This window comes from Bos indicus x Bos taurus, chromosome 2 (genome assembly GCF_003369695.1).
Source record: "Bos indicus x Bos taurus breed Angus x Brahman F1 hybrid chromosome 2, Bos_hybrid_MaternalHap_v2.0, whole genome shotgun sequence".
NCBI classification, from domain to species: Eukaryota; Metazoa; Chordata; class Mammalia; order Artiodactyla; family Bovidae; genus Bos; species Bos indicus x Bos taurus.
Window position 1 is genome coordinate 120,886,005 of NC_040077.1, and position 121,264 is coordinate 121,007,268.

General features: G+C 41.2%; 1 protein-coding gene and 1 pseudogene across 1 annotated transcript; both read right to left on the reverse strand.

The window, feature by feature from the left end:
- Nucleotides 1-5,306: 5,306 nt before the first annotated feature.
- Nucleotides 5,307-64,135, reverse strand: ZBTB8A (zinc finger and BTB domain containing 8A). Its single transcript, XM_027517115.1, has 5 exons — nt 63,745-64,135; nt 48,280-48,380; nt 16,805-17,628; nt 13,829-13,998; nt 5,307-9,203 (listed from the first exon to the last, which is right to left on the reverse strand). Exons 3-5 carry the CDS (start codon nt 17,625-17,627, stop codon nt 8,871-8,873), a joined length of 1,326 nt encoding a protein of 441 aa, XP_027372916.1. The 5' UTR covers nt 17,628; nt 48,280-48,380; nt 63,745-64,135; the 3' UTR covers nt 5,307-8,870.
- On the reverse strand, nt 59,220-59,910 carry LOC113877223 (annotated as a pseudogene).
- Nucleotides 64,136-121,264: the final 57,129 nt, after the last annotated feature.

Sequence of the window (121,264 nt, forward strand, 5' to 3'; positions counted from 1 at the left end):
TTTAGGATAGACTGGTTGCATCTCCTTGCAGTCCAAGGGACTCTCAAGAGTCTTCTCCAACACCACAGTTCAAAAGCATCAATTCTTTGGCGCTCAGCTTTCTTTATGGTCCAACTCTCACATCCATACATGACTACTGGAAAAACTATAGCTTTGACAAGATGGACCTTTGTCAGCAAAGTAATGTCTCTCCTTTTTAATATGCTGTCTAGATTGATCATAGCTTTTCTTCCAAGAAACAAGCGTCTTTTAATTTCATGGCTGCAGTCACCATCTGCAGTGATTTTGGAGCCCCCCAAAATAAAGTCTGTCACTGTTTCCATTGTTTCCCCATCTATTTGCCATGAAGTGATGGGATGGATGCCATGATCCTAGTTTTCTGAATGTTGAGTTTTAAGCCAACTTTTTCATTTTCCTCTTTAACTTTCACCAAGAGGCTCTTTAGTTTTTCTTCGCTTTCTGCCATAAGGGTGGTATCATCTGCATGTCTGAGGTTATTGATATTTCTCCCGGAAATCTTGATTCCAGCTTGTGCTTCATCCAGCCCAGCATTTCTCATGATGTACACTGCATATAACTTAAATAAGCAGGGTGACAATATATAGCCTTGACGTACTCCTTTTCCTATTTGGGACCAGTCTGTTGTTCCATGTCCAGTTCTAACTGTTGCTTCCTGATCTGCATACAGGTTTCTCAGGAGGCAGGTCAGGTGGTCTGGTATTCCCATCTCTTGAAGAATTTTCCACGGTTTGTTGTGATCCACACAGTCAAAGGCTTTGGTGTAGTCAATGAAGTACAAGTAGATGTTTTTCTGGAACACTCTCACTTTTCCCATAATCCAGTGGATGTTGGCAATTTGATCTCTGGTTCCTCTGTCTTTTCTAAATCCAGTTTGAACATCTGGAAGTTCACAGTTCACATACTGTTGAAGCTGTGCCCAAAGATGGGCACAATAAAGGACAAAAATGGTATGGATCTAACAGAAGCAGAAGATATTAAGAGGTGACAAGAATACACAGAAGAACTGTACAAAAAAGATTTTCATGACCTAGATAACCATGATGGTGTGATCACTCACCAAGAGCCAGATATCCTGGAATGTGAAGTCAAATGGGCCTTAAGAAGCATCACTACAAGCAAAGCTAGTAGAAGTGATGGAATTCCAATTGAGCTATTTCAAATCCTAAAAGATGATGCTGTGAAAGTGCTGCACTCAATATGTCAGCAAATTTGGAAAACTCAGCAGTGGCCATAGGACTGGAAAAGGTCAGTTTTCATTTCAATCCCAAAGAAAGGCAATGCCAAAGAATGTTCAAACTATTGCACAATTGACTCATCTCACATGCTAGCAAAGTAATGCTCAAAATTCTCCAAGCCAGGCTTCAACAGTATGTGAACTGTGAACTACCAGATGTTCAAGCTGGATTTAGAAAAGGCAGAGGAATCAGAGATCAAATTGCCAGCATCTGTTGGGTCATCAAAACAGTGAGAGAATTCCAAAAAAATATCTACTTCCGCTTCACTGACTACGCCAAAGCCGTTGACTGTGTAGATCACAACAAACTGTGGAAAATTCTTCTAGAGATGGGAATACCAGACCACCTGACCTGCCTCCTGAGAAATCTTTATGAAGGTCAAGAAGCAACAGTTAGAACTGGACATGGAACAACAGAATGGTTCCAAATCAGGAAAGGAGTATATCAAGGCTGCATGTTGTCAACCTGCTTATTTAACTTCTATGCAGAGTACATCATGAGAAACGCTGGGCTGGATGAAGCACAAGCTGGAATCAAGATTTCCGGGAGAAATATCAATAACCTCAAATATGCAGATAACACCACCCTTATGGTAGAGAGCAAAGAAGAACTAAAGAGCCTCTTAATGAAAGTGAGAGGAGAGTGAAAAAATTGGCTTAAAACTCAACATTCAGAAAACTAGGATCATGGCATCCATCCCATCACTTCATGGCAAATAGATGGGGAAACAATGGAAACAGTGACAGACTTTATTTTGGGGGGCTCCAAAATCATTGCAGATGGTGACTGCAGCCATGAAATTAAAAGATGCTTGCTCCTTGGAAGAAAAGCTATGATCAACCTAGACAGCATATTAAAAAGCAGAGACATTACTTTGCCGACAAAGGTCCATCTTGTCAAAGCTATGGTTTTTCCAGTAGTCATGTATGGATGTGAGAGTTGGACCATAAAGAAAGCTGAGCGCCAAAGAATTGATGCTTTTGAATTGTGGTGTTGGTGACTCTTTTTTTCTTTTTTTGGTGTTGGAGACTCTTGAGAGTCCCTTGGACTGCAAGGAGATCCAAGCAGTTTATCCTAAATGAAATCAGTCCTGCATATTCATTGGAAGGACTGATGCTGAAGCTGAAACTCCAATACTTTGGTCACCTGATGGGAAGAACTGACTCACTAGAAGAGACTCTGATGCTGGGAAAGATTGAAGGGAGGAGGAGAAGGGGACAACGGAGGATGAGATGGTTGGATGATGTCACTGACTCTATGGTCCTGAGTTTAAGTAAACTCTGGGAGTTGGTGATGGACAGGGAGGCCTGGTGTGCTGCAGTCCATGGGGTCGCAAAGAGTAGAACACGACAGAATGACTGAACTGAACTGAACTATGCCAACCCACTGTGCGGGCTAGACTTGTGATGACTTTGTGGTCAGTTCTTAAGCTTCAGTCTCCTCCTGTTTTAAACTGGGAGGAGTAAGTGCCTAGCTCAGTGGCATTAGATCTAGTAAAGACCCAGCTAACTGAGGCTCATTATCAGGCGCCCACTACGCACAATACAGCATTTTCTATTCCCCATCCTGCTTTCCAGAATCTAGCTCTAGGGGTGTCTAGTAGGTTGGGGCCCTCTTTGGGGGTCTCACTGTGACTCTCTGATAGCTTTCCAGGAAAAGTAGTTGTAGGGGAAATAGGACTGAAAAGGAAAAGAAAGATTCTTATTCTTCAATCCTACCCACTGGTGTAGTCTTCTCTGAAAATAAGAATATGAAGCCACACGACCATCCATCTGAGCATGAATAAGTATTGCTGGTGGTCAAGGAAAAACATGGGCTTTCATTTTTTTAACAGGGCCCCCAAATACTGAAGCATCTGGTGCCAGTGCTTATAGGCTCTGTTTTCCACTGCTGTATTCCTTGCAAATTTTTCCCCCCAGAGGAAAAAAAAAGTTTTAAGTCAACTCAAATATGCAATAAAAGGCACGCCATCTCTTTTATTTCAGCGTTTAACCTTTTTGAATTCTGCAAGAAAGTGCCACTTTGTTATTGGATTAATTTTTTCTTTTGGTAAGAGATTAAACAGTGGTGTCTGCAATGCACACTGCTACTGAACAGATACACTCGTCACGTTTGAATTGCAAACAACTTCAACTGTGAGAATGAGGATGATGCTCGAAGCAAAAATCGTTTCAAGTTATTTAAAAAAAAAAGTTTAATGCCCATACTTGAAGTAAATAAAGCAGAGACATTTATTTTTGTTTCTAAATTAATCTGAAGCCTTCTTTAAATAAAACATCTTGCTTTCGAGTTCTATTTCTCTGGTATGAGATTTAACTTGAATAAAAACTGATTTAATTCAATTCATTGATGGAATGTAAATGTGTAACAATTAAGTTTCACAGTGCTTGGAGAGTATTCTGGTTTCTTTATAAAAAGTGAAGAAACATTAAAGCTTGCAAAATTCCAGGACACAGTATTTCAGTCAGATATTCCTAATATAGTTCTTTTATTACTCTGAAGTACTATGTGAATTCCCAGGCTGCAATAGGTACTGAAAATCAAATAAAAATGCAAATACATCCCAAAGTAAAAATGGGTTATTTTAAGACTACCCACTAATTTAGTGTCCATATTATTTGATCCTAATAAAAACTTTAGATGAGGGAACATGCACAGTATCTTGAAACTTCACAAAAAATGTTTTCTTGAACTCAGCATCCATATTTAAATTCTTCCCCCTTAATTATAGGGTTGAGAACCAGTGGACTGGAAGGTGAAATGGTTCTACTGCCCATCCTTAGCATCTATCAGGGAGGACAAAGGGAAACTTTGACTAGGGGACCTATTTTGTACATAAAAGAACCACTAGAAATATTAAAAAAAAAAAAAAAAACTTACGCAGGCCCCATCTGCCAGAGATTCTGCTTTAATTAGGCAACTGTATTTTTAAAAGCTCCAGGAGTGATTCTAAAGTGCAGTCAAGGTTGAGAACTACTGATCTAGTAAAAATGTTCCATTTTTTCCCTTATGGGCTGAATAAGTTAATAAAAGAATTAAACAGTTGTAAATAATATCAATAAGGAATTAAAAATATTTTCCCAATGAGCAAATCAAGAAACTGTATAATGGATCTGTGTATTTAGAAATCTGAAAGAGTGAAGTAAAGTGTAATTAGTTCTCAGACGTACTTGACAAGCTGTCTTTAATGTAATAATGTTTGCAAATAATCAAATCAAGCCCAAAGGTAAAGACATGACTGGCATTACCCTGGTCACTGGCTTCCTATCTAACAGTGATGAAATATGCAATGGTTTTTGCTGGTGTGAAGAAAACAAAAAGAGATGAGGAAAAGTGTTTATCATGCTTTTAAATAAGTACATTTCAAAATGTTTTGCCTTTGGGGAATTCCTTGACAGTCCAGGGTTTCCCTGCTAGCTGAGTTGGTAAAGAGTCCACCTGCAATGTGGGAGACCTGGGTTTGATCCCTGGGTTGGGAAGATTCCCTGGAGAAGGGAAAGGCTACCCACTCCAGTATTCTGGCCTGGAGAATTCTATGGACTGTGTCCATGGGGTCACAGAGCCGGACACGACTGAACCACTTCCACCTTCTTTCACTCTGGCAGTCCAGTCATCAGGACTCAGCGCTCCCACTGCAGGGGGCACGGATGGGGAGCTTAGATTCCGCATGCGGGTCAGTATGGCCGAAATAAAGTAAAATATAGTAAAAGAAACTTTCCACTGGAAAAAAAAAAAAGAAATTAACAAATTTGCCTTTAGAAGTTAGTCCTTTGGCTTCTCCTGTCTGTCTTATTAATATATTTCACTTTTTGTTGGCACTAATACTTTATGGAGAAGGCTGACAAGTTAGAAAATGAAGTTTTTAGATTCTCTGTGGATTTCATTTTTCTGGTCTCTTCATGGCACAATTAGCGTCAATAGTTAAGAAACTCCTGTATCAAAATAAAATATTAATTATACTTTACAATATATAAAGCAGCTGGCTAAATAATGCCACTGGCGTAACAATCTGAATCTTTTATCATTGAAACTCTTGTAACCAAAGTCACATCCTTTACATAATATTTATTCTGTATAGGATTTATTATCCACATACAATGACGTCAGCTTTAAAACAATGGTTATTTGTATAAACTCATCTTATAAAATAGAGTAATACACAACACACCTCAGTGATTTAAGCTGATATTCTAAGATTCAGAAAATCTGATCATTCTAATTCCAATTTCTGCATTGTTTCACTGCGTTGTCTTAGGTAGGTTGCTTTATTGTTCTGTGCCTTAATTTCTTTACCTTTCATGTGATAAACATCCTATTTCATAGATACTTAAAGAATAACATAAAAATTATTAAATACTTTGCAAATATAAAATGCTATATAAATGATAAATAGTAATACTGATCCACTCTAATATAAAATAACATACAACTTTCCATTTATAAAGTTTGGTCCTCCAGTACCTACTAATATCAAGCTTCCCAGTTAAACACATCTTATGCTATATTTTTTTTTTAGTGATTTTTTCCATAGTATGAAGTTTAGGACTCCAAATACATATAACCAGTATGAGTGGAAATTTCAATACATCTTAGCCAGACTTGGCAAAATAACTTCAATGAATTGAGTTCTGAGCTCATAAGTAGCTGAAACACTAAACTTTTTATCCATTCAGTGGTAACTTGGTCACATAAAAGAAGTAACCATGCTTGATTTCATCACTCAAACATACAATACTGAAAAATTTGTTCTGAAAAGGTCTTAAGATGTAGTAACTATAGAAACCTTGTAAAGATGTGATTTGCTGCTCTAAGAGATGCTATGGTTACCAGCTTAGAAGTGCCGGGAGGAGCAGGAGTAATAAAGCGAGTGTAATGCTCAAAGGGAATTTAAAAAGTGATCCAGCCCAGGGTTTTCACCGCTGGACTCCTGAGCTCTGCAGAAGTGTGTGGGGAAAGGCTTGCAAGGAGCTTTAACCAGAGCAGCTCTGTTATTAGTTTCCTTTAAATGCTGAACTTCTCTATGAAACAATTTATTTGAAGAAAGGGTTTCGTGAGTTTAAAAAAAACCTTTTTAAACCACCGACTTAGTCTATTTTGCTTCCTCCAGACCCTAGACATGACTGCAGTGGTGCTTTATTTTTGCAAAACTTCATCCCGTCAACCAGATACTCTTGAGGACCATAGACTTACAAGGGTATTCAGAAGCTGACAAACAGCATTCTTGTAAGAGCAAACTTTGGTCTAACCAACTTCCATTATTTCTCTAATGTTAAAAAAAATCTTGGCATAAATAAAGTTTATATTAACAGATTATACCCCTATGTAACATTTTCCCACATTTCAGAGCCAAAGAATTCAGTTTTCTTAGAAACCATTAATCGACAGTTTCACTCTAGAAAAGAATTGGTCTCTAAAGTCTTAGATAAATATGATATGATACTGTAGCTATTATTTACAACTTACAAACATGTCACAAATGTTCTTTTATATACTAAAATAACAGAACAGATGTGCTATCTAATTTGGTGAATCTGATAGCTGTTTTGTGGGGACTGCTCAATGCTTGTTATGAACAATTATGAGAAAGCGTATCTCTGATAAGGCTCTACAAGTGCTGGTGGCACCGTGTTCCGTGGACTTTGCTGACATTCATGCTGATGTTTGCATGCAGAATATAGTAGCATTAAAGAACATTTAGGTCATAGACTAAAGTGCGTTAAAGTATACACATGCAAGCATGACTTCATTTCTACAAATAAAGCTCAAATCAGTCATTTTTCTTATTGGCTCCAATGGTTCAGAATCATATTATACTTATGTTCCCTCTCTCACGTGTAACAGTTTAATTGTTGAGACTCCTGATTCAGCAATGGTCATACTGGGAGACAACAAACGCAATGCACACTATCCAGTCTTGAAGCAACTGGAAATTTACCATCAGGAGAATCTTGAAAAAAAATATCAGAATTAAGTACCATAAAACAAAGTGGTTATCACCTATTAATAAAAAAAAATGAAAGAAATTAACCACTTTAGCCCACAAATTGGTATTAAGGACAATCGTTAATTAAAGAATAAGAGAAAATAATAACATAAAAACTATCTTGAGGTATGTCATGGCAGTTAAAAATACAGAGTGATACATGGAGCCTCTCTCTATCAAAATTAAATTAAAAGAAGCTTAATTGGGATAACTTGCCAAGACTTTTATGAAGGACAGTTCTTTACTTCTAGTATTTAATCTTCACAACTAAAATAATGCTTCTTCACTTTGACTGTAATTTTGGAATGTTTTATAATTCATATGGGGAGGTGTTAAAACTTCATTTTGTATCCTGGTAGAAAAGTTTGTTTTGAAAAATTACATAAACAAGCAAAGATGCTTAAAGAACTTAGGAGAATAACTTGTTCAAATAGTTTTATATATAAATTTTACATATAAATAACATAAAAACATGTCAATAGATACTGTAGGGACATTGCTTGACACTTCTTGAATAGCTCTAGTGCAAGGTATTATACATTGTCGAAGATGATTAAATTCCTCTTCTTTCATACGTTCTCATTCTCATAGGCTTCTTTTATAATTATTGCAGATTGGTGAGGTTTGACAATTCAAGGAGAGACAGATGAAAGAGGACTATTTAAAATCAAAACCTGTCCAATCTCTGGTCCCACCACTTACACTTTCTGACCTTAATTTCCTTATTTGTACATTGGAGACAGTGCTATCTACCTTGCTGATTAGGTGGGGAAATGCAAGAAAGAGCACTTTATAAATAATAAAGCAGTATATAAATGTAGGAAATTACTCTTAAGAACTGGTAAGAACCTCCAGTTTTTGTTTTCTTTTTTTTCTTTAGAGAAGAAGATAGCTATATTGACCGATCTTCAAAAACTACGTTGACAATATTAGGTTCCTGCTTTAAGAAAATGATGTCTATATATAATTTCTGGTCAGCTTCTTCATCTTTTTTTTTTTTTTTTTAAATACTGACTACATAAGAGTAACTTCTAATTTAATGACAAAAATTTCAAATATGAACAACTTCAAACATTTAGACTTGCCTTCTGCCATAATCCTAAAACACTTAGGATATTGGAATTATGATGGGTCATTTTAGATCCAAAGTTAATGGAAAGTCTAGTTAGTTAAGTCAGGTAGGTTTCCAGACCCTTAAATGTGCTCTGACCTAGTTCCCTGTGAAAATTCAATAGTGGTAGTTTACATGTTTTTGAAACACTTTGAAATTATTTTATATAAAGTTTGGTTGTGGTGAATTTATTGAAAATATTTTCTTTGAAAAAAGTTCCCTAAGTAGATTTTTCAATATTTTTTTAAAAAAGGTATTTCTGTAACACAATAAAAGTAAGAGGATTAATTGTTCATCCAGCGTGTCAACTCAAGCTAGGTCTTTCTTTCTAGTGCAGCAACAGATTTTAGGGCGGTAAAGTTCAGAATGGATACAATGGCCTGTTCAGAAAGCATGCAAGTGGTGTCAGGTCATTACTTTTAAGCTGATCTGATAATTTGTTGATTAGACTCTGGGCGTGGAAAGAGAGTCACACAAGAACGTCAGTGTAAGCTACAGGCTCTGTTGGTTCACACTCCAGCTACCTGATGTTGGGCTTTATTTCCTTTTCTTCTTCTTCTTCACTATCATCCACCTGTTGTATGACCAGATCGGCAGACCCATCCTCGACTATCTCCACGTACGATCTGTTCTCATCTTCCCCCATGTGCCATCTGGAATCCTTATCTCCATCTGATGGGGACATAAGATGCTGTTCAGCTTCCAGATCAATGGGGAGGCTGTCTATGCCAACTTCGGCGAGGCACTCATTACAGAGTCTGTAGCGCCTGGTTCCTTCCTGTACCACTTGACCTGTTAGGTCAGTCACATGGCGCTTGCATTTTCTGCAGATAAGCTTGCATGCCTGGTGAATCTGTGTAGAGAATTAAATAGCGATTAAAAAAACAAAACATTTTTCAAAAGCAGAATAGTTTGATATTCTAAGAACCAGTTCATAAATTTAACATGTTCAAAGCCAAGCATTAATATTAAATTAACATCTAGTTTATTAGAAAAAGGTCACAGGTTTTGGTAATAAAGTAATGTCACAGAAATATCAAACACTAGCTTTCTGTAAATTATATCTATTATGTTTTCATGGTTAATATTACATACCTAATAATTTCACATATCCCTTCATCCAATAGTATTTTTATATCTGAGGTAACATGGGACATATTCCCAGAATAATAATTGCAAACACTTAATATCTACCATATACTATTCTAAGGACTTTACATATCTTAATTCAGGAGAAAAAACTATTTTGTTATTTTGCTTAAGGAAGAAAAAATAATGTCCAAATTAAATTTATAAAAGAATATTTTTTGATGTAAGGATTATTGCCACTTTTATTAGTGAAAGATGTAGTAGAAAGAAGACTGGTCTAGGAACTGGAAGGCTTAGGTAACTAGTTCTGCTTCTGTCATTTTCTAATCTTGTCATTTATTAACCATGTATAGTGAAGCAAGTCATTTAAAACAGAAACCTGCCTCCAGCATGACTGTCAAAGTATTTAACAACTGGTAAGGTATGGGTACCACGCAAACAGAATAGAAGCCTGATGACCAGAATGGATACTAGTTATAAACAACCAAGATGCTGGTTCTGCTACATATTGGTCTATTATTATTCGTAACTGCTCCCTTATTACCAATAGGGGTACACTTCAGGTTGTGTGGACCAAATGAGTTAATATGTGTGAAATGCTTTGGGAAGAGGTTATAATTGATGAATAATTATATATTATAGTTAGTAATAAATAACTTTGTTCAATAACTATCAGAGTAGTAGATTATAGATTCTTTTTTTTTTTTTTTAAACTTTACATAATTGTATTAGTTTTGCCAAATATCAAAATGAATCCGCCACAGGTATACATGTGTTCCCCATCCTGAACCCTCCTCCCTCCTCCCTCCCCATACCATCCCTCTGGGTGGTCCCAGTGCACTAGCCCCAAGCATCCAGTATCGTGCATCGAACCTGGACTGGCAACTCGTTTCATACATGATATTTTACATGTTTCAATGTCATTAGATTATAGATTCTAACCTAAAAATTATTACATAATATTAACTATATAATGCTAAATTAATGTTTATGGCATATTCATTCAGATAAAGTTGGAATGCTATGAAGTAGACCACCAAATACAAGTAATCAAAAAACCCAAGAAAACTAATGCAGTCTGGTAACATAGCTAAGAATATGTATGGGACTAACACTCAGTACACTTATTATCTTCTGCTTAACCACTGACATATTATTCAGTAAATGCTGAAAGTACATAATTTAAGTGTATCTTTATTTTTCCTGAGACAGTAGCAGTATTATGGTTATCATATGAGGCATTATTCTTGTTACAAAGTTCTGACACAGATTCATGTTCATCCCCCTTCAAATCCAACACAATTAAGAAGACAAAGAAATTAAGTGAAACACTGTAATGTTAAACTTGAAAATATTATCATGAACTCATTATTTTAAAAATATGCATTTCTAGCTCAGAAAGGGGCTTTCCTCATAGCTCAGTTGGTAAAGAATCTGCCTGCAATGCAGGAGACCTGGGTTTGATTTCTGGGTAGGGAAGATCCCCTGGAGAAGGAAATGGCAATCCACTCTAGTGTTCTTGCCTAGAGAATCCCACAGACAGGAGCCTGGCGGGCTATAGTTCATGGAGTTGTAAGAGTCGGACATGACTTAGTGACTGAACCACCACCAGCACAGAAAGAATATAAAAAGAATGCCCTAATAACAGTGAGCGCCCTGGGTGTTCAAATGTTGGTTTCTAATTTCATCCCCCACTGAAATGTACCATAGCTCCTTTGAGAAAAGGCTGATTCCAGTTTTGTGTCTGGGGAAGTATAAGATGGGCCTAGGGCTCTTTTAGAGCCAGAAAACTAAGACACTTTGAAAATTTAATGGGTTGTGAGCCAGCTTCAAGGGTTCCCACTGCACAAATTTGAAAATCTGAGTATCAAAAAGAATAACAGTTATGGATCCCAACACAATGAATCAATGAAAATTCATGAGACTGTATGTTATTAAAAAAAATAAAGCCAGAAGAAACTCATACATCATTTGAGGTTACTGTTAAATTAACTCCTTACTCTGAAAATTGCTAATTAAAGGGAAATAAACATTTATATGCTTTTTCCTATAGAAACCCTATGTCAAAGTAACCAAATAGCCCCAGGTGATGAAGGAAAGCTTTACTTTATAGAATTCCAGCTAGTAATACAGAAGGAAGGATAAAATCAGTAAATCATTTCACAACTCCAAGTAAAATTAATCATCTAGACAGAGATTACCAATTGGTATTAATATTATTAAATGAATATTGATGGGGAAATAGTCATATAATACCAAAGCAGTTCCACAGAGATTCTTTTCTAATTATAATACAATGGTATCATCACCCTAATCCAGAGATCAATCATAATGTAATGATGGGTCCACCAGATATTATGTGTCTCCTAATGTGCTGTGCCGTGCTTAGCTGCTCAGTCATTTCTGACTCATAGCGACCCCATGGACTGTAGCCCACCAGGCTTCTCTTGTCCATGGGGCTTCTCCAGGCAAGAATACTGGAGTGGGTTGCAATGCCTTCCTCCAGGGGATCTTCCCAATCCAGGGATCAAAACAGGGTCTCCTGCATTGCAAGTGGATTCTTTGCCAGGTGCGCTACCAGGGAAGCCCCTCCTCAGGTGATACAGTAAGAAATACACAATTTTTTCCTTGATGAAGTATTCAACTTGAATCCATCAAGCCTTTAGACTAAACTTCTAGTTTTTGGAAAATGCAGGGGGGATAGAAAGACAAGCTAAATGACACCACGTAGAAGCAAGCAGAGAAACCCAGATGCAGGATATTTTGTAAAACAACTGGCTCAGTAATCTTCCCAGGCCAGGGATCAAACCCGTGTCTCAGGCACTGAACCACCAGGGAAGCCTCATGATAAAGTGCTAAGAATGGTACGATCTAGGTGGTAAATAGGATATTTTAATTTTCTTATTCTTACTTCTATTTATTTTCTTACTTTTTATAATGCATATTTATTGCTTCTGTAATAAAAGGTTCTTTTAATTTTTAAAAATTTAGCTTTAGAAATTAAGGAAGGCAGAGAGTTTGTTTTGCTCACTGCTGTATACCTAGTGTGTAGAAAAGGGTCTGGCTCAGAGTATGCTCAATATATATTTGTTGAATAAATAACTATAAAGTAACGCACCAAGTGACCCAATGCCCTTCAAAATTAAAAGGAGTTTGTATAAATGGAATAAAAGTATGAGTAATATACTTCACAGATTTTGAAAAAAATTCTTGCTGCAAGATGAACAGCGAAATAAATCCTATGTCACTACCTTATTAAACCACCAGAACACTGAACAGAAAATTCCCTGAGATCTTTCTGACTGTTGACAGCCCACTCCCTGACTGAGAGTCGCTCTCTAACCCTTCTTATCCCCTTCCTTGAGGAGACTAGAGAAACTGGAGAGGCGTGATGGAGAGGGTGTAGTGTGGAGACGTCGGACAGCGGAACCAGACTGACAGCTACCAGACAAGGATTCAAAAATCACTAGTGGGTGCCGAGTATCTGTAGTGGTGATTCTGACCTAGACATTTGTGTAGCTTACATTGTCTTCGGCTCTGAAATGACTGGGATATAAAAACACGTTAGATTTTAAGTGAATTGAGGTGGATATTCAAAAGAATGTCACTTGGACTTTGCTGGCGGTCCAGTGTCCAGAGTCTGCCTACCAATGCAGAGGGCACAGGCTCAGTCCCTAGTCCAGGAAGATTCCACATGCCACGGGGTGACTGGGCCTGTGCACAACTACCCAATCTGTGCTCTAGAGCCCCTGCTCCGCAACAAGAGAAGCCACGCGAGGAGAGGCGCACACACCGTAACAGAAGTAGCCCCTCTCACACCCAGACAAAGGCTGCTCGCAGCGACGAAGATTCAGCGCAGCCGAAAATAAATAACAGCTTTAAAAAAAAGAACATCCCTTACTTCAAGGTTTCAAAGGAGACTAAAAAAATCTGTTTTTAAAAATATATAGGGACTTCCCTGGTGGTCCAGTGGTTAAGAACACCCCTGGCAATAAAGGTGACAGGGCTTCAATCCCTGGTCCGAGAAGATCCCACACGTTGGGGGGCAGCTAAGCCTGTGAGCCACAACTACTGAAGCCTGTCCTCTAGAGCCCGTGTTCCACAAGAGAAGCCACAACAGTAAGCAGCCAGCACACCACAGCTAGAGAGGAGCCCCTGATCGCCGCAACTGGAGAGAGCCTTCACGCAGCAACAAAGATCTCGAGCAGCCAGAAAATAAAATCGACAAATAAGACAATGCATCATGTGCAAAGTAAAAACATTAAATTAGAAATTTAAAAAGATACTGTAGAGTTATATGAGAAGATTTTCCTACTAAACTAAATTATCCTAAGGCAGATAAATGCATGTATTTCCTAAAAGTGAAACAATGAAAAACCATATACATACTGTTCGAAAATGGCTACTTAGATGGTCGAGCCGACTAAATCTTTTCCCGCAAGCTTGACAGGGGTAGGGTCTTTCTCCAGTGTGACAACGAAGGTGGCGCTTGAGGTCTGCCTTCCGCTTCACCACGTGTGTGCAGTACGGGCACTTGAACCTCATCCTGGGCAGGTCATCTGTCAGGAGACAGTTTAAGTCACCAGAAAGTTCGTCATCGCAATTCTAATAACATCAAGAATCCAAAAGGGGCTGGCGAGTCCAATCTCAGAAAGGTAGGCAAAAAGGAGAAGGAAGACATTTTACAAAGACTGGATTGTTGATGTTATCCTAAGTACAGAGCTATAACTTCAGGATCTGATTTATTTACAAAGTCTGGGTAATTTACACTGTCCCACTTATCTTTTTATTTAATGTCTTAGAGTTGCTAGATCTGAAAAGTAAAGTGGTAGCTGCGTGTTTAATCGTTCAATTGTGTCCGACTCTTTACAACCCCATGGACTGTAGCCCACCAGGCTTCTCTGTCCATAAGATTTTTCCAGGCAAGAATACTGGAGTGGGGTTGCCGTTTCCTTCTCCAGGGGATTTTTCCCTCCCCAGCAGTCGAGCCCGTGTCTCCTGCATTGGCAGGTGGATTCTTTACAATCTTAAAATTGTAGACACACTCCAAAAGTTAAAGTGTTCACTGTTTATGTTTTTAAGTAACTTATTTACACATATTTATCCCCCCTGCTCTTACTTTTCATAGGGTTGTACTGCTTTTCTTTCAAAGGTGAAAAAGTTTCAAGGATATTTTAACCTTTAGTTTTAAAACTCATATGGATTCAAAATGTGACTTGTAGTTGGAGGCAAATATCATCAATTTAGTAATAGTTAAATTCAGCTGTCATTATTTATTTTAAAAAATTATTTTCTTATTCTTACTGCTACTTTGTATTTTTTGGCTATGCTGTGTGACACGTGGGATCTTAGCTCCACCGCCAGGGATTGGACTCGTGCTCTTTGCACTGCAACTGCAGGGTCTGAACACCTGGACCACCAGGGAGGTCCCCCAACGTATTGAAGTCAGATTTAAATAACCTAGAATTATAAAAGGGCAAAGCCCAAGAAAGGATAACTTTTTTGCTGTTTTAAAATACAACAAAGATTTCCCATATTTGCTCTGTTATTTCTGTCTGCCTTGGTCAGTGGTAGAGCTCCTCAGGATTTTCAGTAAGTTTTGCAATATGATACAATCTTAAGTATTTTCATGTTAGCATCCTACAGGAAAATGTGATTAGTAAAAGTCAATAGGGGTGGATATTATCTTTAAATATGTTATCTACAGCAAGATTATTTCCTAAAATTTATATCACAACCAGGGAAATGTGAATATTGACTGGCTTTTAGTGATATTAAGGACTTGTTAATTTTATTTATATATGATAATAATGGTATTGTAGTTTTTTTAAGTTTATATTTTAGGGACACATTCTGAAATATTTACAGATGAAGACATATGATGTTTGAGATTTACTTAAAAAGGGGAAGACTTGGAGAAGGAAATGGCAACCAACTCCAGTATTCTTGCCTGAAAAATCCCATGGACAGAGGAGCTTGGTGGGTCCAAAGGGTCACAAAGAGTTGGACATGACTGAACAGAGCAGAGCAGACATACAGTGGATGCTGTTTTAAAATAACGTACATAAAAATTGTTTGTATTCTGAATATCCTATGTACAATAAAAGATTATTAAAATAAAAAGGGGGAAGAGTCAGGAGCAGAGGTACAAGACTGGTCATGAATGGGACTGGGTAATAATGGGTGCATGGGGTTAATTACACTATTCTCTGTACATATATATATATATTTGGAACTTTCCTAAAATTAAAAAATTTAAATATACAGTCTAAATCTTATGCTCTGCAGTTTAATTTTATCACAATTTCCTTTAAATTCACATATAAACTAGTAAGCATGGCTTCCCTAATAGCTCATTTGGTAAAGAATCTGCCTGCAATGCAGTAGACCCCGGTTCAATTCCAGGGTCTTGGGAAGACCCCCTGGAGAAGGAAAAGGCTACCCACTCCAGTATTCTGGCCTGGAGAATTCCATGGACTGTATAGTCCGTAGGATTGCAAAGACTGGGACATAACTGAGGAACTTTCACTTTCATTTTCAAACTACTAAGCAAATCTGCTAACGATTAATTGGGGGGACTAGATGATACGCATTTCTAATCCTCGTTCTCTACTTTGACACTGTCAGCCTACATAATCTCTCTGCATTTTACTATCATAGAAATGAGATATCTCATGGTGTTGCACACAGAGTTACAGTACCAATGTTATATTTTTTAAAATTATGCATTTATATCTTAATAAAATCAGATTTAATTTCTTTTAGGTATTAGGGCTGTGAACCTTTGCCAATATGCATGATTGCTCTATTTAATTTTTCTATATAAAAATTCTCCTCCTGAGTGAATACTCAGAAAAAAAATAAACTAAAGTGAAAGTGTGATGTATAACTGAATCACTTTGCTGTACATCTGAGACTAACACAACATTGTTATGTTAATCACCTGTACTCCAATATAAAACTTTTAAAAATAAATTGAAAATACGTTTCTTAAGGACTGAGCCATTTAAAAAATAAATTAAAAATACGTTTCTTAAGGATTGAGCCATTTACAAAAGAGCTTTAAACATCTAACAGTAATCTAATCATCTACAGAGAAGCAGGTCTGGAAAATCATGGGTTTCTGACCCTCAGAACTCTATTGTTTTGACTTACTAAATTTACCCAATATTTTAATTTAAAAAATTTACCTTTTATGTATAGAAGAAGTACTTCTCTTCATTAGAGAAGTATGACCTTTTAAAAAGAAAAAAAAAAAAAAATACTTGGTTCAACTGCCCTAAAACCAAGGGCATGTTGAGACAGGATTGATTTACATTGGAGTCTTGGAACCTGATTGAGAGGACTAATTCTCTATTTGGGTACCTGGAAAACTTCTTGACGTGACATCAGATCCTTGACCATACTGATAGCTAACAGGAGTAGAGTCCATTTCCGCATTCATCTGTGCCTGTTCTTCAGACTGGGAAGCGTGGCTGGAAGAATCAGATGTCCGTGCTTCTCGCTTGCTTGACTTATAATGAGTCATTTCAGAAGGCTGTGACAACCTCAAATGTTTGGCCTTTTTAATGGAATCTTTCCTTTGTTCATGCTTGGTCAGAGGCTGTTGAGTATTCCTTTGGGAGGCTGGATGGTAATTATACTTACTCCAAGATTTCCCACTTATTATACCTGTTCCTTGATCTGGGCTTAGGTGAGAACGAGGAGAACTGCTTTCATCTTGCCAGCCACTGCTATAAAAAGAGGAGCGTTCTATTCCATTAGAATTGGCATCTTTATCAGAGAGGCTGAAATAGCGATCCTTTTCTTTCTCACTAATGTCTAACGAAGATTTAATAAAGGTCTTACATACACTGATGACATCAGTCATCTGAAGGAAGCTAGCAGCTGACATCACTTCTATGACATTCTGACCCGTGAGAGAGAGCTTGCCGGAATAGACAAAGTCCAGGATAACTGTAAAAGTGTCAGGAGAGAAGGCCTGAAATGTCGCTGTGGTTGGCTGACTTGTCTCCTTGGAGTTCTGAGAAAGAAGCATTTTAAAGTAGCCGCTACTAGCAAATAAGACATTTCGATGGGCTTTGAAGACCTTCCCTTCAACCAGAATACTGCAGTCACAAAATACATCCTGCCTGCGCTGCTCATTCAGTTGCTGCAGGAGGTGAGACTGATGAGAGGAGATCTCCATTCTAGAGAGGAAAAGACACAGTGGTTACCAACACTGGAGTAACACTGCTTCTCTAAGATGAGCCAAGTAAAATGACAGAAACCTCTGTCCTCTTTCCATTAAAAACACTTTCTCCTTAGAGAATATCATCTCCCAGACACAGAAGATAATAGGTTTTAGAATACCATGTAATACTCCTTTATGTGGAAACTTAGTTCCCTGAGCAGGGATCGAAGCCATGCCCCTGGCAGTGGAAGTGTAGAGTCTTAACCACTGGACAGGCAGCGAAGTCCCTACTCTACTCTTGTGCGTTGAGTGCTCAATCGTGTCTGACTCTTTGAGACTCCATGGACTGAAGCCCGCCAGGTTCCTATGTCCATGGGATTTTCCAGGCAAGAATACTGGAGTGGGTTGCCATTTCCTTCTCCAGGGGATCTTCCTGACCCAGGGATGGAACTGGCATCTCCTGCGTCTCTTGCATTAGCAAGCAGATTCTTTACCACTGAGCCACCCGGAAAGTCCTCTGACTCTTTGCGATCCCATGGACTATACAGTCCATGGAATTCTTCAGGCCAGAATACTGGAGTGGATAGCCGTTCTCTTCTCTAGGGGAACCTTCCCAACCCAGGGATCGAACCCAGGTCTCCCTCATTGCAGGCAGATTCTTTACCAGCTGAGCCACCAGGGAAGGGTTGTTCATTCTACTCTTAGTTGTTTGATTTTTAGACAATTATTTGTTCAGTCACAGAACCTGGCTTGAGCATCAGGCCTTCTGCTATATGGTAAACTAAATAGGCTTCTTTCTTGCTTCTATGTAGTTTTTAACCTAAAGGGAGTATCAGCATTAAACAAACATTCATGTGGAGTTATAAATGACAAGTGCTAAGACAGAAGGCAGAGAAGGCAATGGCACCCCACTCCAGTACTCTTGCCTGGAAAATCCCATGGATGGAGGAGCCTCGTGGGCTGCAGTCCATGGGGTCGCTACGAGTCAGACACCACTGAGCGACTTCACTTTCACTTTTCACTTTCATGTGTTGGAGAAGGAAATGGCAACCCACTCCAGTGTTCTTGCCTGGAGAATCCCAGGGACGGGGGAGCCTGGTGAGCTGCCATCTCTGGGGTCGCACAGAGTCGGACACAACTGAAGTGACTTAGCAGCAGCAGCAGCAGCAGCAAGACAGAAGGAGGGTGCTCTTGGTATAAAAGTATAAACTAGTTTAGATTGGGATGGAGTGTGTTAGGGAATACCTCTCTGAGAAGTCACATTTAAGTTGAGACCTCAAAGGCAATTAGGAATTAACCAGGTGAAGAATGAAGGGAGATGATTTCTGACTCCAGCAAAATGGTGCTCTAGAAAGTACTGAAACTTCTGGTCACAAATCTCTAGAGATGCTGGCTAAAATTCAGTCAAAACTTTAAAGGTACAGCTGAGTTGCTGGGGCAGCAACATGGGCTCTGGTTTTCATCAGTAACAGAAATTGGAACCCCCTAAGGGTTCAACCTTATTGAAAATGGAATAGTAAACTTTGCCCTAAGTCCAGAGAAAAGGCAAAGAAAGTTTGTCTTTGCAGGGCCTTGGTTGAGGGAAAAAAAGTCCCTAGGTGAGATATCAAATCCAAGGTTGTGCTTTGTGAAGTTCTGGAGTCCAGATTTATTTTCCTTGTTTGGTGTGGAAAACTTAAGCTGAAAAATTTATATGGGAATGAGTCTTGGGCTGGTGGTGTCCGTGGGGACACCTTGCAGAAGTAAATGCCAAACTGCTTAGGAGGGAAGCTCTCAGAACCCGAAAAAAGTGAAAGTGTTAGTCACTCAGTCATGTCTGACTTTGGGACCCCATGGACTGTAGCCTGCCAGGTTCCTCTGTCCATGGAATTCCCCAGGCAAGGATACTGAACCAGGTGGAAAATAAGCTCTGCTTAAACTGAACTCAAAGTCATTCTCTTCACTACATAGTGGCTGGCTCATTTCCAATATTGTACCACCATGATGCCTAATATCTCCTACCTTAAAAACTCCCCTTGATGGTTCAGTGGTTAAGAATCCGCCTGCCAATGCAGGGGACACAGGTTTGATCCCAGGTCCAGGAAGATTCCACATGCCTCGGAGCAACTGAGCCCGTGCACCACAACTCCTGAGCCACCTCGCTCTAGAGCTCCGCAATGAGAGGCCACCACAGTGAGAAGCCTGTGCACGGCTCAGAGTAGACTCTACTAGTTGCTACTACAGAAAGTTTACGTAAAGCACTGAAGACCCAGTATAGCCAAATAAAAAAAATAACAGAAACATAATAAACTCCCATTGATTTCACATCTGTTTCTAGCCAGAAATAGATTTCTACTCTAAGTAGATTTCTACTCCATTTCTCTACTTGCCTTACACAAAATTCATTGAAAGAGTTTTTGTCTTGGCTTTTTTCATTTGCTAGCTTCACTTCTCCTATCCTCATCAGGTTTTCATGCCCATCCATCAAAACCCATTTTTCGGAAAGATCATCATTAGTAACTTCCATGTTGTCAAATCCAATGCTCACTTCTTTGTCCTCATTTCACTGACACAGTGGATCATTCTTTTCAACCTGAAACCCTTGTTTCACTTATTTGGCTGCCAGGATACCACTCCTTCATGGTTCTTCAATTGCCCACTCCTCAGTCTCCTCTCCTGATTCTTCCTGTCTAATCTCTAAGTGCTATGAGATTCAGGACATGCTATCCCCAAATATGGCAACTTGATAGTGAATATTATTAACCAAAGGAGTCTGAGTAAATAGGCAGAAGCAAGAAGGTCACTCTGACACCCCCTCCCTTCTCTGCTGCATCAGATCACAAAACCCAGGTGAGAGGTGTCCTCCCTAGACACGGAGGAAAGGAGCCTCCTTATCTCAGGCAATGAAGGGATGCTGAGAAGAATCTGAACAAACAGGCTGTACTGAGCGTCCCCAGTTCACTGAGTTTACCTCTTACTCCTTATCTACCACATTCTTTCCCACGACTGTCCACTCTTCATCAAGCCTAGCAAAAAACACACAGATCTGTCTCTTTGGGTCTTCATTTCCTTCTGAAGCCTACTGTGTCATGTAAAACTAACTTTGAGTAAATTCGTATACATTTCTCCTGCTAATGTGTCACTTTATTTTTTTTAATTTTTTTTTTTAATGTGTCACTTTAATTTTCAGACACAGGCGAGGAAGAAGGTCAAGGAAAATTTTTTGTTCTCTATAGCTGGAATGTCCTTGGCCTCAGGCTCAGACCTTTCCTCTACTTATATCATTCCCTACGTGATCTCATCCAGGCTCATGGTTTTAAATACCATCTTTGAGCTTATAACTCACAGATTTACACATCTAGCCCCGACCTCTTCCCTGAGCTCCAGACTTATATTTATGTGCATCACCACTTAGATATTTAATAGGCATCCTGAGCTCAACATATCCCAAACCATACTCTTCATTCATCCTCATCTTAAACCTGCCTTTTCTACAGTCTTATCCATCCCAGGAAATGGTAACTTCATCCCACTTATTTAGACCCAAAGCATTAAGAGTCATCTTTGATTCTGTGTTGTCAGCTTTACCTTCAAAATAAATCCAAAATCCTACCACTTCTGTCCACTACTGCAGATACCGCTTCAGTCCGTCACCTATTATCAACAGCCTCCAAACTGCATGTGGTAGGTGGTTAAGGTGGTTGAAATAATGAATAAATAAGTAGTCAAGTTAGGACTGAGTAATAGGTAGAAGTAACTGATTTGAAGTGAAATTGGCAGAATTTTAAATACTTTTTGGTACATACAAAGAAATATTTAACAAATATTGGTCATTTGTTAGTAACAGGAACTACTTAAAGAATCAGAATCCCCAAATCTTAAAAATGAAGATATCCTTAAAAAACCATGGGACATCTTTGCACAAGAAGTTTTCCTAAGCTAGGTAAGGAAAACCTGATATAAATTCTGGTGCCATAAATACCATTTTAGGCATTTGTTGACCATGCAGCTTCATTTGGACATTGAAAAGACCTGGGGTGCCAGCATCTTCAAGGTTTTCTTGTTGAGTGTTGTCTTCAAGAAGTTGCTTTCTTCTTGTCCTCCTTATAGTTAACCTTGATGTCATGGAATCATCCTTCACAAAGTGCACATTTTCTCCAGGCTGCATAATGCTCAAATTATGCTTACGCCATAATTATCATGTTAAAAAATTACCATGGATTAAAGACCTAAATGTGAGACTGGACACTTTTAATACAAAATTTCTAGAGGAAATCATAGGCAGAACACTCTTTGACATAAATCACAGCAATATCTTTTTTGATCTGTCTTCCAGAATAATGGAAATAAAAACAAAAATAAACAAGTGGGACCTACTTAAACTCAAAACCTTTTGCATAGTAAAGGAAACAATAAACAAAATGAGAAGACAACAGACGAATTGGGAGAAAATATTAATATTTGCAAGTGATTTGACTGATATGGGATTAGTCTCCAAAATTTACATACAGTTTACGACACTTAATAGCATCAAAACAAATAGCCCACTTAAAAAAACGGGTAAAAGATCTAAATAATCTCTTCTCCAAAGACCTGAAAGTGAAAGTCACTCAGTTGTGTCCAACTCTTTGCAATGCCATGGAATATACAATCCATGGAATTCTCCAGGCCAGAATAATGGAGTGGGTAGCTGTTCCCTTCTCCAGGGAATCTTCCCAACCCAGGGATTGAACCCAGGTCTCCTGCATTGCAGGAGGATTCTTTACCAGCTAAGCACAAGGGAAGCCCAAGAATACTGGAGTGGGTAACCTATCCCTTCTCCAGCAGATCTTCCCGACCCAGGAATTGAACTGGACTTTTGCACTGCAGGCAAATTCTTTACTAGCTGAGCTAAAGAACACAAACAGATAGCCAATAGGCACATGAAAAGATGTTCAACATCATTAATTACTAAAGAAATAGAAACTACAAGACATCTCTTTAAGCCACTCAGAATGGCTATCATAAAAAAATTCATAAACAGTAAGTGCTGGAGAGGTTGTGGAAAGAAGGGAACCCTTCTACACTGTTGGTGGGAATGTAAATTGGTACAGCCACTATGGAGAACAGTATGGAGGTTCCTAAAAACACTAAAAATAGAGCTACCAAATGACCCTGCAATCCAACTCCTGGGCATATATCCACAGATAAACATGATCCAAAAGGATACACGCACATCTATGTTCATTGCAGCACTGTTTACAATAGCCAAGACATAGAAGCAACCTAAATGTCCATGGACAGAGGAATGGATAAAGAAGATATGGTACAAATATACAGTGGAATACTACTCAGCCTTCTTTTTATTAAAAACAAGAAATAATGCCATTTGCAGCAACACGGATGGACCTAGTGGGTGTCATACTGAGTGAAGTCAGTCAGACAAAGAGAAATACAGTATGATATCCCTTATATGTGGGATCTAGAAAGAAATGATACAAACGAACTTACAAAACAGAAAAGAGACTCACAGACTTATAGAAGGAAATTATGGTTGCTGGGGGGAAAGGACAGTTAGGGAGTTTGGGAAGGACATGTATATACTGCTATATTTAAAATGGATAACCAACAGGATCTACTAATGTATAGCCCATGGAACTCTACTCAATGTTATGTGACATCCTGGATGGGAGGGGGTTTTGGGGAGAATGGATACATGTATGGAGGTAAAGAACCCGGAGGTAAAGAACCTGCCTGCCAACGCAGGAGACTTAGGAGATGCAGGTTCAATTTCTGGGCTGGGAAGATCCCCTGGAGGAGGACATGAAAAGTGCTCCGGTATTCTTGCCTGGAGAATCCCAAATCCCATGGACAGAGGAGCCTTTCAGGCTACAGTCCTAGGGTCACACAGTCTGAAGCGACTTATCATGGCACAGCATGGAGGGTTCCCAGGTTGTGAAGTGGTAAAGAATCCGGCTGCCAATGCAGTAGACACAAGAGACTGGGTTGGGAAGATCGCTGGGTTGGGAAGATCGCCTGGAGTAGGAAATGGCAACCCACTCCAGTATTCTTGCCTGGAAAATTCCATGGAGCCTGGCGGGCTACAGTCCATCAGGTCGCAAACAGTTGGACACGACTGAGCGACTGAGCCTGCACACGAGCACGGATACAGGTATGGCTGAATCCCTTCACTGTTCACCTAAAACCATCACAACACTGTTAATCCTCTATACCCCAATACAAAAGAAAAAGTTCAAAACAAACAAACCAACCCAAATAACAATTATATTTAAGATGCAATTTTTAAAATGGCACTTCGTATCTTACACAACACTTTTCTCTCCTAGAATGAACGTGTGGAGTGTCTAATCTGAATACAGCAGCCAGAGCAACCTTTCTACAACATGAAATCAAGTCACTTCTCTGCACGAAACCCTCCAAAGTTCCCCATTCAACCCCAAAGTGCCTCTCTTGACCTGCGAGGCCCTATCCCACCTGCGCCCTGTCCCTCGAAGTACCCCTCTGCCCGCCTCTCCTCTGTTCTAGCCCTCACACACGGCATTCCAGCTCCAAAGCTCATTCCCAAACATTTAAGGCAAGTTCCTGCCATGAAGCCTTGTGGTACTATTCCCTCTGCTTGGAAATTCTTCCCCCAGATACACACATAGCTCCCATTCTCACATTTTCTGATCTCTGCTCAAATGTCACCTTATCAGAGAGGCTTTATCATTCTATGCACCTCCCCCTATTCTTTATCCTCTTATTTGATTACTCTCTGTTTTCTCCTAGGACTTAAGGTCCTCGAGAGTAGAGGGTTTGCCTGTTTTGTTTACTCATATTCCCAGGTCCCTGTGCAGCACTTGAGCACACAACAGGTGCTTAATCAATGCTGTTGAATGAAAGAGTCAAAATATTAAAAGATGTAAGGAAATTGTTCGTTATAAAGAAGAATTAGCAGGCATGACAAGCAGGGAATTAGAACCCCCCCAAATTTGAGTAAAACAGAATAAAAATCTAATAGGCTATTAAATAAGCATGTTTAAAATGATCAAAGATAAAACGTGACGTACACTAGCATATAGTCGTGAACACAGACACTAGAACCAGGTAGCTTGACTGAAATTCTAGCTCTTTCACTTAATAGCTATGTGAACCTGGGCAATGTATTAATATTTAACCTTTGTATTGCTGTTTCCTTATCTGTAAAACAGAAGCAAAAATAGCATTTATTTCATAGGATTACTGTGAGGATTGAATGAGTTGATGGACTGGGTTAGCCAAAAATTCTTTCAGGTTTTCCCGCAACACTGGCTGCAAAAATCCGAACGAACCTTTTGGCCAACCCAATATCTACAGCACTTGAAACAGTGTTTGGCATGTAGTAAGTACTTCACAAATGTAGTTCTTGGTGAAGTACTACTCTAGCTATTTTCCTTTTACTTTATTATTATTATCCACAAGAATGGGGGGAAAAAAGAAAAGGCAGGTTTGAAGAGGAATCAAATGAACATGTGAAAAATGTAAGTAATGAAATTAAAACACCTCATGCTGCAAGATGAGTGCCCCATTTGCAGCTTCACATCCACATTCCTGGCAGGAAGAAGATGAAAAGACAAAAGGCAGTTACCAGGCAATTTTTATCTTTTTTATTGGGGGCGGGGGGAAGGGTTTTCCAGATGCCACTTCCAGGGAACTTGCAACTCAATGACTAGAATCACGTCACCTAGTCTTTAGGTGCACACTTTCACTAATGGTATATATCAATTTCTACTTCTCAGTTTTTGCCAACACTTAATATCATCAGACTTTTTAAGTTCTGCCAATCTTATGGGCATACCATCGTATGCTATTGTTTTTATTTGAATGGGCTGAACAACTTTTAATGTTTGTTGACCTTGATTAAGTGAATTTCCTTGTTCATTACAATGTTGCTAAGTACAACTGCATAACAGCTAACCACCAAAACAGTGTTATACAATAATTGAGTATTTATTTAGCTCAGGCACTTGTGGGTTGGATGGGGCAGCTTGTCTGAAGTGGCTGTTACTACATGGTCTTACATCTTCCTCCCAGGACTAGGAGGCCAGCCTGGACAATTTCTTCTCACGACAGTGGCTAAAGGACATAAACCCAAGGGAACTACATGAGGTCTCTTAAGGCTGAGGCTTGTAGCTGCCACTGGGTTACATGTACTACGTCCTAACAGACTAAAGCAAATCACATGGCCAAGTCTAAAGTACAGAGGAGAAGAAATATCTTCTGGTCTGTTAGTGGGAAGAACTGCAAAGTCATACAGCAAAGGGTGTGAATGTTGGTAGGGGGTGATGAACTGGGGCCAATAATGCTGTCTACACAATATCCTTTCTTATTTTTTAAACTGGGTTATCTTTTTTTATTGATTTATAGGTATCCTTTATATATCCAATAAACTAATCCTTTATCAGTTATAAGTCTTGCAGATATCTTCTCCCATCTGTGGTCTGTCTTTTTAACTCCCTTAATGGTAGAGTTTTCATTAAACAGCAGCTTTTAGTGTTAATATGGTCAAATGTATCAGTCTGTTAACGTGCTTTCTCTATCTTGTTTAAGAAATCCCTATCTCAAGGACATAGAGTTTCTTTTTTTAATTAACAAAGTTCTGTTTCTCATTTTTAGGGTTTTAACCGACTATTGATTTTGCATATGGTATTCTAATATATTTCATAAAGATACCAATCTTTCTGGCACTATTTATTGAACAGAAAATCCTTTCCCTGCTAATTTGTAATGCTACTTCTGTTATACATCTAGTTTCCATAAATCCATGGGTCTATTTCTAAGCTCCTTTTTTGGTTCAATTCATCTATTTCTCTCCCCCAATACTGCACAGCTTTAATTACTAAAACTCTAAATTGAGTTTAAATTTAAACTCCAAATTTAAACTAAATTTAGAAAACTAAAACTAAAACTCTCCCTCATTAAGTCTCCTTCAAATAACATTAAAAAATATGATTGTCTCTTGTTCTTCTATATAAAAATTATGATAAGCTTATCATATTTCACTTTTAAAATATCCTATAGGGATTATTTCTGGAATTGAGTTTAGAGATTAATTTATGTGAGACCATACATCTTTACAATACTGAGTCTTTTTCTTTAAAAATATTCCTTTTTTTTTCTTGGCCACACTTCATAGCATGTGGAACTTCCCCAACTAGAGACTGAACCTATGCCCCCTGCCATGGAAGCACGGAGTCCATCACTGGGCCACCAGGGAAATACCTCTAATATTGTCTTATTATCCATGAATATGGTATAATTCACCACACGTTTAGGTCTTCTTTCATATGCTTCAGTAATGTTTCCTTATTTTCTTTATGATCTTGAATGTTTTTTGTTAGATTTATTTCTGTTGCTTATAGGTTTTATTGCTATAGTGAATGGGCTAGTAGGCTTCATGGGCTGAGTGGAAATGCTGCTAAAATCTTACCATTAAGAATGTTTAGGGTCTTCTCTGGTGGTTCACTGGTAAAAGAATCCACCTGCCAATACAGGAGACAGGGGTTTTATCCTTGATCCGGGAGGATTCCACGTGCCATAGAGCAACTAAGCCTGGGCACAACTATTGAGCCTGTGTTCGGGAGCCAAGGAATTGCAACGACTGAGCCCATGTGCAGCAACTCCTGAAGCCCGTCAGTCCAGATCCCATGTTCCACAACAAGAGAAGCCAGCACAGTGAGAAGCCCGTACACTGCCAGTGGAGAGAAGCCCCCGCTCATCACAACCACAGAAAAGCCCGAGCAGCAACAAAGACCCAGCACAGCCAAAAGTAAACAAACAAATTAATTAATTAAAAATTGGTATCATAAATGAGTGCTAAATTGTATTGAATGCTTATTCTGTATTTATATGCTTTTTTCTCTTTATCTGGCTATTGGTTTCCCTAGGGCTGCTGTAACAAAATACCATCAACTGGGTGACTTAAAACAACAGAAACATACTGTCTCACAGTCTGGAGTCTAGAGATCTGAAATCAAAGCCAGCAGGGCCAGGCTCCCTCTGAAATCTTTAAGAGAGGAATCCTTTGCTTTTCCCTGTCTTCTGGTGGCCCCAAGTGTTCCCCAGCTTGTGGCTGCAGAACCTCAACCTTTTCTCCATCTTCACAGGGCTATCTTCTCCCTGTGTGTCTCTGTGTCTCCACAGGGAGATCTCTCCTGTATAGTCACAATGTCTCCTTATAAGGACCCTAGTCATTTTGAATGAAAGAGCCATACTCCAGTATGACCTCATCTTAATTAATTACACCTGTAACAACCCTATTTTCAAAGAGGGTACTGTAGGTTCGGACTTCAATATATCTTTTTAGGAGGAACACAATTCAACCCTTAACAATCTATTAAAATGATATATTACACTAATGGATTTTTTGGATATTGAATCATCTTTGCATCCCCGGAATACACACTAACCCAGTCTTTATTTTTCTACTTATTTAGAGGCTGAAAAGATAAATCTTGTGCTTTTTCAATTCTCCAATAATATATGTATAAACCAAGTAGTGGGTTGAATACTGTCCCTTCAAAATCCATGTCTACCTGGAACCTCAGGATGTAACCTTATTGGAAAGAAGGTCTCTGCAGATATAATTAGGATGAACTCATACTGGATTAGAGCATGTGTTCTAAGTCACTTCAGTCATGTCCGACTCTTTGTGACCCCATGGACTGTAGCTCTCCAGGCTCCTCTGTCCATGGGATTCTCCAGGCAAGAATAATGGAGTGGGTTGCCATGCCTTCCTCCAGAGGATCTTCCTGACCCAGGGATCAAACCCGTGTCTCTTATGTCTCCTGGATTGGCAGGCGGGTTCTTTACCACTAGCACTGCCTGGGAAGCCCGTACTGGATTAGGTTGGGCCCTGAGTCCAATGGCTGGTGTCCTTACACCAAGAAGAGAGGATGCATAAATACACGCAAGGAAGAAAGCCACGTGAAGAGGTAGAGACTGGAGTTACTCAACTACAAGTCAAGGAATACCTGCAACCACCAGAAGCTGGAAGGATTCTCCCTGGAGCCTTTGGAGGGAGTGTGGCCCTGCTGACACTTTGGTTTCTGACTTCCAATCTCCAGACTGACAGAATAAATTTCAGTTGTTTTAATCCACCCACTTTGTGGTGCTTTGTTGTAGCCCACACTAGGAAGCTAATATAAACCGCACGAAATTGCCAATATCAAACTGTAATAAATAAAAACAGTAATTTCACTTAGTTGACCTAAATCTTGATTTAAAATGAATTGGTGAGGGACTTCCCTAGTGGTCCAATGGTTGACTCTATGCTCCCAATGCAGGGGTCCCGAGTTCGATCCTTGGTCAGGGAACTAGATCTCACATGTTGCAACTAAGAGTTTGCATGCTGCAACTAAATATTCTGCCTGTGGCAACCGAGACTGAAGATCTCGTGTGCCACAACTAAGACCCAGCACAGCCAAATAAATAAATATTAAAAAAAAAATGAATTGGTGAAAAGGGAAAGTATTTGTTTCCGTATTAACAGAAGAAGCTGTAGCTATTTAAAAGTTGCTATTCTAACTGTATCAAAGGGCACTTTTGGTTACTGGCCTGTTATGTAATTTCCCTTCTGTTTACTCATTATGCTATTCCTACTACTCCCCCTACAATACCTTCTTCTGGAAATAGCTCCTCAACTTTTCTTAAGAAGATCAACCCTTCAGTTCTTACGGGTCTGGAAGATACTTACTCGACTCATCACTCCAGAGGGCAACTTGTGACCTTAACCTGGCAAATCAGAGTACTGCATTCCCATGGTCAGTTATTGGTTTGGGGATGGACATATCAAACAAGGCCACAAAAGGAGGTTCAATCAAAGCAAGTCTTAGCACTTTTTATTGGACAACTAGGAAAGAAGACCTATCTTATGAGGATGTGAGCCTGGAGCTATGCAGATTTTCTGCCACCATAAGAGAACCTACATGAGAAGGGATCAACACTGGGGAAAGCAGAGCAGAGAAACAGACCAGATCTAACTGACATCATTTTTCTCTAGACCAGAGGCTGGTCATTCATTTCTGTAAAGGGCCAGATGGGAAATATTTCAGGGTTTGTGGGTGTGAAAATGTGATTTATAATAAATATGTATTTTGGACTTTGTCCATGGTTCCTGGCTCACAGTTCTCCAAACCCCTGGAATTTTCTAAGCGGTGAGAGCAATGGGAGCATCTTGTGTTATATTATTCGAAATCATATCAGAGCCATGAAGGAGAAATGGGGATCTTGTTACTTATAACAAGTCCCTTTCAACCATAACTGAGTTTATGTTAATACGGTGACATTTTTTTGACTATTTATTTGGCTGCACTGAATCTTAGTTGTAGCATTCGGGATCAACTTCACTGACCAGAGATTAAACTTGAGCCCCCTGCATTGGGAGTGCTGGGTCTTAACCACCAGACCACCAGGGAAGTCCCAATAAAGTAACTTTTGGAAGTCCCCTAAAGAATGGGAGATTGCCAGGGAGAACAATTAGTGGATTAACAGTCCCACCTCATGACCTCTGAAGAGGAGAGAGGGGCTGGAGGTTCAATCAATTACCAATGGCCAGTGATTTAATCAACCACACCTATGTGATGAAGCCTCCATAAAAACCAAGAAGGATGGGGTTCTGAACTTGCAGGCTAGTGAGCCAGAACTCACCCACTTGCCAGCTCCAAACTCCACAGGCCAGAAGCTCCTGGTTTCAGCACCTTGTCCTATGTCTCTCTTTATCCAGTTGTTGATTCATGACCGCTTAATACCCTTTGTAATGAACCGGTAAGTTAACCAGTTTTCTGAATTCTGTGATCCACTCTCGCAGATTAAGCAAGGAGGGGGTCCTGGGAATCTCTGATTTATAGCCAGTTGGTCAGAAGCATAGGGAACAATCTGACTTGTGATAAGCATCTGAAATAGGGGCAATGTGACTTGTGATTAGCATCTGAAATAGGGGCACTCTTGTGGGACTTGAGGTTTGGGGGAAAAACCCACAAATCATAGTGGGTCATAGATCTCTTTCACAACTATTCAGCTTCACCACTATGTTGCTCAACTCAGAGCATAAAAAGATCTAGACAATATGAGAAGGAATGGGCATGGCTGTGTGCCAATAAAGCTTTATTTACAAAAACAGACACAGACAGGGGACTTCCTTTGCAGTCCAGTGGTTAAGACTCCACATTTATAACACAGGGGGCTCCAGTTCAACCTCTGGTCCGGAACTAAGATCCCACATGCTGTGCAATGTGGCCCCAAATCAAACAAACAAAACCAGACACAGGCTCCTTTCGCTGACCCCAGCCCTAGGCTCAGTCATACCTTAAGCTATATCGATCCTTGGACTTTTAAGTTACTTGAGCCAATAAATGTCCTTTTCCTTAAGGCAATCTGAGGTGGTTTTCCTTTTAACTTGTAACCAAATAATCTCAACTTATGTTATATCTGAAGATTCTGAATTCTTTGTTAACTTTCATCTAACTATTAGTGTAACTATTCTTTAAAATCCATTCTTAATCCTGAAAGGAATCAAAGTTAGTTTCACAGAGGAAAGATAAATTGATGACCAAGTCATTGCCAGTTCTTTTTCAGACATGTCTTACATAAACACTAATTCTATTTTTAAAAGATTTAATAAAAGTTAATTCCTTGGGGGAGAAACAGATTTTCTTTTTCAGTCTAAGTTTCAACAAGAATTTGCTATGCAGGCAATTTGTAGACATTCAAAGTGAGCATCAGTATTGTTAAGAGTTGCAAACAGTAGTCACTGTGTACAAATTTAAACAGGCTCCTCACTGAGAGTTGATGGGGAGTGGGAGGATGTTAACAGTGAAAGTAAAGTGGAAAATTATCTTCTCCTGACTGCAGAGACTTGAACACTGTTTCGAAAAGCAGAAGAAAGAACAGAGGACCTCTGAAAAGGCTGAGAACTGGGGAATGATTTTAGCAACAGACTGTGTCAAAGGGCAGCCACATGACTCTTCCCTAAAGTGAAATACCTCAAGTTGGCAGATGAACTCCTAGAGCTATGTACTCCGGTCCTGAAAAGAAAAGTATACTTTCACGACAGGATGGAGACTGAGTTCCAGGGGCTTAATGAAAAGACTCCAATAGATAAAGGAAGGAGGTAATTCACACACACACAACTAGGTAACAAACATATGGCAAGGAAGAGAGAGAGAACGATCATGGATGACTCCAAGTTTTACGGCCTGAGTACTGGCAAAAGGGACTTGCCATTTGTTGAAATGGGAAAGATGAGGTGAGAACCAGGTGGTAGGGGCTGGGACCTGGAGCTCAATTTTGGACATGTTAACTTGAACATGTCCCGTTATTCATCCAACAAGAGATGAAGAGTGGGCAGCTGGGCACATGAGTAGAGTTAAGAAAATAGGTCCAGGCTGGGGATATAAGATTGGGAACCATCAGCATATAGATGGTATTTACAGTCATGAGATTAGATGTGATTACAAAGGAGGAGACTACATAGAACAGATACAAGTCCTTGGCACTCTTAACATTTAGAGAACGCAGAGATGAAGAGGACCAAGCAAAGATACCTGAGAGGAAAGCCAGAAAGATAAAAAGAAATATCCTAGAGGGGAAGAAAGCATTTCAAGGAAGAAAGAGTAGATCAAATGTGTTAGTTTTGGTAAGATGAGGACGAAGGGTTGACCACTGGATTTATCAGTAGAGAGTGTGTGTATGTGTGTGTTAGGGTGCGTTTAAGGGAGAATAGGATGAGAGAAAGAAGCACACACAACTCTTTTCAGAGTTTTGCTGTAAAGGGAAAGAGAATAAGGGAGGAAGTGATAGTAAGGGAAAATGGGATCAAGGCTGAAGAATTTGAATATTTTGTAAAGAAAAAAAAAGATTAACTGAAGAAATAAACTTCCAAATGAAACAGGAAGAGATTGAGAACACATTAAAATGGTTACTATTAGAAAGGATTAGTGAGGGATGGGAGGAGTGGATTCCCTCTTTGCAATAGGAAGAGACAGTGACAAAGTGTACCAAGTGTACTCCCTGAGAAGGGAGTAGTAAGGGAGCTCATTACGGATGCCTCTGGTCTCTAAGTAAATATCACTATTTGTGAAAATGATGAGGATGGGGTAATATGGTAGAATTACAGTCATTAAATATAAAAATGTTTATCTGATTTTTAATCTACTCTGATTTATACTTTTCACTCAAATCACAAGATTAAAGTATCACAAGATAAACTGAGCTTCACCCATAGTAGATAATAAATATTCACTGGATTTGTATTGGTGAAACTGTTGCATTGCTAGACTATAGCATCTGACAAGCAGGAGAAATTGCTGTTTTTCCTTAACCTACCCATCTAGGGTTGAGTAAGTTTGTTCTTTGCTCTTGCCAGGCTTTTGTAACTAAGGCAACAGATTTTGGTTTCTGTACTGATCATTTTTTCGATGATCCAGTGGATGCTGGCAATTTGATCTCTGGTTCCTCTGCCTTTTCTAAAACCAGCTTGAACCTACTATGCCAAAGCCTTTGACTGTATGGATCACAATAAACTGTGGAAAACTCTGAAAGAGATGGGAATACCAGACCACCTGACCTGCCTCTTGAGAAACCTATATGCAGGTCGGGAAGCAACAGTTAGAACTGGACATGGAACAACAGACTGGGTCCAAATAGGAAAAGGAGTATGTCAAGGCTGTATATTCTCACCCTGCTTATTTAACTTATATGCAGAGTACATCGTGAGAAACGCTGGGCTGGATGAAGCACAAGCTGGAATAAAGATCAAGATTGCTGGGAGAAATATCAATAACCTCAGATATGCAGATGACACCACCCTTATGGCAGAAAATGAAGAAAAACTAAAGAACCTCTTGATGAAAGTGAAAGAGGAGAGTGAAAAAGTTGGCTTAAAGCTCAACATTCAGTAAACTAAGGTCATGGCATCCAGTCCCATCACTTCATGGCAAATAGATGGGGAAACAATGGCTGACTTTATTTTTCTGGGCTCCAAAATCACTGCAGATGGTGACTGCAGCCATGAAATTAAAAGATGCTTACTCCTTGGAAGGAAAGTTATGACCAACCTAGACAACATATTAAAAAGCAGAGACATCACTTTGTCAACAAAGGTCCGTCTAGTCAAAGCTATGGTTTTTCCAGTGGTCATGTATGGATGTGAGAGTTGGACCATAAAGAAAGCTGAGCACTGAAGAATTGATGTTTTTGAACTGTGGTGTTGGAGAAGACTCTTGAGAGTCCCTTGGACTGCAAGGAGATCCAACCAGTCCATCCTAAAGGAGATCAGTCCTGGGTGTTCACTGGAAGGACTGATGTTGAAGCTGAAACTCCAATACTTTGGCCACCTGCTTGCGAAGAGCTAACTCATTTGAAAAGACCCTGATGCTGGGAAAGATTGAAGGCAGGAGGAGAAGGGGACGACAGAGGATGAGATGGTTGGATGGCATCACCGACTCAATGGACATGGGTTTGGGTGGACTCTGGGAGTTGGTGATGGACGGGGAGGCCTGGCATGCTGTGGTTCATGTGGTCGCAAAGAGTCAGACACGACTGAGCGACTGGACTGAGCTGAACTGAACTGATCATTTTTACCTATTGCATACCTATTTAAGTCAAACAACTGCCCTTTTGTATTCCGCTATGTTCTGATAAGTAGAGTCTGGGGCCAAGAGTCTGAAATCTCATGACCCAGGATCTCTCATCAGTTAATTTCCTGTAAGCTATGCTAAATGGGTCAGAATGGAAACAGAAGACCGGAGGAAGAGAGAAATTTCCAGCTTCTAGCTCTCACAGTTGTAATATTAGCACGATGAGATGATTCTGGACAGCAGCTGAGGCAGATACAGAATCTTTTTGGTGATTCAAGTTCTGATTGAGGTGGCAACTCTTCAGCAGATCCGAGACTGACTGTGTCTCCAGAAGGGCAGCAGGCAGCACACGCTTGTGGCTTGTGCTTTAAGGGCTTGTGAACTCTTAAGCCCTTGTGGTCTCTGAGTATCATCTCCTTCTTCTTTTTTGTTCCTCCAGTCCCCATCCTGATTTGTGCTCTTCCAGACATTCCCACACCCTTGCAATTTCCTGTAGTATATTATCTCTGTTTGGAATATCTGGAATGACTTCCGTTTTCTGGATAGGACTCTTACCATACAATCTTAACAACAGAAAAGGTCCCAGGAAATAGACCCTCCAAAATAGGGTTTGGGGATTGGTTTGCTGACTGTTTGAGCTTGAACAGAGTGATGGGCTTACTGTCAATGGAAAATGGAAATGTAGTGGCATTATGATTACCTACCTCATCACTCATGTTTGCTTAGGATGAAGTCCTATCAAAGGCAATGCTTTGGGAGACCAAGTGGCTGCTGCATTTGACCATGATGATAGTAATGATGACTACAAGGACTTGGGAGACCATCTGCTTCTGACTGTATTGAAGCACTTAGAGAGAGGAAATGATAAGTTCCAGTCTTTAAACTCAAGTCACCATCAGAGAATCAGAGAACTTTGATGATGACCCTAAACGAAGCTCTCTGTGAAATTACGTGGCTCATATAGCTGAAAATTAGACCCCAAATGTGTAGGTTGCAAAATAACAACACAGGTTTTTTTAACATCCTGACCAAGTCTCTGATGCGACAGGCACTGATGGTGAGGGAGACCCTAAGATGCGGAATGGGAACATTTGGATAGATTCTGAGAACCTTGAACCTCTAAATTCCCAAGAGCCTCCCTCACCAAGGAAGCTGCCTGTCCTTCTTAGTCTGAGGAAACCAGCCTTCCTTTCCCTGAAGACAGAAGAAACTCACCTGAGGCAACTACTTTGCAAGGAGATGCCAATTTTCCTCCAGACACACCTCCCCACTTCGCACTACCACCAGACCATGGCCAGAGTCAGATCCCAGTATTTCCCAGGGAGGATAATGTAAAATTATCATGCAGGAAGAGTTGTTAGTGAGTTAAAGCACTTAGGAATGTCTCTAAAAATGTTTCACTGGCTGACCACAACTTGAACTCAAGAGTGAACTATATTCAATGAAGTTGAGATGCCAAAAATTCTGGAATGTAGAGGAAGAAACCCAAATGTCCAGAAGACACTTCCTTCACTTAGATATGGAGGTTATCATCTGTAGGATGGGGATGACAGAAGAAAAAGTCCTCACTGAAATGGGATGATAAGATCCCAGAGTGGCAAAGGCCAGGTGACAGTGGTTAAATGCTGGTGATGATGTGCATATGATTACCATAGTATACAGCAGGGATCAAATTGCCAACATTCATTGGATCATGGAGAAAGCAAAAGAGTTCCAGAAAAACACCTACTTTTGCTTCACTACTACACTATAGCCTTTGTGTGTGAAAAGAGTACATCAAGGCTATATATTGTCACCCTGGCTTATTTAACTTATATACAGAGTACATCATGTGAAATGCCAGGCTGGATGAGTCAAGACTCTCCTGGAGTCAAGCCAGGAGAAATATCAACAACCTCAGATATGCAGATGATATCACTCTAATGGCAGAAAGTGAAAAAGTGAAAGTGTAGTCGCTCAGTCATGTCCGATTCTTTGCAACGCCATGGACTGTGGCCCACCAGCCTCCTCTGTCCAAGGAATTCTCCTGGCAAGAATACTGGGCAGAAACTGAGGAGAAACTAAAGAGACTCTTGATGAGCGTGAAAGACGAGAATGAAAAAGTTGGCTTGAAACTCAAGATTAAAAAAAACTAAGATCATGGCATCCAGTCCCATCATTTCATGGCAAATAGAAAGGGAAAAAGTGGAAATAGTAGCAGATTTTATTTTCTTGGGTTCCAAAATCACTGTGGGTGGTGACTGCAGCCATGAAATTAAAAGACGCTTGCTCCTTGGAACGAAAGCTATGATAAGAAAAGCTAGAACATCGTATTAAAAAGCAGAGACATCACTCTGCTGATAAAGATCCACATAATCAAAGCCATGGTTTTTCCAGTAGTCATGTATGGATGTGAGAGTTGGACCATAAAGAAAGCTGAGCACTGCAGAACTGATGCTTTCAAACTGTGGTGCTGGAGAAGACTCTTGAGAGTTCCTTGGACAGCAAGGAGATCAAACCAGTCAATCCTAAAGAAAATCAACCCTGAATATTCATTGGAAGGACTGGTGCTAAAGCTGAAGCTCCAATACTTTGGCTACCTGATGCAAAGAGCCGACTCATTGGAAAAGGCCTTCTTGCTGGGAAAGACTGAAGGCAAAAGAAGAAGGGACTGGAAGAGGATGAGATGGTTAGATAGTATCACTGACTCAATGGACATAAATCTGAGCAAACTCTGAGAGATAGTGGAGGACAGAGAAGCCTCGCATGCTGCAGTCCATGGGGTCACAAAGAGTCGGACGTGACTTAGTGACTAAACAACAACAGCAGGGATGGGTCTTTGGTGATGGCTAACTGATCTTGCTGGGAACTGTCTAAACAAACAGCTTACTAAAGTATCAACTTGGTCTATATAACAAGAAACCAACCAACCACCAAACAGAAACTCTAGGTCTACTGAGCAGGAATCTGATTTGTATTTTGGATTTTTTTTTAGGAATCTGATTTGGTTTGTCATATTGGAGTATGATAGCCTGCCATCAATAACTCAGACCTAAGCTGCTTTACAGAACTGGATTTATAGAACATTTGATTGAAGAAGGACACTACATTCCCACAAGTACATATTAAAAATCTCTGAGTCTTCCTCAAGGGACCTGAAATAATGTCCTAGTAGGTCATTACTAAATGAACGTAAGTGAAGCCATTTACTAGAATGACTGGACACTAGGAGAAAGGAACTATCTAGATTTTTCAGGGACTGAGAGATACTGGTTCTGAATGTGTGTTAATCCCAGGGTACCCAAAACGCCATTGTGATCCACCAATCAAAGTAGGCATTTATTGAGGCAATATTAATGGAGTTCTGGCCTGTGTTTATCTCACCCTATGGTTATTTTTCCTATTTCTGAAATACATTTCCAAAAACCCTACTTAGCAACTGGCAAAAACCCCACTGTAGCTTGCTGATCATGGTATGGGAGCTATTATGATAAGGGGCTTCCCTGGTAACTCAGCTGGTAAAGAATCCACCTGCAATGCAGGAAATCCCAGTTCGACTCCTGGGTTGGGAAGATCCGCTGGAGAAGGGATAGTCTACCCATTCCAGTATTCTTGGGTTTCCCTGGTGGCTCAGACAGTAAAGAATCCGCTTGCAATGTGGGAGACCAGGGTTCAATATCTGGGTTGGGAAGATCTCCTTGAGAAGGGAATGGCTACCCACTCCAGTATTCTTGCCTGGAGAATTCCATGGACAGAGAAGCCTGGGGGGCTACAGTCCCTGGGGTCGCAAAGAGTTGGACACGACTCGGAGACTTTGGAACAAATAGAAATTCTTAACTTTCCTTTCCTACCAGCATAAACCAAAACCAACACTAAATCCCTTGGAAATATACAGAGATTAGAGTCACCATCAAAGGCTTCAAAGATGTTAGGGTAGTGATTCCTATCACTTCTGCATTTAATCTGCCTCTCTGGCCTCTGCAGAAGGTGGACAAGTCTTGGGCACTGACTGTAGATTTTAGTATGCTTGTTCGTCATTCAGTCATGTCTGATTCTTTGTGACCTCATGAACTGTAGCCCACCAGGCTCCTCTGTCCATGGAATTTTCCGGGCAAGAATACTAGAATGGGTTGCCATTTCCGTCTCCATTAGTATGCTTACTGCTGCTACTGCTAAGTCACTTCAGTAGTGTCTGACTCTGTGTGACCCTGTAGACGGCAGCCCACCAGGCTCCCCTGTCCCTGGGATTCTCCAGGCAAGAACACTGGAATGGGTTGCCATTTCCTTTTCCAATGCATGAAAGTGAAAAGTGAAAGTGAAGTTGCTTAGTCGTGTCCGACCCTCAGCGACCCCATGGACTGCAGCCTACCAGGCTCCTCCATCCATGGGATTTTCCAGGCAAGAGTACTGGAGTGGGATTAGTACAATCAGAATTACCCAGTGACTAAGCATTATGCTTAGTCACTGGGTAATTCTGATTGTAGCTGTTGTTTCAGATGTGATCTTTCTATTGAAGCAAATCAACATGGTACCAGGCCCTTGGAATACAGCCATTGACTTGAGAGATATTTTGTCTCTATATGGATTAGTAGCAGTTTGTTTTCACCTATCAGGGACAACAGTTCACTACATCGATATTATAATGCTGATTGAACATAATAAAAAGAAAGTAGCAAGTATCTTAGATACCTTAGTAAGAAAAATGTATGCTAGAAGGTAGGAGACAAATACCGTGAAAACTGAGAGTTTTGCCTCCTCATTGACATTTTCAGAGGTCAAATGATCTGGGACATGTCAGGATCAGTCCAATCTAAAGTGAAAGACAGGACTTCCCTGGTGGTCCAGTGGTTAAGAATCTGCCTGTTAATGCATGGGATGTGGGTTTGATCTCTGGCCCAGGAAGATCCCAGATGCCTCAGGGCAACTAAGCCCATGAGCCACAACTAGTGAGCCTGTGCTCTGGAGCCTGCGAGCTGCAACTACTGAGCCCATGTGCAGCGGCTACTGAAGCCCACGCACCCTAAAGCTCATGCTCCACAACAAGAGAAACCACCACAATGAGAAGCCCACGCACTGCAACTAGAGAGTGGCCCCTACTCTCCGCAACTAGAGAAAGTCCTCACACAGCAACGAGGATCCAGCACAGCCATAAATAAATAAATAAATAAATATTTTTAAAGACTTGTATCTAGAATAGATAAAGACTTCAAAAAACTTACTAAGAGGACAAACAACTCATTGGCAAATGATTTGAACTGATATTTCACTAAAAGACACACAAATTAGCTCATGAAAAAATGTTCAATATCATTAACCATTAGGGAAATACACAATGAAAAATGAAACGTCATTACACACCCACTGTAATGGCTAAAACTAAAAAGGCTGACAGTACCAAGTGTTGACAAGGATGTGGAGAAACTGGATCTCACACACCACTGGTGGGAATGCAAAATGGTACAATTACTTTGGAAAACTGTTTAGCAGTTCCAGTAAAGTTAAACCTACTCCAGGACCCAAGAATTCCACTTCTAAGTATTTACCCTAGAGAAATGAAAATATATGTCCACAAAGAGGTTTGTACAAGAAATTAGAGCTGCTTCATTCACATTCATCCTCATCTAGAAAGAAATGTCCATCAACTGGTGAATGGATAAATTGTGGTACATCCATACCAAAGAATAGCAGTGAGCAACAGAAAAGAACAAACCTCTGATACACAAAATGATATGAATGAATCTCAAAAGCATTAGCCTCAACAAAAAAAGCTAGATACAAAAGAGTCAACAGTGTGTGATTCCAGTCACATGAAATTCTGGAAATGGGCAAGACTAATGTAGAGTGACAGAAAGCAGACTGATAAAAGGCAATGGGGGCAAGGGGAAATAAGAGGGAAATTCTGGGTGATAGAAATGTTCTATCTTATTTTTGGTGATTGTTACACATGAATACATATCAAAACCCATTGAACTTGTACACTTAAAACACCATACCTCTTATTGTATGTAAATTATACCTTAATAAAGTAAAAAAAAAAAAAAAAACACTCCTAGAAACAAGAGAATATATGAAGATATCCAGTTATAAAACACACAAAGTGAACACACAAAAATGAGTAGCTAGCTATCCAATGCAATGAAAGGTTCTCGCAAAATTGTTAAAATTAAATATCTTAAGAAATATGCAGGAAGTTTAAGAAGCATATGATAAAACTCTATAAGGAGGATCATAAAAGAACACTCGAATAAACAGACTAATGCCTTGGCTTTCTTTCTGGCCCTGCTCTTACCAGAGGGATCTGCTAAAATACAAGTCATGTCATCTCATTCCTCTTCTCAAAACCTCCAGAGGTTTTCTTTCAGAAAGAATTCCAAAATCATTACCCTCATCCAAAAGGACTGCAAGACCTTTCCTCCCATCCCCTACCTCCCCTAGCTCCAGCCTCAATGGTCTCGATGTTTCCCAACGTGCCAATGCACTCCTGATAGGCCCTGTGTCAGGAACCCTCCTCACCCAGATCTTCACATAACTTGTTCCCCAACTTTAAACAAATCTTTGCTTCAATATCACTATTAGAGGTTACCTTGGCAAGTCCATCTTTAGTATGGGAAGTTTCAGTTGATCACTATGATTCAACAGCTGTTGTCAATAGAAACTATGTCAGTTTAGAAACTAGGAGAAAAGATTAAAAGGAAACATGATAGTTGTCTTCCAATATTGAAGAACAATTACGTGGAAGAGGAAGCAGAATTATTCTTCCAGCAGCTCCGGCAGACGAGTCCTCTGGACTGATCACTAGAACCTTAAGTTCCACAAGGGCTGACTGTTCAGCACCCCTAGCACAGAGCACGTCTGGCACACAGGTGCTCAGTCATATTTGTTGAATAAATGTTTCAGTGTGGTTCTGAAAAGCAAAATGGACCAATGGATAGGACTCAAAGGAAGCAGATGTTAACTCAACATGAAGAACAGTTTCTTAAAAATGAGAACTTGATGGGATTTTTTGAACTCAGATGTCTTGATCTAGTGCCTTCATATTTATATGCAAGCAAACTAAGGTTTGGAAAGTTTTAAGTCGGTGGTTATTTTACTGCTTATCTCGGTCCATTAGTGGGCTGTGAAATCAATTTAGTGGGTACAAGCAGGATTTTAAAGAACACAAAATAGAATTTAAAATATTAGAGCTTATTGCAAGTAGTAAGAATTCTTACCTGATTTTTCTGTTTCAGATAGAGAGAGATTAATATACAGAATCCTAGGTGTGTATAGGTCAAGATGTGCTGTGTTTAGTCGCTCAATCGTGTACAACTCTTTGGGATCCCATGGACTGTAGCCTGCCAGTCTCCTCTGTCCATGGGGATTCTCCAGGCAAAAATACTGGAGTGAGTTGCCATGCCCTCCTCCAGGGGATCTTCCCAACCCAGGGATCAAACCCAGGTGTTCTGCATTACAGGCCAATTCTTTACCATCTGAGCCACCAGGGAAACCCAAGAATACTGGAGTGTGTAGCCTATCCCTTCTCCAGGGGATCTTCCTGACCCAGGAATTGAACCAGGGTGTCCTGCATTGTAGGCAGATTCTTTACCAGCTGAGTTACCAGGTAAGTCCTGGTCAAGATGTAAAATGTAGTATATCTTAATGTTTTGGTAAAAAAACCAAAAAACTATTTTGAGTAATACCAGGTTAAGCTGCTCAACACAGAATTTGCCCCCTTGCAAAGTAACGAGTTCTTTTTGCAGTTGAGATGGAGGTAGAATGTCATTGATTTAGGATGGAAACAGCTGGTGAGCAGTGGCAATAGATGATGTCAGGAATTTATATTTTTTCATTACATTTGTGTATATTTTCCAAAATGATCATACATCCTTTTTAAAGTAGTTTTAAATACATATATATGAAACATATTTTACAATAGAAATTAGAAATTTTACATGGAGATGAGATGGTTTCTGTAGGTTTACACTGAGCACCATTTGTACTGTAATCCAAGGCAAAAACCAAAACAAAACAGAGAAATAAAAACAATTTATATAATGCTCGCAACATTTGCCCACTATGAAATGAGCATTTTTCTGGCGCTAACTTCTAGGAGGAATCTGTATGTGAATTCTTCTGAGGGCATTAAATGTCATTATAGAGAATATTCGGACCAATACAATAAACTTCCTAACTGGTCTCCTTGCCTTTTATCTTTTACCCTTCAATCCGTCCTGAAGTATGTGATCTTTCCAGATTCTCCTGTTTAAAATTCTTTAGTGCTCCTTCCTGCCTCCTTGATAAAGTCCATATTTCTACAAATGGATTTAATACCCCTTGGGACCCAACTTCTACCAATCTCTGTATGCTCATCTCCTTCCAGCTACCTACCTCCCACTCTTAAGATCTATGCCACTCCCAGGTACACCATACCCTTCACGCTGCCAAGCTTTTTATATATTGTTCCTATGCTGCAATTAAAACTACCCTTCTCAGTCTGAGAAGCTCATACTCTTCCTTCAGAGTCAGCTCAAACACAGCATCACTTGGGAAGCTTACCTTGACTTTCCTGGGTTCATGCTAATTGCTATTTCTTCCAGGACCCACTGCATTGTATACATGTATGCCATGGCAACTGCTGGAATGCATTTTATTTGCCTGCTTGGATGTGTGTTTCCCTGCTACACTGTAATAATCACACGAGGAGAGACCATGTCTATGTGTGTGGTGGTGGTGGTTCAGTCGCTCAGTTGTGTCTGACTCTTTGCAACCCATGGACTGTAGCCAGCCAGGCTCCTCTGCCCATGGGATTTTCCAGCCAAGAATACTAGAGTGGGTAGCCATTTCCTTCTCCAGAGGATCTTCCCCACCCAAGGATTGAACCTGGGTCTCCTGCATTGCAGATGGATTCTTTACCAACTGAGCCACCAGGGAAGCCCAGCACTGATTTAATGTTTGAGACATTCAATAAATATCTTCACTAATGTCCTTACTGAACTAACAAGGTTCTTTTTTATTTTTAATTTACTTTTAATTGGAAGATAATTGCTTTACAATGTTGAGTTGGTTTCTGCTGTACAATGATGTGAATCATCCAGAAGTATACATATATCCCCTCCCTCTTGAACCTCCCTTCCACCCCTCACCTCATTCCACCCTTCTAGGCTGTCATGAGCTCCCTGTGTTATATAGCAACTTCCTGCTACTTTACATACCATAATGTATATGTTTCAATGTTACTGTCTCAATTTGTCCCACCCTTTCCATCCCCTGCTGTATCTATATGTCTTTATTACTGCCCTGCACACATACAATGGAATATTACTCAGCCATGCTGCTGCTGCTGCTGCTAAGTCGCTTCAGTCGTGTCTGACTCTGTGCGACCCCATAGACGGCAGCCCACCAGGCTCCTCTGTCCCTGGGATTCTCCAGGCAAGAACGCTGGAGTGGGTTGCCATTTCCTTCTCCAATGCATGAAAGTGAAAAGTGAAAGGGAAGTCGCTCAGTCGTGTCTGACTCTTTGCGACCCCATGAACTGCAGCCCACCAGGCTCCTCCATCCATGGGAGTTTCCAGGTAAGAGTACTGGACTGGGGTGCCATTGCCTTCTCCAACTCAGCCATAAAAAGGAACAAATTTGAGTCAGTTCTAGTGAGGTGGATTAATCTAGAGCCTGTTATACTGAGTGAAGTCAAAAAGAAAAAAACAAATATTGTATATTAATGTATATATATAATCTAGAAAAATGGTAATAATGAACCCATTTGCAGGGCAGGGATAACAAAGGTTATTTACATGACTTTCCTATATCCTGACTTTAAAGTCAAGGACATTCTATAATTAACTCAATGAAAACATTTCAAAGGCAAACTAAGCCAATATGTTTTGAGTACACTGTTCTTTAGAATTTTCTCTTGACATGGGATTCAAGCTGATTGAATACCGCCTTTTTTGTGTGTCCCTGTTGTGAACTATACATAATTTTACTGTGACACCTTTCACACTAATTTTTGTACCTATCTTTTCCTACAAACTCTTTGAAGGCAGGTATAGTTATAGTCATTTTATTTTTTTAATCTCCATTTTATGGCACAGAGTCTGATCTATAATCTATTAAAAGTTTGTTCCTGATAAAAATATATCTATTTTAGCCCCAAATCTAGCATTTAATAGAAGTTACCCAGTAAAGTCAGCAACAGAACAAGGATGCCATCTATTCCCACTACATATTATTTAACATTGTTCTGGGGACATTAGCCAATGCAATAAGACTTGAGAAAGAAACTAGAGAAAGAACTAGAAAGTAGGAGGTGAAATTACCACTGTTTGTGGATATGACTGTATACCTGGAAAATGATAGAGAATCAACTGTAAAATTACCACAAACAAAAAGAGTATTAACGGGGGTAGGAGATTATGAAATGCATATTAGAAATCATTAACTCATTAACTTATATATGTGTGTGTGTGTGTGTGTGTGTGCGCAAAAAAAAAAATACCAGGTAAGAAATATAATGAAATAAAGGACTCCTGTTTTCAACAGCATTAAAAATACAAAACACGGAGGAATAAATTTAACAAGAAATGCATAAGACTTATAAAAAAAACCTAAGGACACAAGAGAAGACTACAGAAAATCAAATTCTTTGAATAGGAACGTTCAACATATTAAGATGTCAATTCTTCCTAAGTCATTTTATAATATAACATGATCATAATAAAAATACCAGTAGGTCATTTTAAGATCAATACAAGTTGATGCTAAAGTTTTATGGAAAAATAAATATACAACAGCCAGTTAAATTTTGAAAAAGAACGAAGAGACGGAATTAGCACCAACAGACATTCAGTTATATTATATACTTCATCAATAATTAAAACTGTGATGTGATGCTGATGATAAAGACACAGACAGACCAGTATAGTATACTAGGAAATCCAGAAAAGCACCCCAATATATGTGGGAATTTAATATATGATGAACCTATGGTAAAAAGATGAGCAATTTACTAAGTGGCACTGGGACAATTTTTAGCCTTCTGGAAAAAAAAAAAAAAGCTGGATTTATACCCCAATCTCATACCACAATAAATGCCATAAGGATCAAAGAGCTAGGTGTGAAAATAAGTCCATAAAAGTGCTATGAAAATATATAGAAGGTTTATAAACTCAAATTGGGAAAGGCCTTTATAACCATGACTCAAAATACAAAAGCCATAAATGACTGATACATGTGACGACATAAAGATAAAACAAAATTCTGTATAACAAAATATACCACAAAAAGGGAAAAGACAGATGACAACATGGCAAAAACATCTTTAGAGAAATGGCAATCTCCATAATATACACTAAGCTTCTAAGAAATTTGCTAGAAAAGAATGATTACCTAAGAAAAAATAAGACGAACAGTTACAGAAAAAGAAATACAAATATCATATGAAGGGATGTTCAACTTCAGTCATAAAAATATAAATGTAAATTAAAACTATATTGATGTTTCAGTTTTCCTCTCTCAAATGAGCCACAAAATCCAAACATTTGATAATATTGATAAGACTGTGGGAAAGTAAGCACTTTCAATCTTGACTGGTAGGAATACAAATTGGTGTCATTCCATGGAAGGCAATTTGGCAACAGTTCTCAAAATGATGAATGCATATATTCTCTGACCAAGCAACTTCACTCCTGGGAATTTATCCTACAGGCATACTAGTACATGGGGCTTCCCAGGTGGCAAAGTAGAAAAGAATTCGCCTGCCAATGCAGGAGATGCAAGAGATATGGGCTTAATCCCTGGGTCAGGAAGATTCACTGGAGGAAGAAATGGCAATCCAGTCCAGTGTTCTTGCTTGGGAAATTCCATTGACAGAGGAACCTGGCGGGCTACAGTCCATGGGGTCGCAAAGAGTCGGACACGACTGAGAGACTAAGCACCAGCACTAGTATCCTGGTACATGATCGAAGGGACACATGTACATAGTTATTCACTGCAGCACTGTCTACAATAGCAAAAGGCTAGAAAAGTGTCCATCAGTAGAGGAAAAAAGTCATATGGAAAGATGGCTAAGACACCAATATAACACATGATACACATAGTTAAGTCTTTTTAAAAAGCAAAGAACACACCCAAAAAATATAAGGGAAAAAAGTGGGAACTCTGGAAAACCAGGACAGTGGTTGCTAACTGGAGGCAAGCTGGGATCTGGGAGATAGAGGCAAAGATGGAGGGGAGACGTTATATGGTATACTTTTTTAACATTCTGAGTTTGGAATTACATGAATATATATTAAAAAAATTTTTAAGTGTGTCAAACAAGTGGGTGAAATATTAACTATCAGTCTCACATTTATCCAGATCTAGGTTGTAATTCATGATTAAGATATCTTGGGAGCTCACAGAGTAATAATATTCTGTGTCTACTGATGTCAAGATTCATGTGTCCCATGAACAAATGACAAGCTCACATTCCATTATGAAACGTCAGGAAGTTATATTTCTGGGAAGAAAGAGAGAACAAACCAAGCGAGTGCTAGGTGAACAAACAGCTATACTATTGCAATTGTCAATCTGCTTACTGGTCTAAACACAGTGATGATGGCAGGAATGGGAAGGAAGGAAAAGATACAAATGACCCGAATGGGATATAAATCCATGGGTCTTGATGGCTGATTGAAAAATTCTACTGCTTATGTTCAGAGAGCCCCACTGCAGTCTCCAGAGCTCTTATAACTCTTATTCGACTTGCCTAATTGTACCAAAGTGTACCATGATTTGTAATTGGCTGTGGAAGGCTAGAGAGAAAGAAAGAGAACCCAGTGATGTGGTGTTTAGCAGTATCACTAACAGAAATTAGAAAGCCGGAAGGAAGAAAGCCAAGTTAGGGAAAAAGCAATGACTTAGGTTTTAAGTACATGCTGTCTGATGTGAGTGGGAAATCAGGTAGCTGTGGCCAGAGGGCTACTGGAAATCCTAGTCTGAAGTTCAGAGGGGACGTCAGACTTGAAGGTGGTGATGTGGGAGAGATCTGCAAATAGAGAAGAGGCTCAGAGGAAATACGGGCAGCGGGGAGAAGCTGGAGGACCGCCCTGATTGTGGAGCAGAATGGGGAAGAGAAGGCAGAGTTACAGACAGAGAAATATAAGAAGAATCAGGAGAGCATGTGACAGGTACACCAAGGGTGAGGAGCTTTAAGAAGCAGTGAAGCAGTCTACACATTGAGAAATGGAAGGGGCACAGCAGTAATAATAGTAGCAATGTGCTCTATCTCCTGAATCCTGACACACCACGACCTAGAAGGTAGACGGCATTGTTAGCTCCATTTTACAGAAAAGAGTATTAACCCAGGGAATCTGCTGGTGGTCCAGTGGTTAGGACTCTAAGCTTTCACTTCTGAGGGCTGGGGGTTCAATCCCTGGTCAGGGAACTAAAATCCCAAAAGTTGCAGTGAAGCCTAGAGAAAAAAAAAGTGGGGAGGATATTAATTCAGAAAGTGACTTCAAAGCTGCAGGATGTCACTGATGAGCTACAGTCCTTCATTGCTTTCTTGGAAGAGCTGGGAGATCAGAGTTCTGCCACTAAATTAGCTATATGTGCAGGGACAAGCAACTTCACCTTTCTAGGTTTCATTTCCTTCTCTGAAAATTGAGGGGATTGGTGTAGATAATCTCTAGCTCTTATGTAACATGAGTCTTTGATTAAAACCAAATGGAAGAGGGATTCCCCTGGCAGTCCATCGGTTAAGAATCCACCTTGCAATGCAGGGGACTTCGATTTGACCCCTGATTGGGGAACTAAGATCCCACATGAACTGCAATTACTAAGCCTGTGAACTCTGGAGCGCATGGGCCACAACTAGAGAATCAACGTGCCACAACTAAGACTCAACACAGCCAAATAAATAAATAATTTTTTTTAAAAGGCACAATGGTAGAGATACATATACACAAGATGGGCAATGAATTGAAAATTTAGCCATAAGTGAGCAGGAAGACCCAGCCAAGATCAGAATGCTGAATGTTTTATATAGTGAATTTTCAAGCAATAAAATTACTTACTCTGATATATAAAATCTATAATTGAAAAACTCTTTTTATCTATATATTTCAGTTAATATCAACAATTAAAATTTTTCATACCTGGAAATTTATAAATACTGTTCTTGAAACCCTGCTAAGCTGGTTGAATAGAATAAAAATAGAAGAGTCCAAGTGACGCAGTCTGTATATGAAGGATTGTCCTGTAGAAAGAGAAAAGAGCTATTTATAATAAACATTTGTAATAAGAGACAGAAATGACTGCTAAGGTACATAAATATTTATGGAAATAAATTAAATAGGAGCATTTATCAAGTATCATTTCTTGAGCATGTAAAAACAGATCATCTAGCACAGAACAGATGTGGGAATCCTGAACCTCTTCATATTAAAGTCTGCAATAAAGATTTCCAAAATTAAAATATATTATGGCAGACTGAAAGCAAACATACTTTTCAACTTTAAGAATAAAATAAACTTTTTAAGACAACAGCTGTTCAAAGGCTGGTCAACAGATGAAATACCAAGACAGCAACATATGTTCTATTACCCTTTTCCTATAAATGACATCAATATGATTTGCAAGAAAACCAAACAGAATAGCTTTAAAGATTCAACTTACAAAGTTAAACATTTCTTTAAAACTCTATGGTTAACAGGGAAGTGGAGGAAAAAGTCCTACTACATATGTTCACAAAGTCCCATTCAGTTCAGTTCAGTTCAGTTCAGTAGCTCAGTCATGTCCGACTCTTTGCGACCCCATGAATCACAGCACGCCAGGCCTCCTTGTCCATCACCATCTTCCGGAGTTTACTCAAACTCACGTCCATCGAGTCAGTGATGCCATCCAGCCATCTCATCCTCTGTCTTCCCCTTCTCCTCCTGCCCCCAGTCCCTCCCAGCATCAGAGTCTTTTCCAATGAGTCAACTCTTCGCATGAGGTGGCCAAAGTATTGGACTTTCAGCTTTAGCATCAGTCCTTCCAAAGAACACCCAGGACTGATCTCCTTTAGAATGGACTGGTTGGATCTCCTTGCAGTCCAAGGGACTCTCAAGAGTCTTCTCCAACACCACAGTTCAAAAGCATCAATTCTTTGCCGCTCAGCTTTCTTCACAGTTCAACTCTCACATCCATACATGACCACTGGAAAAACCATAGCCTTGACTAGACAGACCTTTTTTGGCAAAGTAATATCTCTGCTTTTGAATATACTATCTAGGTTGGTCATAATTTTCCTTCCAAGGAGTAAGCATCTTTTAATTTCATGGCTGCAATCACCATCTTCAGTGATTTTGGAGCCCCAAAAAATAAAGTCTGACACTGTTTCCACTGTTTCCCCATCTATTTCCCAGGAAGTGAGGGGACCAGATGCCATGATCTTCGTTTTCTGGATGTTGAGCTTTAAGCCAACTTTTTCACTCTCCTCTTTCACTTTCATCAAGAGGCTTTTTAGTTCCTCTTCATTTTCTGCCATAAGGGTGGTGTCATCTGCATATCTGAGGTTATTGATATTTCTCCTGGCAATCTTGATTCCAGCTTGTGCTTCTTCCAGCCCAGCGTTTCTCATGATGTACTCTGCATAGAAGTTAAATAAGCAGGGTGACAATATACAGTCTTGATGTACGTTTTTTCCTATTTGGAACCAGTCTGTTGTTCCATGTCCAGTTCTAACTGTTGCTTCCTGACCTGCATATAGGTTTCTCAAGAGGCAGGGCAGGTGATCTGGTATTCCCATCTCTTTCAGAATTTTCCACAGTTTATTGTGATCCACACAGTCAAAGGCTTTGGCATATTACAGTCACCCAGATCTTTCATTTGTTTGCCAGACTGAACCAGTGTCTCTCAATTTGCAGGAGCAGCTGCAAATTTAATTCTTGTGTTAAAAATGTTTGAGTGTTGGGCTTCCCTGATGGTCCACTGGTGAAGAGTCCACCTTGCAATGCATGGGACACTTGTTCAATCCCTGCTATGGGAAGATCCTACATGCCATAGAGTAACTGAGCCCATGCATTTCTACTCTAATCCAAACCTTTTTCATTCCCCCCCCAAAAAAAAATCTGTTCAACTATTTTGCTCATTGATGAAATTTTGTTAATGTAGAGACTGTTAAGGCTTTACGTTCATAGGCAGTGGAAAATGAATTAAATGCTTTTTAAATCAATCAATTAAGCTAAGAATTCCCATCAAAATAATTTTGACTAAATTAATGAAATCATTTTTAAAGTAATACAGGTTATTTCTAATTTTAAAAAGGTATTATAGGGCTTCCCTGCTGGCTCAGTGGTAAAGAATCTGCCTGTCAATGCAGGGGATACACATTTGATCCCTGGTCCAGGAAGATCCCACGTGCCACAAAGCAACTAAGTCCGTGTGCCACAACTACTGAGCCTGGGCGCTGCAACTACTGAAGCCCACGCTCCCTAGAACCTGTGCTCCGCAGCAAGAGAAGCCGCTGCAATGAGAAGCCTGCATGCTGCAGAGAATAGCCCCCGCACAGCGGTAAAGACCCAGCACAGTCAGAAATACATAAATTAATTAAATTTAAAAATAAAATAAAAGCATTATATACTTGTAGAAAAAATTTTAAATATAGCAGTTATAAAGAAGAAAATGAAATGAAATAACTTTTAAATAAGCATCCTGAAAACACCACCAGACAAAAGATAACTGCTCAAATATACTTTAGTTAATAAAATAAACACATCAGTTACCCACTCATGAGGAGGTCTGAATTCTGGCAAATTAAAGCATTCAAAACACTGACCTGGAAGTTAACAACAACACAAAATTTTGAGCAGCAACCAAAAGAGAAAAGAGCCAAGATGACCTGAGTATTCCATAAAGTGTAATGTTATTTCCTCTTATGATTGGCAAAGTTTATATAAAAAAAATTCCCACAGTCTCTATAGCTGGGAAGAATGGGAGACTTTAAAAATTTTTTTTTAAATAAAGGGACAAAAAACAAAAAACTAGAGCAAAAGGTGAGGGAGCTGGGAAGCAGCAAACCTATGGAGATGGGTTATCAACACTTTTTATGTGTTTACATTTGAAATACAGCAAAGAATAGAGTTGGCTATGAAAAGGATTTTAAGAAATACCCATCATTAAAACAGCAGGGTCTAATTTAGAGGTAAACTAGGACTCTGTAGTTGGGGGAACAAAATAAATACCCTGTTTTCTTTTTTTTGGCTGTGCTGAGTCCTTGTTGCTGCATGGACTTTTTTCTAGTTGCAGCAAGTGGACGCTACTCTCCTTGCAGTGGCTTCTCTTGTGGAGAATGAACTCTCCAGTGTGCAGGCTTCAGCAGCTGTGGCTCCCAGGTTCTAGAGCACAGGCTCAACAGTTGTGGCGCACAGGCTCAGTTGCTTCGTGGCACGTTGGATCTTCCTGGACTAGGGATCGACCTCTGCTCCCTGCATTGGCAGGAGGATTCTTTACCACTGAGCCACCAGGGAAGCCCAATAACTTTTGAGAACAACTCCTCCCAACCCTAAAACCTCATCCACTCCTAGCCCCAGTGAGTGAGAAGGACACTCAGTAAAGGGTATTCACTTTGATAGCTTTAATAGCTATAACTATTTAGCTTTAACTATTTCAACAATGTTACTTAAGAAAACTAACTGGCACTGTCCACTGTACTGGGTCTGTACAGAGGCAAGTAAAGTTAATTCTGGGGCTTTTTTTTAAAGAGAACTGATTTTTGAACATAGTCTGTACCAGAAACAGTTTATATATACTGATGAAATGTCATCTTTAGTGACAACCACCAAATTCTACCCTAGCAGAAAATTATCTGAGTGGATTTGAGTATTAACCCCCAGCATCCTTTCTAACTTCCTTGTGGAAAATTAAAATGTCCATTTCCCAGACTCTTCTACAGTTATGTTTCCCCATGTGAAATGGGGTCTATCTGTCAGCTGTTTCGTGAGATTTGGAAGGCAGAAATGGGGCGGGAGCCATCTTTCTGCTCTTCTGACTGTTAATGCTGGCAAGCACATTTATGGAAACATTGGGTTTTTCTGCAGTGTTCCAGCGTCCCGAACCTCACAGCTGTCAAGAGACAAGTTTGGTGGAGATAGCCGTTACTAGTTGGTGGGTGTTGAGGGGCAATTTCAGAATAGCAATTTCCTGACCCTTGAACTGCAGCAAGCAATGTCATCTGGAACTCAGATGTGGCTGGGGTGGCCTCCTGAGACCCTCCCCTGGAGGGCCTGATAAGTAGTCTGGTGCTGGGAATAATTTCTGAAGGCCCATGCCTCCCAGCCCTTCGAGTAATTCTGCAAACAGACTAAAATGCTAGAGTGGTTTCTCTTTCCTGCAACTGGGCCCAGATGACATATTAGCACACCAGTTGCCTCAATACATAAGCAGAAGGGTGACTGGTCTGTCTGTGAGCTGCAGTACTGAGCAGTGCGCTTGACGATACATGCTCTGGAATCAGACTGCCTCGGTGCAAATTCTGGCTCTGCCATACATTAACCTTCCTGGGATGTTAATGTCCCTGTACCTTAGTTTCTTCATCTATAAAATGGGACTAGCAATAATATCTTCCAGTTATGGGACATAGTAAATGAAAAGATAATCTAAGTAAAGTACTGGTTTTTCCAGTAGTCATGTATGGATGTGAGAGTTGGACTATAAAGCTGAGTGCCAAAAAATCGATGCTTTTGAAGAGTCCCGTGGACTGCAAGGAGATCAAAACAGTCAAGCCTAAAGGAAATCAGTCCTGAATATTCATTGGAAGGGCTGATGCTGAAGCTGAAACTCCAATATTTTGACCACCTGATGCAAAGAACTGACTCACTGGAAAAGACCCTGATGCTGGGAAAGATTGAAGGCAGAAGGGAACGACAGAGGATGAAATGGTTGGATGGCATTGCCAGCTCTATGGACATGAGTCCGAGTAAGCTCTGGGCATTGGTGATGGACAGGGAAGCCTGGCGTGCTGCAGTACATGGGGTCGAAAAGAGTTGGACACAACTGAGTGATTGAACTAAACTGAACTGAAAGTGCTTATAATAGTGACTGTCTTAGAAACGGAGAAGGCAATGGCACCCCACTCCAGTACTCTTGCCTGGAAAATCCCATGGACGGAGGAGCCTGGTAGGCTACAGTCCGTGGGGTCACTCAGAGTCAGACACGACTGAGCGACTTCACTTTCACTTTTCACTTTCATGCATTGGAGAAGGAAATAGCAACCCACTCCAGCATTCTTGCCTGGAGAATCCCAGGGACAGGGGAACCTGGTGGGCTGCTGTCTATGGGGTCGCAGTGTCGGACACGACTGAAGCGACTTAGCAGCAGCAGTCTTAGAAAAAGCCCCTGAGAGATGTTAGCTATTATCACGGTAATATTACTAGTTATGCAGGCCACTTTAAAACACTGCTTTAATTGAGTAGAAAATGTAAACATTTTAGAATTTTATTACTATACATTTTATTGTGACCTCAAGAATTTTAACTTACACACAAGTGGTCACAGAAAAGATCTGACTGGTTTCATCATATATGTATACACAGAGAGAGTGACCATTTCAGAACCACAGTGTACCTGAGGATAGCAAACTAGCCAACTAATTAGTTACTCTAACTAGTTTTTGTGGGTCTCACCCTAAGGAAGAGTAATTTTCTAGTAACAATTTTTGCCATTTTCCCATTACAAATACTACCTCATTAACTATGCTCTGACTTTATTTTTTGGGGCTCCAAAATCACTGCAGATGGTGACTGCAGCCATGAAATTAAAAGATGCTTACTCCTTGGAAACAAAGGTATGACCAACCTAGACAGCATATTAAAAAGCAAAGACATTACTTTACCAACAAAGGTCCATCTAGTCAAAGCTATGGTTTTTCCAGTAGTCATGTATGGATGTGAGACTTGGACTATAAGGAAAGCTGAGTGCCAAAGAATTGATGCTTTTGAACCGTGGTGTTGGAGAAGACTCTTGAGAGTCCCTTGGACTGCAAGGAGATCCAACCAGTCCATCCTAAAGGAGATCAGTCCTGAGTGTTCATTGGAAGGACTGATGTTGAAGCTGCAACTCCAATACTTTGGCCACCTGCTTTCGAAGAGCTAACTCATTTGAAAAGACCCTGATGCTGGGAAAGATTGAAGGCGGGAAGAGAAGCCGATGACAGAGGATGAGATGGTTGGATGGCATCACTGACTCAATGGACATGAGTTTGAGTAAACTCCAGGAGTTGGTGATGGACAGGGAGGCCTGGCATGTTGCAGTCCATGGGGTCACAAAGAGTTGGACACAACTGAGCTACTGAACTAAACTGATAAACCAGGGTGTGTTATTCAGATTTTTTTTTCAGCTTCATTAAGATAGAACTGACAAATAAATCTGTAAGATATTAAAGTGTACATTATGGTATCTGATATACATATACATTGTAAAAGGATTCCTCCTACCTAGTTAATTAATGCATGCTGATTTGCTGAGTTGTGTCTGACTCTTTGTGACCCCATGAACTGCAGCCCACCTGGCTCCTCTGTTCATGGGATTTTCCAGGCAAGAATATTGGAGTGGATTGCCATTTCCTCCTCAGGGCATCTTCCCGACCCAGGGATAGAACCTGTGTCTCTTGCATCTCCTGCAGTGGCAGGCAGATTCTTGACCACTGCGCCATCTTTACCTTTTCTTTCTTTTTTTTGGTGAGAACATTTAAGTTCTGCTCCCTTAGCAAATTTCAATTGTATAATACAGTGTTATCAACTATAGTCTCTATGTTATACATTAGATCCTCAGAACTTATTCATCTTATAGCTGAAAATTTTGTGCCTTTTTAGCAATCTCACCCTATTTTCCCCACCCTCCAGTCCCTGACTACTTTTCTACTCTGTTCTATGAGTTGGAGTTTTCAGATTTCACGTATAAGTGATAACACACAATATTTGTCTTTCTCCACCTAGCTTAATTCACTTAGCATATTATTTTTTGGGTCCGTCCATGTTGTCACACATGACAGGATTTCTTTTTTGTCATGACCGAATATTATCCCATTATATATAAACCACATTTATCCATTCGTCCATTAACAGACACTTAGACACTTATTTAAAATTTAGATTGTTTTTAAAATGTTATCAGAGAGGAGACTTCATGAGAATGAGATCAGTACTCTGTAAGATTTGAAAATTGGAAGTTTAAAATTTTAATGTTTAGGCTTAGAATGCTATTCTAATGTACTTATTAAGAAGGTCTTAGATGAAATTATGGCCTGGTTTGGTGTGAAGTGTATTCTGCGTTTAAAAAAAAAAAGTGTATTCTGATGATAAAGATTTTGGAATAAAGCTCCCCCGCAATATGCTGAAATTATAAGAACGCTGTGTTTCACCTTATCCAACAACCAGCGAGACAGAGGGCCCTGAAGCCAATACAAAGGTGTTTGCTGTACCTTCGACAGTTCAGATGCTGCAGAAAGTCCAGGACTCAAGAGCAATGGAGATTTACTGAAGAGTTAGAAAAACAATGGAAAGAAAGAAACTTCATGCTTTGATGCAATAACTACTTTTACACTGTTCTGAAAATCATACAGCTATATATATTTTTGGGCTTCCCTGATAGTTTGGTTGGTAAAGAATCCACTTGCAATGCAGGAGACCCCGGTTCAATCCTTGGGTTGGGAAGATCCCTGGAGAAGGAAACAGCTACCCACTCCAGTATTCTGGAGAATCCCATGGACTGTATAGTCCATGGGGCCCGAAAAGAGTCAGACACGACTGAGCGACTTTCACCATCATATATATTTTGTTCTTTTTTAAAAAAAATATTATTTTTTGGCTGTGTCAGGTCTTAGCTGCAACACTTGGGATCTTTAGTTTTGGAATGAAAACTCAGCTGTGGCATGTGGGATCTAGTGCCCTGGGCAGGGATGGAACTTGGGTCCCTTGCATTGAATGTGCAGAGTCTTAGCCACTGGACTACCAGGCAAGTCTCTCTTTCCCTTTTTTTAAAGAAAAATATTTTTTATTTTCATGAGAACAGATATTCTGAAATGTGAAACATATTCATTCAATATCTATTTATTGAGCACCTGCTCAATGCCAGGCAATCTCTGGCCCTGGGAATACAACCCTGATGATATATCAAAGATCAGTGCCCTACAAGGCCTCAGTGTCTATCAGCAGAGAGAGAAAGAAAGTACTCCTAGGAGAAGGAAACTATAAAACCAAGGAAGCAAATGACTCTGCCTGGCAGTGTCCACATGCATGCATGCCAAGTCGCCTCAGTCATGTCCAACTCTTTGCGACCGTATGGACTGTAGCCTGCCAGGCTCCTCTGTCCATGGGATTCCCCAGGCAAGAATACTGGAGTGGGTTGCGATGCCCTTCTCCAGGAGATCTTCCTGATCCAGGGATTGAACCCACGTCTCTTGTCTCCTGCATTGGCAGGAGGGTTCTTTACCACTAGTGCCACCTAAGAAGCAAGTCCACAAAAGCTTCCAAAAGGCAGTAACAGTCGAGTCTTGAAGGATGAATAAAAGTTCATAATGGCGAAGAGGACAAAGGGCATTCTAGACAGAAGCCCAAAGGGCAGAGGCATAGCAAGTATTAAAAAGCATGACCTCTTCAAAAAAGTTTGCTGTGGCTAGAGACTCAGGGTCTGTGAAGGGACAGTGGGAGATGAACAGAGAACAGTATGTAGGTGCCAGCTCCTAAAACCCCTCCACTTCTGTGGGTCTGGACATTTTTGAAGGATTTTAAGAAGAATGACATGGTTATAGGTCTACCAACGACTAGCTATGTGACTTAGTCAAGTTACTTAACCCTAAGTACCAGTTTCCTTTTTGTAAAATGGAGATACTGACTTAAGAGGCGCTAAGGAAGTCTGTTGAGAGGATTAAGTAAGATAATAGCTAAGATAAGTAAGATTAACAGCAATAAGAAATAAAGACAAACAACAATGAGCATGTGAAGATATGTTTAGCATCAGGAGTCATTAAGGAAATGCAAGTAAAAGTCAGTGAGATATGACTTCACACCCATTAGGCTGACTACTATAAACACACACACACACACACACACACACACAGGAAAATAACAAGTGTTGGCCAGGATGTGTAGAAATCAGAACCTTCACGTACTGCCAGTTGGAATGTAAAATGGTACACCCATTTTGGAAAACAGCCTGGTAGTTCCTAAATGATTAAACATAGAGTTACCACAAGACTGCAATTCCACTCCCAGGTTTATGTTTATGTTTAAGAGAAATGAAACTATATATGCCCATAGAAATTTGTATACAAATGTTTATAGCAGCATTATTCATAACAGTGAAAGGGTAGAAACAACCCAATGTCCATCAACATTTGGGAAATGGACAAACAAAATGTGGTAGATCCACTCAATGGAAAGTTATTCAGCCATTAAAAAGGAATGAAAAACTGATTTCCTATTTGCTACCACATGGATGAAACTTAAAAACTTCAAGCTAAGCAAAAGAAGCCGGTCACAAGACACCATATATTTTATGATTTCTTTTATATGAAATATCCAGCATGGGCAGGTGAGAGACAGAGAGTAGGTTAGTGTTGTCAGGGGCTATTAATGGATGTGCGGTTTCTTTATGCAGTAAAGTGTTCTATGATTACAGAGTAGTGATGGCTGCATAACTTTGTGATACACTAAAAAACACTGAATTGTACACTTTAAAAGGTGAATTTTATGGTATATGAGTTATATCTTCATAAAAGTAAATAGCTAATATTTGAAGGTTTACTAAGCACAGTAGTAAGCATTTTACACCCATTATCTTATTTCAGTCCTCACAACAGCCTCATGAAATAAGTGCTACTGTGATTCACATGGTATAGATCAAGAAACAGAGGCACAGAGGAATAAAAACAAAATCTTCTCCAAGACTACACATGAAGCAAGGGAACAGACTGGAATTCAGGCTGACTGACCCCAAACCAGCACTCTTTTAAGTCCTGCATTTTTTCTGACCATAATGTATGCAAAATGCCTAGCAAGCAGGTGGGTGTGTGTGTGCTCATTCATGTCCAGCTCTTTGAAACCCCATGGATCAGGCTACTCTGTCCGTGGGATTTCCCAGGCAGGAATACTGGAGTGGGTTGCTATTTCCTTCTCCAGGGGATCTTTCCAACCCAGGGATGGAACCAGTGTCTCTTGCCTCTCCTGAACTGGCAGGAGAGGCATGATTTCTTTACCATTAGCGCCACCTGGGAAGCCTAGCATGCCATCTGTTGTTGTTCAGTAGCCAAGTCGTGTCTGACTCTTTGCGACCCCATGGACTGCAGGACGCCAGGCCTCCCTGTCCCTCACCATCTCCCGGAGTTTGCCCAAGTTCATGACAATTGAATCAATGATGCCATCCAACCACCCCATCCTCTGTCACCCTCTTCTCCTTCTGCCTTCAATCTTTCCCAGCATCAAGGTCTTTTCCAATGAGTCGGCTTTTCACATCAGGTGGCCAAAGTATTGGAGCTTCAGCTTCAGCATCAGCCCTTGCAATGCATATTGTATTCAGGGTTGATTTCCTTTAAGATTGACTAGTTTGATCTCCTTGCTGTCCAGGGGACTCTCGAGAGTCTTCTTCAGCATGACAGTTCAAAAACATCAATTCTTTGGTGCTCTGTCTTCTTTACGGTCCAGCTCTCACATCCATACATGACTACTGGAAGAACCATAGCTTCGACTAGACGGACATTTGTCAGCAAAGTGATATCTTTGCTTTTTAATATCCTAGTGGCTCACCATGCAGTTAGGGCTCAATAATTATTAGGTATTATTGTTATGATGAGCCAGTTTGTATACCCTGAAAAAAAAACCCAAAACAGCCTGGAGAAATAGTGGGAGAGGCAGGGCCAGGGAGATTAATTTAAAGGCTTAATGCAGTTGTCAAAGTAAGAAATGGTGAGGAACTAAATTAAGGCATAGAGACTGAAAAACAGAAGCGATATACAGGAATTTTTCCAAGAAAATAGGAATTGTCCTATAAATTGGGGTAGTTATAACTCGATATACTAATATTTACACCTACAAAGCATTAACATAACTTGCATTCATAATTGTACTTTTTTTTTTTTTTTTTTTTGCCAGTTTGCTTGTTTTATTGATGCCTGGATGCTCAGGCCTTGACCGCATATTCCCGGAGTGGGAACAGCCACTCTTTCCACCACTGCTTCTTGATCTTCAGGTTCTGTTCATGCTTGGTGCATGGCTCGTGTTTTCTTGGGTCACAGATCAGAGGCTTCTTACCCTTACAGATTTCCCGAGCTTCTCTTTCTGAGTCTGGTTAATGACGGTGAGTACACTGGCAATGGATTTAAAAATGAGAATCTTGGAGAGTTTGGAAGCCTCACTGTCTGTCACTTTAGCCACACGAAGCTAGCATAGCTCCACTTTCAGGTCTTCCAACTTTTTCAGCAGCTCCTCATTCTTCTTGCCACGAAGGTCTTGAGCCTTTATCTTGGCCATGGCTGTATAGTCTGCCTCTGCAGCCTTCTCGGAGGGAAAGAGCCATAATTGTATTCCTGAGTCATCAGGAAAGGTTTAGGTTATTCTCAAAGTATGTGATTAAGTCATGGAAATGGGTAATATGTTTCAAATTTTCTTTTTAGTAGATTGACCTTATAAGTTGAAACAGCTAGTTACACTAGTTCATGCAGACAGTCAAAATTCAATTGAGGACTTCCATGATGGTCCAGTGGTTGGGAATCCACCTGCCACAACATGGGTTCAGTCTCTGGCCCGGGGAGATTTCACATACAACTAGAGAGTAGCCCCCGCTTGCCACAATTACAGAAAACTCACACACAGCAAGAGAGACCCAGCGCAGCCAAAAATAAACACAAAAAATGAAATTTGAAACATTTCAAATATCTGTAAGAGTTTAATCTATAACAGTCCTAAGAATATTAAAGAATTAATGATTCCCACCAAGTTCAAGATCTTTAAAGGTGGATGAAAAAGACAATATACATATTTTAGGAATCATTAAGTTAAAAAGAATTGATGCTTTTGAACTGTGGTGTTGGAGAAGACTCTTGAGAGTCCCTTGGACTGCAAGGAGATCCAACCAGTCCATCTTAAAGGAGATCAGTCCTGGGTGTTCTTTGGAAGGACTGATGCTGAAGCTGAAACTCCAATACTTTGGCCACCTCATGCGAAGAGTTGACTCATTGGAAAAGACTCTGATGCTGTGAGGGATTGGGGGCAGGAGAAGAAGGGTACGAGAGGGTGAGATGGCTGGATGGCATCACCGACTCGATGGACAAGAGTTTGGGTGAACTCCGGGAGTTGGTGATGGACAGGGAGGCCTGGTGTGCTGCGATTCATGGGGTCGCAAAGATTCAGACATGACTGAGTGACTGAACTGAAGTTAAAAAGTCTTTGGAATAGAAGGAATAGACATGCATTTCCACAAGTAAAGGAAAGATTTAGGTAACAAATATAACAGTTGTGGGCTAGAAGACCATCTTTTTAAAGGTGTGTGTGTGCTCAGTCATGTCTGACTCTTTGTGACCCCACGGACTGTGGCTGCCAGGCTCCTCTGCCCGTGGAACATTGGTAAGAATACTGGAGTGGGATGCCATTTCCTCCTCCAGGGATCAAACCTGCATCTCCTGTGTCTCTGGCATTGGCAGGTGTGTTCTTTACCACTGAAACACCAGGGAAGCCCCCTTTAAAGGTATATAGCTATTAATTAAGATTTTAATGTATCACCAATACAAAGGTCACAAATACAAAGTTCAGTCTCCTTAGGATAAATCCCTGGGCCATGAGAAACTTCAGCAAACTGGCGTGGTAATTGTATGGATACATATCTTTTAACCCTGTAAATTAGAATTAAGAAATTGCAATCAGAATTAAATATAAAAATGTTAAGAAAATAAAAACAATATTTGAGGAAAGTCTCAATGAGAAGATGGCATTTAAAGTAAAGTCCAAAGATGGTAAGAGAGTTATTCAGCTATCTGGAGGAAGGCTGTTCCAGGCAGATGGAACAGCAAATGCAAAGGCTCTGAAGAGAAGCAGGCAAGGAGGTTGGAGAAACAGCAAGAGCTGGGGAGGACTTCCCTGGCAGTCCAGTGGTTAAGACTCAGTGCTCCCAATGTAGGGGGTATGGGTTGGATCCCGAGTCAGGGAGCTAAAAAAATTTTAGAAAATGGAGGGCTGGGGAGAGTAATGAAAGATGGAGTCAGAGAGGAACAACAGATTGTGGGGCAGTAGGACACCATGGGGCTCCCCTTGTGGCTCAGCTGGTAAAGAATCTCCCTGCAATGCGGGAGACCTGGGTTCAGTCCCTGGATTGGGAAGATCCCCTGGAGAAGGGAAAGGCTACCCACTCCAGTATTCTGGCCTGGAGAATTCCAAGGACTGTATAGTCCATGGGGTCGAAAAGAGTCAGACACGACTGAGCGACTTTCACAGGACATCATGGGACCAGTTCCTGTAGGACTTGGTAGACTCTTTAGGGCCTTGGGCTTTTGGTCTGATTAAGACGGGGAGCCACTGAAGATGAGCAGCCATTGACCAATTCTAAGCAAAAAAGTGACAAGAACTTTCCTCAAGGGGATCAAAACACTCGCACCAAATTCTTTAATTATTATAAACAGATAGGTCACTGAAAAGGTTGAGCCTATTAGACATAAATTCCATTTTATCTAGAAAATAAGATTTAAATGATACAGGATGAATCAAGTATTACCCTATCTTACAAAGTTTGGGGGCTCAAATCATCATCAACAGCAGAGCTGGTGATTTCAAGGCTGCAAGATAAGTTCTGGCAGGCTGCTCTCTTTCATGGGGAATTCACAACTTGAAAGAAGCCAAGGTACTCATGATGCCTCGGTCTAATATTTCACAGCCTAACCCAAACATGCCCATTTGGCCGAGGGTGGCAGGTTAGATTCTCACTTCCCATTTACCATTTGTGTGGCCAGGGGGACTCCCAGGAATAAAGGTATCTGATTCCTGGTTATAGTCTGCCTAACAGCCCTTCAGTGAAGGGCTCTTGCTCCAGGGGTCCCACAAACTCAAGCCTTATCTGAGACTCGGGGAAGATTAGAGAGGAAGTTTTGAGCCTGAGGTTTATTCTGCTGAGGATTTTAGACTTGTTTCTGATAAGATCGGTTAAGGTTTTTAAGAGCATGGGAACGATATGACTTGCTTACTTAAAGACTCTGGAGGTGACTTCAAGAGGAAATGAAGAGCAAGAACAGGAGGCAAGGGCGCTGGAAGCCTGCCACTGTTCACCTCTTGGCTTAACGTTTAAATGCTTAATGCGTTTCCCCACCTAGAAAGTAGAAAAACCACCGGCCTGACTGGATGGTTGTTTTATGTGAAAAAAAGTGAAACAATTCATATAGGCGAAAGCACTCCATTTACTAAAGTTCTGCAAATATAAATGCTTATTAAGAACAGAAGTAATACTGACGTGTGTAGTTTAAAAGCCCAATAGGTGAGAATCTACCGCTTGCAAACCCATTATGGACTAAGCCTAACATAAGGTTATATGTCTACTATATTTTAATTTAAAAAGAAAAACGAAAGCCGGGGCCGGGGTGGGGGGGGCGGGGAGAACCGCCTTTGCAAGATACAGAACCTGGCTACTGGCACAATCAATAATAAATAAGCGCATTTGAAGGCGAAGGTGTCAAACTGCTATTAACTTACAAAAGATGCCGTCTACATAGGCAGAAGGTGCATATGTGTGAGTCCGTCATAAAACAGTAATTACAGCACAATATTAGTTAGGTATAGTAAGTCTGCTTGGGTTCTAAGCCCGGATCTGTCGCGTCACGATATAAAACCAAAAGATGGAAGATGTACGGAGAAACTCGGACTCCTGGCCGCAGGTGACAAGCCCCAGACCTTGGCCGCCCCATCCGGCGGGCCACCCATCACTGGCCGCGCAGCCCGAGCCCCGCCGGCCGCCGACCCTCCGGGAGTCTGCGGCGCCCGACGGCTCCAGACACGCCCGGCACCGGCCCCGCGCCGCCTTCCCGCCACCGCCGCCAGGAGGCTCCGCGCGCCTTCCCGCCTTTCCCCGCGCCACGGCCGGGCTGGGCCGGGCGGCCAGGCGGGCGCGGCGCTCGGCGGGGGCGGTGGGGCGGTCGGGCGGGCGCGGGCGGCGACGGCGCGGCCATTGTCCCGCAGCCCCTCCCGGGCGCGCAGGCGGACAGGGCCGGGTGGCAGGGCGGGCGCGGCGGCCGCGCAGTCCGGGAACCGGTGCGCCCCGCCGCCGCCCGCCTCTCCTCGCCGGCCACCGCCGCCAGGCCAGGTCCTCGGCGCCGGCCGCCCGGCCGCGCCTCCTTTGTGACCGTCTCCAGCCCCTCAGAGCCGGCGCGCCACCGCCGCTGCGCCCGGGGCTGCAAATGGCGCCCGCTCGCCTCTGCGCCTCCCGCCGCTCTCCCAGCCCGGGGACGTCTGGGGGCGCAGCGCCCGGGCCGTATCCCGCCGCCACCGCCCGGGGAGCAAAGCCCGCGGCGCCTTCGCCCGCGCCGCCGCCCGCAGCGAGGCTTGCGGGCCCGTGCGAGGCTGCCCCGACGCCCCGCCCGCCCTCCGCCCGCGCGGCGCGCAGCCACTTACCGCGGGCCGCGGCGCAACGGCGGGTCGCGCGCGCGGGCTGGGGGGAAGATTCCCGGTTCTCGGCGGGGGAAATTCCCCCTTTCGAAGCCGTTCCTTTGCGCCCCAAAACAAGAAGCCCCAACGTGAGAGAAACAAAAGGTATTTGCTGACGTGGGCGTTGGACAGAAACGCCCGAGGGCTGGGGACACAATTAAAGGGGCAACGCACAGATTTCAGGCACCAACCAGCAGCTTCGCCCACTCCCCCTGCCCTTCCCTACACCCCGCTGCACGCTCCAGAGGCACTGGGGTGCCCAGATCCCCGAGCAGTTGACTACGGAATCATTATTTAGTCAGGAGCTTAAATTTTAAATTGTACTTTACGTTGGGAAAGGCGCCTCCGGAGGGCAGAAGGGCTGGATTTCTAGGATCTGGGGAATTTGGTTTAGGAAAGAGGGAGGGACTTAGGCGTGCCCACAATTACTGTATAAGTACATGTGACATTATTGTACTTAAGTTTAGCAGCGTCAAATGGAAGAGATCTGTACAGAATTTTTCCTTTTATTGAGGCACTCATTTTAGTCGGGGATACCTTTTCTAAATCTCTACAGGTCACAAGCATTGCATTTTCTTTGAAGAGGCTAACCCAAGAAGCTGAGATAAGAGAAAATAATTCTTGGTTAAGTTCAAAGAAAATAAAAAACTAGTAAGAATAGCAGATTTTGTGTTTTCAAATACAAAAATTCATTGTAGATCAAGTCAGTCTTCTGACATATTTATGTCCCTAATATTCAGAGTCAGGCATCAGATTATGTACTTGCTAAAATCTTTATAATCACTGAATTTTCATTGTTACTATAGAAACAATTTTATAAATTAGTTTTCTAGTTCCTTATGTTGGAGTAAAGTACTGAAAAGTTCTGTGATATAGTAAAACAAGACTCAGAATTTCAAAATATTTAGTCTTTGATGGACTTCTCTTTTATGTCATATTCAGTTATAGTGGACAAAGTTTGTTACTTTGGTTTCATCATAATTAATTATGTGCTTTGCGGACCATATTCTCTACTAGAAGGGCTTCCTTAGTGGCACCGTGGTAAAGAATATGCCTACCAATGCAGGGGATGCAGTTTTGATCCCTGGGTGGGGAAGATACCCTGGAGAAGGAAATGACAACCCACTCCAGTATTCTTGCCTAGGCAATCTCATGGACAGGGGAGCCTGGCAAGCTACAGTTCATAGGATACAAAACACAACTATCTCTTAATGTCACCTCGTATTACTCTCCAGTTATTTTGCTATTTAGTTCTATTTCCTCACATCATTCTGCACAGATCATTAAAACTGTGTTTGAAAACCATTAGGTATCAGGAATGTTGAATGTACTCAGACTATTTTACTAGCATCCCCATTGATAATTCTCCTAGAAAGACCTGGACATTGTTACAGCAAAAGATTTTTGGGGTTTTTTTTTTGTTTTTTTTTTTAGCTTTAATTGAAACATGCAAAAGAGTTCTACAAACTTGGTCCTCAGCAGAGCACATCAGATTAGTGACAAACTCTTTGTTGCAAGGAAGAAATCAGTTCAGTTCAGTTCAGTCGCTCAGTTGTGTCCAACTCTTTGTGACCCCATGAATCACAGCACGCCAGGCCTCCCTGTCCATCACCAACTCCAGGAGTTTACCCAAACTCATGTCCATTGAGTCAGTGATGCCATCCAGCCATCTCATCCTCTGTCTTCCCCTTCTCCTCCTGCCCCCAATCCCTCACAGCATCAGGGTCTTTTCCAATGAGTCAACTCTTCCCATGAGGTGGCCAAAGTATTGGAGTTTCAGCTTCAGCATCAGTCCTTCCAATAAACACCCAGGACTGCTCTCATTTAGGATAGACTGGTTGGATCTCCTTGCAGTCCAAGGGACTCTCAAGAGTCTTCTCCAGCACCACAGTTCAAAAGCATCAATTCTTCAGCACTCAGCTTTCTTTACAGTCCAATTCTCATATCCATACATGACCACTGGAAAAACCATAGCCTTGACTAGATGGACCTTTGTTGGCAAAGTAATGTCTCTGCTTTTTAATATGCTATCTAGGTTGGTCATAACTTTCCTTCCAAGGAGTAAGCATCTTTTAATTTCATGGCTGCAATCACCATCTGCAGTGATTTTGGAGCCCCAAAAAATAAAGTCTGACACTGTTTCCACTGTTTCCCCATCTATTTCCCAGGAAGTGATGGGACCAGATGCCATGATCTTTGTTTTCTGAATGTTGAGCTTTAAGCCAACTTTTTCACTCTCCTCTTTCACTTTTATCAAGAGGCTTTTTAGTTCCTCTTCACTTTCTGCCATAAAGGTGGTATCATCTGCATACCTGAGGTTATTGATATTTCTCCCGGCAATCTTGATTCCAGCTTGTGCTTCTTCCAACCCAGTGTTTCTCATTTCTCCTGGCAATCTTGATTCCAGGTTGTGCTTCTTCCAACCCAGAGTTTCTCTTGATGTACTCTGCATAGAAGTTAAATAAGCAGGGTGACAATATACAGCCTTGACGTACTCCTTTTCCTATTTGGAACCAGTCTGTTGTTCCATGTCCAGTTCTAACTGTTGCTTCCTGACCTGCATATAGGTTTCTCAAGAGGCAGGTCAGGTGATCTGGTATTCCCATCGCTTTCAGAATTCTCCACAGTTTATTTTGATCCACACAAAGGCCAAGGAAGAAATAGTAAGAGTTTTTTCCCTCAACTTCCCCCTCTAGCTTCTGAAACTCTTTTATATAGTTGGAGAATTCCTTACATAATGAGTAATTGGTGGGAGGTTGAATTGGCCATCTGCAGCAAAATCTGGAAATGCCAGTGGTTTGCTTTCCCAGAATCTTTTGTGGTTAAGACAATGGACATGGTCTACACTTTGATAGTCAGATGCACCCTCCAGGGACTTTGAAGAGGGAGTTGTAAGAAGCAGGAAAACTCAAACAATCTTTTCTAGCCGTGGTGACAGTTGCAGCAAGACAGTATCTCCAAGGTGTCCAGTACCAGTGCTATCAGTGGGGCCAGCTGCCATGGAGAAATGTTGGTATCCTCACCAGGCCAGTTCTTATGGTATGACATAGCTGTTGTTTCTGCCTGGTTAACATAGGCTCCAACCCCTGTGCTTTGCTCTTCCTGTGAATCTATGGACTTTTAATGATTCACTTCTGTTTAAATCAGTCAAGGCCAGTCTTGACTGGCCTTGCAACTAAGAACCCTACCTGGTACAAAATATGAAAAAGCATTTGGACATATAGCCATATAGCTTTTTACAACAGATGAAATTGTTGGAGGTAAAATGTCTTCCCTCTTGTATAGATGGGAATTAAAACCATAGATATAATAGAGAGAGAGCCTATGAAGTAAGAAGAGGAGAAACTCAGAACCAAACATCACCAACTTCATCATCTAGTGGCTGGCTACAGGCAAGTGAAACTGTGATTGAGTCTTAAGAATTAACTAGAGTGAAAGGAAGAGATGTGGGATAGTGTGGTATTGTAAAAACTAGAAGAGAGTAATTCAAGAAGGAAGAACTGAACAGTAGCGTTCAATACATCTCTTCACAGTCCAAGAGAAAATATCTATTAGACTTAACAACTTGGAAATCATTAATTTCAGAGACGACTGTTAAGCTTGATTTAAGGGAGCAAATTCCAGATGATCGGACTATGTGCGGATGGAGAAATTGAGATGGTGAGAATAGGCAGTTCTTGAGAGATTTGGTCACAAAAGTGATATTCCAATTACTATTTCTGTGTTACATGCCAGCCCAAACTTCGAGGCATACATCAAAAGACTTTGATTATGCTCGTGGATTCCATGGGTCAAGAATTTGACTAGTCACAGCAGAGATGGCTTGTCTCTGTTCCACAATGTCTGGAGTCTAACTGGGAAGACGCTTGTGGCTGAGAGTGATTTGAACTGCTTGAAACTGGAATCATCTGGAAGTTTCTTCATTCACAGATCTAGTATCTAGGCTGGTGTAGTCAAAGTTCGGCCTCTATACCCTGGTACTGAGTTGAACCTCAGAGACAAAATGTTGGGTAAAGTATAAAAGAACAGACTTTATTGCTTTGCTAGGCAAAAGGGACCACAGAGGGAAAATGCCCTCAAAACTGTATGTCCCGACCTGGAAGGGATAGTGAGGAGTTCTGTAGTGTATGTTAGTCACTCAGTCGTGTCCAACTCTGTGTGACCCCATACACTGCAGCCCACCAGGCTCCTCTGTCCATGGGATTTTCCAGGCAAGGATACTGGAGTGCTTTGCCAATTCCTTCTCCAGGAGATCTTCCCAAACCAGGGATCGAACCCAGGTCTCCTGCACTGCAGGCAGATTCTTTACTTACTGAGCTAATGCTGACTTTAAAAAATGCACAACATGAGTCTCAAGTTTCATGTGGGGGAAAAATGAGGACTGCAACCCAGAAGACAGCATTTCAGATAACTCTGAGAAACTGCCTCGAGGAGGGAAGAGGAAGAGCTAAGATATATAGGAGTTTTCTAACAAAGGGCAGGTAGTCAGAAACATCAAAAGATTACTGTTAATTAAAGAAACCAGATATGTCAAGTTAAGGAATTTAGTGCTTTTCTATATATGGGAAGATGCAAGAGTCTGGGCTAACTGAAATTATTCCTTTAATATTCACCACAGCTATCTGCAGTCAGCATCCTATATTTTCACACCCTGAGTTTCCTCAGGGCTCAGCATAGGAAGTGGCTCTAGTCTGCAGGCTACTGTGTGTGTGTTGTGTGTGAGTCATTCAGTTGTGTCCAACCCTTTGTGATCCCATGGACTGTAACTCACCAGGCTCCTCTATTTATGAAATTTTCCGGGCAAGAATACTGGAGTGGGTATCCTAGCCTTTCTCCAAGGAAATCTTCTCAACCCAGGAATCGAACTGGGGTCGCCTGCATTGCAGGCAGATTCATTACCAGCTGAGCTACCAGGGAAGTCCGTTAAATAAGATGGTAATATGTATAGCTCAAAGAAGAAAGGGAGAAAAAGTAGTGAAAGACCAATAATAGTCTATAATCAATATTGTTACTTGTAGAGAATAGAATCCACTCTGGGTAGTTTAAACAGAAGGGACATTATTAGACAACATTAGATGGCTGGTGAATCTCTAGGTGGTCCAGGGAATCATGTTTAGTTGCTGAAAGTTTAGAACATTCATAACCAGGGGAAACTGCCAGCTATATCACCTGGCTATAGTCATAGAACTGTCAGTGCTGCCGCTTCCTGATACTATGACATTAGAAGTAGAAATGGCAGTCACTGCCAGAGCTGCCCCAGAAGAACCAAGTGCCTTCAGACTGCATGCAAGAAGAGCTGATCTACCCATGGGCATACCTTCTGTCTCACATTTCTCATTTCCTCCTTTCCAGACTCATGTGGATGCATCTGTTTGAACTATATAGCTTCAGGGGAGTCAGAAATGTAGTCTTCAGCATTCCAGCCTATGCAGTAGAGGAAGGCACACTAGAAGGGGATTGGAAAGTAGTGAACCAATACACATTTTGTATACTAGTTATTCATACAACCTTTCCATACTTAAACAAACACCAATAGCAATGAAATGTTCCCACTTAATATAACTCACTTGTCATTATAGGAAAAAAGTTTCTCACCTTGTCTGTGAAAGGGAATACTCAGTGTTTCATCAGGAACTTCATCAATCCCTAGGAAATGTTCATATCTTATCTGCACAGTCATAATATGATTTTCTGTAATCAAGAAAGAAAATGGGTATAGCTAATACAATCCTTATTTCTGAAACTGGTCACAAGGCAATAATTAATCACTTCTTTCATCTATTCTCTATTCTGTGTTCCATATGTCATAATATCTTTTGTCTCTTACAATCTTTTTTTCCTTAAATCTATTACATTGGATATTAGGGATTACTTCTTCTGGATTCTTTTAGTTCAAAAATACCTGTCATAGATTTTTCTATCTTATTTTAAACCATTCCTTTTTTAAAAAAATAATATGCCTTGGTAAACCATATTGTTGGATTTTTAACTGGTCTGAGAGTCTGGGCCTTTTAGTTTTGAATTTAATGCAATCGCATTCATTGTATTTACAGTTAAATTAGGATTTGCTTCTGTCATTTTAAAAATTCATTTCCATCATAGTTTACTATAGGATATTGAATATAGTTTCCTATGCTATACAATACAATTTTATTATTTACTGTCATATTATTTTATGTTTTATTTATTTATAGCTCTGAGCAGGAGCTTTAAGAGGCATCTTATGTTTCCACCAACTTTCTTGTTCCACTCTGCTGCAAGACTTGTTCAGTTACTCAGTCGTGTCTGACTCTGCAACCCCTTTGACTGCAGCACACCAGGCTTCCCTGTCCTTCAACATCTCCTGGAGCTTGCTCAAACTCTTGTCCATTGAGTCAGTGATGCCATCCAGTCATCTCATCCTCTGTCATCCCCTTTTCCTCCTGCCTTCACTCTTTCCCAACATCAGGGTCTTTTCCAATGAGTTGGCATTTGAATGGTGGCCAAAGTGTTGAAGGTCCAGCTTCAGCATCAGTCCTTCCAATAAATATTCAGGACTGATTTCCTTTAGGATGGACTGGTTGGACCTCCTTGCTGTCCAAGTGATTCTCAAGAGTCTTCTCCAACACCACAGTTCAAAAGCATCAGTTCTTCGGGGCTCAGCTTTCCTTTTGGTCCAACTCTGACGTCCATACATGACTATTGGAAAAACCATAGCTCCGACTATACAGACCTTTGTTGGCAAAGTAATGTCTTTGCTTTTTAATACACTGTCTAGGTTTGTCATAGCTTTTCTTTCAAGGAGCAAGCATCTTTTAATTTCACCTTTTAAAGTCTCCATCTGGAGTGATTTGGGAACCCAGGAAAATAAAGTCTGTCACTGCTTCCTTTGTTTCCCCGTGTATTTGCCATGAAGGTATGGGACTGAATGCCATGATCTTTGTTTTTTCAATGTTGAGTTTTAAGCCAGCTTTTTCCCTCTCCTCTTTCACCTTCATCAAGAGGCTCTTCAGTTCCTCTTCACTTTCTGCCATAACTGTGGTGTTATCTGCATATCTCAGGTTGTTAATATTTTTCCTGGTGATCTTGATTCCAGCTTGTGATTCATCCAGCCTGGCATTTTTCATGAAGTACTCTGCATAAAAGTTAAATAAGCCGAGTGATAATATTCAGCCTTGATGTACTCCTTTCCCAATTTGGAATCAAGTCCATTGTTCCATGTCTGGTTCTAACTATTGCTTCTTGACCTGCATACAGGTTTCTCAGGAGGCAGGTAAGGTGGTCTGTTATTCCCATCTTTCAGAATTTTCCACAGTTTGTTGTGACCCACAAAGTCAAAGACTTTAGCATAGTCAATGAAGCAAAATTAGATGTTTTTCTGAAATTCCCTTGCTTTTTCTATGATCCATTGGATTTTGATGATTTGATCTCTGGTTCCTCTGCCTTTTCTAAATCCAGCTTGAACATCTGGAAGTTCTTGGTTCACATACTGTTGAAACCTAGCTTGGAGAATTTTGAACATGACCTTGCTAGCATGTGAAATGAGTGCAATCGTGTGGTAGTTTGAACATTCTTGGCATTGCCTTTCTTTGGGATTGGAATGGAAACTGACCTTTTCTAGTCCTATGGCCACTGATGAGTTTTCCAAATTTGCTGGCATATTGAGTGCAGCACTTTCACAGCATCATCTTTTAGGATTTGAAATAGCTCAACTGGAATTCCATTACCTCCACTAGCTTTGTTTGTAGTGATGCTTCCTAAGGCCCACTTGATTTCACACTTGCAGGATGTCTGGCTCTAGGTGAGTGATCACACCATCATGGTTATCTGGGTTGTTAAGAGCTCTTTTGTTTAGTTCTTCAGTGTATTCTTGCCAGTTCGTCTTACTATCTTCTGCTTCTGTTAGGTCCATACCGTTTCTGTCCTTTATTGTGCCCATCTTTGCATGAAATGTTCCCTTAGTATCTCTAATTTGCTTGAAGAGAACTCTAGTCTTTCCCATTCTATTGTTTTCCTCTATTTGGATTGTTCACTTAGGAAGGTTTTCTTACCTCTCCTTGCTGTTCTTTGGAACTCTGATTCAGATGGACACATCTTTCCTTTTCTCCTTTTCCTTTTGCTTGTCTTCTTTTCTTAGCTATTTGTAAAAGCTCCTCAGACAACCATTTTGCCTTTTTGCATTTCTTTTTCTTGGAGATGGTTTTGATCACTGCCTCCTGTACAATGTTACCAACTTCTGTCCATAGTTCTTCAGGCCCTCTGTCTATCAGATCTAATCCCTTGAATCCATTTGTCCCTTTCACTATATAATAAGGGATTTGATTTAGGTCATACCTGAATGGCCTAGTGGTTTTCCCTACTTTCTTCAATTTAAGAATCTGAATTTGACAATAAGGAGTTCATGATCTGAGCCACAATCAGCTCCCTGTCTTGTTTTTGCTAACTGTATAGAACTTCTTCATCTTCGACTGCAAAGAATATGATCAATCGATTTTGATACTGACCATCAAGTGATGTCCATGTGTAGAGTCATCATCTCTTGTGTTGTTGGAAGAAGATGTTTGCTATGACTAGTGTGTTCTCTTGGCAAAACTCTGTTAGCCTTTGCCCTTCTTCGTTTTGTACTCCAAGGCCAAACTTGTCTGTTATGCCAAGTATCTCTTAACTTTCCACTTTTGCAGTCCAGTCCCCTATGAAGAAAAGGACTTTTTTGTGTGTGTGTGTGTGTGTGTTAGTTCTAGAAAGTCTTGTAGGTCTTCATAGAACCATCCAGCTTCAGCTTCTTCTTCAGATTAGTGGTTGGGGCAGAGACTTGGATTACTTGAATGGTTTGCCTTGGAAATGAACTGAGATCATTCTGTTGATTTTGAGATTGCACCCAAATACTGCATTTCAGACTCTTTTGTTGACTAGAAGGTCTACTCCATTTCTTCTGAGGCATTCTTGCCCACAGTAGTAGATATAATGGTCATCTAAATTAAATTCTCCCATTCTCATCCATTTTAGTTCATTGATCCCTAAAATGTTGATATTCACTCTTGCCATCTCCTGTTTGACCACTTCCAGTTTACCTTGATTCACGGACCTAACATTCCAGGTTCCTATGCGATATTATTTCACAGCATTGGACTTTACTTTCACCACCAGACGCATCCACAACTGAGCATTGTTTCTGCTTTGGCTCAGCCTTTTCATTCCTTCTGGAGCTATTTCTCTGCTCTTCTGTAGTGGCATATTGGGCACCTACTGACCTGGGGACAGGGGCTTTGGCAGCAGCGGTCCTGGGAGGTGCAGTGTGTGGCATAAGTCCTCTTAGAGGAGGTCGCCATTAGCCCCAACATAGAGCCGCCAAGCAGGTGACCCACAAACTAGAGAACAATTATACCAAAGAAGTCCTTGCACTGTTGCAAAAGTTATAGGGCCCACAACAGATTTCCCAACCCGGGGGTCCAAGAAAGGGACTGAGAAACCCCAGGGAATTTGACTTTGAAGGCCAGTGGGATTTGATTACAGAACTCCCACAGGACTGGGGAAACAGAGACTCTTGAGGGGCAAAAACAAACCTTGTGTGCACTAGGACCCAGGAGAAAGGAGCAGTGACCTCATGAGAGACTGAGACAGACTTGCCTGTGAGGGCTCAGGAGTCTCCTGCAGAGGCATGGATCAACAGTGGCCTGCATAGGATTAGGGACACTGACTGCAGCAGTCCTGGGAGACGAGGCATGCTGGCATAAGTCCTTTTGGAGGAGGTCACCATTACTCCTACGGCCAAACTACAGGGAGGGAACACAGCCTTACCCATCAGCAGAAAACTGGATAAAGATTTACTGAGCATGGCCTTTCCCACCCAGTTTTTCCCACAGCCAGTCCCTCCCATCAGGAAGCTTCCAGAAGCCTCTTATCCTCATCCATCAGAGGGCAGACAGAATGAAAACCACAATCACAGATTGTGATCAAATTGATCACATGGACCACAGCCTTGTCTAACTCAATGAAACTATGAGCCATACTGTGTAGGGCCACCCAAGATGGACAGGTCATGGTAGTGAGTTCTGATAAAACGTGATCCACTGAAGAAGGGAGTGACAAACCACTTCAGCATTCTTGCCTTGAGATTCCCATGAACAGTATGAAAAGGCTGCAAGACTAGTGTGCCCCAAATAGGGGCTGTTCTTACAGCCCAGCTTATGCCTTAGAGTGAAACGCACAGAACCACAGAAGCTGACTTGCAATCACCAACATATAATAAGCAATAAAATACTTGTTGGTTGTTGTAAACCATGTGTTGGCAAACTACAATCCATGAGCCAAATCCAGTCTATTGTCTTTGTAAGGCTTAGATTTTTTTCTTCATTTTTGAAAGGTTGAAAAGTAATCAAAACATGTATATGTGGTCAATTAATTTATGACAAAGGAGCCAAGAATATAAACTGGAGAAAGGACTGTCTCTTTAATAAATGGTGTTGGGAAAACTGGACAGCCACATACAAAAAAATGAAAATAGACCACTATCTTATACCATACACAAAAATCAGCTCAAAATGGATTAAAGACTTGAATGTAAGACCTGACACCATAAAATTCCTAGAAGAAAACTCTTCAGCAGTAAGTTCCTTGACATAGGTCTTGGTGATGATTTTTTGGATTTGACACCAAAAGCAAAGGCCACAAAAGCAAAAATCAACAAATGGGACCACATCAAACTAAAAATTTCTGCATAGCAGAGGAAACAATGAACAAAATGAAAAGGCAACCTACTGAATGAGAGAAAATATTTGCATATGATTAAAGAAGTCATACAACTGAATAGCAAAAAAATGAACACTCTGATTTTAAAATGAGCAGAGGATCTGCATATACATTTTTAAAAAGAAGACACACAAATGGCCAACAGTATATGAAAGGTGCTCAGCATCACTATCATCAGGGAAATGCAAATCAAAACTTACATCTGTTAGAATGGCTGTTCTCAAAAAGACAAGAGATGAGTTTGGGTGAGGATGTAGAGGAAAGGGAGCCACTGTATGCTGTTAGTGGGAATGTAAGTTGGTCTGCCCATTATGGAAAACAATATGGCAGCTCCTCAAAAATCTAAAAATAGTACTACAATATGATACAGTATCTGAAGGAAACAGAAACACTAGACAAAAGATACATGCACCCTCATGGTCATTTGCTGCATTATTTACAATAGTCAAGGCAAGGAAGCAAACTAAATGTTCATCTATGGATGAATGAATAAAAGAAAATGTAGGGACTTCTCTGGTGGTCCAGTGGTTAACAGTCTTCCTGGCAACGCAGGGAACACGTGTTCAATCCCTGGTCTGGGCAGATTCCATATGCCACAGGGCAACTAAGCCCATGCACCACATCTACTGAGCCCATGTTCTAGAGCCAGTGCTCCTCACAAGAGAAACTACTGCAATGAGAAGCCCGCGAACCACAACAAAGAGTAGCCCCCACTCTCTGCAACTAGAGAAAGCCAAAATAAATAAATAAAATAAAAAGAAGTATTCAACTTTAAGGGTTTTCCAGGTGGCACAGTGGTAAAGAATCCGCCTGCCAATGCAGGAGACATAGGTTCGATCCCTGGGTCGGGAAGACCTCTGGAGTAGGAAATGGCAACCTGCTCCAGTATTCTTGCCTGGAAAACTCCATGGCGAGAGGAGCCTGGCAGGCTAAAGTCCATGGGGTCACAAAGAGTTGAACACAACTGAGCAACTAGCACACACGCATACATTTCACTTAAAAAAAAGAGAAAAAAGAAAACATAGTATACATATACAGTGGAATATTATTTGGTCACAAAAAGAATAAAATTTTGTCATTTGCAACAATATGGATGACCCTGAGGGCATCATCATGCTAAGTGAAATAAGTCAGAGGATATGTAAATACTGTATGATCTCACTTATATGTGGAATCTAAGCAAAACAAAACAAAACCAATGAGCTCATAGACACAGAGAACAGATTGGTGGTTGCCAGAGGCAGGGAGGTGGGGAATGGGCAAAACAGGTGACCCCCCAGAGGTCCGGGCTTTCCTCATAGCTCAGTTGGTAAACCATCTGTCTGCAATGCAGGAGACCCAGGTTCAACTCCTGGGTTGGGAAGATCCCCTGGAGAAGGAAATGGCAACCCACTCCAGTATTCTTGCCTGGAAAATCCCACAGAAAGAGGAGCCTGGCAGACTACAGTCCACAGGATCGCAAGAGTCGGACACGACTTAGGGACTAAACCACCACCACCACTACCCCAGACGTCCAAACTTACAATTATAAAATAAATAAGTTACAAGGATGTAATGACAGTATGGTGACTATAGTTAACAATACTGCGTTGTACATTTGAAAGTGGCTAAGAAAGTAGATCTTAAACATTCTCATCACAAGGGAAAAAATTTGTCTAGCTATGCATGGTGACGGATATTAACTAGGCTTATTGGGATGATCCTTTCACAGTATATACAAATACCAAATCATTATGTTGTATACGCTAACATAATATTATATGTCAATTGTATCTGGAAAAAAAGTAATTAAAAGAAGAATATTTTGTGACATGTGAAAACTATATGAAGTTCAAACTTTAGTGTTCACATAATATGGTCCGAACATGGTCACACTATCCATCTACATATGTTTCTGGCTGCTTAAATGCCTCAAGGGCAGAGCTGAGGAGCTGCAACTGAGACCCTATGTCCCACAAAGTCCAAAACATTGACTGTCCAGCCCTTCATGCAAAAAATTTTCCAGCCTCTGTTGTAAGCTACAGAGATATTGAAGTTGGTTGTAACCTCAGCAAAAATGACTAATATAGTCAAATAGAGGTTAAGGGGAGAGAGGGGACTAGCTCTGGAGAAGGACTGCCAGGCACCACGGAACTACTCTGGATCATTCCCATGTGCTGTCGAGGTGGACACGCAGCCCTTCTGAGCTTTTACCTTGCCACGCTTCCAGAGAAGCAGCACTAGCATGAAGTGATCTCTTAGCTTGTAGTTCCTTAGCCTTGGGTATTTGGAAGACAGACTGACAGAGAGAATACCCTCCTGCTGTAGTCAGCCCACGCTACCATCTCTAATCTCCCATCAGGATGTGGCATTGCCTTGGCACTTGATATTAGTCTGTCTATAGCCTGGATTCTTGCTCTTTGCACTGCAGCCTGCTCCTGTTAAAATACCTTTATTTTTCTGGGCCAAACTCAAACTTTACGGTCCTTTGGGTTACTTGGCAAAAGGATCAGAGCAACATCCACCTGTGCTATATGTTGCCTCCAAAATTCATACTCGTACAAGTGAACCTCAGCCCCTTCTTCTCCTTCTCCTTCCCTCCCTGTCCTCTCTCATCCTCCTCCCCTTCCTTTTTCTTATTCTCCTTTTTTTTTTCTATTTAAAAGCACATTTATTACCTGAATGTCAAGTTCAGCAGGAATAAAGAAGACTATTTACATTTGTTACTTGTTAACATATTTACTGTTTTTTAAATTTATTTTTTAATTGGAGTATAATTGCTCTATAGTGTTGTGTTAGTTTCTGCTGTACAACAATGTGAATCAAGTTTGCATATATCCCCTCCCTCTTGAGCGTCCCTTCCACTTCTTCTTCATTGCAGTAGAGTTGGCATACAATATTACAAGTGTGCTTCATAATTGTCAGTTGGAAAGTGCAGCAACTTGCTTTTACTTGAAGGAGCTCTCTATCCTTCCCTGACTTAGGCCATTGGAATCTAGAAAGTTCCCTGAGATGGCAGGCTCCTGAGTCATCATGGGAGTTTACCTTGTATCCTCTTGCCTGTCTATGTTTGGCTAATGTATCTGGATACTTGCTCTTTCTCTTCACCAGGTCCTACTGATACAATGCCATCACTGAGTAGCAGACATCTCGTGTGACTACATTACTCAGTACAACTAACTAGTTGTGGGAAAATCTCAGTGGAGGGCTAGCCAGACCTCCAAACAGGAATGGTGATGCCTGTGGTTGGGCTTCAGGATCCAGAGCTATGAGAGGTCATTCCACCCAAGAGAGCTACAGAGAGTCAAAGATGATTTCCAAGCCAAATCCTTGGAGACAACCCAAACTTAAGCCAGGGAAACCAAGTTCAAATGGTGGAAATGGTATAAATAAAGGTTTTGGAACAGACTAGGAGCAAGGTAAGGCATGAGTCTTCATGTACAAATAGTATCTTGGTTGAATGTAGAGCTTTCAGATCACTCCTCTTACCAAGGCCTGTAATGTTACATTGTCTTCTAGATTCCAGTTTTGCTAATGAGTTGTTTGATGCCAGTTCAGTTCCCTTTTCTTGATAAGAAAGCTATTCTTTCTATCTAGAAGCTTGTAAAATTTTCTTTGATCCTTGGAGTTCAAAAATCTCACCGGGCTAGATGTGGCCCCTTTTTCATTTGCCTCTTTCCACTCTCTCCCTCAATCATTCGACTTCAAGTCTGACAAGCCAATTTCTGCCTCAGCAGCACTCCCCCACCCAATAAGTCTCTATCCTAGTTCTCTAACCTTATCACCATCTGAAAATTATGTTACATATGTTTTGTTATTGTCTATCCCCCCAAATTAAAATGTATGGTTCATGCCTTGTCTATCTTGATTACTATTGTATTCTTAGCCTATAGGATAAGTCTTAGGAAGTGTTTGTTGAAAGAATGAGTGCTAGTGGAATAGTATGTGTGTTTCTCTACAGTGGGCTTAAGGCAAACATTTGGCAAGCTGGGATCCTGTCTTGAGTTATGTGGACGTGTCCTATTTGTTTGCTGGAGCCCAGCATGGCAGCTTCCCCGAGGCTGCCTGCATCTGAGCAATACAATAGGCAGCAAGTAGACCTCAGGATCATTGCCCCAGCTGTCTCCTGGGGGGAAATTCTGTCTTCCAACCTTGCATCCTTTGACCTCTCCTGAGCTCTGCTTCATTTTGCAAATTCTTCACAGGAACTCAGGTTCCTTACCGTCCCCTCCAGCCTCCTCTCCCCCAGCCTGTGGAGCAACCTCACTTACACCCCCCCTCCCAAAAGTAATGTGCTTCCTCTGTCCTCTGAACATACTTTCTTTCCTCCATCTGAATTTTACTACTCACCACCTCCATTTGCCTGGAACAGTCCTATTTTCCTTTAAGACTCAGTTGAGACATCACTTGTCCTGTGCAGCTCCCTGATACCTCTAGAGGTAAGTGCTCCTTCTTCTCTGCGTCTCTGTGGCTCTAGACAAACACTTCCATTACTATCCTTAGGAAAAGTTCTCATAACTTTTCCTTGATCTGTTTCTTTCAACTACTGAGGGCAGGCATTTCATCTTATTTTACTACATAATCTCCACGTACATGCCCTGTATCATATACACTGCTGATGTCAATCAATGCCTGCTCAGGAGACAGAAAACGCAATGCAAGTTTAGTATAAAGAACTGTCAACTGGGAGTTCCCTGGTGGTCCAGTGGTCAGGACTTAGTGCTTCCACCGCAGGGGCACAAGTTCAGTCCCTGGTTGGAGAACTAAGATCCTGCAAGCCACATGGCCAAAAATAAGAATTATTAACTACTAAATGATACAGGTAGGTAGGTATATACATAATATAAATAGATAAATAGATAGATAGATTATAAGGATTATGTGATTATGGAGGCAGGCAAGTCCATATCTGCAGCATGGGCCAAAAGGCTCGAGACCCAGGAGAGTCGGTGTTTCAGTTCCAATCCAAAGGCAGTCTATTGGTGAGTTCCCTGTTACTCATGGAAGCCAGTCTTTTTGTTCTATTTAGGCCTTCAGCTGATTGGATGAGGCCCACCCACATTATGGAGGACAATTTGTTTTACCCAAGGTTCACCAATTTAAATGTTCAGTTTAGTCACAAAGTTGTGTCTGATTCTTTGCAACCCCATGGACTGCAGCACACACCAGGCTTCCCAGTCCTTCACCATCTCCCAGAGTTTGCTCAAACTCATGTCCATTGAGTCAGTGATGCCATCCAACCATCTCATTCTCTGTTGTCCCCTTCTCCTTCTGCCTTCAATCTTTCCCAGTATCAGAGTTTTTTCCAATGAGTAGGCTCTTTGCATCAGGTAGCCAAAGTATTGGAGCTTATGCTTCAGCATCAGTCCTTCCAGTGAATATTCAGGGTTGATTTCCTTTAGGATTGACTGGTTTGATCTCCTTGCAGTCCAAGGGACTCTCAAGAATCTTCTGTAGCACCACAGTTCAAAAGCATCAATTCTTCGGCACTTGGTCTTCTTATGGTCCAACTCTCATATCCATACGTGACTACTGGAAAAACCATAGCTTTGAAATGTTAATCTCTTCCAAAAACACCCTCTAAGTTGACACATGAAATTGATCATCAGGTGGTCGTCTACTAAAAGGGTAAAAGAAATCTCAAAGAAGACAGGAATAGCAAGTGTCACAAATGGCAAATTAGAAGCTAACATCTCTAGGTTTGAAGGGGAGTACTTGAGGAGGAACAAATTTGCAAGGCTCCCTAGTCTTCCTCATCCCGTGACAAGGGTGAGATTCAGATGACTGTGTGTCTTTAGTCCACTGGATGGTGAAGTTCACTGAGGTGTCACAAGCCTGGACTGGAGGATCAGAGGTCAGTTACGAGGATGCCAGTGCGTCTTACCGGAATGTGAACACTACTACCCTGGCAGCTGCCATGTAAGGCCGAGAAGAAAGGTCCACTGGGGCCAGAACAAGAAGCCCCTGCCTCTCTGTGTGTAGTGTCCCTCCAGTGTCCTCTATTAACTAGGCTTAGCATTGCCTTCGCTGACAAAGAAGACTTGTCTATAGGGTCCAGCTCATTTCACAAAGCAGGGTGAAGAAGGGCAGATTCAGAGCTAAGTGACAATAAATTGATAACTTGCTACAGTTGAGGAATAAAAAAATGTCTTCATCATGCAAAACTGTAACTAATTAAGAGGGTCATGTGTTGTCTTAGATAATCAAATGAGAACAGTTTTTAAATTTAATGAAGGGAGTGGGGCTCTTCAGTGGAAGAAAAGGGAAATACAGGCTATAAGACAGGAACATGGTGACCAAGGAGATAAGAGACAAAGTACTAAGAGGACAACCAGATGGGTCAGATACCTGTGAAGGAGTACCAGCTCTTTCACTTCAGTTCAGTCGCTCAGTTGTGTTCAACTCTTTGCAGACCCCATGGAATGAAGCATGCCAGGCCTCCCTGTCCATCACCAACTCCCGGAGTTTACTCAAACTCATTGAGTCCATCGAGTCGATGATGCCATCCAACCATTTCATCCTCTGTCGTCCCCTTCTCCTCCTGCCCTCAATCTTTCCCAGCATCAGGGTCTTTTCCAATGGCCAAAGTATTGGAGTTTCAGCCTCAGCATCAGTCCCTCCAATGAACATTCAGGACTGATTTCCTTTAGGATGGATTGGTTGGATCTCCTTGCTGTCCAAGGGACTCTCAAGAGTCTTCTCCAACACCACAGTCCAAAAGCATCAATTCTTTGGCTCTCAGCTTTCTTTATAGTCCAACTCTTACATCCATACATGACTACTGGAAAAACCATAGCTTTGACTAAACAGACCTTTGTTGGCAGAGTAATGTCTCTGCTTTTTAACATGCTGTCTAGGTTGGTCATAACTTTAACAAAAGTAGTTTGTTACCAGCTCTTTAACAAAAGTAATTATCTTATTCTCTTCCCAGAATTAAGGCTTCCATTATGGCTCAGATGGTAAAGAATCTACCTGCAATGCAGGAGACCTGGGTTCAATCCCTGGGTCAGGAAGATGCCCTGGAGAAGGGAATGGCAACCCACTCCAGTATTCTTGCCTGGAGAATCCCATGGATAAGCTCCAAGCACTCTGTGTGCTTGGAGCTTTCATGGTGGCTCAGTGGTAAAGAATCTGCCCGCCAGAGCAGAAGGTACAGGTTCAATCCCTGGGTCAGAAAGATGTCCTGGAGAAGGAAATGGCAACCCACTCCAGTATTCTTGCCTGGGAAATCCCATGGACAGAAGAAGCCTGGAATGCTACATACAGTCCACATCATTGCAAAGAGTCGGACACAACTTAGCAACTAAACAACAGCAGCAATTCTATATTCTTATTATTCCAGTGACCATAAATTCAGTCCCATGCCACAGCTCAAACACATTATCACAACAGACTATTTTCCAATTTTTGAATTAATTTTCATGAAACCATTTACAAAGGGAATAAAAATTAAATCTCACTTTGTTTCATGTAACATATTGCTTTAGACCCAGTGGTTAGGACTCTACGCTTTCATTGCCTAAGACCTGGAGCTTAATCCCTGGTCAGGGAACAAAGATCCCACAAGCCACACAGTGCAGCCATTAATAGTAATAAAGTAATAATAATGTGTTACTTTATCCAAAATAATATCTCAAAGTTTTTCGTTAATGTAATATTAAGCTAGCATTTCCATAATTTATTCTATCTCCCTATACTATTAGCTACAAAACATTACCCAAAGAAGGGAAAGTCCTGGTTTACTGAGATCAGTGCTTGACCCAGATTTGCTCAATGAACTTTTCTCACAGTGTTGTTGAAGATTCCCCCAGAAGGATTGCTTGGTAGTAAGCACATTCCTCTAGGATGCAGGAGGGGGGCTGGCCAAGCTCTGAAGGCAGAGGCAATATTGTCTTGGCACTCCCCCAGCTGTCCAGGAGGGCCTACTGTGGGGACTACTCTTGCCACCCCCACAAATTGCTCACAGACACAACCCACTCTTAAGTCTGAGAACTAGCCCTGGGGCTCATCAGGTGGTGCTGAGACAAAAATGTTCTGCAAGATCCACTCAGCACCCATGATTCCAGACTGACTGGTTCCAGAAATTTGAGGGAGTTGATGCTTTTTGGGGGTACACTTTGTCTAGTGAGATACAGAAAGCAGCAGATACATTATTCTCCCTTCCTCCCCACCACGGACAGTTAGGGGACATGCTAGTTTCATACAGCCTTGCTGATGACATCCCCAGAGACCAGTCACCTGTTCTTGGTATGAAGCTGTGGCCAGCACAGTAATGCATGCATGTGAAGTGAAGTGAAAGTCACTCAGTTGTGTCTGACTCTTTGTGACCCTGTGGACTATAGCCTAGAGTCCATGGGATTCTCCAGGCCAGAATACTGGAGTGGGTAGCCTTTCCCTTCTCCAGGGGATCTTTCCAACCCAGGGATAGAATCCAGGTCTCCCACATTGTAGATGGATTCTTTATCAGCTGAACCACAAAGGAAGCCCAAGAATACGGAGTGGGTAGCCTATCCCTTCTTCAGTGGATCTTCCCAACCCAGGAATCGAACCAGGGTTCTTTACCAACTGGATTCTTTACCAACTGAACTATAAGGGCTCCCTATTTTACTGAATTTTTTCCCTGCTATACTCTCCTTTTCCCCTCATTCCTGCTTCCCTGGGACTGCACCATTCCCCAAAGAGTTAACCCATAAGGTTTGTCTCAGGCTCACACCACCCTTATGGCAGAAAGTGAAGAGGAACTAAAAAGCCTCTTGATGAAAGTGAAAGAGGAGAGTGAAAAAGTTGGCTTAAAGCTCAACATCCAGAAAACAAAGATCATGGCATCTGGTCCCATTTTCACTTCATGGGAAATAGATGGGGAAACAGTGCAAACAGTGTCAGACTTTATTTTTGGGGGGCTCCAAAATCACTGCAGATGGTGATTGCAGCCATGAAATTAAAAGACGCTTACTCCTCGGAAGGAAAGTTATGACCAACCTAGATAGCATATTCAAGAGCAGAGACATTACCTTGCCAACAAAGATCCATCTAGTCAAGGCTATGATTTTTCCAGTGGTCATGTATGGATGTGAGAGTTGGACTGTGAAGAAAGCTGAATGCTGAAGAATTGATGCTTTTGAACTGTGGTGTTGGAGAAGACTCTGGAGAATCCCTTGGACTGCAAAGAGATCCAACCAGTCCACTCTAAAGGAGATCAGTCCTGGGTGTTCTTTGGAAGGAATGATGCTAAAGCTGAAACTCCAGTACTTTGGCCACCTCATGGGAAGAGTTGACTCAATGGAAAAGACTGTGATGCTGGGAGGGATTGAGGGCAGGAGGAGAAGGGGACGACAGAGGATGAGATGGCTGGATGGCATCACCGACTGGATGGACATGAGTTTGGGTGAACTCCGGGAGTTGGTGATGGACAGGGAGGCCTGGCATGCTGCAATTAATGGGGTCGCAAAGACTGGGACACAACTGAGCGACTGTCCGACTCTTTGCGACCCCATGAACCGCAGCACACCAGGCCTCCCTGTCCATCACCAACTCCCGGAGTCCACCCAAACCCATGTCCATTGAGTTGGCGATGCCATCCAACCATCTCATCCTCTGCCGTCCCCTTCTCCTACCCTCAATTTTCCCCAGCATCAGGGTCTTCTCATATTAATAAGCTGCTAATTAGAGAAAGAAAATGTCTCAAAACTCAGAGAGTGGCACCAGGCCCCTTACCCACAACATGCATTTTGAGATAGGCATTGGCACAAGGTGAGCCATCCTGGGTCATAAAACATTTGGCATGAATCTTGAAGGAAGGCAAATTTCCAAGTAAATAAATAGTTCCATTAATATAGATTAAGAGAACATTTCCATGAGTAAAACATACTGGTTTGTTGAGCCATTATCGGTTCTGAGTCTTAGGCAGAACCAACTTGAAGAAAGGCATATTTTAAGATAAATACATAGTTCATTAATATAACGTAAGAAAAAACATTTCCATAAGAAAAACGCATTGGTTAGCTCAAGATTTGAGAAAAGTTAAGTTCAGGTGGAACCAGGTGTCATCATGGCAACACAGAGTTTTAAAAGAAACCTTTTAAATTTGTATAGAGAAGGGGGAAAAACTTTAGTGCTCATTTTTACACTAAAAATAACATTAACCTATATATATTTATATCCAGAGAAGGCAATGGCAAGCCACTCCAGTACTCTTGCCTGGAAAATCCCATGGATGGAGGAGCCTGGTAGGCTGCAGTCCATGGGGTCGCTACAAGTTGGACACGACTGAGCGACTTCACTTTCACTTTTCACTTTCACGCAATGGAGAAGGAAATGGCAACCCATTCCAGTGTTTTTGCCTGGAGAATCCCAGGGACGGCAGAGCCTGGTGGGCTGCCGTCTATGGGGTCGCACACAGTCGGACACGACTGAAGCGACTTAGCAGCAGCAGCATATATATTTATATATAAAATAAATAACCAACAAAGACCTGCTATATAGCACAGGGAACTCTACTCAATACTCTGTAATAAGTTATATGGGAAAAGAATCTGAAAAAGAATAGATATTAGGTTGATGCAAAAGTAACTGCAGTTTTGCTTTGTTGAAATTTGCTGTTTGATTTTGGAATACATTCTTAAGTAAATGTGGATATGTTATACATCATTTAAATGCATGTTTCTCACTTTATGTTTCTTCTAATGACTTGTTACCTGCCACTTATTTTATATTTATTTTAGACTATGGAAATGATGTTAGACAAAAAGCAAATTCAAGTAATTTTCTTATTCAAGATCAAAATGGTTCGTAAAGCATCAGCGACAACTTGCAACATCAACAACGCATTTGGCCCAGGAACTGTTAACGATTTACAGTGCAATGGTGGTTCAAGAAGTTTTGCAAAGTAGATGAGAGCCTTGAAGATGAGGAGTGCAGTGGCTGGCCATTGGAGGTTGACAGCGACCCTTTGAGAGAATCACTGAAGCTGTTCCTCTTACAACATGAGAAGTTGCCAGAGAACTGAACATTGACTGTTTTATCATTTGGTGTGTGTGTGTGTCTGCTAAGTCTCTTCAGTCATGTCCGACTCTTTGTGATCCTATTGACTGTAGCCCACCAGGCTTCTCTGTCCATGGGGATTCTCCAGGCAAGAATACTGAAGTGGATTATATCGACTAAAAAAGATGTCGTTGCGAGTTAAGTTTTTTGGGGGGCAAAATGAGGACTGCAGCCCGGGGGCAGCACCTCAGATAGCTCTGAGAGACTGCTCCAAAGCCGCAGTGGGGGAAAGTCAATATATAAGGTTTTGGTGAAAGGGGAGTTCAATACCATGAAGCACTCATTTTACAAAAGGTCTTTTGTTAGTTATGAGGATCTGATGTCACCATGAAGGGATTTAGAGCTTCTTTAGATATGAGGAGATGCAAGGATTGAGATCATAAAATCTGTTCCTAAAAATATCCAACTATCTAAAGACCTATCCCACCAGATTCTCTGGAGCACAGAGTGTCTCACTCCACCCTGAACTCCCCCAGGGGTTGGTGAAGGTCAACAGCTATAGCAGCATGGGGTTCAATCTCGGTAGAGGCCGATGGCAAAGGCCTTTATTGTTCAGTTGCTGGCAATGCTCTTGGTAAGTGCCAGTTTGTAGTTGGCATGGCCCCCTTGTGGTCATAAATCTGACCATATTCTGGGGTGCATTTCATGACCATTTTGTCTCACATTGCTGGGAAGACTCGTTCCCAACTCTAAAGAAGGTTTTTGTTAATAGGCCACTCGATGTGCTATTACTGGACTAGGTCTTAATAGTCAAAGGTCTCTGGACACCTGTCTTCTAGTTATGGTCCAGGAAAGTATTCCCTTTTGTTGCATCTTCCCATATCTAGAGTTACACTATTAAAATCATTGATCATATATTGAGCTATACATTTGATCAACAGCTTCAAGTCTAGTCATCATTTTCATTGGAAGCTCAGTCATACAGTTGGTAATACAAGAAATAATAATCTTGTGAAACAAGCAAAATACAAATAGTATAGTTAATAACATTAGTGGAATTTAAAGTAAATATTTTAGCCATGAGCCTCTCACACCAAACCAGTTTTTTTAAAAAAGATCATCAAGACCAGGGAATGGGTCACTTAAAGCAGAAATCTGATTTTTCATGTGATTCATCAAATGTGTTACATTAAAGGATTTATCAGGTATGAAAATATAGCATTCACTTTGAATTAGAGCACAGATATCTTCCAGAGATGCTGTCAAGTATCAAGGGCCTTGCAGTTGTGTAGCACTGCCTTTCTCATCATAGATATCTCAGAATTCAATAGGCTAATGGCCTGGTTGCTATCATTTAAAGCTTATGAAAGTTTTTTTTTTTTAAGCTTATGAAAGTTATTAAGGCCAATTACATCCTCTAATCCCATTGAAGGCACATGCAAACACACACACAAAAGCTGCCAAATGGTCATACCAGTAGAATACAGATCCTTGACGCATTGGGATCATACCAATGGTAGATTGGTTGGGGTTACCTCTAATTTGTTTACATGTATGATCTTAAATTCATGGGAGTCCCAGGCTATACCTTCCTATCCATCCCTGTATATGTGAAAGCCATTAACTAGTGCCACAAATCCACTGAGTTCCATACCAATCACTAATAGACATTATTCATAAAGCACCCAGCCTTCTCTCATAATTACCAGGTTGATCATTTTTAGCATGATTTAACCCTTCCCAACATAGAGGAGCTTTTAAACTAAAATGACCATAAAGTGAAAGTGAAGCTGCTCAGTCGTGTCCAACTCTTTGCAACCCCATGGACTGTAGCCTACCAGGCTTCTCCATCCATGGGGTTTTCCAGGCAAGAGTACTGGAGTGGGTTGCCATTGCCTTCTCCAGGGGAATCTTCCCCACCCAGGGATCAAACCCAGGTCTCCTGCATTGCAGGCAGACGCTTTACCCTCTGAGCCACCAGGGAAGTGCTAAATGACCATCAGATCAGATCAGATCAGTTACTCAGTCGTGACCGACTCTTTGCGACCTCATGAATTGAAGCACGCCAGGCCTCCCTGTCCATCACCAACTCCTGGAGTTCACCCAGACTCACGTCCATTGAGTCAGTAATGCCATCCAGCCATCTCACCCTCTGTCGTCCCCTTCTCCTCCTGCCCCCAGTCCCTCCCAGCATCAGAGTCTTTTCCAATGAGTCAACTCTTCACATGAGGTGGCCAAAGTACTGGAGTTTCAGCTTTAGCATCATTCCTTCCAAAGAAATCCCAGGGCTGATCTCCTTCAGAATGGACTGGTTGGATCTCCTTGCAGTCCAAGGGACTCTCAAGAGTCTTCTCCAACACCACAGTTCAAAAGCATAAATTCTTTGGCGCTCAGCCTTCTTCACAGTCCAACTCTCACACCCATACATGACCACAGGGAAAACCATAGCCTGGTGTTAATCATGTAGATCCATGCCACAATTGTGGGAGTTTTCCATTTAATAGATAAGAGGTTAATTTTTTTATTGATACTTAGCTCATCACTCTGATTGAGTTTGAATGACCCTAAGAGAAAACTTAAATTTACAGCCTGCATCAGAACAAGTGTTATTAATTGGCCAGGTGAGAGGATCCCATCTGGTAATACCATTAATAGATACAACAGGACTGAACATTCATCTAAAATAAATTTCCTAGGGGGTATCCAGTCAGAGCCCTAGAGAACAGAAATCCACCAGGGTAACCCAGAAGTACTAGACATAGGTAATTGGCCACAACCCAACAATTGGATTGAGTTGTAAACTATCATAGAATCATGTCCATGATAGAAAACATTTGATTTATATGGATAGGTCCAAGGAATCAAGAAAACACTATAAATGATCATACAAGTCAGATAAGCATCTAGGGCAAGCTGTCTACTCCTGATGTCATCTTTTTCTCATCCTAGTATAGTGTAGTTTCCTCTGAGCATTGTTTTAAGGTGAGTTTGAGATCAGCAGGCCTCTCTATAGACCAGTCCAGCTTTGGAAGTGGGAGTTAACCCAAGAGTCAATTTCCCTTCAATTTCATGGGTTGTGCATGAACTAGTTAAGAGTACCTGATAGAAAGGTCCTTCCATCCAGGTTGGAGACAGTTCCTTAAATTATGTCTTCTTCCAATCTTGGTTGCTGATCATGCATGAGGCATCTGATCTTCATCCAAAGACAGATTATTGAGATAAGCTTCAGAAACAATCTTAGAGTGTCCTTTAATAATTAAATTAAATTTTACATTAAAATGCCCTAACAGCTGGATCATCGAAAAAACAAGAGAGTTCCAGAAAAACATCTCTTTCTGCTTTATTGACTATGCCAAAGCCTTTGACTTTGTGGATCACAATAAACTGTGGAAAGTTCTGAAAGAGATGGGAATACCAGACCACCTGATTTGCCTCTTGAGAAACCTGTATGCAGGTCAGGAAGCAACAGTTAAAACTGGACATGGAACAACAGACTGGTTCCAAATAGGAAAAGGAGTACGTCAAGGCTGTATATTGTCACCCTGCTTATTTGACTTATATGCAGAGTACATCATGAGAAACTCTGGGTTGGAAGAAGCACAACCTGGAATCAAGATTGCCAGGAGAAATGAGAAACACTGGGTTGGAAGAAGCACAAGCTGGAATCAAGATTGCCGGGAGAAATACCAATAACGTCAGATATGCAGATGACACCACCCTTATGGCAGAAAGCAAAGAGGAACTAAAAATCCTTGATAAAAGTGAAAGAGGAGAGTGAAAAAGTTGGCTTAAAGCTCAACGTTCAGAAAACGAAGATCATGGCATCTGGTCCCATCACTTCATGGGAAATAGATGGGGAAACAGTGCAAACAGTGTCAGACTTTATTTTTTGGGGCTCCAAAATCACTGCAGATGGTGATTGCAGCCATGAAATTAAAAGGCGCTTACTCCTTGGAAGGAAAGTTATGACCAACCTAGATAGCATATTCAAAAGCAGAGATATTACTTTGCCAACAAAGGTCCGTCTAGTCAAGGCTATGGTTTTTCCAGTGGTCATGTATGGATGTGAGAGTTGAACTGTGAAGAAAGCTGAGCGGCAAAGAATTGATGCTTTTGACCTGTGTTGTTGGAGAAGACTCTTGAGAGTCCCTTGGACTGCAAGGAGATCCAACCGGTCCATTCTAAAGGAGATCAGTGTTCTTTGGAAGGAATGATGCTGAGGCTGAAACTCCAGTACTTTGGCCACCTCATGCAAAGAGTTGACTCACTGGAAAAGACTGTGATGCTGGGAGGGATTGGGGGCAGGAGGAGAAGGGGACGACAGAGGATGAGATGGCTGGATGGCATCACCAACTGGATGGACGTGAGTTTGAGTAAACTCTGGGAGCTGGTGATGGACAGGGAGGCCTGGTGTGCTGTGATTCATGGAGTCGCAAAGAGTCGGACACGACTGCATGACTGAACTGAACTGAACAGCAAAGAACTATCCAGGAAATGAGTCTTAGTAGATACAGACCTCCATTAACAACCTGGGATTTAACATTCATTGAAACATCGTTTTCTCCCTAAAATCACCATTATTTTTACCAAATATAACCAAATCAAGACCTGTTTGTAATACAGGTCTGGTCTCAATAAATTTGGCCTGATGATTTATATAACCATAATTAATCATAGATTTTTTTTTGCTTTGCTGAGACTTTTATAGAGTCTCAGACTGAACTTTTAAAATAAAACCTTTCAGGACTAGGAAAGTCATGCCAAAGGTTTATCATAGATTTTGCCTAACAGATCTAAGTAAATTCCTCCCTTCTCAAGGTCTCCAAAATTCCTTGAGATTTCTGTACCTGTTATTGAGATAACCTTCCTAACTTATCTGATAAAGTTACTGGAAACTTAAGAGCTTCCAATCTCTGGAGGGTTCAGATAGAGAGAAAGATAAATGTTTCAATTTGTTTATAGAATATAATTTTACCAAATTACTATCATAATTAGTTTGAGGGGAAGGGGTTTATTTTCTTACACCTGGAAAACACAGATTCAAATCAGTAATTTTTCAGATAGAAACCATAAAAATTATAAGCATATTCACCAGTTCATTTAGTCCTTTTGTTAACCTTTGTGAAGTCATCAGGTTTTCCATTAGAATCTTTACCCAGTTCAGAAACTGGTATTTATCCAAAAGTCCTTTTTATAAATCTTCTTGAAGAGGAAGCATTTTTGCGAAACTTGGTTAGTGCTATGACAATATTTTGAGATAGTAACTAAAATTATGTCTGATAATATTTTACTCAAACATATCAGGAATTTAGGAACTCCATACAGTTTCTAGGATATCTATATTAGTAACATTTACCATACAATATAACCCGAGACTTATTACTCACTTGCCAATACTCCCCATGTAATTCTGTATACAGTTCAGTTCAGTTGCTCAGTCGTATCCAACTCTTGGCAACACTGTGGACTGCAGCATGCCAGGCTTCCCTGTCCATCACCAACTCCTGGAGCTTACTCAGACTCATGCCCATCGAGTTGGTGATGCCATCCAACCATCTCATCCTCTACCGTCCCCTTCTGCTCCCTCCTTCAGTCATTCCTAGCATCAGGGTCCTTTCAATGAGTCCGTTCTTTGCATCAGGTGGCCAAAATATTGGAGTTTCAGCTTCAGCATCAGTCCTTCCAATGAATATTCAGGACTGATTTCCTTTAGGATGGACTGATTGGATTCTCCTTGCTGTCCAAGGGACTCTCAAGAGTCTTCTCCAACACCACAGTTTAAAAGTATCATTCTTTGGTGCCCAGCTTTCTTTATAGTACAACTCTCACATCCATACATGACGACTAGAAAAATGAAAACTTTGACTAGATGGATGTTTGTTGGCAAAGTAATGTCTCTGCTTTTTAATACGCTGTCTAGGTTGGTCACAACTTTCTTCCAAGGAGCAAGCGTCTTTTAATTTCATGGCTGCAATCACCACCTGCAGTGATTTTGGAGCACCCCAAACTAAAGTCTCTCACTGTTTCCATTGTTTCCCCATCTATTTGCCATGAAGTGATGGGACCAGATGCTTAGTTTTCAGAACGTTGAGTTTTAAGCCAGCTTTTTCACTCTCCTCTTTCAGTTTCATCAAGAGGCTCCTTAGTTCTTCTTCACTTTAGGCCGTAAGGGTGGTATCATCTGCATATCTGAGGTTATTGATATTTCTCTTGGCAATCTTGATTCCAGCTTGTGATTCATGCAGTCCATCATTTCTCATGATGTACTCTACATATAAGTTAAATAGGCAGTGTGACAATACACAGGCTTGATGTACTCCTTTCCCAGTTTGGAACCAGTCTGTTGTTCCATGTCCAGTTCTAACTGTTGCTTCTTGGCCTGCATACAGATTTCTCAGTAGTCAGGTAAGGTGGTCTGGTATTCCCATCTCTTTCATAATTTTCCAGTTTGTTGTGATCCACACAGTCAAAGGCTTCGGCATAGTCAATGAAGCAGAAGCAGATGTTTTTCTGGAACTCTCCTGCTTTCTCTATGATCCAGTGGATTTTGGCCATTTGATCTCTAGTACCTCTGCTTTTTCTAAACCCAGCTCAAACATCTGGAATTTTATGGTTCACGTACTGTTGAAGCCTGGCTTGGAGAATTTTGAGCATTACTTTGCTAGCATGTGGGATGAGTGCAATTGTGCAATAGTTTGACGCTCTTTGGCATTGCCTTTCTTTGGGACTGGAATGAAAACTGACCTTTTCCAGTCCTGTGGCCACTGCTGTGCTTTCCAAATTTGCTGACATACTGACTGCAGCACTTTCACAGGATCATCTTTTAGGATTTGAAATAGCTCTACTGGAATTCCATCACCTCCACCAGCTTTGTTTGTAGTAATGCTTCCAAAGGCCCACTTGACTTCACACTCCAGGATGTCTGGCTCTAGGTGAGTGATCACACCATCGTGATTATCTGGGTCATGAAGATCTTTTTTGTATAGTTCTTCTGTGTATTCTTGCAACTGCTTCTTAACATCCTCTGCTTCTGTTAGGTCCATACCATTTCTGTCCTTTATTGTGCTCATCTTTGCATGAAATGTTCCCTTGGTATCTCTCATTTTCTTGAAGAGATCTCTAGTCTTCCCCATTCTATTGTTTTCCTCTATTTCTTTGCATTGATCGCTGAGGAAGTCTTTCTTATCTTGAATTTAGCTTTTCTCTCTGTTAATAGGATATCTTTTCTTCAAATATTGAAATGCTTTTGATAATAGATTTAAGTTTCTTTATTTCTTAAATAATCTGTTCTGAAATCCTTTATTGTTACTTTGGCTAATTGAAATAGCTCAACTGGAATTCCATCACCTCCACTAGCTTTGTAGTGTGGCAAGAATACTCAGAAGAACTATACAAAAAAGATCTTCATGACCCAGATAATCATGATGGTGTGATTACTCACCTAGAGCCAGATATCTTGGAATTCGAAGTCAAGTGGGCTTTAGGAAGCATCACTACGAACAAAGCTAGCGGAGGTGATGGAATTCCAGTTGAGCTATATATCAATTCTGTATACAAAATAAACCTAATTAGTGTAATATCTCTCTTGGGGTGTTTCAGGGGCCCACTGAAGCATCCCAAAATTAACTAGAAATCCTCTTCATTAGAATGATTTAGGAAGTTTTGTCAGCAAATATCAAAAAGGTTTAGAACACTCAGTCAGATATGATTATGGGTCACTGTGAAACAATAGCTATTCACTTAGCCAAAGTAACAATAAGGGATTTCAGAACATCATTTAAGAAATAAAGAAACTTAAATCTATTATCAAAGGCAGTTCAATATTTGAAGAAAGAGGTCCTCTTAGAGAGAAAAGCTAAATTCAAGTTTTTGCACCAGCTTACTTTATATAAAGTAATGCTCAAAATTCTCCAAGCCAGGCTTCACCAATATGTGAACTGTGAACTTCCAGATGTTCAAGCTCATTTTAGAAAAGGCAGAGGAACCAGAGATCAAATTGCCAACATCCACTGGATCATCAAAAAAGCAAGAGAGTTCCAGAAAAACATCTATTTATGCTTTATTGACTACACCAAAGGCTTTGACTGTGTGGATCACAATAAACTGTGGAAAATTCTGAAAGAGATGGGAATACCAGACCACCTGACCTGCCTCTTGAGAAACCTATATGCAGGTCAGGAAGCAACAGTTAGAACTGGACATGGAACAACAGACTGGTTCCAAATAGGAAAAAGAGTACTTCAAGGCTGTATATTGTCACCCTGCTTATTTAACTTATATGCAGAGTACACCATGAGAAACGCTGGGCTGGAAGAAGCACAAGCTGGAATCAAGATTGCTGGGAGAAATATCAATAACCTCAGATATGCAGATGACACCACCCTTATGGCAGAAAGTGAAGAAAAACTAAAGAGCCTCTTGATAAAAGTGAAAGAAGAGAGTGGAAAAAGTTGGCTTAAAACTCAACATTCAGAAAACTAAGGTCATGGCATCCAGTTCTGTCACTTCATGGCAAATAGATGGGGAAACACTGGAAACAGTGTCAGACTTTATTTTTCTGGGCTCCAAAGTCACTGCAGATGGTGACTGCAGCCATGAAATTAAAAGATGCTTACTTCTTGCAAGGAAAGTTATGAACAACCTAGACAGCATATTCAAAAGCAGAGACATTACTTTGTCAACAAAGGTCCATCTATTCAAGGCTATGGTTTTTCCAGTAGTCATGTATGGATGTGAAAGTTGGACTATAAAGAAAGCTGAGCACAGAAGAATTGATGCTTTTAAACTGTGGTGTTGGAGAAGACTCTTGAGAGTCCCTTGGCCTGCAAGGAGATCCAACCAGTCCATCTTAAAGGAGATCAGTCCTGGGTGTTCATTGGAAGGACTGGTGTTGAAGCTGAAACTCCAGTACTTTGGCCACCTGATACGAAGAGCTGACTCATTTGAAAAGACCCTGATGCTGGGAAAGATTGAGGGCAGAAGGAAAAGGGGACGACAGAGGATGAGATGGTTAGATGGCATCACTGACTCAATGGACATGGGTTTGGGTAAACTCCAGGAGCTGGTGATGGACAGGGAGGTCTGGCATGCTGCGGTTCATGGGGCCGCAAAGAGTCGGACACGACTGAGTGACTGAACTGAACTGAACTTTATTTAAAAGGTAAACTTAATTAACTTTGTTTTAAACTTAGTCCTAACCATGTACAAAATTTTTTCCACTTCAACATCATTCTTTCCAATGAACAATCAGGACTGATCTCCTTTAGGATGGACTGGTTGAATCTCCTTGCAGTCCAAGGGACTCTCAAAAGCCTTGCTTTCTTAGACAGAACATTTTAGGATGGCACCAAACATCATTTATTTTTAATCTCAAATCTCTTTAGTTTCTCTGTAACAGGAAATTAGTGTTTAGTAGCAACTATTTCAAAATCTTATTTTATTTGGAAATGACTCAGCTATTCAACAAAGACTTCCAACACTTAGTTTAGCACAACCCTTAGAAGTTTAATTCATTCCAATCCGGAGAGACTATTTTAGACACATATTCCTAAAAAGCATAATTATTTTTAATGGAGTCTATCTAAAGGCTCATATCTCATTTACATTTTTTAGAAGTTTCTTCACTTAAGGTAATTTCCTTGTTGACAAACTTGCAACAGATATAATAATATTTAACTTATATTAAATCTAGGTACAATGAAAATATTCTGCTTAATGTTAATTACTCTTAGACATGTCTACATTAGATCAACAAACAAACATTAATATCAGGTATTTAATACTGAATATTTCCCAGTTGATGTGAACCTGAAATTCATTTAGGTTAATTTCTCTTGTATTTAGAATTATTTGATTTGTAAGTGCTTACCTTTTTTTCTTAAGGCCAATTAGATTAGAGCTCATTTACAAACTGATCTTAGCAATCAGCCATATTATCCAAAAAAACAAAGACACACACTGAGACATACATATATCCAATAAACACAAGAGATCCTATAGCTTTGTTTTCCAAACTTAGTTATGAAGAAAAAATGGTTGGAATAAGATTTTTAAAGGCTTTGTTCCTCTTTTTTTTTTTCTTTTGGTTTCAGGAATTAGAGATGGTCTAGATAAGTGATAAGGGAAATAGATGGGGGAACAGTGGAAACAGTGTCAGACTTTGTTTTTTTGGGCTGCAAAATCACTGCGGATGGTGACTGTAGCCATGAAATTAAAAGACGCTTACTCCTTGGAAGGAAAGTTATGACCAACCTAGATAGCATATTCAAAAGCAGAGACATTACTTTGTCAACAAAGGTCCGTCTAGTCAAGGCTATGGTTTTTCCAGTAGTCATGTATGGATGTGAGAGTTGGACTGTGAAGAAGGCTGAGCGCCGAAGAATTGATGCTTTTGAACTGTGGTGTTGGAGAAGACTCTTGAGAGTCCCTTGGACTGCAAGGAGATCCAACCAGTCCATTCTAAAGGAGATCAGCCCTGGGATTTCTTTGGAAGGAATGATGCTAAAGCTGAAACCCCAGTACTTTGGCCACCTCATGCGAAGAGTTGACTCATTGGAAAAGACTCTGATGCTGGGAGGGATTGGGGACAGGAGGAGAAGGGGACAACAAAAGGATGAGATGGCTGGATGGCATCACTGACTCGATGGACGTGAGTTTGGGTGAACTCCGGGAGTTGGTGATGGACAGGGAGGCCTGGCATGCTGCAATTCATGGGGTCACAAAGAGTCGGACACGACTGAGCAACTGAACTGAACTAGATACGTGATCCAGAGAACTCTGGTCTAAAGGTATAGAAGGAGTTATTTCCTCAGGGCAAGAATTCTTAAAGAGATAATTTTTTTCTTCAAGAGCTTCCTCTGAAGTCTAAAGAATATTGTAACCACATTGTCAAAAATTGTATTTTTCTGTGACCATAGTTTTATAGCAAAAATTTAGACCAGATAGTGCTCAACTTGGCCCATAATAACAAGGGCAGATTGGTCCCAGCAGGGATTGTCCCTCTGGGGAAGTAAGGGTCTAAGTTTGATCAGCCCCAGGCTGTTGATTACAGGAGGAAGTCCTGGACATAAGGGAACTTCAGTCCATTTTCCTATCCTATGTCGATAAAGATCTAATATTTTTAGGCCATTTTTCTTATCATTGGATCATAGCTACAGATTGACCAGTAAAAAAAAAAAACAACAAAATTTTTTACCCCCAAGGGGTTCCCAGGTGGAGTGTGGAACCTTAGAGTGAGCAATTCCCATATTAACTTGAGCAGTTTGTACCAGATGTCTGTTCAATCAAACCAAACCAACAAAAGCAAACCGAACCAGAACTTCACAGGAGTCACACTCCAAATGAAACAAAAGGCAGAGATGCCCAGAAATCAAAAGCCAAGTAACAAGAGTGCCCCGAAAAGATGGTAAAGTAATGCCCAGAAATCAAAAGCCAAATGCATAAATGCCAAACGTGACTTCCCACTTATACTAGACCTGTGACCTGGCAAAGTCAGTGCTAGCAGCCTTTTCTAGTTCTAATACAGTTTGGAGCAATTTCTTGTTGGTTTCCTGCAAAGAAGTTACTCTATCATTTCCTGTTTTAGAAGCTTCTCAGTTCAGTTCAGTTCAGTTGCTCAGTCGTGTCCGACTCTTTGCGACCCCATGAATCGCAGCATGCCAGGCCTCCCTGTCCATCACCAACTCCCGGAGTTCATTCAGACTCACATCCATCGAGTCAGTGATGCCATCCAGCCATCTCATCCTCTGTTGTCCCCTTCTCCTCCTGCCCCCAATCCGTCCCATCATCACAGTCTTTTCCAATGAGTCAACTCTTCGCATGAGGTGGCCAAAGTACTGGAGTTTCAGCTTTAGCGTCATTTCTTCCAAAGAAATCCCAGAGCCGATCTCCTTTAGAATGGACTGGTTGGATCTCCTTGCAGTCCAAGGGACTCTCAAGAGTCTTCTCCAACACCACAGTTCAAAAGCATCAATTCTTCGGCACTCAGCCTTCTTCACAGTCCAACTCTCACATCCATACATGACCACAGGAAAAATCATAGCCTTGACTAGACGGACCTTTGTTGACAAAGTAATGTCTCTGCTTTTGAATATGCTATCTAGGTTGGTCATAACTTTCCCTCCAATTAGTAAGTGTCTTTTAATTTCATGGCTGCAGTCACTGTCTGCAGTGATTTTGGAGCCCAGAAAAATAAAGTCTGACACTGTTTCCCCATCTATTTCCCATGAAGTGATGGGATCGGGTGCCATAATCTTCATTTTCTGAATGTTGAGCTTTAAGCCAACTTTTTCACTCTCCTCTTTCACTTTCATCAAGAGGCTTTTTAGTTCCTCTTCACTTTCTGCCATAAGGGTGGTGTCATCTGCATATCTCAGGTTATTGATATTTCTCCTGACAATCTTGATTCCAGCTTGTGTTTCTTCCAGTCCAGCGTTTCTCATGATGTACTCTGCATAAAAGTTAAATAAGCAGGGTGATAATATACAGCCTTGAAGTACTCCCTTTCCTATCTGGAACCAGTCTGTTGTTCCATGTCCAGTTCTAACTGTTGCTTCCTGACCTGCATATAGGTTTCTCAAGAGGCATGTCAGGTGGTCCGGTATTCCCATCTCTTTCAGAATTTTCCACAGTTTATTGTGATCCACACAGTCAAAGCCTTTGGCATAGTCAATAAAGCAGCAATAGATGTTTTTCTGGAACTTCTAGATACCAGTCAAAGCATGGCCAGCTTTTCTAATTGTGCATGCAAAAGTACCAATTTTGGAATATCAAAAGAACCCCAATTTGGCTGTTTTAGGTTAAGATCTCTTTTAGTATAATTTCTCCAGTTAACTAGGTACTTGCAAGTATGAGCTCCATACATATTGTACATGAATCTGGCTGGAGTGTTGGTCAGAGGCTGTCTTTCTGACACCCCTTTGTTTTTGTTTTTGAGAGATTCCATTTCCTATCTTCAGCTGAATTTGTCAGGGATAAAAATCACTAGTGAACGTGGGTAGTGGGCCCATGTGCTGCTTGTGAGCTTATTTCCTCAGGAGTCACCCCAGAGTCACTTCAGCTCAGCTTACATGTCTCAGATTCTACCTACGGCAATCTAAGACCACCATGGCTGCTCAGGTCGCTGAATGGCCAGTTCTTATGTGCGACCCCAGGACGAACAAGTCTTTTAATTAATGAGTGGGTTTCCCTATAGGACCACTGCATGGTATGAGGACTAGGCCTCCACCACTCCCGTAAATTTCTCAGTCACCTGAGAAAACTGAAACTGGCCAGGAGGCACCTTGTCTCTTTTCTTCAGAGCAAAGCTCTCAAATATTTTCCTCACTTTTATCCTGACAAATTCTATAATGACAGTCAAATTGAGGAAAAGTGTCAGATCAGCCTCTTACTTAACCACTCAGCCAAGACCATTCAGTCCCCTACAACGGAGCAACCTCGGCACCTTTCAGCTGAACCTGGGTATTCCTCGATTTTTTCCCAGTTGAGCCCCCATATCCAGTACCTTTCCACTAGGTGAGCAATTATCCTGGCATCTTTCAGCCAGCCCCCCACCCAGTATCTTTTGACTGGGTGGGAATTTCTCAGTGTCTTTCAACCAAGCCCCAGATTCGAGAGACTTACCCAAATTCATCTGCACTCCCCAAGGAGGTGAATGGGCGCAAGGGGCCACTGCTGGTACCAAAGCTCCGATTCCTCGTGGAGTCCAGTCAAAGAAAGGAAGTCCACTCTGGGTCCCTTCGTGGTCACCATAACTGTCAACTAAAAAAAGATAGTTGCAAGTTAAGTTTTATTTGGGGCAAAATGAGGACTGCAGCCTGGGAGGCAGCATCTCAGATAGCTCTGAGAGACTGCTCCAAAGCCACAGTGGGGGAAGTCAATATACAAGGTTTTGGTGAAAGGGGAGCACTCATGAAGCACTCATTTTACAAAAGATTTTTTGTTAGTCATGAGGATCTGATGTCACCATGAAGGGATTTAGAGCTTCTCTAGATATGAGGAGATGCAAGGATTGAGATCATAAAATCTGTTCCTAAAAACATCCAACTATCTAAAGACCTGTCCCACCAGATTCCCTGGAGCACAGTGTCTCACTCCACCCTGAACTCCCTAAAGGGTTGGTGAAGGTTAACAGCTATAGCAGGGGTTCAGTCTCGGTAGAGGCAGATGGCAAATGCCTTTGTTGTTCAGTTGCTGGCCATGCTCTTGGTAAGTGCCAATTTGTGTTGACAGATGCCATGCCCTACTCCAGGGGATCTTCCCAACCCAGGGATCAAACCTGCATCTCTTACTTCTCCTGCATTGGCAGGTGGGTTCTTTACCTCTAGCACCACCTGGGAAGCCCCTACCATTTGGCACTTGAAACAAATTGGAAAGGTGAAAATGCTCAATCAATGAGTGCTTCATGAGCTGACCAGAAATCTAAAAAATCATCAATTTTGAAGTGTCGTCTTCTCTTATTTTACACAACAATGAACCACTTCTCTATCAGATTATGATGTGCAACAAAAAGTGGATTTTATACTGCAAACAGAAACGACCAGCTCAGTCACTGGACCAGAAAGAAGCTCCAAAGCACTTCCCAGAGGCAAAACTGTCCACAAAAAGGTCATGGTCACTGTTCGGTGGTTTGCTGCTGGTCTGTTCCACTACAGCTTCCTGAATTCTGGTGACACCACTACATCTGAGAAGTATGCTCAGCAAATTGGTGAGATGAACTGAAAACTGCAATGCCTGCCGCTGGCATTGGCCAATAGAATGGGCCCAATTCTCCACACAACACTTGACCACACGTCACACAACCGACGCTTCAAAAGTTGAACAAATTGGGCTATGAAGTTTTGTCCCATCTGCCATATTCACCTGACCTCTCACCAACTGACTACCATTTTTTTAAGCATCTAAACAACTTTTTGCAGGGAAAATGCTTCTGCAACCAGCGGGAGGGAGCAAATGAGTTTGTCAAATCCTGAAGCACGGATTTTTACACTACAGAAATAAACAAATTTATTTCTTGCTAGCAAAAATGTGTTGATTGTAATGGTTCCTATTCTGATTAATAAAGATGAGCTTGAGAATAGTTATAATGATTTAAAATTCATGGTCCAGAACTGCAATTATGTTTGCACCAACCTAATATATGTATAACTAAATCATTTTGCTGTAGATTGAAAACTAATAAAACATGATAAATCAATTATTATTGTTGTTGTTTAGTCATTAAGTCATGTCCAACTCTTTCGTGACCTCACGGACCTTAGCCCACCAGGCTCCTCTGTTCATGGGATTTCCTAGGCAGGAATACTGGAGTGGGTTGCCATTTCCTTCTCCAGGGGAATCTTCTCAACCCAGGGACTGAACCTGTGTCTCTTGCATTGGTAGGTGGATTCTTTATCACTGAACCACCTTTTCCCAAATCAACTATACTCCAATATTAAATTTAAAAAATTTAATGTATAATTTTAGCAAGTAACCTTGTACAAGAGGATTTCCCTGGCAGTCCAGTAGTTAGGATTTTGTGTTTCGATTTCAGGGGGTCCAGGTTCAGTCCCTAGTTGGGGGAGCTAAGATACTGCAAGCTACACAATATGGCCAAAAAAGCACTAAGAAAATATTTATTATTGTTATTACTTCCTATGCAGTCAATCAATTTTGGCTTATTGCCACAATTTTGTGGGCTTTTCATACTAGTCTAGAATGAATGGGTTTAAGACTAAAGTCACAGCTTGGGTTTTCTGGGAAGTAGATGCTGAGTTCAAGCTGGGAATATAGAAGAATTAACAGGGAGAAACACCTGTGAAGGATAAGGAGCAGAAGCAGGCTTGAGAAAAGAGATCAGTTAGTGACAGGGTTTCTGCCAGCCCATTGGGAATCTCCAGAGCAAACATTGCCTGATGGAGGAGCCCCAGATTTTGGCTGGGCTTCTGGAAAGCTGAAGCCCTCGAAGGCACTAACTGCAGGAGGCTGTCAGCAAGTTCTTTCGTAAACGGAGATCTCAGTGGCACATCTCTCCAGGTCTGCCACATCACTCTTCTCAGCTCTGTGCTGGTGAGCATGGGGAGGTCTCTTAGTCATTCAACAAACACTCAGTAAGCACTTCTTCAGTGATCCCTTAAAGGAAAATCAGAAGGGACTACCTGAGAAACTGGGCTGAAAAGTCTGGCTTCCCCAGCACCAGGTTTGGTTCCCCTCCTAGTTGCTCCCAAGCACTATGCTTTGGTACATAACTCTAACCCTGACCCTAATCTAACTGCATTGAAGCACCTCATTAATTTGTTGGTCATCCCCAAAGACCACAAGCTACTTGGGGGCAGGCTGTGTCTCATTCACCCAGGTTTTGAGGCTGAGCAGAACGCTGTGGGGTTCCTGGGCACAAAAGCATTTGTGTTCCCTTCCCTGAGTACCAAAGGGCAGGTTCAAATAGCTGCTAACCAAGGAAGGCAGGGGATGCTGGGACAAGGGAGGAGCAGTCAAGAAACAGTAGTGCAGGACTTCCCTGGCTATCCAGTGGCTGAGAATCCACCTACTGGTGTGGAGGACATGGGTTCGATCCCTGGTTCGTGGAGATTCCACCTGCCTAAGGGCAACAGGGCCCATGTACCACAAGGCCCAGTTGTGCTACTGAGCCCTCGCTCCAGAGCCCAAGAGCTGCAGTTTGAGTCCGAGTGCTTCTACTTCGGAAGCTCGAATGCTCTAGAGCCAGTGTTCTGCAATAGGGGATGTCACCGCGGTGAGAGGCTCTAGAACCACAGTTGGAGAGTGGTCCCTGCACTCCACAGCTGGAGAGGGCCCACACACAGCAATGAAGGCTCAGGGCAGCCAAAATATTTTTTTAATTAATAAATATATTTTTAAAATTTTTTAAGAAAAAAAAAGTGTAGCCTTGGGGGCAGCTTCCTGGCTCCCTCTCAAGGGATACACATAACAACATCTTTGAGCTCTTCTGCAGAACTAAAACCCTAACCAAATGGAAGAGGTTAACTACTTGGTGAAGCATTTTCATTCCAGAGAAGGTCACAATTCACCCATCATCACTTGCGACCAGATGTTCTCTAGATTGAAGGAATGTAGGCCCTGCATGCTCCTTGATCCTTATTAGCAACCCTTCCCCTTGACTATAAAACTCCTCACAATCTCCCACCATCACTCTCCTCCTCATTGGGATACAGTTTTGAGGGCATTAGCTGTGGCCCCCTTTGCTTGGCAAAGGAATAAAGCTATACTTTCCTATTTCACCTAACACTCTATCTCTGAGATTTAATTCAGTGTTGGGATAAATAGGCCACATTCAGCTTCAGTATCCCCAGCGCCTAGAGGTACTCAACAAATATTAGAAGAAAGAACAGTGGCAAGGGTCATTAAAGTGTGTGTGCTATATTGTAATTGCTTCTGGCGCAGAGCCCTTAAAACTCTTGGAATTTTGTAAATGATGAGAGCTCAAGAGGTGTCTTGATACTTATAACCAACTCCTTTTAACTGCCCTGAGTTTATCTTAATGAGGTGACTTTTGGAAAGCACCTAAAGGTGGGGACTGGTTACTAGGGGAAACAACCATGTGATTAGAGGTTTGGAACTTTGAGTCCCAGCCCCCTGGCCTCAGAGGAAGGAAGAGAGGCTGGAGTTTGACTGAGTTGACAAAGGCCAATGATCTAATCAATTGTCCTTATATAATGAAGCCTCCATAAAATCCCAAAGAATGGGGTTTGGAGACTTTCTGGGTGTAAAATAAAATTCATGTTTATGCTGCTGCTGCTGCTAAGTCGCTTCAGTCGTGTCCGACTCTGTGCAACCCCAGAGACGGCAGCCCACCAGCCTCCCCCGTCCCTGGGATTCTCCAGGCAAGAACACTGGAGTGGGTTGCCATTTCCTTCTCCAATGCATGAAAGTGAAGTGAAAGGGAAGTCACTCAGTCGTGTCCGACTCTTCTCGACCCCATGGACTGCAGCTCACCAGGCTCCTCTGTCCATGGGACTTTCCAGGCAAGAGTACTGGAGTGGGTTGCCATTGCCTTCTCCACATGTTTATGGCAAGACAAGAAAAATTTAGACATAAAAAATTTTCTCTCTGGACTTCCCTGGTGGTCCAGTGGTTAAGAATCAGCCTGCCAATGCAGGAGACGATGGATTCCATCCCTGGTCCAGGAAGATTCAACATGCCAAGAGGTAATTAAGCCCAGGAGCTGCAACTACGACAGCCTGTGAGCTCTAGAGCCCTCGCTCCTCGTCTGCAATAAGAGAAGCCACCACAATGAGAAGCCCTTGCACCAAGAAAGACCCAGGACACCCAAAAATAAACAAAATTTTTTTCTTTTCCCTTTGGCCTCCCCTCTCTCCCCACTGTGCTTTGTGTGCCTGCATTTACATTGACCAAACCTCTCCAATCAGCAGGAACACCTGTTCAATCATAGATAGCAACATTCTTCCAGTATCAACAAGACAACTCTTTTAAAATACTACGTTCCTTCTTGGTCTTGTAAAAGGTCACATGACCTCCCCCATGATGGTGTTTAAATCTAGATTATGTAAACTGTCAAACATATGCTATTTAATGAGCCCTCTGTCTCAAAAAATTTAGAAAGACTATGTCATGACTTCTAGCAGATGGAACAGGTCTCAGAGATTTCTGAGATACTCTTCCCAGGTTATAGTCCTCAAATTTGGCTTGAATAAAGTTTTCCAATTCTTTCTTAGATCAACTGATTAATTTTTCATTGACACAGGTTGGTGGACACCTGGAGATTCGGAAGGAGTGACACACTCAGAGAAGGCATGGAAGCTCCGTGCCCCTTCCCGCATACCTATGCATCTCTTCCATCTGGCTGTTTCTGAGTCACATTTTTTTTTATAATAAACCTGTAATTTAGTGAGTAAGGCTTGCATGTATGCTCAGTCGCTCAGACTCTTTGTGACCCCATGGACTGTAGCCTTCCAGGCTCCTCTGCCCATGGAATTTTCCAGGCAAGAATACTGGAGTGGATTGTCATTTTCTACTCCAGGGGATATTTCCAACCTAGGGATTGAACCTGCTTCTCTTGCATCCCCTGCACTGGCAGGTGGATTCTTTACCACTGTGCCACCTGGGAAGCCCCAGTGAGTAAGGGGAGGAGGAGGAGAAAGTCATTGGAACCTCCAGTGTACAGCCAGGAGGTCAGAAGCACAATGACAATCTACACTTGAGATTGGCCTCTTAAGTGGGCAGGAGTGGGGGTCAGTCTTGGAGGACTGATCTTATGTTGTCTCCAGGTGGTGTCAGAGCTGAGTTGAATTGTAGGACACCCACCTATTTGGTGGTGGAGAAGTTGCTTTGTGGGGCTGGAAACCCCATACATGTGAATTGGTATCAAAATTGCAACAAACAAGGCTTGGTTCCTGCCCTCCTGGAGCAGGAATTTGGAGAAAAGGAAGTCCACTAGGACCAGGTCTCAAAGGAGAAGTAAATTTTCCTCAGGGTGAAGTGTATAGGGTGTGTGGAGTGAGGAAGAGGTAAGAGAGCAGAAGAACATGAGAGCAAAGGCAGCATGAAAGGGAGTGGTGTTTTCAGGGAGTACCACAGATGATGCAAGGGGGGTGTGAGGTTGCCTTTGAAGAGGATGCCAGTTTGGACGAATTAGCAAAACTATGACTCCTTTGAGTTAATATTTTTATAACTTTTTCACTTTTTTAATATTTTTAAAGTCTGATCATTTTAAGTAATATATTCTACTTGGTGAAAATATCCTACTACTTAATGCTTTTACCTTTTTTCAGATCATGATCTAGACCCCTACAGTCTGATACAGTAGTCTCTAGTCACAAGTGGCTATTGAGCACTTGAAATACGGTTGCTCCAAATTAGACTTCCCTGTAAGTGTAAGCTGCAAATTCCTAAGACTTAGTATGAAGAACGTAAAGTATCTAATTAATAATATCTTATATTGATTACATATTGAAATTATAATATTTTGAATATATAAAGTTAAAATTTATTATTATATGAATATTATTATTATTGGCCACACTGGGAGGCATGTGTGATCCTAGTTTCTTAACCACTGGACTGCCAGGGAAGTCTCTCAAGAATATTTTTTAAGGAAAACTTCAGCCCAATCTCCGTTCTGTAGCTTTGCCTTCATGATGAGATGTTGTGGGCACTGCAACTTTGTCTTCTTATGCTTTAAAGAGAGTAAGGGACCATCAGTCAACATCACAGAATTCCTGCGACCCAGATATTCACCAGAAAAGTTATCTTTTAATGATTGGCTGCTGACAAGCCCTTATCAAAAGCCTGGTTTGGATGGTTGCTCAGAGGGTCAAAGGAATGTGCTATTTGTGCCTCTGGATTTTATGAGCTCGGTCTCCATATCAAGTTAGACAGTACGAGTTTATGATTTAATGTTGTAGACTTGGGGCTTATTGAATGTCCGTATTAGAAACAGCCCTTGTGAATTCTGTAAAAACCCTCAGTAAAGAATTTGACCATGAGATTTTTTCAATATCCGTTTTAGAGGGAACCGTTTAATCAATTCGTTTTTGAGTTTAGTGCCAGAAAAACTTTTCTCCTGACAAATAGCTATTTTCCTATTATTATACAATGAGAACCATTGCACTTAGCAATCTCTCTGTTTATAATTTTGGCTGCAAGAAAACTCAGAACTATATTTGATATTCAGTTATACTAACAATCTTTAGCTTTAATTATCCTTCCACTCTCCATGGCTTTTCACTGCTTATACTTACTGTACAGTTTAATGTGAGGTCCATATTGAGATAGTGTTGTTTCAGTTACTTTTGCTGTACAACATCCATCCCAAACTTGGTGCTATAAAACCACCACCATTTTATTGGGCATATTGATTTTGTGGCTTATCAATTCTCAGAGGGCACAGTGGGGGCTGCCCTTCTCTGCTCCATCCTGTTCCAGGCTTCAACTGGTGACTTAACAGCTAGGAGTTCAAATGGCTTCTTTATTCACTTGGCTGAGCCTGGTCTGGAAAGGCTGAAGGCTGGGCTCCACTGGAACTATTAAGCAGAGCGCTTACGCACATGGCCTCTCCATATGGCTTGGCTTTTCACTGCACTGTGCTGGGTTCTCTGGGACCGCAAAACCAGAGGGAGTGTCCCAAGAGTCAGCATTCCAAGACAGCTAGGTGGAAAGTATATGGCCTTTCCTAGCCTCCAAACATCACTTCTGCCATATTCTACATCGTAGGGCAGTCACAAACCCACCTAGATTCGAGAGGAGAGTATAGAAACCTCACCTGTCAGTAAGTATTGAAATCATTAATTGCTACTTTAATAACTACAGACATAAATAATAAAAATAATAAACTCATGGCTCTTCTTCGGTCAAAGAGATCTAAACAGAAGGTTTCTCAGTATTTATTCTGCTCAGACCATGTGGCTAGAGGTGGGGGGAGAAAGGTAGGAGAGGCCTCTTCAGCGCCCCACCATCTTCCCACGTTTGTTACTGAGCCAGGGTTTTATTACTACTGTTATTTGTAGCTGTTGTTCTTGGCTACCTGCCCAGCAACTTGTATGATCTCAGCTCTGCAGCCAGGGATGGAACTCCGTGCCCTCTGCAGCAGAAGCGCAGTCCTAACCACTGAACTGCCAGGGAACTCCCTTGAATTTTTTTAATTGAATGAAACATTCTTTCATTTCTACTGTGCTTTACAATTTTCAAAAGCTTCACACACATGAGTTCATGTAATCCCATAATAACCCTTTTCCCCCTACCCCTGTGCTACCCCTCTTCCCTTCCCTGTCCCCACTGGTAACCACTAGCTTGTCCTCTACACCTGTGAGTCTTATAGAGCCATTTTTACAACTCACCAAAGCTTCCATAAAGGGGAAAGCCTAGCTAAAATTAGACACATTATCAAATTGGTAACAATAAGATTATTTGGGCCCCAAATAATTGTTTCAAAGGACTTTAAGACACTGTTATTTTAGTCATGAAAGATTGATAACAGACATCTTTTTTAATGACCAGGGCAAAGACATCTTTTCTAGTAGTTGGAAATAATAAGTTCAGCAAACACCTGAAAAGAGACAAATCTAACAACCATTATTCCTCTTCCTTGTCCTCCTCCTAGTTTCTTCTCTTCCTGAATTATTGGGAAGAAATTCCCTTAATAAGCACCTAAAATATGCTAAGTATTATTGTTGTCATTCCCATCATGTTTCAAAGCACAGATTTAGCAACTAATTTAAGAACATGATTAATATACAATATTTCAGGGGTTGGCAAACTTTTCTGTAAAGGGCCAGATAATAGTTTAATTTATACTTTGTGGGTGATACAGCTCTTCAACAATCATTCAACTCTGCTATCCTAGGGAAAAGCAGCCATGGACAATTTATAAATAGATATTGATGACTGTGTTCCAATGAAACGACTTACGGACACTTACAGTTGAATTTTATCCGATTTTCACATGTCACAGAACAGTATTCCTCTTTTGATTTTGTTTCAACCACTTCAAATTTAAAAACCAGTCTGAATTCATGGGGAAAAACGGGCAGTGGGCCAGGTTTGGCCTGTAGGCTGTAATTTGCCTACTCCTGCAAAGTTATATGAAAGAAGGAGGGTACAGAATTATATTCATGGTACGATTTCCTATAACTTAAAGGAGGAGACCTACATATAAAGAAAAGGCTGAAAGTACACTTACAAAACATGTTTTTTGTTTTTAATGCTGAGATTATGGTTGATTTTCCTCACGTGGTTTTTGGTAGTTTCAGATTTTATAGATCGGAATATTTTAACTTAAGGATGGAAATAGAAGTTTTTGAAAGAACAAATGTAGTCATATTTCCCCTTAACAGCACATATGCCAAAAATCAAGAACAAGGAGAAAATCAGAATGAATTCTGTGGTGTTGGACTGGAATTAGAGTTACCTATCAATGTCAATCTATCTATTTATCAGTATATCCAAGGAAATGTCCACTGAGAGGTCCTGAAAACAATTCTTCATAAGCAATGAGCACACCTGGCATCCAGGTCTTGGTTTCTTTAAAAAAACAAAACTGATTCATTTTACTGTCCTGGGTCTCAGTTGCAGCACCCAGGACCTTCCTTGTACTGCAAGGGCTCAGTAGTTTCCGGGCAGACTTACTTGCCCCACAGCACGTGGGATCTTAGTTCCTCCACAACAGGGATTGAACTCGAGCCCCCTGCATTGGAAGGAAGTTGGTTTGTTTTTGTTTTTGTTTTTGAGGATAAGTGCTTTACAATCTTGTGTGGTTTCTGCCATACAATGTGATTCAGCTATAAGTATTCATATATCCCCTCCCTCTTGAACCTCTGTCCCACTCCCAACCCCATTGCACCCCTCTAGGTTGTCACAGAGCAACAGTTTAAGCTCCCCATGTTACACAGCAAAGTCCCACTGGCTATCTACTTTACATATGAATGGATATGTTTCAATGCTACTCTCTCAATATGTCCCACCCTCTCCTTCCCCTGCTGTGTCCACACGTCTGGTCTCTATGTCTGCGTCTCTATTCCTGTCCTGCAAATAGGATCATCAGTACCATTTTTCTAGCTTTCATACATATGGGTTAATATACAGTATTTGTTTTTTTCTTTCTGACTTACTTCACTCTGTATAACAGGTTCTAGGTTCATCCACCTCATTAGAACTGACTCAAATTCACTGGAAGGCATATTCTTAACCACTGGACCACCAGGTAAGTCCCCAGATCTTGGTTTCTAAATAATGGTTCTTCACTAAAAAGAACCGAAGCTTTTTGGAGAAGTATGTCATTTGGGGGCTGGGGCAGGGAAAAAAGACACAATGAACTTGGATGCCAACATAAGAGATGACAGTTAGATCCCTGGGTCGGCAAGATCCCCTGGATAAGGAAATGGCAACCTACTCCAGTATTCTTGCCCAGAAAATCCCGTGGACAGAGGAGCCTGGTAGGCTACGGTCCACAGGGTTGCAAAAGAGGACACGACTCAGCGACTAAACGACAACAAAGAGCCTGGAACATCTTGTGTAAGAAATGAATAAAGTGCTCAAATAACCATATGAAATCCAATGGACACAAAAGTTGACCTGAATGGGCTTTCACTGGCCAAATCTGGGACAGTTTGAATATTAAATGACAGCAGTAGATTACAGCCCAATAAATAAACCAGAAAACTATGATCCCATATGACTTAATAAGTAGATAGGTGAGGGAGATTAAGAGGTATAAACTTCCAGTTGCAAAACTAAATGAGTCATGTGTATGAAAGGCACAGAGTGGGGAAATATAGCCAGTAATTATGTAATGTATTTGTGTAGTGACAGATCATAACCAGACTTATCATGGTTTTCATTTTGAAATGTTCAGAAATGTATAGTCAGCTATTTGTGTAAAGAAAAGCTATGACAAACCTAGACAGTATATTAAAATCAGAGACATTACTTTGCCAACAAACATGCATCTAGTCAAAGCTATGGTTTTTCCAGTAGTCGTGTATGGATGTAAGAGTTGGACCATAAAGAAGGCTGAATGCTGAAGAATTGATGCTTTTGAACTGTGGTGTTGGAGAAGACTCTTGAGAGTCCCTTGGACTGCAAGGCAATCAAACCAGTCAATCCTCAAGGAAATCAATCCTGAATATTCATTGGAAGGACTGATGCTGAAGCTGAAGTGTCAATACTTTGGCCACCTGATGGAAAGAGCCGACTCATTGGAAAAGACCCTGATGCTGGGAAAGATCGAAGGCAGGAGGAAAAGGGGACGACGGAGTATGAGATGGCTGGATGGCATCACCGACTCAATGGACATAAGTTTGGGCAAGCTCCAGGAGTTGGTGAAGGACAGGGAAGCCTGGCATGCTGCAGTCCACGGGGTCACAAAGAGTCAGACAGGATTGAGTGGCTAAACAGTCAAAATGGACAAACATCTGTTTACAAGATAAATAGGTACTAGGGATGTAATGTACAACATGATAAATATTACTTACACTTCTGTATGTTATATACGAGAGTAAATTGTTGAGAGTAAACCCTAAGAGTTCTCATCACAAGGAAAAATATTTTTTCTATTTCTTTAATTTTATATCTATATGAGATGATCTATATTCACTAAACTTACTGTGCTAACCATTTCATGATGTCTATTAGTCAAAGCAATATGCTATACCCCTTAAACATATACAGTGTTGTATGTCAATTATATCTGAATACAACTGGAAGGAAAAAAATAATAAATAAAATTTTAGCACTTTGATGAGAAATGAACGATTTATGGAGTTTGAAAGTAATTAATACCTCCTGGCTTCCCTGGTGACTCAGACTGTAAAAGAATCTGCCTGCAATGCACGAGACCTGGGTTGGGTCCCTGGGTTGGGAAGATCCCCTGAAAAAGGGAATGGCAACCCACTCCAGTATTCTTACCTGGAAAATTCCGTGGACAGAGGACCCTGGTGGGCTACAGTTCACGGGGTCACAAAGAGTCAGACTGAGTGACTAACACTATGTAATACTTTACAAATAATAAAAGCATAACTTCACAGTGGAAAAGCTTGTCAGGCGTCATTTTAAACAAGGATCAACATGAACATCGTCAGTAAGGAGGCAAACTGACAGACTGACAGGGGGTCACTGATGTGATGCTTTGAGAAGAACGCAGCCCCTCTTCTGTGATAGTCCTGCCGGAACGCACAGCTTCAATCTACTGAGAGGAGACACAATCTTTGTGAGATGAGGCACACAAAACCAAATGGAGAGTTTACGAATTAGCTGGCATGCCCCCACCAGGCCGCCCCATCCTCGCCGCGCAGTCCGAGCCCAGGCGGCCGCTGACCCTCTGGGAGTTCGCGGCGCCCGACGACTCCAGGCACGCTGGGCACCGGCGCCGCGCCGCCTTCCCGCCGCCGCCAGGAGGCTCCGAGCGCCTTCCCGCCTTTCCCTGCGCTGCAGCCAGAGCGGCCGGGCCCTGCGGCCAGACGGGCGCGGCCAGCAGGGCGAGGCGAGCGCGCAATCCGGGAACCGGTGCGCCCCGCCGCAGCCCAAGGCCAGGTCCTTGGCGCCGGCCAGCCGGCCGCGCCTCCTTTGTGACCGTCTCCAGCCCCTCAGAGCCGGCACGCCACGGCCGCTGAGCCCGGGGCTGCAAATGGCGCCCGCTCGCCTCTGCGCCTCCCGCCGCCGTTCTCCCGGTTCGGGGACGTCTCGGGGTACCCGGCCCGGGGCGCCTACGCCCTCATTGAGGCTCGCGGGCCGGTCCTCAGCTGCCACGACGCAAGCCTGCCCTTCGGCGAATACCTAGGGGAGTCCCATATATATATATATATATATATATATATATATATATATATATATATAATTGTAAAATGCATATAGTATAAAATTTGTTATTTTGAAGTACAATTCAGTGACATCAAGTACATCAAGTACAATTCACAGGGTTGTACAATCATCACTGCTGTTTAGTGCCAGAACTTTTTCATCACCTCAAAAGGAAACCACCCATTAGCAGCCATTCCCTCCTCCCCACCCAGCTGCTAGCAACCACCACTCTGCTTTTTTCTCTCTATGGATTTGCCTATTTTGAGTATTTTCTATAAATGGAATTGTGCAACACCGGTGTCCTTTGTGACCAGCTTCTCTAGCTGAACTTAAAGTTCTCGAGGTTTATCCAAGTTGTAGCATGCATCAGAACTTCATTCCTTTTAATGGATGAATAATATTCTGTTGTATGCATACACCAGATTTTGTTTATCCTTTCATCTGGTGATGGATACTTGGGTGTTTCCACCTTTTGGCTATTATGAATAGATCTGCTAAGAATGTTTGCATACAAGTTTTTGTTGGAACACCTGTTTTCAAGTTCAATTCTTTGTGGTATATAACTAAATATTTTGCTCCACATTTAAAGGAAACCACTACAGCCATGTACAATTCTGCCATTGATTCTCAGAGTTCCTGGAGCTGTATAAGGCATGCTCCCCGAAATTTTCCTATCTTCCTTGATATTCTTGGTATAGGAGACATATATATCAATGTACCTGCCCTCCCCAGTGCCGCTTCTCAGGGGATTTGCCTCATCCCTTCTCATCGCCCACCTTAAACTTCTAAATAACATCCCCTAACCGCTCCACCCCTCCAACCCTCATCTCCAGACTGAGCCCTCTTCTGCCCAAGCTACCATTGACCTGAGGGAACCTATCCTTTGCTGGGCAGAAACTGAGGTGTTTTCCTTTGGAGGACTTTTTAAATAGTTTTTTAAAAATAATTTTATTTATTTTTGGCTGTGCTGGGTCTTCGTTGCTGCATTCAGGCTTTCGCTAGTTGCGGCGAGCAGGGGCCACTCTGCAGCCGGGTCACTGTGCAGGCTTCACATTCCAGTAGTTTCTCTTGTTGTGGAGTACAGGTTCTAGGGCATGCAGACTTCAGTACTTGTGGGCAGATGGGCTCAGTAGTTGTTTCCCAGGCTCTAGAGCACAGGCTTAATAGTTGTGGGGCACAGGCTTAGGTGCTCTGTGGCATGTAGGATCTGCCCAGATCAGGAATTGAATCTATGTCTCCTGCATTGGCAGGCAGATTCTTCACCACTGAGCCACCAGGGAAGCCCCACCTTTGGAGGATTTTAACTAAAGGACAGGTAGGGGCTGGAGCAGTCATTTAGAACTGATGAATGGTGGCGGAAGGAAACTAGTCTGAGAATGGCTGGGGAGCCTCACACAGGCATAGAGAGGCAGACGAAAAGCATGAACAAGAACCATAATAGCCTCACTCCTGACTTCGAATTTCGGATGATCTGCTGACTTGCTCTCCTAGGACGCTCATAATGTCACTCATTTATCTCTTGAAATAAATGCTCTTAAAACTGTTCTCAAGCTTTCGTTTGCATCCGAATGCCTCTAGAAATGCTGCTGATGTTGCTAGAACTAGAACCATACTTTGAGAACCATTGTCTTAAGCTTGCTTGAGTGCCTGTTCCTTGAAACCAAAAGTGCCCTGACCAGGAAGAGCACTTGCTTATCTGCTGCTGCTGAATTCACGCGTGCCTGGGAAAGCTGACATCCCACCTGCCTGCAGCGCTCACCATTACAGGCTGTCCAGCTGGATGATTGATTGATTTGGCTGCACCACGCAGCTTGCAGGATCTTAGTTCCCCAAACCAGGGATCAAACCCATGCCCCCTGCAGTGGAAGCACAGAGTCCTAACCAGTTCCCTGGATCACCGGGGAATTCCCTATCCGGCTAGATTTAACCTGTCTTGCTACTGCCTATGAGCCACAGCTGTGCTGAGAATACTGGAGTGGGTAGCCTATCCCTTCCCCAGGGGATCTTCCCAACCCAGGAATCGAACCCGAGTCTCCTGCATTGCAGGTGGATTCTTTACCAACTGAGCTATGAGGGAAGCCCACTGAGAACACATCAAGGAAGTGCAGAGTTACAGAAGTGCAGAGCAGTCAGTGTTCCTGCCCTCCCACTTGGTCTCAAGCTTTGGGCATCAGATGTTCAAAGCAGTGAAGTCTGAGCTCCTAGCATCTCACTAAGGTCTTGCATCATGCTCATTTAGTTTCTGCCTGTAGCTCTCACATTGAAGGCTCAGGCATACTTCATTGAAGCTGAGACAAATGACTTGTTTTCTCCTGGTCAGATCCTTCCAGCAACTTCCTGCCAACGCTTCATATACATCAGCTGCGAACCTCCACTGATTCTCATACCTACCAGACTTGTTTATATCCTAGTGATGTTCACAGATTGGTTTAAATTCTGGTTATGCTCACCAGATCGATAGAACTTACCTTGCCTTCATCATTTCTACATAAGGAATAACAGATTTCACGTCCTGTCCAACATTCTAAATCACAGCTCTCTATATAGAGCTAGATAGCAAATACTTTGGGCTTCGTGGATGAAAAGTCTGTTGCAACCACTCAACTTTGCCACCGTAGTGCAAAAGCTGGCATATACAATATGGAAAAGAATGGGTGGACTTGTGTTCTAATAAAATTTTATTTGCCAAAACCAGGCAGCTAGCAGCTTTGACCCAACCTGTGTTCTAGACAGTAACTGTTTTTGCCTATTACTAAATGAAATTGAGTCTTCAAACAGATGTAAAGTGTATCTAGTGTTAGTGGTTCTATATTATTATGTGGAAATTTTTTTTTAAGTCTATAAGCTATAAATGCTTTTCTCAAGAGCTGGCAGTGAGCCCAGCCAATCTTAAATAAACCTGCCTCAACATTTTTTAAAATGTAAAATTATATCAATACGTTGCTAACACTGAATCAACTTCCTGTCTTTAGAAGATAAATATTTAAAACTATTTAAGCAGAAATAATTTTTAAAACAAAAATATGCACACGACTTAGAGATTTATCTTAAAAATGGAATGTCAAAACAACAGAAATGAGGTCAGGTCTAGATTATATAGATTATATCCACCAATTTATTACTTCATTCTGTCTTATTTTTAGTTCTTTATAAATAAAAAGTAAAAATAGCAAAACAACACACAATGTGCACAACACTGAATCGTATAAACATATCTGGTACATAACCACTATAACATAAAGACCAATTTCATTGCAAAAAGCAGAAAGTTTCCCACTCCTTAAAAAAAAGGAATCAGTTGCTATTGTTTGAATGATCAGGATCATTTCCAACTTTGTCTTTTTTTTTTTCTTTTTTTGATAGCAGTATTGACAAGTGCCTTTGTTAGAGGAACTAATCCACTTGGAAACTTGTGGATTAAAAATAAAGTCAGTTTCTATTTTTCTTTTAAGAGTTGTTGGAAAGTGTATGCCTGTAGAGCTAAGCACTTAGAATGGCTGTGCCTCTTTTGATTTTTGTGTTATCTGCCATAGTTTTTGCTTATTTTGCATCCCACACCACCCACTCATCAAGGGGTGGTCAGTCTTCCATCACAGAATCTAAAATGTCCTGGCTTGGAATAGTCTGCTCAGAAACTGTCTAATATAAGGAAGTAATTGGTCCTAACATCAGGGGACAGAGAGGTGGGAAAAGATGTTGATGGAAGCTTCTTGTGTTTAGAGCTCTATTTATTTTCTTAATTATTTTCTTAATAAGTCTTAATTATCTTCTAAATTAATTTTAATTTGGAGCTCTATTTTATTTTGTGAATTTTCTTTCTTAACTAATATTATATTCATAAAATTTCATGTAAAATATATGCCCTGAAAAGTCAGTTAAATTACACTTGTTTCTGAAGACAAAATGAGCAATAAAGGAACAAAAGACTTTTCCTTGAACTTGGATAGTACTGTTTCTACTCCAAATTTGTCATCAGGGTGTCTTAATCTGACTTCTTGGAAATCAAAACAAAAATTTAGTTTGAGACTATTTCCTGTTTACCCCCAGGTTGATGTAACCAAATTAAAGATGATTTGCATTCATTTTAATCCCAAACTTGTTATTTCATTAATAACCAGGATCACTGCTTCTAGATATTTTCAGATCGTCAAGTGGCTAATCTGTTTTACTTTGAAGTTTCATATATTATCACACAGCTTTAAATAAAATTAGCTCTTATAATAGATTTATTAAAATCCACTGAGTCAAGAAATATCTAAAATACAATTTTACTCAATATCATATTATATGGGTCACTGTCTTTAAAATATGTGGGTTTTTGTTTCAAATATGATTATCCTTGTCACCTTCTCTGAATCATACCCAATTTATATTTCAAAAATCAGCTAGAGACGTTGGAAAAAGTAATTTCAAGATAATGCTGTAAATTTTTTAATTTGTAATTTCAAAGTTTTAAAAAAGTGAATACATTAATATCAAATACCTGATACATATTAAATAAGTAGACAATAAAATTTTGATCTGCTGTGTGTTGATGGTAGTTTATGTTGTTTCAAATATGTGTGGGTATTATAGGAAAAGAAATTAAATTAACTCCCTTATGTTCAACATGTGACTTCCCCTTCCCTGTCTAAGTATTACAAGAATTCAGGCCAGGATCACACAAAGCCACATGAGGCTAAAATAGCATTTTCCTCTGCTGTAATTTTAGTCTGATAGGTACCCAAGGAAACAAATGCTGTCTACAGATGGTCTTTGCTGCCTGCCCAGACATGTTTGTTTGTTATCAGCATTGGCTTGGCAGGATCTGGCTTCTGATCCTAACTAGTTGTGTGGGAACTAAATACTAGTTGTTTCATCTCTCTATAAAATCTCTTTGGAGGAGACTATCTCCAGTCCTTTGATTTAATGGTTCTATTCTGTATGTACCTGGTTGGGGAATTAACTAGTTTACATGGCCAACCAAGACTCAATCCATATGCAATGGGGCTCCTCCATCTGTCACAGGAACAATACCTTTCTTCTAACTTATTACAGTGGGTGGAGATGATGGGAAGTTGTTTGTTGTTGTTGTTTCTTAAATAAGAAAACCATAGCACCTGATGCATATTTGCTAAAGACTAGGATGTTCTGAAATGTTTGTAGTATTTATATATAATTGAATAAAATATGTAATTTAAACACTGTTAATATCCAAAGCTACCATGTTTGAAAAAGGCAAGAAATATCAGAAACTGAGTTGTTTATAAATTGTATCCCAAAGGTAGGAGTTTATTGGACAAGAGACAAGAAGGTCTTCTCTAAGGCTCTAAGATTGGGCTGGACACTCTGCCCAAGCATTCTCAGAACACCCTGTTCCTGCCTCTACTGTCACACCCCAAACTGTATGGTTTAAGTGTTAGCCTCCCTGATTACACACTGCAAGTTCCTTGAGGACAGGGATTGTGCTTGTTCATTGATGTATCTCACAGGTACCCCTAGTGTCTGACAAACAACAAGGACTCCATAAATAATTACTGGATACCTGTTGAATAAATAACCGGCTGTCCTCATTTATTGATCTGCGAGGAGCAATAGAAGCAGGCAAGAGTAGCACCACATGATCCAATGATAAGAGGCACCATATAAAAAACCTGGTGTTTGGTGGTTGCCAGGTGGTCACAGGTTCCTATCAAGGTGTGAATGATGGAATCCCCAGAAATTTCCATTTAATGATGTCCCTATAGGATGTCACACTATACCTGCCTATGCTGAGTAGCGCAAAAGGATACAAGACATTTTGGTGGGACCATTTATCCAACTCTTAAATACACCTCCGCAAAATTTGCAGAGTGTATTAATCACAAGTAACTAAGTACAAAGAATGAATACTCTTCAAGGAAGGAAAAATAAGTTGGTGTAGGCCATCTCTTTATAGGAATTTTCTCTGGCTTTATTTTATAGGAAATAGGCGTAGTATCTGTTGTATAATTGCTCAGCATACCATTTGGCAAAGGTATAACAAAACATTTTCCCCTTCTGTGTGAGAATTTAACCTTGGTTTAATTTTCCAGCTCTGTTCCCCCAGCAACCTAATGAAGAGTAGTATATCAACCACATTGCTAGGCAACATTCCATATGGTAGAAATGATCCCGAGTTGGTAAACTGTAAACTGGGAGAACTATTAAATGCCTGATAGGAAGCCACAGCTCTGGGCTTCCCTATCTGTTGTGACTCTTGGAAGAGACATGTCTCTTGTGGGGAAGATATTTCAATGGAGTTGTTATAAGAGATACTCACTCCCATGGAACGAGAAGCTTTTAAGCCAGAATAGCTTCCATATTTGCGGGATGTGTGTCTATCTCCTTGCACCTGAGCCATACAGACAGATGCAGGGACTCTGAGGTTTGAGGAAAGAGTAATATCTGGCTCTGCCCTGTTGGTGAGCCATGCTTCCCATCCTATAACCTTGTTTCTTAAAAAATATTTATGTATTTGGCTGTGTCGGGTCTAGCTTTAGCACACGGACTTTCTAGTTGTGGCACTCAGGCACTCTGCGGGATGTGGGATCTTAGTTCCCCAACCAGGGATCAAACCGGCATCCCCTTCATTAGAGGGCAGATCCTTAACCACTGGACCACCAGGGAAAGTCCACCATCCTATCTCCTTCTTAGTGAATCTGATGCGATGGTTTATGAGTTTGACTGTTTCTAAACATCTAGTTGAGCCCAAGTAGCCTCCTGGAAAGCACCTTATTACTATTTGCTTGCTGTTTCTGGTGGTAGAAGAAGCTCCACAGAGACCATGGGTAGTAGAAAGATGTGAAACTGCTTGGCATGTTCTAGCATGTTCTGCTTCTAAAAAAATCCTAACTATGCCCTTCACAGTCGGCATGACATATAATCCATATCCATTACATGCCACCAAGACATTTATCTCAAATTGACACCTGCCTTTAAAATCCCCAAGCTAGTTATTGCTAAACCTTCTTCATATAAGCACAGAACCCCAATCCTAACCCACATTGATTTTTAAGATGCTACTGAGAGAGGACCAAAAAAAAAAAATCAAATGATGGGTACAAAAATTGCTCCCCCAAACCACAATTGCCCATGAAGAATTGGCAGTAGTAATATTATCCATCTGGAGGATCAGAACAGATGCTAAATGTCCTCCTCAAGTTATGAAGACTCCATATCAGCTGATCACAATGGTGTGAGTTAGTGTCACCTCTGAAAACTAGGAACATATTAGAAACTAACCAAGCCACCCCTGCCAAACAACTTTCCATTTATCTCTACAGAAGCATTATTTGAAGAAAAGAATTCAAATTGTCAGAACTTTAATGAGAGGTGTGAAGAACACAGCCATATTTGGTGGAAATATTGAACAAAAATCAATGAAAACACTATCATAAGCAGCTGAATAAAGCAGCCTCCTTTTTGAGTCAGAAGATAGTGTGACCTTGTGAAAGCACAAAGCAAGCTACAAGGGACAAGCAACAGCAGAAAGTACAGTGGTGATGCTCAAAACAGTGTGATGGGAACTTCTCACCCACCCCAACCCTGTGCCCCTCCCTACCCCACCCTACTAGACTTCACGGAGATAATATATTGTCACTGCACAGAGGACACACAAGAACAACTCAGAAGTCCAAATGAAGCAGCAGCAATTCAGGTGACCGAAGGCCACTCAGTTGCCTTTCTCTCCATGGGGTTTATCACAACATCAATTAACAACAACAACAAAACACTTTTGTTGTATTCTGACCTGTATATCCTCCAGAATACTCAATTTCACAATATTTTGCAGACCACTAAGTCAATAGCTTTCTTAAGGAATATTCAAAGTCTAGTGACCACCAAAATATTTACATCAGAATGGCATCTTTCCACTAAATGACCAGAAGCCATGATGATGATTTCTAAATGTATTACAGATAATGTGCCTTATTTTCATTCCTTTCTAACCCTTGCCTTGAAAGCCTGTTCCCTTTTCCCAAGAGAAACAACTGTCCAAGGATGCCATCTTAAAATTCCATTACAAGTAAGAATCTTGTTCCCATTCATTCAATATATGTAATAGAAGACAAAAAGATCTGGATTGAATGTGCCAGAAAGATGCCAAATATAAACTAGATCATGAATGGTCTGCATTGGAAAAACTATGAATCTACTTATAAAAATATCACCAACTCCACAAATTAAACCTCAGAGACACTGTGTAGGTTAAAAATACTGACCACCAAATGTGAACATAAATTTAAAACTGCGGGCAGTTTATGATCTGATAGTCCATACAGAGGAATTATCTCCTTTAAATGTAATAGAATTCAACTACCAAATCTAGTTATTCCCAATGCCAACACACAAACTCCAAACAGCCAACCAGGAATGTAACAATCTGAGACATTACAGAGAAATAGAATTGTTTAAATACTAAGCTTCACATTCCATTTTCCTCTCAATGATTTTGCTACTTTAAAATCAGAGCCCAGTAATAGTTCTAGCAGTACGAATCAGATCAGAATTTCTAAGTTTCCACATCACACATCTAATCAGATCTCAGGCAAGTCATGGACCATCTATCATCTGGCCTCAGTGTCTTCATTTAATGAATCCACTATTTTCAAAACTTGTGGGAGTGTAAGTGAAAATGTAAGTTGCTCAGTTGTGTCCAACTTTTTGCGACCCCATGGACTATAGACTGCCAGGCTCCTCTGTCCATGAGATTTTCCAGGCAAGAATACTAGAGTGGGTTGCCATGCCCTTCTCCAGGGTATCTTCCTGACCTAGGAACTGAACCCAGCTCTCCTGCACTGCAGGCAGATTCGTTACCATCTGAGCCACCAGAGAAGCATAAGGATCTAATAAATATTATGAAGGTAAAAGGTAGCCTGAAATGTACAATAAAATTAAGTTCATTAAAGATATCATTTTTTTAAATCCTGCTTTATCTTACAGCTGGTTTCTCAACCTTGGTACTCTTGTCACTGTGGACTACATTCATCTTTGCTGTAGGGACCGTCCTATACCTTGTAGGGCATTTAGCAGCATCCCTGCCTCCACCCACTGGATGCCAGCAGCACCCCACCCCAAGCTATGACACTTGAGAGGGTCTCCAGACACTGCCGGATACAGGTCCTCTGGGGAGCAAAATCACCCCCAGTTGAAAATCACTGTCTTAGAGTGAAATCTCTAATGTAAAATGCTTTATCTTGCACCCAGGGATATGAATAGATCATGGGGTCACCAGAGAGGATCATTGCTCTGCTGGAGAAAGCAGGCTGAGAGTTGAGCTGTGAGGTAGAAAGGTCAAATTAAAACATCAGAAATACTTTAGACAAAGAAAGCAAAACATAACAAAACTCCTTGCAAAGTATATCTTTTACACCTCCATTTAGGTTTCCCTCTTGCTAAGGTTCCTCTTCTAAAACAACACTAATAGTCTCATTTCTGGTAAGAAAAGTATTTCTGGTCCTTGATAATTTTCTGTGTGTAACTCTTGACCTAGAACAGTAATTTTCCAACTACCTCTGATAAAAGAGGTAACATTTTT

What these genes read in the sequence shown, in the direction of transcription:
- ZBTB8A (XM_027517115.1), bottom strand. Translation starts at nt 17,627, where the DNA reads ATGGAGATCTCCTCTCATCAGTCTCACCTCCTGCAGCAACTGAATGAG. An exon ending in CACGTCAAGAAGTTTTCCAG is followed by an intron (nt 13,999 to 16,804) that starts GTACCCAAATAG and finishes GTCTCCTGACAG; the next exon opens with ATGACCTGCCCAGGATGAGG. An exon ending in TAAGTAGCCATTTTCGAACA is followed by an intron (nt 9,204 to 13,828) that starts GTATGTATATGG and finishes TTCTCTACACAG; the next exon opens with ATTCACCAGGCATGCAAGCT.